The 144179-nt window shown below is 41.1% G+C and overlaps 3 protein-coding genes and 1 long non-coding RNA gene across 13 annotated transcripts; 2 read left to right on the forward strand and 2 right to left on the reverse strand.

Moving 5' to 3' along the window:
* Positions 1-4886: 4886 nt before the first annotated feature.
* Positions 4887-80000, reverse strand: PUM2 (pumilio RNA binding family member 2). 9 transcript variants are annotated; one of them, XM_085056953.1, is made up of 22 exons: positions 79868-80000; positions 73523-73659; positions 50971-51039; positions 44916-45021; positions 44432-44619; positions 43624-43796; positions 40314-40584; positions 39944-40037; positions 38060-38185; positions 36756-36895; positions 34956-35094; positions 27850-27993; positions 26535-26816; positions 21549-21785; positions 15060-15327; positions 14379-14508; positions 12788-12922; positions 12377-12514; positions 10668-10793; positions 10011-10132; positions 8522-8714; positions 4887-7823 (listed from the first exon to the last, which is right to left on the reverse strand). In XM_085056953.1, exons 3-22 carry the CDS (start codon positions 51019-51021, stop codon positions 7692-7694), a joined length of 3195 nt encoding a protein of 1064 aa, XP_084913079.1. In that variant the 5' UTR covers positions 51022-51039; positions 73523-73659; positions 79868-80000; the 3' UTR covers positions 4887-7691. The 9 variants fall into 9 exon arrangements, with proteins under 9 accessions (XP_084913079.1, XP_084913078.1, XP_084913077.1 ...); XM_085056952.1 differs by lacking the exons at positions 73523-73659; positions 79868-80000 and adding an exon at positions 73076-73273; XM_085056951.1 differs by lacking the exons at positions 73523-73659; positions 79868-80000 and adding an exon at positions 72815-72901 and having other exon boundaries at positions 38060-38167.
* Positions 80001-84444: 4444 nt separating this feature from the next.
* On the forward strand, positions 84445-97568 carry LOC146440337 (b(0,+)-type amino acid transporter 1-like). Of its 2 annotated transcripts, none has more exons than XM_085056956.1 (7): positions 84445-84539; positions 87361-88142; positions 89774-89907; positions 92740-92869; positions 95135-95259; positions 95693-95780; positions 96850-97568. In XM_085056956.1, exons 1-7 carry the CDS (start codon positions 84512-84514, stop codon positions 97081-97083), a joined length of 1521 nt encoding a protein of 506 aa, XP_084913082.1. In that variant the 5' UTR covers positions 84445-84511; the 3' UTR covers positions 97084-97568. The 2 variants fall into 2 exon arrangements, with proteins under 2 accessions (XP_084913082.1, XP_084913083.1); XM_085056957.1 differs by lacking the exon at positions 84445-84539 and adding an exon at positions 85735-85794.
* A 19031-nt stretch (positions 97569-116599) lies between these two features.
* On the reverse strand, positions 116600-121066 carry LOC146440338 (uncharacterized). Its single transcript, XR_014851120.1, has 2 exons — positions 119331-121066; positions 116600-117068 (listed from the first exon to the last, which is right to left on the reverse strand). It is a non-coding gene; the product is annotated as an uncharacterized LOC146440338 (long non-coding RNA).
* A 161-nt stretch (positions 121067-121227) lies between these two features.
* Positions 121228-123623, forward strand: RHOB (ras homolog family member B). Its single transcript, XM_085056958.1, has one exon. It carries the CDS (start codon positions 121546-121548, stop codon positions 122134-122136), a length of 591 nt encoding a protein of 196 aa, XP_084913084.1. The 5' UTR covers positions 121228-121545; the 3' UTR covers positions 122137-123623.
* Positions 123624-144179: the final 20556 nt, after the last annotated feature.

Genomic DNA, 144179 nt, shown 5'->3' on the forward strand with positions numbered 1-144179 from the left:
CACCCATCCTGTCTCATCCCTCATCCTGGCCCTTCTCATGCACTCATTAGGTATTTTAGCATTTTACCTGTGAACACAGGTATTTTAATTGCTTCATATTTTATGCTCTTTTGTTTCCTTTTTTTTAGTTTGATTTCTTTTTAGGTGACTGTGAAATTAGCTATACTTCACAAAGAGGCCTGGAATGAAGGTTTTGCTGTGCATAAAATGTCTTTTTACTGTTATTACTTCATTATGTGCTTTTGAAAGACACCATTTAGTTTTCAAGGTGCTCCTTCTTCCTTCCCCCTACCCTTCTCCCATTTGTAACCCAGAAGGGTCCTTATGGTTGTTTATTACACTGTGGTTACAGTAGCTTTATGCATGTGTGTGGATGTAGATGCTTTGTTTCTCCACCTCTCATCCCATTCCATTCTTCGATATGAAGTTGTTCTCACTCCCACCCCTAATAAACCCTTTGGGCCTAGTCCTGCCTTCTCTTCCCTCCCTTCCTTCCTTCCTTTCCTCCCCCTTTTAACCACTGATTTATAAAATATTGCTTATTGGTTTCTGGTAGGTGCTAAATGAAAAGACCCACTGTGTGTATTAAGGTGTCCAGTGCCATCTGACATATTCTGCTGGAACAGAAGGTAGAGGCTTGGCTGAGGCAAGCTCCTAGGGAATGTTTCCCCACCCTGCCTAGGTGTCTTGGATGCTCAAGGGTCCCTTCAACGGCACCAGATCCCTAAGTATGCAACAGGATCTATTCCAGGGTATGGGTCTGCACAGAAGTGTCCACACCCAAACAGAAATGCTTTTAAACTGGGATGGTGTCTCCCTCACAGCCTCGCTGACGGGCTGTAGCTGTGTGGCCCTTGTGGGGGTATCCCTTCCCCAGGTGGCCAGTGGGGGCTGTGCAGAACTTCCCAGAAATGTGGAGTGGGCCACCTCAAATACCCTGATCAGACCTCTGGAATTTTGGTTCCCTGCATGTGCAGAGGGGGACACATGAGATAGGGCTGCATGATAGACCCTTTCCCAGCAGGAAGTGAACTCGTATGACTCCCAAACTGGAATGAATAATCAAACCCTTAGTTCTCATGAGACACATGACATTTCAAGGAAACAGGAGGCATCATGTGAGTTTTGGAATACTTAAGATGGTCAGTTTTCATATAAAAAGGCTTTTTAAGAGCCAAGTGTCCCAGTTGAAAGAGGGCAGTGTATAGCTTGGATCTTTCATAGGGGTGAACTTGTTTCCATTCATCCCATCCCTCCATGCAGGGGTTTGGAATTGACTCTGTGACTTGCACTGAGTTTGCCCATCCTCAGCTCCTCAGGCCAACCTCAGCCCAGCTTCAGCCCTCTGTAATTCTTGATTATTGAGCAATTGCTTTGAATGTTGTGCCAGCCTCTGGATCCAGCTCACACACAGGGGTGGAGCAATGAACAGCATCAAGGCAGACCATCAGACCTGAGCCCAGGCAACTGGGCTGAACCCTTCTCCAAGATCCCAGGCTGTATGAACAGCCTGTCCTCCTCTCCTCCTCAGCTCTCCTCCTCAGCTGATCCTGTGGGGGGAGAAATGGAAATATTTTCTGATGCTGTATTTCAGCTCTCTTAGAGAATGGGAGAGAAGGATTATACAGGGGGAGGAAAGAAAGGTCTTCATTGCTACCAGGGAACCTCTAGTTTTTGATCTGCCTTGGATCAAAAAGGAGGATCAGGGTGCCTATATATATATGTGTGTGTGTGTGTGTGTGTGTGTGTATGGTGCCTATATTTGGGAGGAGAGATTATAGCTGTGAAATGTGCTGTCATCATCTCCCTTGCTGATCAGGCTGTCTAGTGGTTTCTGCCACCACCTGTGTGCTCCTTTGCCATAACATTTCCCTTCTTACAGTTTCCATTACCTTCAGTAAGCAGCTGTATGTCTTTGGGGATCTTTACTTTGGGACTTGACACCTGCAATACTTCTGCTTCCCCAACACTGAGGAAAGCCCTTTGACAGGAGCAGGCATTGGCCTTGCAGCCTGAGAAGGCACAGCCAACGTCACCTGTAAGGAGAGGGACCTCAGCAGGCTTGGCCACTTCCTCACCAGTCCCCACCAGTGACATTCCTCTGTGGCAGCCAGGCACCGGGGCAGCTCTGTGCTGCTGTGGGTACGATCTGCAGCCAGAACGCAGAGCGAGTGTTTGTGAAACTGAAGCGTGTGAACCTGCCCTGTGATCAGCAGACAAGCAGACTGCCTGCCCCACAGCCTCCACCACCTGAGCACTGCTTTGCTGGGGAAGGGCTGCCTCCCTCCCCGAGGCTGGGCTGGGCAAAGATCCAGCAGCCAGGCTGAGGAAGGGCTGCGGTGCTGTGCGGCTGCCAGGAAATCTGAACCCTCCAGGCAGGACTGAAGCTCAAATGAAGCTCATTAGGGCTCGGCTATGTGAGGGGTTGTTTCTCTCTGTCCGATGGTCTTGTACACCAGCTGTGTCACCTGCAATGTGCCCTTGGCTCTTGTTTGCAGATCTAAGGAGTTTAGTGTTGGGTAGGCACTGTGCAAGCAGAGGAGGAAGAGGCAGAAGGCCTCCTGTGCCCAGAGTACTGATGCTGGTGGGAGGGTGAATGTTTTATTCCAATGTTTGTTCTTGTTAATGAAAGGAAGAGGGTCTTTAGAATGGGTCTTCCTACATTTCAGCTGCTTCTTATAAAGCCTCTGGAAAGTTTCCAGTCTGGTAATGATGGGGGAATGCTGCTCCCAAGATATATTTTGCATTAAGTGAGTCTGGGAGGATCGAGGTGGAGACAAGGATCTCAGGCGCAGAACCTACTCACTCCCACCTGCGTGCTTTAGGAGTCATGCTCCATCTTGTGCTCTTTGTGATGCAATGAATGGTTCAAGCTGTGCTGAAAGCCCAGCCCAAACTCAGGAGTAGAAAGTGAACCTGCCCAGCTCCTTGTGGTTAGGAAAATGCCTGTGAAGTGAGGGAGGTGGGTTCAAAACCCTGAGGCTGGTAAAGGAAATGAATTTAAACATCTCGTTTGCTGGGCAAGTTCCCTAACCACAGAGTGAGCCTGCAAAGGGAGCAAGCTCCATCCAACAGAGGAAATGCTCCTGCACCACCTCACTGAGGAGCACCAGCAGCTCAGTTAAATCCCTAAGCTTGGTCTTCCCTACTGCTCTCTACCTCAGTGCAGGGTGGCTGCTTCCCCACCCCATAACCTCTGTGTTCTGACACCCAGTGTGATGTTGGGATCTGGTTTCTCTTGGCTAAAGCAGTTACCTCCTTCCTGCACCAGCGCGGGAAAACCCATGTCCTGTATTGGCTCAGGAGTGCTATCAACACTGGATGGACATCCTTCTAGCCTTTCTATTTTTGACTCTTTCTCTGACAACAGTGCTGGTTTCTAACCCCTTTGGATGACGGGAGTTGGGGGGGCCTGGGCTGCTCTGCTGCACAGGAGAGCCAACACCTCGGGCTCACTCTGCAGCATCTCTCACATTGTCTCTTCCTAGGTGGAGGATCTGCACTTGCCAAGTTCTCCCACACCTCCCTAGCCCAATACCAGGAACCAAGGAGAGCCTCAAGAGGGATATATCCCTTACAGGAACAAAGCTTGCTCATTGCCAAGCCAAGAGGTGCTTGAATCAGCATCCTTTGGGCACAGATAGAGCCTGTGTATCTGAAACTTTGGGCAGGGTAAAGCACTGCCTGTAACTCATCACAACCTCAGTGCTGCCCACAGACTGAGACTTCAAGTGGTACCAGCAGCTAGGTACAATGTGAACCATTGTGTTAGCAATCCAACAGCTGCTCCTGCCCTGCTGTGGGCTGTGACAGCTCAGACCAGACAGTTCATGGCTTTCCCCTTTCCTTCCTGAAGCAGCAACAGAGAACTGTGTCATCACGAGGACAGATCTGCTGCTCTCAAGACACACAATGCCCAGCCACTGCTCCACACAGAATTCTGCACGGGAGTGCTGTGGCTGCCCTGACTGCAGGGGCAAAGTGTTGCTCTGTAGTTCACCCTGGGTTTCCCCCCAACCCCCCACCAAAGTGAATGACTTACATGCAATCTGCAGTTTTAATGACCAGTCACTAGATCTTAAAATGCTTTTGCAGTCATTCTCTCAGCTTTACTTCCCCAAATGACATGGTGGGAGTTATCACCCCACTGTTAACCCATTTTCTGTGTTAGTGGAATGTTGAGCATCAAACATGCTCATGGAGCCCAACCCCACTGTTGTGCTACTATGCTGTGATGAGCCTCTCTTCAAATGCCTGTTCCTTAGAGCAGAGGGAAGAGTGACTAAATAGATATCTGAATTTGCATCAGCACTTTAAAACGTCTAGGCATCATGAGCCCAAAAGCTCCATTTTCTCCATGCTCTGATTGAAAAGTCAGGGATGGAGAGATGGACATTATGACTGTTCTGCCCACAGGGGCCCCTTAGGTGAGTTACTTCCCACCAGACTCGCTTCCTGGTGCTGTCAGACCACATCACTCCACACCTTAAACTAAGAATGGTCTTTTGAGAAATCTCTTGGGCAGTAACAGAAATGAGTGTGGCTCCAGGGATGCCACAGAGAGCTAACAATTTCTTCTCTCATTTGAAAGCTAACCCTCTCAAATGCTCCAGAACTCATTCTGGATTCAGGCATGTAAAAGAATTTGTCACCAGGCTGCAGCCTTTACTGATGTCTACTTACAACTTTTTAGAAAACAAGAAGGTTTAGCTGCTCAGAACTGCCCTCTGGAAATTTAATTATCTAATCAAGGGTTCTTCAATAATTGCCCAATTCCCATCAGATCAAGTGAGTGAGAACCTTCCCAAAGCTGAGCTCCACAGATACAGGTAAGTCACATAACTGAGAATATGGCTGGTTTCCTACAGGAAAAACGCAAGACCAGATATATTTCACACAGTGTTATTCACACATTTTCATTTTGATTTTTACAGTATATACACGTGAACATTACATTATTCAAAACGAGCCACCTGGAGTCAAACCTAATCAAACTGGTCCGTAAACAATCTATATCAAAAAGCAATACTTGAGCAAAAAGTCTAGTGGTTCTACCCAAACCCTAAAATAGTTGAAAGGAAATCCAGTGATTTTCATGTTCCTGGATAGAATTTGTGCACAAATGATCTCAGGAGAGCAAGTGGAAGATTATACTCAAGATATTGAAAGCACCAAGGATGACAGTTACAGGACTGTTTAAATTCAACCATGGCATGAGTGCTGCAGGGACAAAGTACTGGGACATTATCAGTTTCTGCCTGGACATCCCCGAAAGCCTGACATACTGTCTTACATGTTGAAGGAATGTCGGCTCTGTGGATTATAACACACAGCACAGGTACACAGGGTAAAGATAGTCACTGAGGGGAATGATGTGTCCAAGGAAGTGGCTCAGAAGTCATCCTTTGGGTGACTACAGGAAAGCTCTGGCTCCAATGACAGGGCTTGTACCTCTGGAGAGGAATTTTGTGAACTGCCATGCAAAAACTACTTGGCAATTAGAATTGTGCTTACTCAAAAATAACGAGGCCTACTACTTCACTTCATGCAGATGCTGGAAGTAGGCCAGAATAAACTTTCCCATTTGCCTATTAATGAGTTATCACTACCATTAGAAATGCAGCGCCTCAGATGTCTGCTTTAGTAACAGCTATGTAACCCTGGTATCAACAGTAACATGACAGAATTCCTCATACAAGTTTATACCACTACTGTTTTCTTTCTTATGATCACACCCTTACCAAAACAGCCTTTTATTGGTCAATGCTCAAGATGTTGTTTCCAAGCTATCATGTTGATCAAAACTTTAGGTTAAGCCATCCAAATGAACATTTTACACAAAATACTTACTTCAACAACATACAAAGCACTTTCTTTATCTTTCAGAAACTGAATATACAAAGTAAGCTTTTTCCAAAATATTTCCATAGGCAAAGGATTAAAAAGGATTTTAATTATACACATATGGTCACAATTCTGCCTTAAAAAGATCATTGGGAAATGTACATAAGGCCGCTTGTATATGTACATCATCTTTATGTTACTGTTACAATGTCATATGTCCAGAGAAAAAAATTGACAGTATCATACATATTTGCTTTACGCTGGGAGAAGGCTATTCAAAAATACAGTACTCTTCTGTACAAAAAATTCATGCCACATTTATTAAGATGGAAGAAGCATTGGTTTCTGTGATAACCAAATATTTCAGTCCACTTCTTACTATGCTTATTTATCCCGATTTAAAATTTGAACAGATTGATTTCCCGAAGTGTCCATATGAACAGAATCAACAGCTATGTTATAAACAAAACATAATGTTTCTCACAATAGATAAAAAGAAAGCCGGTTCATATTTTTGAAACCATATAAAGATAGAATTTTAAAAAAATCACTCTTGATTTGCTGAAATAAATTTACATTATACAACACTATATGCCAGGGGGAAAGAAGGGAATGGGGATATGAATATACACTAAAATGCAAATTTTTGTCCCAAAAAGGAGTAAAACAAATTACATTTACAGCATGAAGGTTTACAAATGTACATCTGTACAACCAAGGTAAGCATCACTACTAAATTAGCAAGGCTTCGTAATAAACATCGAAACGAGAGATTTGTTTTTGAACTGTAAACTTACACCTATTAACTACACGTATACAATGCATATATTTATAGGAAGCAAAAAGCTATCTGAATATTTAATCAATCATGCTTAAATGTTGAGCTATCATGTTTACTTTTCAGTGGCCCCTTCTCTTTATCATTACCTATTTTTCGCATCTACAGTGAGAAAGCAAAATAAATGCTCAACACTTTCAGATCCTTACGATTCTATATGCAAAATAAAAAAATACAAATCTCTACTCTTCCTGCGTTGTAAAACTGACTGTAAAGTTAATACAGGGTTCACTCCTTTTCCAACAGAGTACTTTACTGAATGGAAGTACCACCATCATTTTAATCCCTCTACCTTGTACAACAATTAAATATATAAGTATATACAGAACTTTATTTTTAATACATCGCTAGAGAAAACCTTAGGGCACGATTTAAAAAAACCTGTATCCACAGCAAGTGCCAAAACCTAGTCTTTTAAAGTTTCCATTGTTTTGTTATTCCCTACTTTAATTTGCTGTGCCCTGTTTGTTATTTGGATAGGATGTTGTGAACCACCAAAATACAACTTAACTTTTCAACATGTTAAATAATGTTTATGCAGCTGATCAATTTTAATCTGGTATAAAAGACTTCACACAAAAGGGAAAAATAAGATTAATTCTATATACAACTCTATAAACCTGTTGTGCTATGATGCTGGGTAGACCTACCAGATTGCAAGCCAGTGTATTAAAAGAATACTGTACTTTTTCCCTTTAAAAACTATTTCAGTGACTTTACAAGGTAAAAATTTACAAAATATGTGACAGCTATTTTGATACAATTACATCATATACAGGCATTCTGTGCTTTGCCAGCCATCCAATCTGATAGGTCTCCGGATTAGGGCTGGAGATATTTTTTCTTTTTTTTTTAACAATTCACTCCCCAAAAATATACACAAGAATAAAAATTTTACAAATGGATGAACAAAGTCAATAAATATATTTAAAAAAATCAGAACATTTAGAGTTAAGTTGTAGGTTTTGATAATTCACAATTTAATTTTTCTTCCATTTCTCTTTGTCTTTTACAGCATCCCATTTGGTGGTCCACCAATTGGCCCCAGATCAGCACTGTTCTTCAGGTAATACTTTTCCAGCTTGGCCAGAATGTGTTTGCCATAGGTGTATTTACGTAGAGTCGTGATATGGGGTCGAATCTGTAATAAGAAACATGTTTGTTTTTTTTAACATCCAGATTTTTAAGTAGAAGTGACTACACTTTAAAGCAATTATGCACAAAGATGCCAGAAGCCTGTATTTCAAGGTTTTGGAAGTTTCTGGAAAGATGTAACACTGATGATTTTGACTCACCAAACAACTGATATACCTGTTGCAGGAGAGCCCTGTTGATGACTGGGGGAAGCAGAGCTCCTGCAGGAATATTCTTGGCCCTGTGTTAAATAGCCTTGAGCCATTATGGCAACAGCACTTTTCTCCATGTCTGGATATTCTTAAGTAGAAATGTGCCTGTATGCTAGGAAGAGTGGGAATCCCTTTTGGGAGAACTGCAGAATGGATTTATACTCACAACCAGAAAATAAAAAGAGGAAGCTGTATTTATTTTGTTACATTAACAGGGATGACAGGTATTACATTTTCCTGTTAAAACTACTTTCACATAAAAGCTGGCACGAAGAGAAGATATGAAATCCAGCTTTTGAAACTTTCCTTTTCTAACTCAGTGCTCAGAGACCTGAATGTTTTCTGCTTTCTCAAGCTCCACTGAATGTCATGGTTACACATCAAGTTCTAGATTACAAAAGCAGTGAGTTTTCCATCTGCAGGCAAAGGTGCTCGAGCAGAAAAACTCGCAGAGACAGTATTTCTGAATCACTCCAAGTATGCACACACGTACCTTGTGCATTATGATCTTCCTCTGGGCAGGCTCGGCCATGTCGATCATCTTCTGCACGACGTAGTTGGCGTACTGGTCCTTCATCATGGTGTATAAGGCACTGTGAGGGCCGTCGTTCTGGCAGCACACCTCGTCGATCAGCAGCGCTCGCTCAGCACGCGACGCGTGAGTCACGCATTTTTCTACCACGTTGCTGAAAAATAAGGCAAGTGCATGATGGGAATGGAGGAGTAATATTCTTTCAGGTAACCATTTCAAATTTATCTGGAAGTTTATCAGCTCTTCAGGGTTCTTAACACCAGTAAAAAGTGTATTGCAAATGTATCAAGTCCTGATTTCCACATCTCCAGTATAATGACTGAGGAAGGTACAGGATTATATATCCCTATTATTTCACCCATGTGAAAACGTTATTTTCTAATACTTATTTATTTTGTAGGAGAGACTTTTCCACTGGATCTACATAGGTATACTGGACTTCAGGCTGTAGATGTGTTCTAGCACATCTATTTTGGTTGTGGGCCCTTTGAAGACATAATAGAGAAAGCCAGATATGAGGCTTCCTCATTTTTGAATAAATGCACTTCCCAGGAACATGCCTACATCAGAGATCCAATCAAATATTCTTTTGTAGAGCAAGTCTCTGACCTTCCAGGTTATTTCAGAAGCTGGAAAGGCCATCAAAGCTTGTAACATAGCAAAATTATCCTAGTCCTTAAATTCGTGCTTTAGAAATTAAGCAAGTTAGAGGATTATGAACAGTTCTGTTCAGGCAAAGAAAAATAAAATCCAGATAAATTAGTTTGCTAGCAATTTAAAAAAAAAGCCCCCATGATGTTACAGTGCATTTCTATTTCATTTTGCTGACAAGGTCAGTCTCACTAAACCACCTAGAATTAATTCTGAGGTGTATTTTTCCTTAGCAAAAGGCACATAATCCATATTTTAGCAAAAAGCACAAAAGGATGAGTTTTAGATTGTCATTTCAGATATTTCAGAATAGGTCAGGCCTCTTTACAGCAGTCTTTGAGACCTTGTGAGGTAGGAAATCCTTCTCACACTGAACTACCATCTTTTAAAGCTAGCCTTGTTATACTTGCAAATTGTCAGGCTGGACTGAGGGTCAGCAAGTCCCAGCTGATAGTCATCAGCACATCACCCAAATGCCAGCAGAGCTTTTCACCTTGCTCTGGGCATCCTCACATGAAAACCTGGAACCTGCTCCCTGCACTTGCACAAAGTGAACAAAAACTATCCCATAAACCCTCAGAATCTCCTTTGTTTTGCTACAGAACAGCAGTTGCCTCTTCTCTTCCCCAAACCTAGTATAAAAATACCACTACCATTTATCTCTATAAAAATATGGAATTTCAGGGGGCAAGATACACAACAGAAAAAAAATGTATCATTTTTGTAACACAAGAAATAAATCCAATACTACAACTTTACAAGGTTAATGAATCTTTAATACATGAAAGTTGTGCAATACCTGGCAAATTTGTGCTGACTCAGAGCTAGAACTTTTCCTCTAATTTCGGAAACAATTTTGCTCTTGTCTTCAGGACGACCATGCTCCAGTACATGTTGAATAACATAATTTCCATATTGATCCTGAAAATAAGATGACTTCAATTTTCTTTTGTGTTCATACCAAGTAATAAATACAGACTGTTTTTGTACATGAGCATAAAGTTTGAAATTACTATTTGCATGGATATAAGGAAAATACAATAATGTCAACATTACAGAAGCAAAGTGAGGCACGAAATACTGCATCAAGAATTACTTAATGGACCACACATTTTACATGAAAAATGCAAATAATCTATAAATCCAGTGTTTTTCTAGAATATATTTTATCCTCTTAAAGAAACAAGTCCTCAAATTTAACATCATACTTTTTTAACAGCTGTAATATTCCCCTGAACATCAAACTACAGTCAAAAGTGTAAGAAAAAGGCTTTTTTTATCTTCTTTGCCTCCCAACTTCCAAATTCATTTTCATTAAAACTATGGAAGGAAAGAAAAACAAAAAATCAATGTCTACAAAACTAAAGAGGCAAATGCATTTAAACTAGGATACAGGAGTAAGTTACGATAACAAAAAACTCTAAAGTGCATTAAAAATCAGTGTACATGCACTGACCTGCACTAGCTGTTCTGTGTGTTGATGCAGTTCTTCTAAGATTGGCAAAGTCTGCTCAGCAGTGCAGTGCTCCAGAATACGCTGAATTACTCTACATCCATATGGATGAGTTGAAAGTACAAATACCTTGAAAACAGGATTGCAAACTAAAGTTAAACCAACTGAACTTCACATCTATAGCAATATTACTGCATTGAAAATGGAACTGAACATACCAACTACTATTAAAAAAAGTTTTGCATGCCAAGACCAGAATTCCATTTCCAGCAGAAGTCAGGGAAAGATGAAAAAGCAGGTTTTTGTGTGTCAAGGACTCCAGAAACCATAAAACTAAGAACCCAAGTATTCATTATAATGTTTCTAGCCTACATAGCTGCAGATGAAAGCCTGGAAGTATGACCCTTAGTTAACAGCTGTTCAACTTTCAAGCTTTCCTTTTTACTTAAGTTTCAAATCTTAAGACTCTGACACTTATAAAAAGGAATTCAATTACGGTGGCTGATTTTCACCATTTTCATGTTCCAGCATACACAACAGGCTCCCAGTTACAGATGCAAAGTTTGTAAATAACTAATCAAAACATATAGCAAAATCTTGCTTATTCCTTCTGCTTGCTTCTCCAGAAGCTGCATTTGTGGTTTGGGAATTAATTCCAAAAACTTCAGTGTTGGTTAGGACTGACCACAGAATCTTGTATGATTAGGCATCAACCCAAATGAGGTAGGTGGGAGAAAATGATATGTATGGCTACCCAACATCACATAAGTGTGCCACTTTTCATCTGCCACTTCATATTAACTAGTATTTTCTATATATAATTATTTGGTGCTTAGGATGGATGTTCAGTAAATAAATACACTTACGCTTCAGTCAAGGGGTTCTGTTTACAGTTTAGAAAATGCATCTCATGTACCTCATGCACACTTTTTGATATAAAAAGATCCAGCCCTAGAAACCTTGGAATGCAATTTACTATGTACAACAATATTTTAGGTATTGCTGTTGTGTAAAATGAGAACGATATTGTAGATTTTATTAGGAAATACATTTGGCCATCCATTAAAGTAAAATTTAGTTATATAGCCAAGTTAGTAGGACTTTTACAATTCTTCTCAAGACTATAAAAGCACACGCTTGTCTCAGAGCATTAAAATGTTATTTAGCTGCAGCATATTCACTAGCCTGCAGCGCAGTATCAGTCTTACAGTAATAACTTTTTTTGGAAACGAAACAAAAACCCCAATCTGAAGTAAACAAATATGACCCCCCTCTTCACTCAACACTAGCCCATATGTAGGGAACAGATTAGTGTATTTCATCACTGCATTTCCTTAAGGACTGGCATTCACTGAGAAACACTGAAAGACACACATGCAACAAGACAGGAAAACACAATTTTTAAAGAAAAAATATATGCTATAGAGCACATACTTTATGTATTTACATTACATCCACTGGGGGTATTTATAATATATCCAAACAAGTCTTTCTAGAGCCTCATCTGCAATGAGTTCATCTTTTTACAGTATGTTAACTGTCTCTCCAACAGCTTTTCCATTTCATCACCCCCTTTTTTGTCCTACTTAAAACAAGCTGAGTGCAAAGTGCCAAATGCTATCCTGTAAATGAAAATAATGGACAAAGACCTACAAATCTTTTTCTGTGAAATCTAAGCAAGCTGCAAGGAGGAAATGAACTGTTGACACTACCTGTCCTTTGAATGCATCAATGATGAACTGGAGCGACTGGGGCTGAACGCACTCAATGCATTTTTGTACAACATGGTTTCCATTTTGATCTTTCACGCATTTCAGAACATGGCCATCCAGCTCTTTCACCATTTCATTCTGGAAAAACAAAGATTATCCTTGTCTTTATGAAGATATTCCCCCTGCCTCCACTTAAAAAATTCATTTCATTGGGGAAAAATTTAATTTCATCCTGACTCCAATCTTCATATTCACTGGTGTTAACTGTACCTCAGCATCTTAATTTAAATAACTATTTTAGGCCCTAGGATATTTCATGATGAAGGGAATAATCAACAATTTAATCAAGTAAAAATACGGATACAATAAAAATGAATAAATAAAATTAAAAAAAGCATTGCTCTAACTTACAATTACCTGCTGGTCAGGTGAGATTGACTCGAGTGCTTTCTGGATAACACGACAGCCATACATCTGGAGTGCCAATGGCAGAACATGACCACGGATGCGTGTTGCTAGGGCTAACTTTTGATCCAGGCTTCCGAACTAAAAGAAAATAAATATACTGTTAACAAATGAAGATATATTGCAGCATGCTGGAATTTACATATTAGAGAAGTATTTTCAAGATGTACATGACTGTAATATTTGAATAATTTTTCACTTTTTGTTTTTGGTGTGCATATTTACCAGAAGCTTTTCTTTTCTAAATGCAACATTTTGTAATATTCCACATCCAGTCACATACCTGCTATCAAATGCATGACCTTGAAAGACAACAGAAGAAATCAATATAGTTTATATTTTTCTGTCTGTAGAAATATTTAAGTGCAATAAACCACTTTTTAACATAAATTATACCAGGCAAATTGACCACAGGTCACTGTTATGTATTAATCAAATCAGATTTTCCCTGCTATCTCAAAACTTGTATAATGTCAGTGTATCTCACATCTTGTAAGAAAGGACACAGAAGTGACCACCTGGACAATCAGCCGGTGGCACGGCGATATTCCTGCAGCATTGGTGAGAATTGTCAAACTCTACACCTGTAGTCAGCTCTGAAGAAAGCTCAACCAACTTCATCTGCCTACCTAAACAGTGAACTGAGGTCCCCTACTACATGTAAGGCCATGTGCACTTCTTTCTTCAGAACTGTTCAGCATAATCAAGATGAAAACACTCAACTGACAATGATTAACTGTGTGTTCATCCAACTGAACATTATGGGAAAAACAGCAAAATATGACCCTTGAGCAAAATCAAGATCTTGCATATCAGATGTCAATGACACTTTTCAGTAGATGGTTTGATTGGTTAAAAAAACAAAACGAGCACATAGTTTCATAGACTACTCATTAAAAAAACCACATTTTTGTTCACAGTATCTTATTCTTTACTGGACATTTTTCAGCTTCACCTTCTGTCCTCCTAGATACTTTGATAAAGGACCTTGATTTAAAGTACACTCTATTAGACACCTTTCCTACATATAATTTTGCCCAGGACACGGGTATTGTATTTTCTTCTCTCTGCAAGCCAAATCTTGTAATTCTTTGATAAAGGTTTTTTTTTTTATGGGAGTTTCCTCATACACAGCACTGGATGAAGTTCACACAGCTGTTCAAGTGCAAGGGTGTTTTCCAGACCCATTCTGTACCATGATGCAGTAACCAATAAAAAGCATCTTTCAAGTATTTATGTTCCCTTTCATCTGCTCAAAGTCTTAAGTTCTGCTAAGAGGCTTGTAAAGCCTGAGTGTGCAGCCTGTGCGTTCACCAACATATGCACCACCAGATAAGGAGAAACTGTGCCCAATATGACAAAATATGACAAAAGCACTGGATACAGAACAGAAAACACATATGCAGAGTTACACACTTGGGTTCTGGGGAAGTCATGAGAAATTCTGCTATGATGTTATGAAAAAGATCAGTTAAATTTAATCAGATTTACAGCATTTCATTTGCATGTCCATCCATACACTTAGTGCTATGCTTACCTCAAAGAACTTCTGTATTACATAGTTTCCAAACACATCAGTCATCAATTGATAGGCTGCTTGCAGGATCTCATTAAATACCATCTGGCGCTCAGCTGGAGTAGCTCGCTCCAGCTTTTGCTGTATAAATCTAAGTGCAAGAAAAGGTACATTATGCTTTGCATCAACAACAGGAAAACCTCTCAAACACTGTTTCAATGAGACACCTCAAAACTCTAAAGAAAGCAGTCAATATTTATAAAATTTATTAAAATGAAAGTAGTTCCTTTGCATATAAAATGATACATTTTAGTAAAATAAGGACTTAAAAACTTTCATTTGAAAAGCATTAAAGATGAAAAGAATAATAGTAACTAAGTACCTGATGATGTACTGACAAAAAATAGTTCTGCATTCCAGATGCCACATATTTTGTTTTCTTAATCAACACCTTTTTGATACCTAAATACTAGGGTTTACAAGTCTAGTTATGAAGCTATTTCTACACTGAGAACTTCTATAGGCAGCTAAATTAATACTGCTTTTACAATGAAATTTCCTAGAGAAGGTCAGCCGAAGAGTATGCGCTCCAATTAATGACATGCTTTGAATTAAGATGACTAGCACTTCATTCAAACGTTTGATGTTAATAAAACAATATCAAAGCAGTAAAATATTATTAACTACTCTTATAATGATTACCTAGAACCATGCTGGTCTTGGGAAAATTCAACAATATGTCCAACAAGGTCCCTTAGTTGAAGATTAGGGAAACGATTGTTTCTGAAATCTTCCAGCAATCGGCTGCGTCCCGAAGGCATAATGTCAGACCTACTGTAGCGGAGGCGCGAAGGAGGGAAGAGCTGGCTGGTGGAGCTAAAGAGACTCGAGGTACTTGCTGCACTGCGATACTTGGCTTCGGCTCCGGGGGCTGCAGAAATATAGCGACCACTACCATTTGTCAGTCCTCCTACAAGGAAGCAGTTCTGTCAGTGAGAGCCGGGAGGAAACAAAACAACAGCAAAACAGCAAGTGTACTAAAACTACGGATACACCCTGGAGCCAAAGAAAACAAAAGTGTTGTCTTGTTATTTATATTTACCTCATTACGGTTGGAGGAGTTAGATAGCTTTATCTTGCAATAAATTAAACCATTCTCCTCCTCATTTTTATTTTATGTGAAGGGCACCAGGAAAACAAAATGTCATTAAAAGAATATATCAAGGCAAGTAAAGTGAGCACCCATTCAGTCTTACAGAAACTTTAGAAATGGGTGGGCCTTAAGCTTAGTGGGCAGATTTCCACTTCACACAAGTCATACTGGCTTATACCCTTGTTAGTAATCTCGAAGTTAGCCAATTGTGTAAAAATAGACCATGAAATCTGAACTACCCTTCAGTCCCTACTGAGATACATTTCCAACTTACAATGTGTTAAAGGGCATTTTTGGGGAGGCACATGTGGCGCCTCTTATCATGCTGTACCTGTCCCGCAGGTTGTTTGATGACTTCAGCATCCCAAGCTTTCAATCTGGTATCTCTTCTAAGCATTAAATATGTCAAATTTCAAACCAGCTAACCAAGAATGCTCTACTTAATTCTCAACCACAGACACATCAAACTGAAGCTCCCTTTAGAAACATGAAGTCCTTTCCTCACTGCACCAACATTCATCACTCTCACTAACACTTCATCTTTCCTTACTTTTTAAGAACTGAATTGCCTTCCTATGTCAACATCATACCCCTTTTTGCTAGTGATTCCACCTCCAGCTCTTGTCATCCCACAGTCCTGTGCATTTCTCCTCACACTCTGCTCTCTGATCAGTTTGTGTCACTCTGAACTTCTCCAGCAGGCCTCTCCCCTCCACTTTGTAATAGGCAGCAATTATAAAAAGCATGCAAAGTATCTTTCCCAACTGCAGTATGACTTTTTAGTGGGATACTCTTAACTATAATACAAGCAGAAAAATTCAAAGACAATTCTCACATAGAAACCTCAATTCTACCACTAAAACCTAACTAATCAAACAAAAACCAAATCCAAACACTCCCTAGAAGTATTGAGTATTAATTGGATATATAAAGCATTTTGTTTTCCTGTCTAGAAGGCAACATCGTAACTGAAGCCCTTTCAAAGTCAGAGTAAATATCTACATTTGAATTTAAAACAATTTGCAGTATGTGCTGTTTGAATGGTGCTCTATTACAAACTGAATTTAAAAAAAAAAAAAAAAAAAAAAAGAGCTGACTGTGCCCCAGCCAAGCCTTTTTTTGGTTCCAAGTATTTATAAGGCCAGGCAACAACTGTTACAGTGGACTGGCTTGTATTAATGGTAAAGTTATCTTTCTCAATAGGTCAAATTCCAGTACCAGAATCTGAGATGTTAGTGTTCTGCAAGACACATCAAGCATCACATTTAATGCACTGTATGGTATTTTGTCCTAAAATAGAAATAATTAGTATTTATTTTATAATTAGTTTTCAAAATTCTATTATAACCATCAATAAATACTTTATGCCCCACAATACCTTTTAAAAACCACTAGGTTTTAAATTAAAGCCTCTTAATTCTTTACAGCCAGGAAAATAAAATTTTCGTAACTATAATTTTTAGTTTCCATTGACAAACGCTGTTTCCAGAAAAGAACTGACAGCCACATGGTACTAACAACTGAAAGGAAAAAAAAAACCCCAACATTCTGCAGGTGAAGCAGTATGCAGAGTGATGTTCGACCGTAATTTCTGCACTGGGAATGGCCTTTTAAAGAATAAAAAAAAACTTATGCAGCTGAAATTATGGTATTTCTCATCAGGACTACATAAATACCTGAATGCAATCCTGGCTTATCTGCACATGCTGTGCAGTAACACTATTTAATATCACGAGAGGGCACCAGAGCCCATTTGAAAGGAAGTTATGGGTTATTTTCCTGTTGCAGCACCTCTATTGCTCCACTGATCACATGCGCAATTCTGTGCCAAAAACTAATAGGGCAGTTTAGATCATATGCTCACAGTCAACACACGCAGTCATAGAATTGCACACGTGAATCAGGAATTGTTTCAGCTTTTTTTTTAAACTAAGCCTTCCTCTCTGTAAGTTAAACGCAACAATTTATCCAGCAACTAAAATAGAAATTAAGAAACTTGGTAGCTTTTAACAAATATATTTGTGTAATATACATTTCCTGCTCAGGATTACCAAGCCTTTTTTCAGTCTAATCTGGGAACCATCAATTTTTAAGACTTGCAAGACAACTATGCTGCAACTGGGAGGCTCCTGTCTAGCCTGTGAAACTATTTCAGACATTCATGTTAAGGAGGATAGTAACACAGGATGGCTGAATGCAGAACCATTGTGCCTAGAAGAACCTGTGGTACTTAAAAGCACACAGAAAGCAGAATCTTGTGAAACACTGGACACTAATATAAAAGAGAGTAATTTAATAACTAATTAGATTCTCACATAATCTTTTATTACAGCAATGTTATGGCTCAGCAGCAACCCTGCAGACTTGAAAAACAGTAAAACTCCCAAAATAAAAGCATATTGTCTTAGGTACTAATTACATACATAGTGAGTACAATGGCCTATTTTCTTCTCCAAACTAGGAAAGTAACAGCCTAGGTCTTGTAAGTTATTTGGGGAACATACCCGACTGAATATAGCACTGAAAAATTAAAATACTTATTAGACATCAGTATAGCCACACAATTCCAAACTCTTGGGGAATGAAGTGTGCAGTTCATTATTCAGATAATCAATTAGCTATCATTTCTGATCTCATAAAACAAAGATCTCCAAACCACTGAGTAATATTAAGTTGTTTTACAGTTTAATTGAACCTAAATCCCCATGCCTAATCCACAGAGAAGAAAAGGCACAGAGATATAAAGGGGATATAGATCACCTAAAACAGAGCCTTACTAAGTTTCAAGGACACAAAGCATGTTAAATTACGGACTCCTTAACATAGGTAGCATATTTAATGTTAAGGAGAACGTGAGAAAACATTTAAAACTAGATCTAGGCACATTTATTTTGATAGCATTAGTCTGTTAGTATTTAACAAAGTACTTTTTCAATTATTTCTAATGAAGACAGAAAACATATCTACTGCACAGTCACTTATTTACATGCACCAGCAGTATTTTCTAGTAACACACATATATATGTATATAAACTCCTTAAACTTAATTTCTATAAAGTATTTGTTCACCTGTAAAAAAAGTAGCTCCATCTCATCCTCAGCTAAAAGTTTCATCTTCATATGGAAAATAGAATTACACGCATCTACGTATATTTTAGGATCCAATGCATATTGTTTATTATGCCTGGTTTACTGCAGCCCTACAGAGTAGGGACACAGGAGAGGCAATGCAAAGCTCCCCATACTGCCTTGCCAAGGGGCCTTTATCTTACCCAGAATGACCATCTCTGAAGGTAAAACATCAACCTGAACTGCTAACAAGCTTCGCTTGCAACACACAGAAAGTAATTACCTCCAAAAGCCCAGGTTTTAAAAATCCTACTCTACACTAAAACTCTGCTCTTAAAATGCTGCAATGTACCAAACAGGGTAAGGATTACCAATCTAAAAGGAATTTTATGACATCACAAAAACATTTCCTCTTGCAGTTCCTTGTACTTGGGAGTGAAAGGGTAGTTCAAATTCATGACCGTACTGCTCCAACTGATTACAGTAAAGAAGCAGTTACAGACAACTGACAAATCCCTTCAAATACAGGAAAACTTACACTAGCACAAAGTCATTAGCACATTCCTATTTTAGGATGTTGGATAAAAGTTGGTGAGAAGAGATAAAAACAGTAAAATATCACAAATTTCTTGTAAAAGGAAAATTGTTCTTTTAAGCTACAAATTGCAGCAGTGTCTGACAAAGGGGTTATAAAACCATGCACCCTTTCCCAGTGTTGTGCTCTAGATTCTGGTGGCTGAAACAGGAGCAACCGAGTTTGATGCCCATTTTAAAACAGGAGTTAAAACTTAGCTGAACCTGTTGATACAAGCAGGCAGGACAAGTTTGGAAGGTGGAGGGAGAGCTGCATTTGACAGGCATTATCAGAATATCAATGGAAACTGCATGCAGACATGAACTTACAATGTTGTTCTACTCTGAAAAGTGACCACATGATAACCATGCCCTTCTTAAATTACACTCCCTCTTGATTTTAGGTATTACTTCTCTTTTTGTGAGAAAGCTTCTATTTTTTATTTTTAATTTTTGTATGTGAGAAAATAACATGCTTCCAAGAGTGGCTGATGAACACATCAGAATAAATATAACAAGACAGACAATTAACTGCAGAAATAGTCTTAAACTCTGAGATGGTGCACTTTGAATGGAACTGTGCAAACATATGGTACAAGGCAGAAAGGCTAAAAAAAAATTACTATGTTTTTCTGCATTTTTTGTGAAAGCAAATATCTAAAAGATCTCCATTTCCAAATTTCAGGCTGATTTTGGAATGTAGCAAAAACTTTATCAGTAATCAAGTTCCACTTCACTTGGAAGATGAAGTGGACACATGAAAGCCAACAAGGTTGTGTCAATTTTCAGAGTACAACTGTATATTCTGGCTGTTACACACTGATTGAGTACATGATTTTAACAAGCTATTAGGCTTAGTTCACACTGCCAAACAGTTCAAAATGGGTCAAAATCAGTATTTAACAATTTGTGATGATAGAGGCAATCCTCTATACTGATCACAGCCTACTTTCTCAGAACTCAAAAAAAGTCTTTTAACATTTATCAAATGTGAAACAAATAAAACTTTAAATGTTTTAAATTTTAGATAATGCCTTCCAAAATTTGGTTGAAGTATAGTTTTCAGCAATATGAAAACTATGGTGAAAGTACTTTGAAAAGGAAGAAAGAAAAAGATTTCCATGATAACCCCATTGTCAGATGTTCAGAACTTTCTCAAAAGCCTCCATTTGGGCTGAAACTTTCCATGCTTGGTCTCAGCCCAAAGGTGCACTTTGCAGACCTGAAAAAGGAAAAAAGGTAAGTAAAAAAAAATAAAACGTGCTGAAACATCCCCTTGCCCAGTTTTACTTTGGGTATTCAGCACTTAACCTTGAAGGGGATACTGTACTGCAAATGTAATATATTTTAATTATTTAACCTTGTTATACAAATCACTCACACATTTCTCACTTAAGGTGTATTCTGGTAGGCATTTTTAAAATTTTTTCCTGTTTTATTTGCACTAAGAGAAGCATAGAGGATTAGGTTGCCTATTGCAAGCACGGAACTGTGCAATGAATAGTTACTGGAGCAACGGGCAACTCAATCTTGAATTATATCCAGTTTTACTGTATGTTTTTATAATCCAAATTAAATGATGGCAAGTATTTGCAGCAGAAAACAAAAAAATTATTAGGTAACCTCAGGTTAGAGGCATAATTTTCTAAATATACTGTATGATGTGGTGGGGTTTCTTTAGATTTTTTATTTATTTTTTTTAAAGAAAGGTTGAGCTCCCATGTCATCTAACTAGCCAAAAAAACATTTAAGAAATTATTATCGGCATTTCTTAAAAAAATACATCTGATAACAGAGAGCCACCACTGACAATGCCTTTGCCACTTCTTTGACAAATGCTTTTTTTTTTTTCTCTTTCCACCAGCTTGGTGATAAATTACTGTCTTCCTGGCAAAGTATCTGGACCATGAGGTTAACTGATTCAAAAATTACCTTTCAATACCTTTTACATTGAGAGCACTGCTCATTTTTCTACTTTATCATGGCAAGGGGCATTAATGAAAGTCAGTTCACTGTTAAACACATCTGTAAAATGTCCTTAAAGTGGTAACACATGGAAGGAGAAACAAAAATAATGCACCTTTGCTTGTCATACTGTGGAAACATAATAGAAAAAGGACCAATAATTCTTACTGGTCTCTCTACTGGGCTTCTGCAAGGGAAGAAAAATCAGTTGTTGGCACGATACTGCCAAAAGCTGAGTGCCCTCCACTGTCAAATCAATGAGCATCTGAATGTGCTCTTCACCCTTCAGAAATGGCCCCTCTTCATTACAAAACTGTTTAACAGCAAAGGTAATGTGACATCTCTTATGCAACACATATTTTACACATAGAAATACATACACACATACAAACAAAAAGTGTTTTTTTGTTTTTTTGTTTTTGTTTTTTTACCTAAATGCAAACTGGATGAGGATCCATGTGATGAAAGTGATGGCGGTGGCGTAAGTGAATGTCCTGGCGTTTGGCTTGGCAGAGGCATGCCTATTGGACTTGGAGAGGAGGAAAATCCCAGACTATTGTAAAATGGCTGCCCTATGGGTGCTAGGCTGCTACTAGATCTTTTGTACAAGTCAGAGCTAGTAGATAGAGAATCTCTCCTTGTGGCACTACTACTTGCAGAACTGCCAACTGAAGAAGAAATAAAAAGACCCTAATTACACAGTGTCAACTGAATAAAACCTATCCCCAACTACAGCTGGGCAACAACAGATGCGATCACAATAATTACAGCAATCGTTATGACAAAGACAATTACTGTGATAACCACACATGCTTTTAAGTAAATCTAAGTGGGTATAAACATACCACTGGCAAGTAATTTCACCAACGTCCATGTCTTTCAACATTTCACACTAGACTTCCCACAGTAATATTGCAGTACTCTGTTTTAAATGCTTGGCTTCAGGCTTTGGGACAAATATGGAATTTATAAGATCAGATTACACTGTCACTTTATAGAATAAATGATTCTAAAAATATTGCCACTACATTTGATAATTTTTTTTCCACCATAAATTATTAGTCAGACAGTGACACTCATTTCAGGAAAATTCTAGAAGTTGTTGTTTAAGGGTTCGCAAAATAATTTATATTGCAGTTCAGCTGTTTCTGAACTCCCTCATTTGCGAACCCCTCACCTGTAGGAAAAAAATGACTGCTTAAAATTCCTTATGAGAATTATGGCTCTCAAAGAAGTGTTTTGAAAAGATATTATAAACAGGGAATAGGCCAAGAAGAAGATGAGAAGCAGAGCAGAGATAGGAAAATTAGGTGAGAAATTAAAAATGTGATTTTACTGCTATCATTGTTTCTGAAATTCAAATTAGATTAGAGTCCTTGGATAACAGTGTATTAGTGAAGGACTGGTTATCCTGCACAGCATCATTCAGCAGGGCGATGAGCAGTCTAGGACAAATTAGGAGAACAATAAAAAGTTTTTAGAAATGTTAAATTCTAGTATCTGCTGCATAGTAGTGAAATATTTAACTAGAGTGCCTGTTTTAAACACTGGAACATTGTTACACTCATGAACCAAACCAAAATTACGGATATTTTAATAACAAGTATCTTTCTTAAACTGAATTTGGAAAATGGATTACTGCTATTGTCTACTTCAACTTAAAAAGAAAAGGTCCGAATTTGTACTTTCATAACCTTTATCCTTTTCAAGTACCTTCCTATTAAAGCTGGCAGCATGGACCAATATAAAGGTCGCTTGAAACTTCCCATTTTAAGACACTAATTTGTTTTCTCATAACATTAACAACTTGGCTAATATTTTTCATGGCAGAAACTTGCTTGGACAAAAATTTCTAATAGAACTTCTGTCTAAACACTGCAATTTCAGAAATACTGGCAAAGAAAGATGCTTTATCCTTACCAAAATAAACTAGCTACCTCTTTGAGAGGTTAATGCTTTAATGTACTCAGACCAAATATGCCAGCAACAGGAGACCTTCATTGTCACATGCTTAAACTGAGCTAAAAATCTTTGCAAAATCACAGTTCATCCAAGTTCAGCACAGATCTGCTACGGACTCATAGCTGAAAACTTAAACTCCTGACCCTAAACAGCATGTTGGAGATGGTTGGTTAAGGTTGTGCCTGCAACTGAACTTCAGTGTGCCATGTCAAAAACAGACTCTGAAACTGCTGTCCAAGATTCCACCTTGTGTTGGAAAGGCCCACGAAACAATGTGGAAAGGAAGTTTTCTATTTCAAGTGCAGGGGAGACAAAAGCCAAACACAAGAAGTAGACTACGGAGGAGAGAAAGAGGAAAAAAAGGAAGCCAGAAAGAGAAAGAGAGAAAGGTCAGACAAAGGAGCCAACAAAGAGACTGCAAGAAAAACTGGCAAGCACTTTCAGTGAGACTGAAGATGAGAAGAAAGCAGATCTGAAGAGAAGTTAGGCTGTAGAAGGTATATATGACTGTGGGGCAAAAGACTGGAATAGTACGCTGATGATGGGAACATCACACAGTACAAGTAGAAACAGAAACATACTTAGGAGGGGGAGGGAAGCAGGAGATAAACGTTGCCTGGAAACTGGGAAGGAAGACATACTTGAGGAGAAGCCAGAAGGAAAAGATACTGGACTAACTAGGCAAGGAGATTGAGAGTAAGAAACCAGAAGAGCAAATTAAGGCAACAGTTGAAAGAAATCTCATGCTTTGAGACCAGCTCTACAAGCTCTGGCTCAGTGAACCATATAAATGTTAATACAATGCTACACAATAGATTGTTATTTTTCCATCTTTCAGGGTTTCTTACTCAGCTAAATTACTGCAGCTTAATAAGTTACCGTGAACCAGCTGAGCTGCATGTTCACACACACAAGCAAAGCTCGCAAAACCCAGAAGATAATTTGCATTAGCTTATTCCTCTTCCCCCCTCTCTGAGCTAATGCAATTTCTTTACAGTTGTTACAAGCCAGGAGAAGGTATCTGGAAAGCTGCCATAGCTGATCTAATTCTTGGCTACCTGTTAAGCTGCAGTAACTTATCATCACGTACCTAAACCTTTAAAATGGAGTATGAATAACTTTATTATAAAAGAACAGAGACTGTAAGTACATACAGTCATTTATATGGTATGTTTGCTGCTTTCAGTTGTTACTTTGTTCAGTCTTTCAAGCTAGAACATGCTCACCTTTGCATTTTTTGCAGCTATTTTTTCCCCTGCAAAAACTGAAAACATAAGGGCAAAATGTGTTCTGCCATCTATCAGGTCTTCATGGCTATATTTTAACTGAAATTCAACCTTTTCAACACATTGTTGGGAGTTACAAAGAAGCTGAAACCTTGGCAGATGAAAAATAAAACTTGTTTTCAATCTGCCTCAATATGCATGAATACCGCTTAGTTTAAGTGCTTATCTGTGTAATTCAATTCATATATACATTCAGGTCAGAACTCTAAAAAATAAATATATAACCAGGAAGCACTTTTTAGTGGCCATTAGGGCAATTATAATTTATACTTGGCAGAAGGGCACTTTCAATATACTTTTATTCTAATAATACTACTAAAAATATTTCAGGTTTAGATAGCACCTTTCATCAGCACTTCTCAAACTGCAAAAGTGTAGGGTTCCTGCTTCCCTGTGCAAACTACCATGCTAGCTAAATCACCCTGGATACTGATGCAAGATTTCAGCATGTGCTCTCTGTGCTGAGGGCTTTGGACAAAGCTCTGGAACTGACCTTTGCTACAAGAAAAAGGCTTAATCTCCTGTGCCAGAAAAAGCTATGCTGATTTTCTTAAGTAGATAGACAACTAAAATTTGTGTTCTATGGAGATTCTTCAGATAATGCTGGATAAAACTTTCATTACTTAAATCTGTTCTATCTAGAGACCTTAAATAGGTGCACTGTATTAAACGTATAAATTTATTATCACTATCTACCACTGTAATGAAACTGTATCTAGAGTGAAACACAGCTGCTAAAGATTCACTGAAACCCTACAAGTACCTCAGGACAAGTTATATTTCATACTATACACTTGGATAGCACAATTTTGTAAATAAGATTTATTTGCTGTGGCATCATGGAAAATTAAGAAAACCTACACTACTTAATAGCCTCAATTTTTTTTTTTTTTTAATTGAACATGAGATGTTTTGAGTCTCCCCTTTAAAATCAAATATTGGATAGGATCAGTGTAAAAACCTGATTTTGGACTTCCTAGCATTAGTTTTGTTAAAGTAAATAATTTTTCCGATTATTTTATGAAAAAACAACACTGAGAAAAACTCTGTGTTGGTATGCAGTATATTTGATGTCACTAGTCACACTTACTTACCAAATAACAACTACCACGTCTTAACACTGAAGGGTTTGTTTTTCCTTCTCTTTTTTCTCCACCATACATTAAGCCATCTTGTAATAATTTTTTTTAATTACTTTCCTTAGGGCTAATTTTCCTTAATTTTGAAAAGAATACTGTTAGACTACATACAATTCCCCCAATTTCTACCCATCTGCAAGATATGTAACACTAAACATGCTCCACTGATTTCATTAAAGTATTAGTAATAAGAAGCAATTCACTGCTGTAAACTTAAGAGATTAATAGCAAAAGGAAATATTCTTTAAAAAAATATTTGTCTTGCCTTACTAAAACTGAATCTGAAATAGAAGAAAACCTACCTTGCATGTTTAAAAACTGTGTGAATACGAAATTTCTGCTTTAGAGTAGAAACATGATAGAATGATTTTATTTTTTTAAATACAGTAATTTTTTTTTTAATAAACAAAATAATATTTAGGAGCATCTGTTGAAATAATTAAAGGCCCCAAATGTGCACTGAGCTATTTAGGCTTAACTATGTATCTAGGATTAAATCTGCTAGAGTTAACAAGGACTATTCTTCAGTATGAAATATTTTTGTTTTACAAATACTTTACAAATGTTACGGAACAAAAGCACTTCAATATTAGATCAAATTTAGAAAATCATATGCTATTTAATTTGTTTGAAAAAAATAGGAATTCTTCTGATATGAAAGTTGGAAGAAAAGAATGCATATTTTCAATATCATAAATTGTTACTTTAACCACAGAATGAAGACTTCCTTGAAAACAAAAGCAGCTTACTGAAAAACAATAACAAACTTCTGGGGCAGAGTACAGTATGGAAAAGTATTTTGGAAATACCTGTGATACCTAAAGGATATTGTTAAAAAATGCATCTTGTATACAGAACCCAAGTGAATTTAGAAAACTCATTTATTCCCCTATATTTTGTTTTAAACTTGAACAACCTATTTTTGCATTCTTTTTAGAAATGTATGTGTATATATGATGCCTGATACAGACACATTTTTCTGCTTAACACAAAAATCTCACAGAATGTCCTCACTATATTAACAACCTACCTGATGAGCCAAATCCACCAAGTGCAGAGCCGATAGCTGCTCCTAAAGAGCTGCTACTTCCAAAGCCAAGAGATGTGCTTCCTGGTTGGCCAGGACCATGTGAAAAAAGAGAACTGCTCTGGGAGTTATTGGTCAAAGAGCTACTGCCATAAAATGAATTGGATTGTAGGCTACTATTTGTTTGCTGTTGCTGTTGTTGTGGCTGGGCACCAAGTGGCCGAAATAGACCGTTCGTGGCTCCCGCGAGATTGTTTGCTGTTCCTCCAGCTGAAGCAGCTGCAGCTGTAAAACACATGTTTTCAACCATAATTACTCTCTCGAACATTTCTGACTGAAAATGGACTATTCAGAACTAAATTGTATTTTCTTGAAGCCATCTTAAAACAAGCAGAAATTCACATATTAAAGGACTAGAAGAGACTTAACAGTATTACACAATCTTAATTACTCAAGGAAAAAATGTGAAGACAGCACATGTTTTAAGCTAATCAAGGCTGCAGAACTGTTAATGTAATTGAGGAAATTTTCAGTGTAAACATATAAGACATTACTGTTTACTGAACTTTTTATATCCAAAGTTGCAGTAGCAGAGTTGCAGCTAACAGTAATTCAAAGACATCTTCAGCTACTGTCAGAAGTGAGTTCTGCATTAAAAAAGAAGCTTACAGATTGACTTAAAATCTAATTTTCTGAACAGATTAAGTTAATTAATCCACGGTTAGTATTTTGGATTTTAATTTAACAAACGCAATAAATGTAAAGTAGTACTAGATCTCACAACTGGTAAAAAGAAGAAGGAAACTAGAGACTTTTGATAGAACTAATTCTCCTCTTTTGCTTTCCATTCTCTATATAACTTTTTCCTTGCCATACTTTTCAGGAGAAAATACTTTCAAGAGAAAAGCATAGCAAGGCTTCAGAGCAGTCCATCTTCTGCCAGGCCGAAGCAATGAAATGATGCTTCCTAGAGGACACCATTTAGGGGACTGATGAGAAGTGCATGTTATATGCATGGGGAGAGGAAGGAGAAAATGTTCCTATCTGACAAGTAACAACATTTGTAGAAACATGCCTGTGTATGTATGGGAAGAGGACTCTAAATTCCAATTAAAAATGGAAAACCACATCTCTGAGAAACAGCAGTCTCAGAGAACAGGAGGAGACAAAATAATAAAGTAAGCATGCACAGTATATCCCTCACAACTGGAAAACTTCACAGATGCATAGAAAACAATAATATCAAATACTAATCAACATTACTGTTAAGATTCAGCAGACAAGTGAAAGAAACCTCTGTGCAGGATCAAATATTTACCTGCTTGTGCTGCTGCAGAACTGATTAGAACAGGAGTTGAGGCCACCAATCTGACTGGTGCGCCAAGGCCAGTTCTCGCTCCAGGGCCTACTACTAAGGCACCAGTCTGATCGTAATAGGCAGTGGGAGCCAGTACTTGGTAGCCTACACAACACAGGAGACAAGGATTAGTAGTACAGATAGTCTCATACAGTCAGCATTTCTTCTCTCCTTGAAATATTCTAACCACAAACTACAGACCAGCATTTCTGCCACACTGTCTTTGAACATCAACTGGACATCAAAAGAAAAAGCAGTAAACAATGTAAAACACTGGGACAAAATCAGATTTAGAAATGCTTCAAGAAGTTTTTTACAACTAAAATAACTGCTAAAATTAGTTGTCTACAGTTGAACTTATTGCCAAGAATAAAATTTCTAACACCATAGTGAGAAGGTACAGGTACAACACAACTGACAGTACCTGGATCATCATCAAATCAATTTTTTTCAGCAGGTTAAAATACTCTCCTTTTCTTTTGTACTCCTTTGTACACGGAAAAGCTATTGAAATGTGCACAATTAAAGGGCTGTGCTAACTGCAAGTTTGGCAATTCCATACATTACTTAGCCACACTTAGAAGTCCATCTGCAAAAACACATTAGGAAAGGAATGCTGTGTGTGCACGAATACCTTGGACCAGCTTCTTTCACAGGAATAAAAGACTGTAATCCAAGAATAACACTTCATTCACTTGACAGTTAAGAATTGGAATTGATGAAGAAAAGGAGGAGGAGTTGAAAAAGGAGAAAAGCAAGCAGTAGGAAGGAATACAGGATACAATGTATGAGTGAAGAAAAGCAAAAGAGACAAAAGAAAGCCAAGCAAAAAACCTTTATTTAGAACAAGAGCAAGAGAATGAATTTGAAAGCTCTTGATCTTTTATAGTAAAGTAGATGAATTAGAATAAGAATCCCTAAAAAATGGAAGACAAGCTTCAATAATCTAAGAAAGGGTGCTGATATTTAAAATATAACAATTTCTAATTGTTAGACTGACTATTCTTATAAAGCAATAAAACAAAACCCAATGGAATTTCAGTATTCCTCCCATGTTCAAATATATACTAGCACTATTAAGAAAAAGTCAAGATTGCAAAAATCACACATCCATTTTTGCAAATGTAAGAAAGAAGATTTTGCATTCTATTTTAAGTCAGTTGTTCACATCAGTTGCCTTTATGCTCAAAACTAGGTCTAGCAGAGTTCTCTCTGAAATACATATGGACATGAACATAAAGAACTGCACTCCGATTTCAGGTAAGTACCACAATCACCAGCCTTCCAAGTCATATTTTCTCCCCGTCAATTTCTAAAACATCTCTGTAATCTCTCCTGCCTAGACACACTCCAAAAAAACAGCTGGAAACATCAACTGCCTTCTGGCCTGGTGGCTACAGTGCTCTTCAGGGAAGCTGGATACACAGGTCCAAATTCTCACACATTCAGAAAATCTGAAGATCTGAAGGAGACTCAGGTGGTACTGAACAGGAGAGGAGCAATAAAAATCCAGGTCTTTAGGTTCAATTCACAGTTCTGGAGGTGAATGCATTATACTGGTTATGAAAAATTGCCATTGCTATCAATCTAAACTTGTTTGTTCTCACTGCTCAGTACTTGTTTTGCATTCTAGGCACATCTACCTTCTCCTTCCCACCAACAACACAAGATGGTTTGTCTGAAAATTTGTCTAGTTAAAAGCAACCAACACAGGTTCTTACACTTGAATTGGTGCCATTGCCCCTTCCACCTACAAAAATATGCTCTGCTGCTCTACCCCATCATCACTAAAAGGTTGCTACATTCCCAAGGTGGGGAAAGGTGAGAAACTGCTGTCTGTTTTACGGTAGAGTTCCGTAGAGAACACAAAATATTAGATTAGTGACACAGTAGGAAAACTCTTTATAATACCATGTGTTCTGCACACATAAGCAATGTTTAATTACTAGTACCTACATAATTTCTGCTTTTATTTGTAGCAGGTTCAACTGATAATACCATGGCGGTTCTGCTGTTTGTTCCTGATGTATCATATAAAACCACTTTTTCAGAACTCAGAATTGGCTAATACTTACCAGTATTTACTTTGTCCACCTACCCTCTTCAAATGCATAAACCCATGGATAACGCTGCAACTGTGTAATTATAACTGCATAAAAACCCCACCAATTTTATGTTTACACCCTTCTGCTCACCTGAAACTAATACACAGCATTTTACCTGACTTCAGGCCCACAATGTAAACAAGCTTATTTTCCAATGCAACATACTTGGAGGGGAGCAGGGGAGATAACTTACACTTACACTTTGCATAAATTAAATTTATTGAGATTAATGCAGTTAATACATTAATATTAGATTTTCTAAAATAATTTATGTGTATGACTGCTAAATTAAAAAATTGAAGCAATTTGCCCTTGCTCTTTACATTACAAGATGCTCAAGCCCTCTTGATACTTCCCTGCCATTATCTGAACCTGTGATCCACAGACAGGACATTTAAAATAAGTAATGATAAGCTAGGTCAATAGCATCCAGATACCGTCTGTCACAGAGGTTCAAGCCATGCATGAGAACTGATGGGTTCATCTCTGTTTCCAATCTCTGAAATACATTCTGAACAAAACAGGCCTCAGCTTTCTACTTAAATCTACTGCAGCAAAGCAACATAGGACTATTTGCGAAATTGCTAAAACCTTGCTAAGTGCATCTGCAGCCCAAAAGGTATAAATTTTTTTGCTTTGATATTAAAAAAAATAAAAATTAAGAGAGACCATCTCAAATAAGATTAAATAACTGAAGAACAGCTCTCACAGCAAAACTTAAGTCTTTTCCTTTCCCTTCCTTTGCACTGTTCCACAAACTGTGCCTCATCCCAGAAAGGTGAGCACAAAGATAGAAATGTCCCCTGCCTTTTCGTTTGTCAAAGATAAGGTGGTGACTTGGCAGATCTCCCCTCTAATTCCCTCTCTTCCAGTTTCAGTTTTTATTACCTTTCATCACATCATCATCTCTCCCTGTGGCTGGGCAATTTCCCCGCCAAATCAACAATTATCAAAGCTCACTTCAGTGCCTTCAAATTCAAGTTCATTCTGGTGTTCCCATGCAGTCAGAAAACTAATACATACTGTTTCCTAATCAGTTCCTAATCATAGCTTTTATTTTAGAGTTCAACTGTTCTATCTACACTTACTGTCTCCCTAGCAGCAGGGAATATGAAAGTAAACAATCTAGTTAATCAATATGGTGTTTTGCTAAAATGATTTCTAAATGTCTCCAGAAACCACGGACTCTGAAAAACTTTCTGATTCTTATCACACAAACCTTGAATATACTTAAAGAATGAGAAGAAATCTGTTTTCTTGGCTTATTCAGCTCATCCTTAGTGTTGCACTTACCCAATCAAGTAATGCAACTTCCCTCAGTGGTGACATCCAAATGCATGTCAGTTTGTCACTTCTCTCTGCACAATTTAACAGATGTGACACTTCTAACAGCAAACTCAATTACCTGCCCCTTTTAAAAATGCCATCCTCTCCCCTCCGCAACTTTCTTTCTCCAAAACCTGAACTCCCATAATCTTTTGCTTGTTCTAACACAGACATGCACAGCCTTATCTCTGCACATCCTCTCACAAATCAAATTCAGAACTTAGTATCCAGCCAGTAAACCATTTATACTTTCTATAACCACTATAACTTTGCCTATACTGTAACTCCCTGTATACTTGCCATAATGAAATTTGACTTCTATTTCATACTACCCACTGCAATGTCACACTTCAAATTCCTCTAGGTAATAAAACCAAAACCCGCTATGCCAATAGATAGAAATTGTTAATTTTAATGCTTTAAACATGGGGTTTTTTTCCAGACTATTCACTTTACATGCCCACCTGCAAGCCAGATGCACGACAGTTTTACTGTGTGAATTACATAAAACTAAGTTGTATCTGACCTAGTCAGGGCAGTCAATGGAGCCTCTGGAGGGATCTGGCTGACCTGCTGTTATAGACATCTATTTTAGGGTAAGTTGAGCAGCTCTGCAGCCTCGGTACAGCAACTGCACAAGGGAGATCTCCACTGAGTACAATGACTCTTTAGATACCTGAGGTCACAAGTAGACTCTCGACTTTGGATGATTAAGGCAAGTCTAGATCTTGCCTGTGACAAGGACTGGTTTTATTGGTAAGAAGAATGTATACTGATCATACTATGAAATTGGGAATACCATCTGACTCTCTCTTGTACATATATTCAAGCAGAAACACTCTTTTTAAAGAATCTTTGTTACTGAATCATTTGCTCAATTAGGACAGGAAGAATTTTAAATGGAATTGTGTAATTCCAATGCAAAATGCATTTCACATTTAATGGTTTTAAAAAGAACCTGAAGCTTTACCTCATATCAGACTTCCAGTACCCAGAGGGGCCTACAGGAAGGCTGGAGACTTTTTACAAGGGCATGAAGTGATAGAACAAGGAGGAATGGCTTTCAACCGAGAGTGGAAGAGTGTAGCTTTGCGTCAGATATTAGGAACAAATTCTTTACTGTGAGGGTGGTGAGGCACTGGAACAGGTTGCCCAGAGAGGCTGCTGACACCTCACCCACCCCTGGAGGCTTTCAAGATCAGGGTGGATGGAGCTCTGAGAAACCTGGTCTAGTGGAAGGTTCCCTGTCCATGGCAACGGGTTGGAACGGCATGATCTGTAAGGTCCCTTCCAACACAAACCACTCTATCATTCTACAATTTTCTGAAAGGAAACTTAGCAGTAACATTATGTGAAAAATAACCTGGATTTCAGACACTTTCTCTCTGCATGTAGAATGAGACAGGTATCTTAAGCAATACAGGAATACACCTCCCGAAATAATTTACAAAGAAACCCTTGAAATACCAAACTTGAAAATAAAACAGTCAAATAGTTGGGATAACATGAATTCCATGAAGGCTGTGACAAGGAGAAAGCAGTTCAAATAATCTAAGGACATCAGCATGGACAAGCTGAACAATATACTCTCACTTACTAGCTCATGGTGAAGCCAAACTACAAATATTCTCTCTGTAAAGAATATTCGGAAGCTTGAAACTCAATTTGGACCTTCACCTTCTTGTAAAACATCTTAGTCCATTGAAACGAATTCCACACTTCTTAATCTTGTTTATTACATTACATGTGTTGCTCAATGTTTGCTATCTGGGATTCACTGAATCACATTTTGGCATCTAGATGTTATTTAGTAATCTTGACTTAATTTTATAGTAAGGTAACAGCAAAAGGCACCTCTGGAGAAAAACTCACTTTATGCTAAATCAGGAAACTAAAATAGAGGCAGACAAATCAAGAGGGAAAGTTCTTCCTTCTCTTTGCTTGCTATAAATGGAGCCCAAGCATCTCTCTCAAATGCAGATATCAAACCCAGCAACAAGATTCCCACATAAAAAGGCTTTCATTCATTTCCTCATCCTGCATCTTTCTCACCCTAAAAAGGGGAATCACCAGCATTCCCTATGACTCATTACAAACCCATGTGACGATGACTGAAAAAAATAAATGTCATTATATTTTGATCTCTATTCCCTGTAACAGTGTGGTTGGTAAAGCTGAAGTCAGTTTCACACAATTCCTATTATAGAATAGTATGAAATATATTCAAAAGAATAAAGTTCTTCTCTAGCCATTCAGACGTCCAGCATCAGATGGGATAATGCAGCAACCTACAATGGAAACTGAACAAAAAGGCTCCTGCCCTCACAGAAAACGTTTTGGGGCTTGTGGAAGAGGAAAAAAGTCTTGAAGTGCCTTTGTCAAAGGACAGGCTCTTGCACTACTGAGGTTTTGTATTTGACCACTCAGTATTACTTTCCATAATCCACCTGGAGTAGGGGGGCTTTTTATAGGTTTTAAGAGTATCTTAAAACAGATACTCCAAATCCAAAGAACTAATAAGTAACTATAAACAAACACACACCACACCCCCTGTAAAAAATAAAAAGTATAGCTAAGCCTTTGAGGCTTGTGCAAATATGCTTATTATATCCCTCACATGCCTCATTGTTTGCAGGCCTTATTTACTGTTTTGGTGAGGTGCAGAGGTAGCACTTGGCAGCTGATAGGACAGCACTTTGCTGATTCCTCATTATAGGAGAAAGATGATAAAAGCTGAGGATAACTACTGCATGAGAAGAAATAGAAATTGCAGTTATAAAAGAAAACAGACAAGAAAAACACAATAGCCAGTCAGTTCTGCAGCTAGAATCTAAAATGTGCTCATGGGAAGTCAAGTGCACAGTGCAGCTCCAGAGCATGCAGCAAACAACTCTGACTTCTCCAGGCTGCAGGGCATCTCACAGTGGTGCTGACCAAGGAGAGAACCTGTACAGGTCAAAGGAATGCATCAACACTGTCTAAATTATGTAAAAACCTTAGCTTTCATACTGAAGAATGGCCAAGTACACTGAAATTCCTCTTACTCAGGTAACTGTATCAAACACTTAGAAGTGAAGCTGAACTTCAAGCTAACCATTCCCCAACACATGAACCATTCCTCAGTAAGTCAGAAACCATGCACGCTAAAAGGATCTGAGGCTCCAAGCTTTGAAGTGCTTCCAAGCATTTTGTGATCCTCAGATATGATCAAGCAGTCATTTTCTTTTAAATTTGCTAATTTTGGATTCTTTATTTTAGATATTATTATGTCCCAAATAAAAGTTCTTCTAGCAAAATATTTCCTGTTGCAGAGGAACGAGGTAACACATGACTTTTTAAGACAGCATATAGTTGCTTCGTTATATATGAAATTAGCTTGCAAAAATCTATGATATTCCATGTGCATACATTTATAACAGCAAATACAGAGAAAACACTCCAAATAAATGCTAGAGGAGTTTCTTGTTCTCTAAAAATACTGTGCCTGTATTTTAAATCAACTGAACAACATAAAATGATAAAACTCAATTCTAAGCAGCTTATCATAAATGTAATAGGACTTTGTTAATCTGTTACCTAATAACACCAATAATGTTACTTTCAGTGAGTCTCTTAATCCACAGATAACATACAGACCTGGCATGCCTGTAGCAAGACCCTGACCAAAAGCCAAAGCTGGATTTGCTGCTGCAGCTGCTGCAAGTGACTCTGCCTGCTGCCCTTGCTGCCCCTGGTTGGGAGTGAGCGGGCGCTGAGTTGCTCCAGCTCGCAGGACCTGGAAAAGAGACACAACACCCCTTCCTTAAAAGGTAAGGAAATGAATCTATTATGTGCTAACAAAGGTCTAGAACAGTTGCTTTGATGCCTCTCAGCTCTGATTTTCATTCTGGGAATACTGCACCTTGTTGGTTTCAAGGACACACACATACAAGGAATAAAAGGTGTATACTATTTTGCTGACAAATGTGGCCATAAAATACCTGCTCTGCTCTGGACAGCAGGACTCAGGTATGTTCCATCAATTTTAATGAGAATAAAGGAAGGAAGAAAATCTGTAAGAGTGATACATTTTATGACCTACATTACTTATTAACTGAACACCTGACCTTCCTTGATAAACACATTTGTTTACATTACTTCCAGGCAATTGAATGATGAATATTTCAGCACTTGTAGTAACTTGTCTAAATAATTAACACTCCACTGCCAACAGTGCTGTAAATAATGCACCCACTAAGTTTTAAAAATTCACATAAGACTCCATCACCATGCAACACAGGCGTATTTTACTATGTTCTGACAGCAAATCTCCGGGAATCTGATTGAAAAGCAATCTAAATTCTTGCAACCACTCTATTTCTCTTGCCTAAAATCAACTTTTTCATGTCCAAAATAAGGGAGAAATACAATTCACAATATATTCCCACAAAGAAATGTATATGTAATTTGCATAAATTGGATATTAATTTTATAGAGAACACAAAAAGACACTGCAGAGATGATATACATTTAGTTACCAATGCAGGTCACTGATAAAAACATTCAGTAGAAAGAAATATCCACCTGAATATAAAAACAGTGAGGAAACCCCTGGAACTGCATGGTATCTCAGACTTCTTATATCACATTTCTAAGAATGGCACTGAAATCAACCATATTGCTGGTAAAAAATTTGAAATATTTACATTCTTTCAAGTGTAAAGTTATTGTAAAATTTAGGGTTTTCCTTTATCAAAATTGCCATTTATTGATACTGAAATATCATAAAACAGTTTAAAAATGCATCCAGAGTAACAATAGAAAACTAGCATTGTTTTAAAAATCCCAAAACATTCTTGTAACAATTGCTCACTCTTGCTTTACCAAGGCAAAAATAGCATATGGCACATAGTGATCCTGAATTACAATTATTATCACTGAAAAATAAGATGGGCAATCCTTCCTCCCTATGAAGCAACAAAACTACTGCTAACACCTTTATTTCCCTACTTTTTTCCTCACTTTTTGAAGAGAGTAAAGTGTGTAACATTCAATTTTCCAGCTAATTTATAAAAACAAAGATCAAATTTTCCCCCAAGCTTAAAAGAAACAATATACTCCTAAAATTACCACAATGTATCTTTTCATCCCCTCATGTCAGTTTTCTAGATTAAACTTTACAGTAATTTACTACACAGGAAGCATAACTTACACACGTAACAGCACAGCAACCTGAATGAAAGGAACAATTTCTATGCTTACTGTTTTTTAAAACGAGACTGCAAAATAACTTTAATATGGCGTAAAACAGTGAATCGGTAAGAAAATGGAGAGGTTTTAATATTAATTTATTGTATGCTAAACACATAATCTGAAGTATGTAGAATTTCCTAGCAGCTGACCCTTACACACTGAAATGTTAGGGTAAGGCACCTCTGCTTTTCATGCTGAACATACCGGCTGCTGTCCCTGCTGGGCCTGGGAAGCCGCTTGCTGATTTGCTGTGGTATTTGCTGCTGCAGCTTGCTGCTGGAATAAATTGGCTGGATACACCCCCCATGGAACACCGTAATATTGAGGCGGAACCACAGCAGGACCTAAAACCAGAAAGCATGATTATTCCATCTTGTGCAGCTGCTGAAAACACTGTTTGTAGCATCCCTCATTGATCCATCTTCTCAATGTCAGAAGAGAAATCAGTATTAAAAAGAAAGAATTCCCCTATTAGCTAAAATGACACATGAATACAAACAGGTTGATTTAAGAAATTTTCCTCTATGAAAAAATTAATACCCTTGTGAGACTCAGATGACAAAGAAAAACCTGAAAGCATTCAGAGTCTGTGTACCAAAGAACATTCAAAATCAGTTTTCATGGTTGGAAGAAAAGATCATTTCAGAACACCACAGAACGAACAAAATTTATCCTCCTGATAGTGTTGTACTGAGACTTTGATCACCTGTGATTCCTTCACTCTGTATGATGTCTTTGCTTATAAACACAACTATTGCCTTTGCCTCCCCCTGCATACTACATGATGCTCTTCAAAGTGGGCACGCTTAACTTTTCCAGTTTATCGATGAAGAACCTGTAGAAGAATAATCTCTCTGTATCATGGCATTGTGCATATAATGCATTATGTATACTTGTCTTTTAGTTTTTCCTACTGCCTTCCCTGTGAAGCCACCACGTGGAAACAAAGGTGGTTTTTTTTAAAATGCCACGCTCAAGTCTGAGCACCAGCTGGGACTTGAATACTCAATAGTCATGTTGTGGCACAGTGATATCTAATAACTTTTTAAGAGCTTTTCCTGGGCTTGGAGTTTCTCTGTTGTCTGGGACTTTTAGCATGCTGGAAACCATCTTTATTCTCATGCCTACTGGGAATGAGAAAGCCTGGAATTAGAAAATTAATGCGCCAAGTAAAAACATACAAGAAAAGGTTAGCTGTCTCATCTTTTGAAAATAACACATACTATCAATGTCAGATGCACCTTATCAAGGATAAACACTTTTAGAACAGAAAAAAAGCCCTAATTTTGTATATGAAAGCCCAGTGGCAAGAGAAGCTCGGAATCCACATATAAAAAACTGAAATCTTTTCTATTTTAGTAAAAATTTTCAAAATGTCAATATTAATTTTCCTACAAGTCTCTCCTTCCTAGAACTGCATCTGCAGAGAATAAACAGGACAGATTTCACTTTTTTCTATTTTCATTTAGGTGAATTATCAAGACAGACACTTTCTAGTGTTCAGTTACCTGCTAGGGTGGCTGCTGCAGCTAATCCAGCTGCGGTGTACGGGTCAGTCCCTGGAGGAGCAGCGCTGATAATATATGGGTTTGGCACAAAAGCAGCTGGGGCCAAGCCTGCAGAGAATACGCCTGCTGCAGTAACAAATAGAGTTTCATTACAGCCAACATTCTTAGCAAGCATCATCATATTCACACCACCCAAACCACACAGCCTATCTGTTAAAATCAGAACTGCCTGTACTTTGGAAGCTTTTGAGAGCAGGTACATAATTACAGAAATCAACACTTCTATGTCTTCTCACCAGTCCTTTCTTACTTATCCCAAGGCCTAACAGCTTTGTTTTGCTGGATCTACAGACTCCAAGGAGATTTCATCTTGTATGTGTCTATCCACCCTAATGCATAAGGGATTATTCAAAGTGGAATTTATCTGGCCCAACTTAAAACTATCCGAAAATTACGCTGGTCTCGCAATGAATTCTGTAGCAGACAAGTCATGTAGTGTCTAAAGTGAATCAGCCAGATGAAATGAACCACCTGCTAGAGACAAAATCTCTCTTCACTGACAATTAAGAAAAAAATTTAACCACATAGTTCAAGTCAGATACCTAGCTTTTAAACAGCCACTTACAAGATGCTATTCTTACTTCCAAGAATCGTAATTTGATATAGGAATTGTAATGGAAGGAGACAACTGCAGAAACTCGGGCAAACAAAGCATTGCTACCCAGTTTCCCCAGTCAGTCAGGTTCACACACTATCCAACACTGAGTCAGCAAATGCTGCAGCAAGGCACATCAAGCTATCCCTCCTTCCAAATATTTCTTGATACATTTCTATCAATATGCACATCAGAAGGGGCTGCATTTTAAAGAGGAAAAATTCAGCTGACTACTCAGTCAGCACTTCATACAAAGTAGAGGCTTCTCTGCAGTTCAGAAGTCAAAGACAGGACTTGTGGACTCACACAAACATCTCAATCTGCCATGATTCCAGCACTCAGCCTGTTTTCATCAGCTACATAACAGTAAAGAGCTGCCATCTTTCAATCCCAGCTATAGGCTGCTGATCCCTGTCTGAGCAGACCTCCCAGTCTAGCTAAACAAGCTGGTGGGAAAACTTATTTGCAGGAGAGCGTGGACACATACCACTGGAGATGCTTCCTACTTCTGCTTGCCCTTCTGATCCTGAGAACCCTTTTTTCCTCACAGAGGAAAGAGATTTGTGCACACACCTCAACAGACCAGTGAACTGGAGAGTGAAAATCTTTAAACCCCAACTATCTCCCTTCCTTAAACAAGGAATTGCTTCCATGTATGTTCCAACCTGCCTCACCCTAAACACTGACAGCTTCCCCACAGCAGAAGATAAAATTGCTGTCACTGAAATAAAGCCTCCTTGTGGAGTTGTATGCATTTAACTAACTCATTGAACCACAGGGACAGAAAAAAAAAGCCTATTAAAGAATTATCTTCATCACAAAGGTACCTGCAAGAAGAAAGAGCTATCTGTTTAAAAGATGCCATTAGAATTAGAATTGCTTATTAGTTTTTAGTAAATAAAGCTAGTGTTTCTATTACTGCTTATAGGAGTCAGTATTTTTAACTTTTACTCTCATCAAAATTCAACTACTATGCAACAGAAGCAAATATAAGTATTATTTCTTTGTATAGAACTGTTCAAAGGGGAAACTTTACAACAGAAAACTTCCTCTAAGGACAGGACAGTCCTAGGCAGTCATTCTGAGCAGTTTTCATGAGAACCACTACAACAGGAAAAGAGATCAATATCTGTTTGAATTAGAAGACTGGGGGTAAACTGAAAGGATTCTATACAAGCAACACACCCACTTTTGTCAGAGACACTTGCTGTACTGTACAGAAACCTTACCTATGTGTGGCTGCTGAGCTGCAGCCAGTGCGTATTGCTGCTGCTGGGCTGCTGTCAACTGTTGAACAGTCAGAGCATTAGTCCTCTGGAAAAGCTATTGGAAAAAAAAAAGCATTTCAGTTTTCAAAAGACAAGACTATAATATACTTGGATTTTCTTACAAAAAAAAAATTTCAAAGCAGGCTTCTGTAATAGTAAGTTACTAAACTAGAAAATTATGCACCAATATTCTTCTAGATTAATTACAGTTATTTGCCCTTGACTAAGTCACAAGCAAAATAACATTAAATGCATTGTATATTGAAATGACTGATTATCAAGAGGATAATCAACAACTTGAAGGATCCACTTGCCACAGTCCACTACTCACCTGCTGCTGAGAATTGTAGTCAAAAAGTCCTACAGTAGCTCCTGAAGAGTCCATTTGTACCTGATTGCCAGGATAGTCAAACTGTAGAGAATCAAGACCAACTTGTTCCATGGCATCTAGATTCTGATTTTCTGGATTTGAAAATTCTTCTACCAGAGGCTTGTGGGCTGTAGGATTGGGAAGTGGACCTAATCCTTCTGTGGTGCTGGGATTGGGGCCCAGGCGTTCAGCTACTTCTGTTGGGGAGGCCTGTCGACTTCCAGGGGTACGACTGTTCAGAAGAAATTTAAGATAGATTCTTCAGTCTTAAATAAAGCTGTCCATGGACTGAGTACAGTATTTCTACTTTAAAAGCAGCTCTGAACTCAACAGACTTTACAAAGGGAAGTGACGGACTCATTTTAACATTTTCAACCAGCATGCACTGATAGCTCAAGATAAAGGACACATTTAACTCTAAAGCATAATTTTATTAATTTTTTTTAAGTTTAAGACTGACTATACAGCTTTTCAAACCACTTGTGAGAAAAACAAACTAATCTGTGAGGCTGTTTTGAATCAAACTGAGTGAACTGTGGTCATCTGTAAATTTTGGGATGTCTCTTCATTGTATTTTGGGAGTGATGTGAAATGTACTAAAGAGAAATTTAAAAAAAAGAAACAGCTAAGGGCATCTCACGCCAAAGAAGAGAAAGACACAACAAAATTTCAGTTGGAAAAGACAAACATAAAATATTGTAAGTATTTCTCCACACCTGAAAAGCAAACTATATATTTTTACCTTGAGTAAAATGAACTAATAACCACTTCATTTAGCATTTGACTAAAACATTTCATTTCCTGCACAACTCATTTAATAGACTATACTACACTGATGATTGATGGGAAAAAAGTGTTCCTAATATAATCCTGAATATCATGTACAGTATCATAGATATATTATTATATATAAAAGCTGAATTGCTCTCTCATCTGACTGACTGACTACCCACTGACTACAATGTGGGAATACAATGGGGAATTTCTGTGCACCTATGAACACCTACAGGCAAACACATGAAGTGAGGTGTCAACAGAGTCACATCCTAAACAGATTCCAAACACTGTATTTGGTTAGATTTAGGTTGCTTTAATTTGGAGTGGTACCCCACCTTCTGTGGGAGGCCATATTGTTTAGACTATCGTTTTTTATTGGCAAAAGTCTAAGTTAACTACTAGGAAAGAGTTGTGTGAGAAAATCTATGATCCTTTAACATTACTGTGTTGGCAGAACTTCATGATTATGTATTGTTTCTCAGGAAATGTAAAACTTTTAGTTAAGTTTGCTTTACGTGTGAAAACTGGGCTCAAAAATCAAATGCCATCTTGCAGGAAGAACCCATGTTTATTCCAGCAGTACAGTGCCAGACCAGTTTGCCGTACTGCTAATTCTAGGACAGAGATATAGCCTCAGTACTACCTGTTCTGCTTCCTCTTCAGGGCTCCAAAGCCAAAGTATCTGTTCCTCACTGAAGCACATGACTACTGCAAAGCAATCTGCTAGTACTCATGTAATGGCTGGTAACTCTGAAGTCTGTACAGCCAGAAGTCAGCCTTCTCAGGAGTTTATTACAACACTGTATGGTTCAATACTCTGGACAAAATATTTCAAAGAAAGTAGTGTTTTTTTTACTAGAGGTTTTTTTAATGTAGCAAACAACTCATGACAATTGTCTATAACATGCTAGCTTACCATCTAAGTATCCTAGCAAGCAACCATGTCTTGCTCAAAACTTGAGTTTAAAGCCATTTAATACTTCCTATTTTTGCCAAGTGAAATACAGTATCAACAAAGTGAAGAACAAAAGGAAAAAAGGCAGTTATTTCAGTACATACTTTAGTTTAAAAATGCTACAAGTACAATAAAAATACAAGGAGGAGGACAGGATGAAGTTTCTTTGTTAATACTTATGGTTAGCTAATATAGGTTGCTCCTTATATTGGTGCTGTTCTGTTGCTATAGTTAAAGTTGTGTCAATACTTCAATTATAAACCTCTGTTTGGAGGGCTCTATACCACCACTTTATATGGCCCTTTTCAACTAGATGGCGCTTTTTTTTTTTTTTTTGAGAGAGGTTTACTGGCTTTGGATGCTTTTTTGCACTTGTGTGTTTTTTAATAACTTCTCTCTTTAAATAATACAGAAGGTACTTTACAAATACCTATTTCAAAATCGAAATAGATACTGGTAAAGAGAAGTGGGACACAAGTTATTCTGCATTTTTGACGTGTAACATTGAAGGTAACTTTGTTTATTGTGCATATTGCAGCACGCATCTGAAAGGAGCCAATGTGAGCTCTCTGGTATGCTTGGTATTAGATTATGTTATTTTCAATGATACGTCTTGAAAAGTTGACTTGAAGAATCCCTCCTTAGCCTCGGGTAAATACATTTTTTAAAGGGTAGGAAATACTTACGTATGGGATTCAAACATGCATTTTAATATACTTGTTCAGTAATGAACTAATGAAACCACAACGATTTGGTCATGTTAATCACATTAATACAAATTTATGAGAGGCGTTCTAGTTCTCTATCTTGTTAATTCTTCTGTATGACACTTACAAATGTATCACAGTCATTCAAAAAGAAAGATTAGCCCTTAAAAAATACCCAATTTAAAATGCAGTTTAGTACTAGGAGAAAAAAAAAAACCAACAGACTGGCTGTGCTGTCATGTAAGAGTTCACTGTTCAAAAGCTTGAGCTCAGTCCAATCTTTTTTTCCCTACAAACACAACCAAACCACAACACCATTCTGTAGGTGACATTTACCTATATGAATAGGAAAATACACTGTTCCACCTTAGTCAAAGATATGGTTTCTAAAAAGACTTATGGGGAAATGATTAGTTGTGTTAGGCTGTGGTATCCACTAGCAAAATCAGAAGGAAAGTTAAAATTCTGTAGGACTTACTCTACAAGAACAATCAGATGCAAAAGTTAAGATTATTAAAAAGAAGCAGAGAGAGAAAGAAATTTAGTTTGACATTAATAGTGTTAAAGTTTTCATCCCTCTTTAATTCACCACATTCAAAAGGTACCCATTTACTTTTAATAATTACTATGTTAAGATGAATTTGTCTCATGAGAAGTGACACACACATTAATGACATCCTAAGAAACATGTGGCACAGTGGGAAAGGGAGGACTTGAGGCGGGGAGAATCAGTCTGCAGCTGGGTAATGTTTAAAGCTGACACACAAACCAGAACTGTAATAATGCCCTTAAGAGACATGCTTGTCTTCTTGAGAAACAGTTAAAAGCTTACTTAAAATCTTTGCAATCGGCATCCATTCCATTTGGCAAACCTCTGCCATTTATTTTAGTAACATCCTCATCATCTCCTTGTTTAAGATCTCTGTTTTTGTCCTCCTCAAATGGAGAAGCCTTGCCTTTCTGATCTCCTTTCTCAGGTCCATCTGTTTCAGCATCTCTAGTGCCCTGAGGAAAAAGAATCTGTTTGATTCTGAATATTGAACAGAACACAATAGGAGCACCACAAGGTGACCTAATTCTACACTACAGTGCACGTAAACAATACAAACAGTTTGCTGTCAATGAAATTGCATTTGGTGGGTAACTTGGTCATCAAGTTTCAACCACATGCAATTAATAACTGCCAAAATGTGAAAAGGAATGCCAAGATTTATAATGGAAGAGCTAACTCAACCTTAACTATAGCGGTGCTGTTAAAGCAGTAACACTTTGAATTAAATAAAAGTTTATTTTATACAATTAAAACATCCAGTTACAAAACAAACCCGCATGAAAACATAGAACAGGAAGATCTAGAATAAAGCTCATCACACATTTTAAATTAAGCTATTTGCAGTCTTTTTCTACCTTTAAATAAAGTTTTTAGGAAATCACTTTAAGAAAGCTATTTAATTAAGATTCCCAAATCACTTCTCTCTTCTGCCCCCTCCAATCAAGGAAAACAGACAGATAGCAACTACACACTTCCTTCTAAAGAAGAGAGTTAAAAAAGAAAAACAGACAAAGGGAACAGAAAATATAACCATGTAACAATGATCATAGCAGGTATCTAGGCAAGCTCAACACATTGCATTACTTACAAAAGCTCCTTTCCTAAACCGGGAATCCAATTTATCAGCTGGAGAGGAACTTAACACATATTCTACCATGCTCACTCCAAGGCCACCACTTTCTGATCGTGGAGACAATACAGCATTTACTTCACTGTTTCCATGAAAACCCTGTCCAGGCTTTCTCTGTACCATAATAGGCTGGGACATAGAATGGTCTGTTAAAAACAAATAAATAAACAAAACTAATGTAATTTTTACATACAGCTTGTAATGTTTTTGCATTTCATTACAACAGCAATATTAAGACAAAAATTAAATTAAACAAAAAATTCCAAATCACAGTCTCAAGAAGTATTAATTGACACACAATCACCATGCAGCATACATTTTCACAACTAAAAGTAAAGGAAAATAAAATTTAATACACAATTATGATTTTGGTAATCATTTGCTTTGAAATAATATTCAATAATCACAACTGATTTTTAATACATATATAGCAATCACTTACGAGGAGTTCCCCATGCAGTCTCTCTCCACTCGTCACCAAGGAATATCCCTTTTTGTCCATCTTTTGCTGAATCATCAGGTTCCCAAAACTTTTTGGCAGGTAAAAGCTGTTAAAAGAGAAGACGGTTTTATTTAAATATGCTTGCAAAAGAGCAAAACCAGCAATACTACTAAGAGGATATGAAAATAATTAGTTTTACACCATGCAATCATAGAATGGTTTGGGTTTGAAGGGATCTTAAAGATCATCTAATTCCAATTCCCTGCCATGGGCAGGACTGCCACTTACTAGAGCAGGTTGCTCAGGGCCCCATCCAGCCTGGGCTTGAACACTTCCATGGATGGGGCAACCGCAGCTTCTCTGCACAACCTGTTCCAGTGCCTCACCACTCTCACAGTAAAGCATTTCTTCCTTATATTTAATCAAGAAATTGCTCCTAATTTAAAACCACTCCCCCTCATTCTACCACTATCTGCCCTTGTAAAATTTTGCTCTCCCTCTTTTTTGTAAGCCCCCTTCAAGTACTCTAAGGCTGCAATGAGGTCTCCTGGGAGCCTTCTCCTCTCCAGGCTGAACCATACCAGCTCTCTCAGCCTGTCTCCATAGCAGCAGCAGAGGTGTTTCAACTTTCTGATCTTTGTGGCCTCCTCTGGACCCACTCTAACAAGTCCACATCTTTGCTGTCCTGAGGACCAATACAAAAGTCAGCTTTCAATAAAGCAATGCACATTGCTGAGGAAATAATAACACTGGAAATCTACTTGCCACTACTGAAGCTAATGCTGTAAAAAGGAATTGCTAAAATGACCCCAACAGGATTGAGATTCTGAAGGTATGAGGAAGAAAAACAGAATGCAGAAGCAGCTGTGAAAAAAGCAAATCAAATTAATCCCTGTGTTAAATCAAGACAATCATCTGAGAAGCTTTAACTAACCATGCCTTCTTTCCAAAGACTCAAAAGCTTGGCTGTGAACTAATACTGTGATAACCAGAATGAGCAGCATGTTCTTTGCGAAGTTCTCTTCACTTGGAAATGCATAATGCTCCAAGTTTTTAAAAGTGAATAATACACATGGCAGCAAGTCAGCTGCTTCAGACCATAGGGCTGTTATAAATCTGTGACATTCATATGTGAAGTTCTACACACCAACACTGTCATTTAGATGTATGGTTTTTTTAATTCCTACTTGTAAAACAGAAAGTGTCGTGTTAGATCACTTTTTGTGCTGTCTTCAAGGACAGAAGGACTTAGTATGACATGACAGAAGCACCACACAAACAAGAATCACTCAAATATTAGCAACCTTTTCACTTTGATTTTAGTACTTTATTCCTTTACCTTCTCCCATCAGTACCATACAACTGCCAAATTTGACATTTCATATTTTCTCTATATATAATTAAAAAACCGTATTCTCAAACTATGTATTAGGTTCTTGACAAGGTCCATCAACAGAAATCAAAGTGAAAGCAACTTGCAAAAAATAATGGGAAGAAGAAAGCTGCACAATCCATCAGATTCATCTGATTCTGCATAATGTAATGCTGTATTTAGAATTTTAAATTTTGTGAAATTAGAAAAAAGCAAACATAATCTGATGAAGCTGTTTGCAATTAATGAGTACATTATGGACATCTGCTTCTCCTGTAACTTAAGTGACTAAAAAACCCTTCTGAACTTCATAGCTATTTAATATGAGTCTTGACGGAACTACTAACAGGAGTTAGTATACAGGTATTTCTCAGTGTTACAGTAACACTGAAAACGCTTGTGAGAACAGCTTCAAGGAGAGGTGGATAAGATTGCCACTTGCAAGCCCCAGTATTAACACTGCAACAGAGGTGACAAGAGCTCCTCCGGACTAACTTAAGGACTGCTATTTTTCTGTGCTGTCCAGAGCTCTTATGAGAAACAAAGGAGTTTGACTGTTTAACCTCAAATCCCTGGACTCCTTACAGAAATTAACACAGAAGGATTCAGGTTGGAGGATGATAAACAGCCAAAGCTCAACAAAACTACAGGAGAGTGTTACATTTGCAAGAGGTGCTATACTGTTGTCCTGACAGAGGTGCCCACTCTTAAATGCATTGCAGAATCACCACCAGGTGTCAACCAAACATACTTTGCAAGCAGCAGGATATTAAGGTTACCCCAGATTTAAGGGATGAAGTTAGCCATTGGAAGACAGAAAAAGATTAATGGAATCTCACAACTGCATGTCAACTAAAAGCAAAAGACTACAAAATCCAGATCCACCTATGCAATCTGCATATTGTTTTTAGCATTCTATTTTTAACAGGTTTGCAATACTACATAATTTTCATTTTGTAGGAGAGTGGTAGAACAGAAAGCAAGCATCTAATGTTATCTACGAAACTTCAGTCTTGGGAATCACATTGATTTTAAATGCAGTCTAAGCCAATTTCAAATCAGCATCCAACTAAAAGCTCAGAAACACGTAAGTGAAGGTGTCATCACCTAACCCAACCTTGTCAGAATAAAACAGATCTAGTAATATCTCTGATGCTATAACATGGGAATTACCTGAAGTATGCTTACCCTGAAATTAGTAAATTCTCCTATCAGACAGGTATGTTCAGACAACTCAAGTGTTGAGAACAATAAGCAAATTTAGATCAGAACACATTGCAATACTGGTTTTGATATCAAAACTCATTCATAGGATTTGTATCAGAAGAAAAACTATTCCCTGGTAGAAAAAAGCAATTATCCTCACGACAAAAGCATAGGTTGTTTCGGGGGGATTTTGCTGCTGCTGTTGTTGTTTGTGAGAGTTTAAGGTTTGTTTTCTTCTTTTTGAGGTTTGCCTTTTTTTAAACTACTTACTCACAAATTCCAAACAGATAAGTTCAACTGCTTTCAGTCTTCATGTACTTTGGTACACAAAGAGTATTAAGTACCTTTAAAACAAAACATAATGCATCATCCATACTGAGAGGCTAAATTTAAACTACTGAAGATTAAACAGATTTATAGAAATTATTTTCATTAAAATTTCTACACAACAAAGAGGCCCCTCAAATATTTAAATAAATGCAATCTTACAAAGTTAACAATATTGCAACTCCCTGAGATTTAGATTTATTACTTATTCACTGATTTAGATTTCTTGTTTATTTTGACAGATGAATATGACATATACTGTGCTCTATTTAAATGGATGTTTTAGCTATTGGATTGGCAAATAAGCAGCCCTAGAAGTTGTAAATTCTTTTTTAATTGTGGAATTAAAATCAAAGAAGTACTTTTCAGAAAAATTAAACAAGTGTATTCCTCTTTGACAGACAGGAAAAAAAAATGTGCTTGATTAGTTCTACTGAAAAAGACTTAATCTAGAAGTCATCACAAATGAATCCAAGTAGTTAAAAATCCCTGTGCATTACTCTTTGACAGCATGTGTTTTGGTCAACATTTTCTGCATTTAATACAATAAAACACAAACTCTACAAAGATACATCAAATTCTGAGTAAAAATAATGGAGAAGGTTGTCATATTTGTTACTAAACTCTCCCTAAAGTACACTAAATGTGTCTTTTTCAGTATCAGCACTGATCCCTGTTAGCTCTCTGCCAGATAAACAAAGCCCTTTACTACACACAAATATTCATAACCAGTTTTGCTAAAGCTGCCTCTTAACCATCTCACCAATATGAAACTGCACAGTCTCCATTACTGTCATTTGAATTAAGGATTTTAAATTATTTCTCTAAATTTATTTGTAAGATCAGAAGTTATTCCTACAAAGCCGAATGAATACCTCAGCTGAATTTCTCTGAAGTTTTGACACTACAAATTATACTTTGCTCCTAAAACAAAGTATGTGTTTCAACCCTGTAAGTTAAACCAAGAATAGACATTATCAAAAGAAGATTTTGTTTTCTGTTCTGTTTGGAAGTAAGTTTTGTGTGTGCCTGCAGTGGGTCATACTAAAGATCCTGAAGCCCACTCTGCTTGTCCTGATATAGCAAACAGGTGCCTAGAGAGAAACATCACCATGTGTTCTTATTTCTTCAGAGTACTAACATGACCTTAGAGGTCACTATAGATTTTGGGAGCTGGAGCCAGAAGCATCATCTGTATATAATCAGCCTAACATTCTAACCAAGCTAAAATTCTAAGAGACATTTAGAGAAAGATGTCTGTAACACAGACTTAACAGCCTCCTAATGCCAAGTATTGATACCCAATTGTGAAAAAAGTATCAATGAGGATTAGAATTATGAAAAAGAAATTAATTTCAGTTTAAAGAAAAATCTTGGCAGACAGAGAAAATGAGGAACACAATTTCCCAATAGCTAGAAACAGTTCACTTGACATGACTGCTCTTTCATACCTTTCAAAGCATATGGAGGATAGCATGTAAGAACCTACAACTACCAGTTCTTACCTTCCAAGGACATTTACTTTAATATTTTAGAAGGCTATAAACAAAAAAGATATTATAACAGCCATGGAATCTATTCCAGAACTACTTTATTGTTGTGCAGTGTATTAAGAAAATTACCAAGTAAGTCAATTTACCTATGTGAAGCTCTATTACCTCAAGATACCTGGAAGGAAGACACCATTGAAATGAAAGACAAAATAACCTGGTAATTGCAGGGTCACAATATAGTACTAATTTCTGATACTGCAGTACTGTATCAAAGCTCTGGCTATTTGTGTGTGTGTTTCTTAAACATCTTTACATGTTTAAAAATTCCAGGGGATGCCATAAAAACAACCCAACAGAATCCTCATTATGCAGAAATACATGCCTCCAAGATAATCTAAAATGAAGATAGGTGTGAACAGTCATATATACTGTAATTTAATTCCCAGGCATTTGTGTCATCCTTCACTTTCATTGTTTTCAATCTTTTTAGAGTACTCTGTGGGTGTCAGAAGACCAACCACCACCATTAATTTTACCCATCACTCCATCACATTGGTACTATCACAGACACTTCACTACTTTTCAAAAGGAGTTTTAAGAGCTGGGAGGGGAGCAATGTGTCTACTCTGGTTTCTAAAGAATGGGGCTTCATCTATTGCTGTTTTTTCAAATGGGAGATGGTTCAAAGTCAACCCTGGATGAAGCAAAAATTGCTGAAAAGCCAAGTGATTGCTTAAATGCTTCATTAAAATTAAAAAATCAAGTAGGAATGGCCATGTGTCAGCTCAGAAACATTCAGCAACTAGGACACAGCATTTATTTATTTTTCATCACTAAGTTATGGTTTCCATAAAGACTCCTATTATCATTTTAAGAAAGTTAGGCTGCAATACTGTCCCTGGTTCAATTATCAACTGAATTAGGAAAATATCCAGCAAGACAAAAGGATCCATATTTGAAATCTTAGTTCAACATGAATTTCTTACCATGTCCTGTCAGAGCAAATAACCCTAACACTTGTCAATTACTTTCTAAACAGTTGAAAGAACTGCTTTTGAAGGAGCCAAGTCATCCTTCATGCTCTTAAATTCCTTCCCCCAACACCAAAGTACACTGACTTAAAAAAACCCAAACACAGGCAATCAGTCAAAAGAAATAGTTGGTCTTCCCTCTAGCTAAATTACGTAACAGCACTCTTCAGCCTGGTTAAAATCCTTTAAGGAGTAATTACTAGTGAAAAAATGGTAAATTACCACACATTTCTGGTATGCCAGCTCACTTTTCCTGGAGCCAAACTTTTTTTTTTCAAATCCCAGTCTCCTTGGCTTCTCAGGAGTAGCAAGCAATTGTTCCACTACCTTAGACACAGTGAGACTGAAAACATGCCTACTTTCATTGAGCTGTACACACTCACAAAAAATTACTCTTTCACTTCCCTAAAACTATCAGTCATCTAACAAGAATGGCACAGACAGAGCAACCCAGTCAACAACCATCCCAACAACCTTTAAATGTACTTAATTTCTCTTCACCTTAGACAGAAATAATCAGCTGGTTCTTAAGAGAAGCTCTTTGCTTCATGTTATATTATTTAGACTTCTTAAACTGTATCAATATTTCCAAACCACCAACTGGATTTCTAGCCCTCAATAATTACCTCTCCCATTCCCCGAGATTCTAGGGCAAGAGCTTGAAACTCATGATTCATCTCATCCACAGATCGAACCTGCAGAGAGAAAACCAAAAGAAAAATCCATTAGTCAAACATATATTCAGAAGTAGAGTTTTCAATACTCCATATGATTTTTGAAAATTGAAAGCACACACAAAATGTGCTTCTCAACTTAGTCTGAACAGGAGTATACAGGAGTCTAGATTTCATAAACAGATATAGTTAGTGAACAACTTAATGAATGCTGCTGATTTAGTAACATGCAAGAAATTCCAAGAGACTTGAACAGCTTAATCTCCATATCCATACAGATATTTCTCACTATAGAAACGGTGGCCAACATTACATTTACAATGAATAAAAAAAAAAGTGACATTAAAGATTTGGCTATATAAAATCCTTTAGAAATGAGAGGAGCTGTTGCACACTGTGTTACTGAGTACACCTGGCAGCAAACAAAGAAAAGCTCATAAGGCAGGTCACAAAACCTAATAGCAATGTACTGCTTTTAAAATATAGTAACTGACTGCATTATCACAAGTCCTCATGCCTTCTTCCAGGAAATAACATTTTTCCTTCTGTGTGGTTGTCCTTTTTTTTTTTTTTTTTGTTTGTTGCAAACATGAAAGGTATTTCACTAAAGTAAGACTTGCTGCTGGCAAGAAACCACCTCCTTTTTCCATGGCACTGACACAATGCACTGGGTTAATTCTTTCCTGAGCAAATGGTTTCCATAAGGACATTTCAAAGCCATGATAAGCTTAGAAAAAAAAATTTAAAAAGGGAATTTAGAGTTGTGTCTTTACCTTCCATTCTCTCCCAAAAGCGACACGCAGCACATGGTTATTCAAGTTCAAAGTAAAGTTAAAGTTTCCCTCCCAACACCAGTGTCTCTTGAGGACTTACTTTCACCGGTAAATTCATCTGTTTACACAAGCCAATAAACCAAACTGAAGTTACTCCATACAGCTGATAACACATAACAAACACTTTTCAATACACACTCAAATACTAGGCAAAGAAACAATCTTGTGCTTTCAACATTCTGGTGCAAACACCTATTTCTTAGGATATGAAAAGTGGCCAATAGATGCCTTATTCTTGAAATTCTACTTCCAAACTATTGTTATTGTCTCAATCATTCTAAGCCATTAACTTCGGAGGCTGAGCGTCTCTGTGCTTTTGACAAAGAAATTTAACAACTTAAAGAAATATTCCCTCAAGAAGAACAATATTTTATTTAAGATGGAGTCTGAAATCACTTCCCAACAATTTCAGTGAGATACTGAAGAGCAAATTTAGTTTTAGACTGAATTATGGAACAGGCCCATCAGCACACTGGCCTTCTTCCAATAGTGCTGACATTTAAGTTAATTAGGTTGATTTTATTCTTTTAAAAACTGAAAGAAGATTTTCACAGATCCTTAAAAAAGGCTAAAGACACTTTTCTTCAAATTAATTAAAACATTTGCATTTTATGCAAAACTTTTATTAGCTCCAAGGGATAATCAAATATTTGTGCATGCACATAGAAAATGTAACTGTAGAAGAGCAACTACTTAAAAAGAAAAATCAGAAACAAAAACGTTGAAGACATCCAAATTTGAATATTGCAGTTTCTGAAAACATAATTTCTTCTACAGATTGCTGAGAGAGTAGACTATCTTACCTAGGCCACTGTCCATGCTGAGGTCATGCACTTTAGTTTCAATTACAAACCAATATTAATTTAGGTACTTCTCTCTCAATATGTAGTTCTGATCTAACAGTCTCTAAACAAAACTTGCAGGTAAAGCTTGCCAAACTATATTTACCATAAACACTACCCAAATCACTGTTGGATAACAAACAACCAAGCTTGAAAGATGCATAATTTTTTTTGTTGTGGTGGGTTTTGGGTGAGTTGTTTGGGGTTTGTTGTTTGTTTGTTTTGTTGGTTTTAACTTTCAGTGGTGGTGGTTTTATTTGTTCATGGTTTTTGATGTGCTGCAAGACCTAATACTAAATGCTATTTTTCACAATTCAGTAAAGTCCAAAACCATGGCCAGACACCCTTCCGTGTCTCTAAGAAAAGACAATCCAAGAATCAGGGTAAGAGCACAGCTAACTTTTTATTCTAAGCAGTTCAGAGACCGTTACAAGAAACTGAAGTATTTTCACACTGTAAATACATTTTAGCACATTGAACATTAATTTTGTTCACTGGCCCCTTTCTTAAAAGTATAAAATTTAATTTAGTGTTATCCATTGCTACCACTAGCAAGAGACAAAATACAGTCCTTTACTGTAGCAAAGAGGTTCTTTTCTGTTTCTGTTTCCATCAAAAACAACAACCCACAAGACCATGCCCCATATCATAAATTTGTGTTTCACAGATTGCTTACCAACTGGGGAAAACACAGCCAGCACCAGTATCTCCATTTCTTTCTTCAACACTAACCCAGCCCTATCATTACAACAACTGAAAGAAAACATCCAGAGTGACACCCAGCTGGATCTCCTATGCATAAAGATAGGAGATCCTTTCCTCACAAGGAGAAATTTTGGTTGGCATTATCTGTATTACCAAGGAGTTTTATTTTCTCTAATTCAGTACCAACATTACCTAATTCATAGGTTCCAGAAATAAACATTTTAATACTTTTTTTAACACAAATTCAGAACATTTAAAAAAACCTGTTTCGCTATTTTTATTCATATCCTGTCATCCAGAATAATTCATAAGTAAAAAAGAGGTCTGTGGAGCATATTGCTCAACATTTACAAGGTTTTTTCTGGTTTTGTTTGATTACATCACTGCCTCATCCCTGAAGTGCTCAAGGCCAGGCTGGATGGGGCTCTGAGCACCCCAGTCTAATGAAAGGTGTCCCCGCCCACGGCAGGGGGTTGGACAATGCCAAACTTCTCACCTCAGATCATGCCACAGGGCCTCCAAATTATGCACAAACAGATATTACACAGCAGAGCTGTCTTTAGATATAACCGTTCCTCACACACTGCTGTTAATAGATAGTCTTAAGCATATTCACAAATTTTCCCCCTTAACACACCAACAGAAAATTCCCATCTTCCTTCCCTTCCACAGACTCTACATACAACAAACCAGCATGTTTTAGTCCATTTTTCATCGCAGCATTAGGAATGACATGTTAACACAAAATTTTTCTTTAAAAACAAAATTATGTTTTAGGAGACTCTTTCTTCCTAAAGTTTACACTTCCACCAGCTCCTTGAAATTCAAAAATAATTTATTATAAATCTAGAGGCCTATGCAAAACCTTTCCTTTATTCTGTTGAGACTCTGTCGAGAACAGTCCTGCCACCCTTCCCTCAACAGCTTTTAGCACTCCCCTGGAGTGAACTTGGTAACCATCGAGGTAACAGTTTGATTCAGAAGGCTTTTTAGCTCCTTTTCCACGCATGAGAATTTCAGCAGATCACCCAGCTGAACAGGCTAAAACATCACAGGGACAGGACCACCACATTTGATGTGGGGAGAGCAACAAGGAGAACCTGGTGTGGAGCAAGGTGGGATAGGAGTATCCACTCAGCGGTGGCTACATGATAACTCAACCAGCAACATGAAACTGTGCCCTCAGTAACTCAGGACAGAATTCGGGAGGCAGACTCTTGACTGGGAGTTATCTGGCATTACCACAACACTGCTTACAGTAATATCCATTTCTGGAATCCAGGCATCCAGATCTTGGGACAACTGCTCTCTCAAATAACCCTGAAATTTCCCAGAAATAAACTTGTAACCATTTTCTTGCAAATGCAAAGAACAGCCTCTTCTTTGAAAAAAGGCCTGTCGAAAATAATAACAAAAAATACAGTACCAAAGAGAAAGATATGACTTTATTTTATACATCGAAAGTGGTTAAACCAGCTGACCAGAAAGTAGGAAAACCACTTTTTCTGCATTAAAAACTTCCAAATCCCATCCCCCGCCCCCCTCAGATAAATACCCTAATCACAGAGACCAAGAAGAGAATGACGTATTTTGCAGTTGAAGCTGTGTCCTAGACCAGAAATTCAACACAAAATACCTACTAAATACAGCACTGGGACTGGAAAGAAAGGGAAGCTGCTGTTCACAATGCAAATGCTTCTGCTTTTTTCTTAATTTTACTGAATGACTTCAATGCAAAATGCTCTTCCAGTAATTTTCTGCAGTGGTGGCTCTTCTGTAGTATTTATCTTATGAAAGACACATGATTATGGCAGCGACTTAACACCATGAGCAACTTAAACTATTTTGAAAACACAGTACATAGCAATTCTGCCAATCTTCCATTAAGTTAAGCACTGTAAAATCATGTTGGACACCTGACATTTTAAAAACTCCCCAAAATACAACCCACCAAAAACCTTTCAGAGACATGGCCAACTTGAAATTACTAAATAAAAATATATTTAACAAAAATATTCGACAAATCCAGAAGAGATTCATAACAAAGGACAAGAAAGGAAAAGCATACAACCAGCCTAAACGGCACATCTCCGAACCAGTTATGCCATACTGCAGTTACGGGCTGTATATAGAGATTTCTACTCCATAATATTTTAACTAAAATTAAATTAACAAAAACGTTTAGAGGCCAACCCACAGTGCATCAAGATAACAAAAGCTGTTGAGTAGCTAAACAGCCAACTACTAGAAGCACAACTGAACTCTTTTGTACACCAAATATCAAAAATTTTCTGCAATGTTAAAAGAAAACAAGACAGTTGTTTAATTAGAGCTGCTTTTGAGTACAGGCACCAGGGAACCACTTTTGAGTTGAAGCACCAGGGAACCCAAGGTTCACTTACTACCAGACTGGTTAATGAAAATTGCTGCTCCTAAGTAACTCCAAGTCAACAGGTGCCATGCTCTGATAAGAGACAACATTTTCTGAGGGCCACACGGAACAGTAATACAACTGAAAACTTCAGTAAATACTCCAAAATGCCCAGGCTCCTGAAGCAGTCCAAATAAAGAAAGTGTTAGGCACTTCTGACCAAACACTTAGGCAACAAATTTTAAGCTCTAATGAATACTTCTATAGTTACAATCTCAAAAGTGTAACATCTTCCTCCAGTAAGCACTCAACAATTTTAACTGCATTAAAATAGAGTGCTCTAAAACCAACTATAACTTCTGCAGGCAAGTGAATAATTCTTCAATTACAGTATTTTTGGCCTTTTAACTCATTCTCAGACTGAGCTGTACTATACTTCTGCACTCTAAGACCCTTAGTACATCCAAATACTCTAACAGACCCAAATTTCTCAATTTAGTTGGCCTGGCTCAGCAATCACTGTGGATCTTAATGTTTGTGTGTTTATTTCCTTGTGAGCTTTGTACTGTAGTTTGAGAAGCAATCCTAGCAGCAATGAGAACATTGACAATGACAGAAATGAAAAGAGCAGATTTCAAGGTGGGGGTTTCTGCAGCACATTAAAGGGGCAGGAGAATATACTCAGCAAAAGCACAGTCCAGCCTGCTGAAAAAGCCAGCTCAAAGGGGCAAGGTGATCCTAAGAGCTGACCGAATTCTTTGCTTGCTTAATTTCAATAGGTACATCAATGACTTCAAAGCATGCACAGAGGAGAAAAGAATTTACTAGGTTTTTATCAACAGCATATACAAATATACATATATATATATATATATATATACACACACACATGTATGTCAAAGTATGCTGGGTAGTATCTCACAAGCCACCATCAAGTTTGGAAAATACTGATTTACCTGCACAGACTTTTGCCAACAGATCATACAGAGCAATTACTATTACATTATCACTATCCACAAAGAACAGCAGATGAAAATTGACATCTTGCCCCCTGTTTCAGAACTACATGATAGTTCATTGGCCTAAAAAGCCAGCTATGGACTAAGAGATTGCACTTGTTCCCCCTACAAATGAGCTCTTCCATCATGCAAGAAACTTTGCCTCTTCATTGCTCAGGCTTTCATGATTCTCTTTCGCACCCAATGAGTCCGAGCTTTGCCCTAAGACTGGCAGAACTGTTTGTACAAGTTTGCCTAAACTACTGTCAAATGTCCTCAAGCTCAGGATTTTAATCTGTACAGCCAAATACTGGCAGAGCTACCGGGCTCACATAAATTAATAATGTGTCTGTACTGAAACCAGATTTCATAACTATTTATAACAGTTACACAGTTTGCTCCATTTGAAAAGCTGAAGTGATATATTCCTACATAAATAGGGCACATAATTTATACTAAATAACCTTATCAGGATTCTCAGTTTTTCAATTGTGTAAAGTTTCTAAGAAATGTACAGCACAGGAAGGAGGGTGACAAAAGCAAAATTAAAATCTAGAAACGTGATAAAGAGTATATAAAATAATTTCACAAAATGGAAGAAAAATGTCATAAAAACTTGTCTAATTAGAGCTTCTGTAAACAGGAAATTATTTTAAAAATTTAATTAGAACAATTGATTAAAACAGTACCTCCATACACTTTTTTAGCTTCTTATTTAAATGAGCTAGAAGATGTAATTCTTTAAAAAAGGGGCTGACTGTTCCTTTACTGTTCAGAAATCAAACTGAAGAACTAGTTTTCATACAAGAAAATGTACAGGTTTAATCTTCGATATGAAATAGTTTACATATAAATCCCATGTAGTCTGGTGAGACTCTTCACCTTCCTCTGCTGCACACATTATTCTGTAACTCTCACTCTAATGTTCCTTCATAAATATACCAGAAACAAAAAAGGAAGACACTAAATATATTCAAAGTTTGAAAACAAAGCTGTGAAATGAAATTTGAGTTGCAGTTCCTGTCTAAACATGCTTAATTTAATTGGTGCTGATTACTTACATGCACATGACTAAACTTTTTTTCTGAATTTTAAAAATCTACACTTCTTGTTAAGCTGGTTAGTCAGCACCACCTTTCTGGTAGCAACAGCAAGTGCTACAGGTGGTGTAACAGAAGTTTAGATGAATTTACGAGCCAAATTTTTAATCATTATTATTCCACTCTACACAGAAAGGCTCTGTCAGTGAGCAGTAACTATAGAGCTACTTCTATACAGAAGCATGACATTAATTTGATGTGCTGCAGTTTTGAGACATCAGCCTTCATTACTTCATCATTTGCTCTCATTCAAAAACTTTATTTAGTAAGTTTAAAAAAACCCTTCCAGTGTTCTCTAGGCAATATGCTATTAAAAAAAAAGGCTTAAAACTTTGCCTGTTCTGAAGATGAAAACTGTGTATAAACCCTGAAGTTATCTACACACAAGCAGGAGCTAGGGACAATTTATCTCAATGTATTTTCTAATGATTAATGAAACATAACTTTCATTCTAAGAGAGTCAACAAACTTTTCCTAAACGTGCTAACAAGAATTGGAACCCTGGAATCCACAGGCCTTGAATCAAGTAAAAATTTCCATAAATTAATTTTCTACATTGCAATCAATACTCTTTTTGTTGATGTGTTTTCTTTAGAAACCTCAACTATCTTCACTTTTCTGTTTGCTATCAAGGAATCTAAAATAGAACAACATCTCCCCTACACAAACATCTGAAAAGTAAAAAAAAACCAAAAAACCAAAAAAACCAAACGAAAACCACCAAAACCAAATTTTAAATTTCTGTTTGACAAATTATGGGGCTTTAGCACCATCTTAAAAAGAATGTGATCTTAAGGAATCCTGTGGAGTGTAACTCATTTATAAACAATATAATTTATACCGAAAAAATATTTTGTACATATGTATATACACACAGACCCCACCCTCATTAAAAGTGGGGCTGAGGAAATTCCAGAAGTCACTCTGACAGAGTTCCCAGGGAACAGTTTTATTTTGTGTTATTGTAGGGCTGATATCACAAACATTCCTCCCACCCCCAGCAACTGTTATGCAGCAATCCTCTTCTTCAGAGCATTTACTCTCATTTTGTTTATTCCTGAATATGGAAGACACATTTACCATAAAAAATATTAATTTCTCAAGGTTATAGTTTTCAATAACACTACATGGAAAAACTAAAGCTCTCCCCATAATTCTCCTGCTCAGAAGTTTATAGCATCATGAACTCTTCTCCCTCATGATCCAGTACTGTTTGAACAAGCTCTGTTGGCATTTTGGTTTCACACTTTTTTTTGCCCTCCTGAGCAGGCAAGAAGTAACTAGGTAATACCAACACAGTGATCTTCTCAAAGTGGATGCTACAACCAGATATGAAGACATAAAACTACCTAGTTCTTATGCAATGAATTGAAGAGCTGACAGTACAAAAAAAAAAAAAAACAAAAAACCATCAGAATTTTTAGACTCCTCATTTCACTACGAATAACTAGCTGTTGCAAAGAAAGGTGCTGACACAACACAGAACTTTTCTGTAGCCCCAGCATAAAGCGACAGTGAAAAAAGACAAGGTTTAAAATATACGTCAGTCTGCTTCAAAAAGGACCTTGAATTTTTTTTGAGCCTTTAAAATCTGCATAACCTCAAGGAGAGCCAGGGAATGGTCAAGCATGTTTCGTTTTGTGTATTTTTTTAGTGCCTCCCTTGCTATAGGGAAGCATATGTGTTTTCTACTTATCTGTCTATAGCAGGTGAATGGACATTCAAAGAAATTGCTGTTATCAATTATTTCAGCTGTTTTCTGAGGATGTTCTCTTTGGACAATGTGTATTTAAACTACCCATAGATTTCTACAATTGCCTAAAAGCTGAAAAAACCAGCCAACCATAAAAAAGAAAAAACAAAAAAACAAACAACTAGAGACTACTAATTCAGTAAGCCCCACTTCTAATTCACTAAGAGCTGCAGCCTAGCTTTGGGGATTATTACCTCATTAAATGCTAGCTTGCATAGTCCTTCAAAGGAAGTAAAAGACAGTCTAAAATAACACCAAAGACTTTATGCCAATTACAGTAAACAAAAATAAAAAATAAAATTAAGTAGGCTATTTAGAATTCAAACGGAAGTGACAAAAGCTTTGTAACAAAAACTAGTTCAAAAATTGGTACTGATACCTCCGTGCTTCAATGGATTAAAAGGCCAAACACTTCAACTTTTTCATTTAAGAAGCCAAGAAGTTAAGAGCAGTTATATGTAAAAGCCACTACCAGCACACAGACAGGCACAGTACGTAGGGCAGGCAAAAGCAGCAATTGCAGATAAAACCAAACCACGTTTGAATTATCATCTAACAAAATATCAGATGGTGATTTTATGAGCAAAATCTCTGGTTAGATGTCTAAACTCAAGGTTATTCATCCTCACAAAAAATAAAGTATTTCCTGAAATAATTTACCCTACTACATACTCCCCATCTGCTTCCCTTCACTATTTATCCACTTTGCTTTTCTCTTTACACTGAAGAGAAAAAAGCTTTCACATAACTCTTCAGAAAGACACACAAGGGCCTTTTTCACCCTGACTTTAACGTAATTGGTATCAAATCAAGGTAGTTCAGAAAGATACATGCAGCTCCTCTGTGCAATAGTGTCATACATTTTCAAAACCACCAATTTTAAATCACATGGAAAAAAAAGGCAAACAACATTCCAAACCCACAGGTAACTTAGATTAAGCAAAAGAACTAACACTGACCAAATTTATTTTAATTTTCTTGACACCATGAATAATGTAAGGAAGTGAATAAGAACATGTCAAGAAATTTACTGAAATGCAAAATGCCTCTATGCAGACAATTTTTAGCCAAGTTTACTGGCTCCCACCACCTGTACATCATGCAAAACTCTTAGAATGCCTAAAACAAGTTTTAATTTTAGGACAAAACTCCACAGCCACATAAAAACCATGTTTAGAACGAGGCCTCATTCACAATCTCACCCAGAACCTGGAGCACTGCAAATGAATGCAAAAAACCTTCAGCTGGCTCCATACACCACCAGCTCAGGTCTCTGCTTCCCATTCTCGTGCCCCAAGGCTGCTCCCAACCCACAGTTCCTCTGGAAGCAGCACTACTGCTCAGGTTCATGCTGCTGCCAGTAATTCCTCACAGACCTGAACTGATTTTGTGTAGAGCTGCACAAGCACACAGGATAGTTTATCTGTATGTAAATCCAAGATAATGAATGCACAGTTGACCACATCCTGTTTGCTGTAATATCAAACCAGGTTCTCCCTATGCTAATTACTGAATAAGCACTGAAGTATGAGGGACTCTGCTTCAAAGAACTCTAAGTGCAAGACACATTACAAAGGCTGATACAACAAGAAACCAAATTGATAAAGTGAGAATAACGCAGTCATTCACATGAAGAGTCAACAATGCATACCAGGTACTTGGAGACATCAAGGCAGGTGGAAATATAAAGGAGTATGTTGGAAAGCATAAGGACTCTTGTGAAGATACTTAATAAAGTCATAGCTAACACTAAGTCCACGTGTAGGAGGAGGTAGCAACTCACCACCTGACACCACATGAGACAATTCACAGTGGGTGGGAACTGGTCAAATTCCTCACCGGCCAAAACTATCACCTGCAGTTCGAAATGCTGGTTAAAAGATCAGAAACTGTGCAGATGCACGGAAACAGCAAATGTGACTGGAAGGAGTGATTAAGAAAGAGTCTCTAAAGAATAGAAGTCACACAGAACAAAGTTGTTTGCACAGTCAGGTGATTGCAATTACTCTCCTTTTCCCGCTCTGATGACAGTTCACATAAAGCTGCCTATTCCATGCACTACGTGCTGGAAAATACTAAAAATACAAACCAAGTATCTGCAAAATTCAATGCTGTAATTTTCTTCTCTCTAGCTAAGGAAGTGCTTTAAAGCATATCACAGAAAATGTCTCAGTGCTTGTCTTTCAGTTCAAACAAATGAAACCACGTTGCAATACATCACAAAATACTTTTTTTAGCTACTCGAAATCAAAGAGAGGGGAAAGACAGACATTTCCTCTTTCCAGCTATGTCTGCTATCAGAACCGAGAGTCACAAGCAGGCAAAAAGGTGATATCTCACTATGCAGTTTGCAAGACATTTAATTTTTTTTTTTAAATAGAAGGCCCAACCTTATAACTCACTCAAAAAACTTACAGTATCTGCCCCATATCATACAGCACTAGCATGACAGAAAAATCTCACCAAGAACTTATTAAACAAGGTGTTTTAACAGAGCATAGATTTTCCAAAGCAGGAATCAAATGCCCTCCCCCTCAGCTTTCCTCTAGACACAATGGAAAATCCTTCCAGTTTAAGATTTCTTTTCCTGGTTTGTGACGCTTGAAAAGTTTTACTTTTTTGCAAGTTTGAGAAACTGCTTAAATCATACATTCAACAACCATAACATGGGTTTCTAGTTTGGTGGAGATAAATGCTACTGGAACTAATTGATGACAATGGCAAACTAAAAATTAAACTAGAGCAAACCTAAACACAGAAAGATAATACTTAGAAAAAAGTTGTTACAGAACTTGTTGCTTGCAGAAACAGAAAAAAGTCATCTTCCCAACAGCTTCAGATGGATGTTAACTTTACAGGGAGAACAACCCATCAATCAGCTAAGATAAAACTTGAGTTTTTACAATGAAAAACTATCAATTTAAGTATTTGTGTTGCATTGTTGATTAACACTTGAAAAAGTCTTAAAAAATTTATTTATGAAAATTCTTTTGAAATCACTTAAAAATTGTTGTATTTCACAACTACACATTTAAACTGAAGTACAAGTTGCAAACAAAGTTACGAATTTAAAAAATGGACTGCAAGCATATTTAGACTTCTAGGGCAAGTTTTAAGTAAAAACTATAAAAGGAAGAACTAATGACTGAGGAAATGCAATTCCCACTGTGAGGTCAGGAAACAGATTATGGTGTTCTCAATTTGAATGAAGAGATTATGTTCATTGTTTCAAGAGATGGCTACATGACTGTGAGGTCTCATATGGGAAATTATTTCCCAATTTCTATTGCACAAACATATTAGTCTATCTTATTTGAACAATACAATCTTATTAAAACCAAGGCCAAATTTTTGCTAGGAATTTTCTGTTTCATCCTGTTAAGTATTTGCACATTTCATTAGTTCAATAGCATCCATACATTTTCTCATGGCTGTATTAGCTCTAACAGACCCTGACAGAAGTCATGATGGACACTTGCAAAAATTGATACATACAGCTTCAACTCCAGACCACAGAAGTGCTAAAAAGCTCTTGAACTCAGGAAGACTCTTCCCTTTGTTCTTTTCCCTTCCCCTCCAAGGAAGGATTTTTCTTTGTTACAACAGCTACTCACAAAACTTTGAGATGTTTGTCAATTGTAACACAAATGAGTTGCAGCAATTGCAGCTCAACTGAAACTTTGTGTAAAGACACAATTTTTGTTCTTCTGTTTACAGCACCACCACCCTTTGGATTTTTGGAAAAGGCTGCTACAGCCAAAGCTTTTCTCTGTCAGTCTTGCTTATCAACTCTTGCTTCTTCAATAGCAAGAAGTAAAGTCACACAGGTCATGTTAAAATTCACAAGCCAAAGTATTTAGATTAAGCTAATGAAGTGTTTAACTACCTTTGCCATGAGGGAGAAAAGTAGACTGAGCTGAACTAGGAAAAGACAGGACAAGTAGCTTGGGCAGTATCACACTGCTATAGCTCCTTGCTTCAGAGATGGGAAGAATGGGAAGAACACTTGCAAGTGGTCTGAAATCCTAGACAAAATATCCCGAGTTTACAAAAAACTTCTTTGTCTGTAACTCCAAATACTATGTACTGATTGATGATCATTAAGCCTGTGTATCCTAGACAATTCTGCATTTCTGAAATTATGACAAACAGATCACCAACCTATTGCAGCCCCATGGGGATGTGAACAAAAGGATGATGCCACAGCAGACAGTGGTCTTCCTCAGATGCTCTGCTACCAAAGAGACTGAAATGCTTTTTTAGCCTTGAGGGAAAGAAAAATTGTCAAAATCCCAAGTGAAACAGTTTTTCTACTTAGTTCATTATACTTTATAACTCTTTTCACTACTAAGTATTTTAAAGAGAGATTAATGAGACTCAGGGATGATTATCTCTAAATTAAGGAATTAATACTTAACCTCATCAGTGACTGGATGGTCATGACTGTTTTAATATGTCAGGTGACAGTGGTGGTCTCCTGACTCAAATTAACATTTCTGGCTTTGACATCTTGTACTGAGGAGTTGTGCATGCACTAGCATTCAGCTGAGTGTCCGAAGATTTTTGGCTATCACCGCTCATACAAATGTATGCTCCTCCAGCTTCTGCCCTCTCCTATGCTACCAATTATTGTGTAAAGCCTCCCGCTCTGCCTGCAAAGTAGCTCAAGTCTCTGAAGTGTTGGCCATTAGTAACTGTTGTCCACCACTTTAATTTTTGTTGCTACAGCTCAAGCAGCCATAGAAGAACATGGCAGACTGAGAATGTCAACAATATTGCATGTTTCTGTGCTTCTTATGCTGAAATGTTCTGTAAAACAAGGATGTTAGTTCTGAGCCAGTGGTTGGTTAATTTGGGCACCAATCTGTCAAATGCACACTTAGCAAAAGGAATTTTCCATTTGAACCAAGTGTTGAATCCCATGTGACTGTGGTGTGTTTGAATTTGCTGCTCTTCTCTTAAATGCATGTGCCACCTGGAGCTCTTCCATCAGTCTTGATAATTTCCAGACTAGCATACATTAGGCCTCACTACTACCATGGATCTCCAGGATACCCCAGTTGCTTTTTCCTGGTGCTATCAAAGCCCTGTAATGCTACTGTGTATTAACATATAATAGAATATTTTAGCTGGAAGGGAACTTGTAATTCAACTACTTGATCACTTCATGGCTGACCAAAAGTTAAAGCATCTTATTAATGGCATGAACTGCTTTCCAACTATTGACACTTCAGTGATAATTCCCACGGTTCATTCCTCAATAAGCCCTTATCAGGGACACTGACAAGCAATTCTTCAGTCTTTCAACCACAGTAAAAATTAAATATCCTACTAGACAAATAATGATCTTTACTAAAGACATTTTCTTGCCTTATGTTCAGTTCTTTTGAAGATATTTCAGATGACTTTCAAAAGACCAAGATAATCTTTCCCTAGTCTTCCCAGAATTTATTTCTTGCAATTAATGAAGTATATTTATCAACTTCTTATTCTCTTACTGAGCTTCTTTAGCACTTTAACTAATTTGAAGATTCTTCACAATCTATCACTGATTCCAGCCAAGCTGACCTGTCAGTCTTACTGCTCCCAACAACTCTTTCTACTCACTTCTACGTATCACGCAGAGTTAGTCAAAAAGTATCAGGTATCTTCTGGTATGAAAGTAGATACAAGTTTTTTACACACTCTGTATTTACTTGAATCCACCAGTTAAGGCCTCAGGCTCATGCTACTTACTTGACAGAAGACTATTACTGGAAGACAGGATCAGGCACAATACTCAGGAAGGAGTAGTTCGGATTTTGGTGGAGAGTTGGGGTTGTTCAGCCTGGAGAAGAGAAGGCTCCCAGGAGACCTTACTGCACCTTCTAGTACCCAGAGGGGTACAGGAGGGCTGGACCAAAGCATGAAGGGATAGGGCAAGGGTAAAACAGCTTCAAACTGACAGACAGCAGGTTTATACCAGGTGTTTGGCAGGAATTTTTTACTGTGAGGGTGATGAGGCACTGGAACAGGTTGCCCAGAGAAGCTGTGGATGCCCTTGGAAGTGTTCGAGGCCAGGCTGGATAGGGCTTTGGGCAACCTGATCTAGGGAAACATATTCCCTGTGCATGGCATGGGGGAGCTCAAACAGGATGATCTTTAAGGTTCTGTACAACCCAAACCATTCAGTGATTCTTTGGACATCTGACATTACAAGATGTTTATCTACTACAGTTGCTTCTATTAATTTTTTTCCATTTTTTCTTTCAGTGCATTAAAAAATTCTCTTTTTTAACCTACAGAGTCAGTGTAGTAGACGAAAAACAATCCCAGCTAAACTCCTTCCACTGTTTGCATAAATACAGATTTTAGAAAACCCATTTCTTTAGTACTTCTAACTCTACATTTTTCTGTTCTTAAAAAAAAAACCAACAACCCCCCATTAACTAAATCCCAAAAAACACAGGTACACAGAAGTCAAAGAACTGAAATGATGAAGTCCCCATATCTGTCCATGATTTCTGCTAGTTTATACTGCTAAGGAAGAATGAGAACAAATGAGTTAAAATATGGCACAACAGTAAGATTATGATTACATTAAGCTGGAAACTACTATTCCCACATGAATAATGGACAGCAAAGAGTAGCTTCACCTTCACTAAATCATAATGCACAGAACCACTGAAGCACTTCAAAAATTAAGAGTAGGTCTTCTGCATCCCCCATTGAAGTTAACAGAAAACACATAAGAGGTTCATGACGTTTACTTGTGGGAGGAACCCAGAAGTATTTGGATGAACCTAACTGTCCTAAACAAAGCTGCTGATAAAGGCAAGGCTCTGATCACTGAGGATGGAAAGCAGGTGGCAGAAGAGAGATGCAACTCTTATTCAGCTTTTACTTATCCATGAATAATTTTATCTACACAACATATCAGCCTTGCTTAATGCTAGTGAAAATCAGCACCATTACCTCTGCAACTTCCACTAGCAAGGAAAAATTCAACATTTTCATTCTCAGCAAGTACATCCAAATGGCCAAATACAATATTATAGAGTTTTAAATTTACAAAACTGCTTTATGGTTTCTGTACAAGTATTAATGTGATACAGCACGAAGCAGGATGTCAGGTAAAAGGTTTTTTATTTTGCTACGTAGGTCAATACTAAGAGGAAGAAAATAGTAAAAGGGTAAAGCCAGAAACAAAATGCCAAAAGAAATTAAAGAATGTGAAACAACAGGTGAAGAAAAAGATGAAGACACAACAGGCATTCCTGCTTGTAAGGTCAGCAAAATTTGTTTATTTACATTTGCTCCTATACTTACTACATTTTTTTGAGTACAATCCCTAAGCCCTTGGGCTGGGAAAGGTGCAAAAAATTCCTTGTGGACTTAAACTGTGGCACACTACAAGAATCCTGGGGGAGAAAGTAATTCCTACCTTCAAATCCAAACAAAGTTTTTAAAGGAAACTTGGGAAGCTGTATCAATCAAATATTTAAGGGCAAAAGGCTTAAGACTGGACTTTCTTTTTCTTCTTGATTTCTGTCTGCAAAAGGAAAGTTACATTTTAATCTACACTTAATTCTACTTCTATTTCACCTCAACAAAACAGTTTTATCTGTAAGTGTTACAACTAAGACTCAGCGCTAAGTGCATATTACTTCTCATAAAGCCTACCAGAAGTGAGTGCCTTTTCAAACTGAACCAATTGCTTTGCATAAATTCAAAACTAATTATTTTATCATATTCTGATAGAAAACAGGTGCTCAGAGAAATACGAAACGCTTATGCAAGTTAAACAAATGGTTCCAACTGAACATTTCAAAATGATTTTATGCAGTTTCATTTATAACTGCTTTAACAAAATTAATTGCAAGTTTTAGAGTTTGGATTATTACAGCCTTGAAAAAGCAGTTTAATTCACACATACTGTTCTTAAAGATGTGATTTTGACACAAAACACAGCAACTGCTCCAATGAAAAACAAATCAACGACCTTCTGCATGACCTGTATGAATGCCATCTCCTGTGGGCCAGCAGTGTTTGCTGGACACACAGCTGCCCTCCAGCCTGCTGCTGGAAGAAATTCCAGCTGTGGCATGGAGACTGTCCACTGAGGAGTACCTGGATACTGGAAAGACCTGACACCACAGTTACAGGGATGGTGTGAGCAGTCTTTCCACCTGAACTGGGCCCTGATGTTACTGCAGCTACTGTCCCAGCCAGGCCAACCTCTACTCCAACCCCACTGGCTTCCTGACCAATGTTCATATCCATCATTCCTCTGATCTCCTGCCAGAACACTTCATTCATGCCTAGGAAGACACCAAGGAATGCTCATTCCATACAGAAAACTAAAAAGAAAAACTCTTGATAACATAAAAGGCTTTCCCACACATCTTTAGATATGAAGCTCTTATAGTTAGGATTGGGGAAAAAAAAAAAAAAAAAAGAAGCCCAAGCAATAGAAGAACAATATTTATTGGTCAATGTTTTCTGATTTAAACCCTGAATCTTAAAAAACACTGCCAAACTAGGATGCTGAAAGAAAAATAGGACCACTGAGCTTTTTACAAAAGAATATATTAAAATCGTAGAGCTCCATACATTATAAGCGCTTGCCCACATATTTCTTTGCTAAAAAAAGTCAAAATACAGTTTTTGATCACAAAGGCAGCAGTTTCTTTTACATTATTACTCAGCATGATGTGTAAAACCACTAGTTCTGTTATACAGCTATGTCTGATTCTATAATTAGTAGACTATGCAACAAAATAGCACAGAAAACTAACTTCTCTACCCTAACTACATCTCACTCTTACACCCCAGCCTCAGTTCTTTCAAACGTGTTAAGTCACGTAACATCCTAACACAGTAATTGACATTAAATGCCTCTAACCCACACAACAGTACATTTGGGGGTCTTCACAAAATAAAGATTTCAGGCTCAGATTAAAATTAAGTTTGTCAGCTCTTTTGTGAAACATTTATGACTTGGCTTAATACAATTATAAATGACAACAATAAAACACTCTGGTATCGACAAAACCCTCTCAGGAAAAAATACCTGTCCCTGCCTGAACACCCACACCTAATGATCTCCACACATTCTTAATCTACCATAACTGATGTATTATCAACCTTTTAGTATGTGGATGGACATAAATAAAACACAAAACACTACCTACGAACCTAAAGTAAGTACTTTTGATGGAGAAAAAAAATTCAAGTCCAAGAAATGTCTTATTTTCCATGCTAAATGCAAGTGTCAAGTCCAATTAAAATCTACCATATACGGATAGATATTTAATCAGAATACAACACTTAAACAGAAACTAAACTAAAACTTAACAGAATAAAACTCGTCCTTTAATCCCTCTACAGAATTCTACCTTATTCACTGAATCTTACAGACCACCAAATGGCCCATCTTTAAGGAAATATATCATATAGAGACAATCATATGAGAGGAGTACATTTTTAATAATCTTGAACAATCTTGGTTTTGTGAGCAATGCATGATCTAAAGCTACTTTTTCTTATCAGTACTGTTACAGTAGATATTTGCTTATTGTCAACATACTCTAGTAACATCAATTCTGCAACTTCTTCAGACTATGTGATTAACTCATCATTGTATCATGTCAGGACAAAAATTTAAGCAATATATACCCTAAAGGAGACAAATAGAAGATAGTTGAAAAATTAATCAAGCCAGACAGACTCCTTATTTTTAGATCAACTACACAAAGTCATTTCCAGCAAGTTCAGCTTTGTATTTAATCAATATACACACCTGAAGAGTTACGGAACTTAATGCAGCTTTTAAAAACTCACTTCCTCTTTTAAGAGATTTATGATCTAATTCCACATGGAACTTCCTATCAGCCATGCAAAATGTATGACTAGTTCAATCCAGCACTCAAAATTCTTCCTGAAAAAAACATGGATGAAATCTAAGAGCAAAGTTATGAACATAGGTCTGACATGACTCCACTTATTTCCACTAGGATTTACATATTGAAAGCATTATATGGTAAGACAGACAACCAGACCTATTACCTGTAACTGAGACTTTTGCCAAAACCTTAATGAAGCAAGAGGCAACCTATCCTGGAGTTATATGAAAAAAAAATGAATTAAAAATAATCACAATTACAAAATATATACCAGATTACTTAGTCAAATATCCACAAATATTTGTTGCCAAAAGTAAGCCTGCTAGAAAGGGTGCAGATGTGCTATTTAGCACAGCCTGCAGAGGACAGAGGATCATATCACTAATCAAGTTTAGTGCAAATAGAGGCATACACAGAGCTGGCAAAGAAATCAAATGTGGATTATTACTGAGAGTCTTTTGCTACAGAATTTTGCATTTCCTTCTCAACTCCTAAGATGGCTGTCATAACCTCCTCAGACATATTTCTTCCCCATACCTACAACTTTTAAATAGCCATGCTTAGGAAAAAAAATCTGTTAAGCAATCATGAAATGCAATCTTTTAGAGATATGTGGTCTTTATTTGTAAGCTAAACATTTCACATATCAGCTCTTGCCTACTATTCTGAAAGCTACAGCAGGTATTCTGAGTGAGACCGAAACTGAATCTTGCTATAAAGTTTCAGCATGCAAGCCATTGCTATAAAACAAATTTTATACAACTTGTTTGAAATGACACTGAAGCAGTTAGAACTGAATCCTTTACACGTCTTTGTGTAATTTAAAACACTTTTCTACCACATGACTGTGTAGTGCCTCCAACTTCATTATTAGCAACACTAAAGAATTGGTATTAATTGTTGTAGGAGCTTTTAAATGAAAGATTTCTTGACCTGTTTCCAAGACAAAGGCCAGGACACTGACTTTGTGGCAACACTAGAATTGTTGCACTATGTGGAATAATCAAGACAACAGTTATGTTATGGGTGGGGAAATCCAAATTAAATGAGGCAAACATTTTCACCTAAATTATTTTAAGAGAAAGAAGACTGATAACTCTCCCATACACCTACACCTTTGATATACACAATGAGAAGCATCATGGTCTTCTGGTATGCTGTTTCCTTTGTAGAGTTTCTATCAAACTTTTTAAAAATAAATGTAATATATTAATGCTTGTTTTACAGGAGATTCTCAACACAGAATTTAACACTCAAGACAATTAAGTTTCTTTTTAGTGCAACACACAGTTAATTTTTATATAATTCCACATGAAAAAAAAAAAGCAGGAAGACATAAAGCAGGAATTCAAACCCTTTACTGGCTTACTTGCCTCTGTGTATAAAAACTTGCTCTAATAATTTTGGGGTTCTGGAAACCACTGTACAAAGAAAAAGATGAAATTACCAAGGAGAATGCTTCTACAGATGCTGGTTATTCAGTGCACATTCACATATCATTAAATCAAGGGGAGGAGGCAATATCTAAAAGTGAACTAGAAAGTGCTGTTTAAAAATCAGATCTACTTCACAGTATTCAGCAAGCTGATATTCTGTTAACATACTTGCCCTAAACATCTGCAACATCTGGCTCACGGAGAACATTGCAGAGAAACACCCAAGGAAAACAGCTACATAAAGCCTTCAGTGTACTCTACAATCCAATGTAAGATTTAATATATACTGTCATAACAAGAGGCATCTTCTCATAAAAAGACAGGCAAGCCCAGTTTTTTCAGCCGACTACTTGCACTATTAGCTCAATCACGATACCAGATACAATTACAATGGCCTCAGCACTGTGCCAAAATATTCAGTACTACAGAGTGATACTACAGAGAGAAAAAAAACCCAAACCTATTCTTATTAATGCAGAAAAAATACAATTCGAAGAACATGGACTTTCCTATGTGCAACATCCACATAATAAACTGCAGAATGTGCATTATCAAGCAGTTTCTCACATGCATTTGCCTACTAACCATTCTGCTGGGACAAATTCCAAATTTTCAACTCTCTGAACACTTCAGAAAACTGTCAGGTGATTTGGTGTCATTTCCACACATATAACCCGAACTACACCACCACCAAATTAGCATTTCCCTTTTTATTCGAGTTTCCTTCTCCCACTTCCCTAGCATATTTATATTCGCATTGACACAGAATTGTTGAGCACAGAAAAGTAGGCAACATTTCCCTCAGCTTCTCAACAAAACCGTAACTGTTGTTGTTAACATCTGGTTTAAAACCTAGACATGACTAAATGTAACCAAATTCTAAAATGTGACAAAATACTATGCTTTATATGTAAAAAATGTAACATGGCATAGTAATTACATTTCGAATGCATTCATATCCCACATACCTGAAGAGCTACACCATCAGCTCATTGCAACTACGAAGGCCTGATCTCTCAGTTGAGATGAAACAAAGAGAAAGTAAAATAAACCTCAAAGTATTTTTTAACATGTAACATATAAGTGACTATCAGGCCATTTATGAAGTTTTACCGAGTATCGTTTCTCATACACATCTAATTACTCAGGAAAAAGCATCCCAAAATCAGGTGATAAGGACCTCTTTATCACATCTCAAACACGCTGCACATTTTGGTATTAAGCCATCTTGCTACAAACTGTAAACCATAAGAATATAAACCGTCCCAAATATATTAATTTTCTCTCAAGGAAATAGGAGTCTGGCCTTAGGAAATACACGAAAGAAAAAATGCCAAACCAAAAAACAAAAATCTATGCTCAATAACTGCCACAGAGATTAACCCCAAACTGTTCGCTGCACGCACGATCCACTCAGGACAGGAGGCATTTTCCTCAACTTTTTTTATTGTGGTCTGCACAGGCACGTTCGAAGCAGAATCAAACCCTACCGCTTCATTGTGTGCTACCAGCTACCAAAGGCATCTGGCCTTCTCGCTGCACTCTAAGGAAGCGGTTATTATCTCTAAGAGGACTACAAAAATAACACAAGTTTTTCGTACGTTCGAACAAAGCCCGTGTGATCCCAGCCACGCAACGGCCCGTGGGGTCCGAGCGCCGCCCCCGTCTGCTCTGCCCCTGAACCGGAGCCCATTGTAGCCCCAGCGCCGCGCCGCCCCCGTCTGCCCCGGGCCCCCGGCGCTCCCCGGGCACCAGGCTGGCCCAGCACACCCCGCCGGGCCGGGGGCGGCTCCTCCCGAGCCCCTCCGAGCGCACAATGCCGCCCCTCCCTCCCCCGGCGCCGCCGCCCCTCACGGCGCTCGCTCCGTCCCCACCTCGGCGCCGCTCTCGGGCGGACACAAAGGCGGCGAGGCCGCCGCGCAGGCCCCGCGCCGCCCGGTGACCTGCCACAACATGGCCCCCTCCCTCCTCCTCCTCCTCCTCCTCCTCCTCCTCCTCCTCCTCCTCCCTCTCCCCTCCCTCGGCGCGCAGCCGAGCCCGCAGACAAAAGGGGGCTGGAGGAAGGGGGGCCCGCCCGCCCGCTCCGCCCGCCAGCGGCCTTCCCAGCGCGGCGCGGGCCCCCCGGGGGTACTCACGGGCTGGCTGGCGGCGATGGAGCCGGAGCGGCCGCTGGGACACGCCTGCCCGCCCGCCGGCCCCTTCCTCCTCCTCCTCCTGCCGCTCCCGCTGGGCGCCGCTCCTTCCTGCCTCCCCTCCCGCCCGCCCGGGGTTCACAACAACATGGCGCGGAGGGACAGGGACAGCGAGAGCGCGGCTGAACCTCCCCGGCCGCTCCCCCCGGCCGCCGCCGCCGCTCGGCCCCGCCGCCCCTGCCCGCCCCGGCCCCGCCGCGCCTGCGCGCCCCGGCCCGGCCCGCGGGGAGGCGGAGGGAGGAGGCGGCGGCCCCCGGCCCCTTCCGCCGCGCATGCGCTGCCCGCCGCCCCTCAGCGCGGACACCGCGGGAAGGGGATGTCCGCGACCCTGTCCGTGTCCTTCCCGCCACAGGACGGGGTTAGTGTTTGTGTGTCTGTGTTTGTGCTCACTCTCAGTTACTGTGTCCGGTTCTGGGCTCCTCAGTGCAAGAAAGGCAAGGAGCTATTGAAGAGGTCCAGCGAAGGCCACAAAGATGGTGATGGGTCGGGAGCATCTCCTGCATGAGAAGAGACTGCGGGAGCTGGGCCTGTTCAGTCAAGAGAAAGCACAGAGGGTATCTCATTAATGCGTATAAGTATCTCAAAGGCAGATACCAGAGGATCACAGAATCACAGACTATGCTGAGTTGCAAAGGACCCATCAGAATCATCAAGTCCAACTCCTGGCCCTGCACAGGATATCCCAAGTCACATCATGTGCCTTAAAACATTGTCTGAGCGCTTCTTGAACTTTCTCAGGCGTGGTGCTGTGACCACTGCGCTAGGGAGCGTGTTCCAGTGCTCAGCAAACCTCTGGGTGAAAAACCTTTTCCTGATATGTAACATAAACCTCCCCTGACTCAGCTTCAAGTCATTCTCTCAGGTCCTGTCACTGATCACCCAAGAGAAGAGATTAGTACTTGCCCTTCCACCTCCCCTCATGAGGATGTTGATGACTGAAATGAGGTCTCCCCTCAGTTTCCTCCTTCCTGAAGTGCCTGGCACCTGGATGGTGCCAGACTTTTGAGGCGTGCCCCGCAACAGGACAAGGAGCACTGGATATGAATTAAAACACATGAAGTTCCACTTCAACGCAAAGAAGAACTTTACATTGAGGGTGACAGAGCACTGGAAAAGGCTGCCCAAGGAGGTCATGGAATCTCCCTCTCTGGAGACTTTCAAAACTCGCCCGGACACAGTTCTGTGTAACCTGCTCTAAGAGACCCTGCCTTGGCAGTGGGCTGGACTAGATGATCTGCAGAGGTCCCTTCCAACCCTAACAATTCTGTGATTCTGTGATTTTAGGTCGTTCGGGAAGTGTGGTGGTGGGAAGTGGTGCCTACCTGAGGGCCTGGGTGGTGAGGCCCATTTGAGGGGTCCCCAGCGATCCCTGGTGGCTCCCAAGGTCCCCACACCCAGCACCACTTGTAGCAGGAGTGTTTGCATGTGTGTGTTACAACAAACAGAAATGCATCTCAGTAGTTACTAATTTATTAAATAACTGCTGTGCCTGTAGTTACTGTGTGGTGATTTGGGACAAAGAGCCAATTATTCCCTTCCCTTCAGAGAGTTAAAGATGGGATCACTGTTACAGCCAGGCGGTGCTGTTGGTAAATACAGTTCTGGTGCTGACAGACATTGCCAGTGATGGGTCTTGATAATCTCAGTCAATACAAGCATAAATTCTCCACATTCAGCAACCCCTAAAAATTAGAGGGATCTCTGCATGACAGTGACATTTCACAAGAAAATCCCCTATTTTTCCTTTTTACTGGTTCTTCAAGAGCCTGGTTAGAGAGTGCTCCATTGCAGGAAACAGTGACAGATGCCATCCACAGGTCAAAGCTTCAGACAAAAGCTGGCTCTCAGTGCTGTGGGCACTGCATGGTCACTGCTTCTGACCCCTTGTTGTGTGGCAGGGAGGAGTCAGGCCCTGCCTGTCGCAGTGGGCTGCAGGAATAGCGTCTGTACTGGTGCTACTGCTGGCGCAGCAGTTGTGTGGATGAGATGTCTGTGACTACCAACTGTGTTCTTAAAAATAGAGATGTCTCAAAGGAGAAAATCCTCACTGTTTTCAGTATTTATAGACATGGCTAAGAACATAAAAGTTCCCAGCTCCTGATAAAGATAGAAACATTTCTGCAAGAAATGAAAATGATTTCTTGAGCCTAATACTAGTCAGCTAAATACCCAGATGTCTGCAGCCTGCTGCCACTCGCATGGCTAATCTCTGTGATCCCCAGTGTCCTGTCCCATGGCCACCTGGGGCTGTCTCCAGGGAGGCTGCAGGGCTGAAAAGCCAATTCCTGTGCTTACTGAGGAGAGAAGGCCTCTAAGTCACAGCCTCCAGGCCAGCCCTTCCCTTTGTGCAGACCAGCTGGGACTGAAGGAAACCCTGTTATGCTCTTGGCATCCTGAACACTTACAGCAGCTGGTCTACATTACACCAGCTCTCCAGCTCTGAGCCTTCTGGGGACCCTGTTTGTCTTCAATAATTCTAATCAGTGTTTGTGTAAAGCATCAAGTGTTCATGAAGAGATCAACATGCATTTGATAAGGATAAGCTTGAATGATTTCCACATCAGTGTGCTTCTCAGTACTGAAAAACCCAACCTGATCATGAAACAGAAAAATGTTTAAGTGCAATCAGTTTGGGAATTGATCTGATAAATACAATTATTTGCTTATTTTCTAAAGTATTTTTCTAAAAAAAAAAAGAATAAACCAAAACAATTCCACCACCACAACTCACAGTTTAATAATGGCACTGCAGTTTTCAACTTCAGCTAAAATATTTTCAACTTTCAGCTAAAATAGTTCAAGAAATGCCTTTCTCTCTTACCTTTATTCTCAGTGGAAACTTTAAAAGTACTTAATACTTTAGGTAGTTTTACTTGGTATCCTCCATTACAAAATGCCTTTCCTAGCTATTCCTCTTTTTAAGCATGTGTTAACAGCTGACTGGGCTCTGCTTTTACTCCAGACGTTTCAGATAAACTCCTTTAACAGAGTTATGCTTTGTTTTTTTCTGTGAATTAAGTATCCTCAATGAAAAATACGAAACAAATACACAGTCTACAGTGTAAGAAAGTAGGCAAGGATACCGAAAGCCTTTGCCTCCCTCCACAGTCGGCCTCTGAGACCTTGTGTAAGGCACTTAACTGAGGAGCGCTCACAGAAACGGAGAGTTGCAGCCCTAACCACGCCCACTCAGCTAGTGCCTAATCATGAAGAAGTCTACATTTTCTAAAGCCACAAACTTCAGGACCTAAAACCCTGGACATGAACAGAATTTATCCTGCTGTACAATGACATTCATGTCCCCCAGCAGTTTTGACAGTTCTGTTAGATCTTGCAGGGTAGCAAGTAATTAACTTGTATTGGTTGAAACAAAAGTATTCCTCCATGAAAATGAAACAACTAGATGTGGTAGACACCCTCAAACCATCTCCACAAAAAATGCAGGACCCTACAAAAGCTTGCACTCTTTTAAAACGAAGCGTGTGACATCCTTCACTCCAAGGACTGGGGAACACCCAGATTTGATTTCGTTGCTCAGGCTTTACAGGCATGGCTTCCTTGGAGAGAGTCCTCAAAATCAGCAGCCTACTTTGGCTGCCCTCTGCTGCAGCTGGGCTGTTCTGCAGGGAGGAAGTCAATATCTTAATCTCAGATCTTCTGCTTAATGGCCCTGCTGGCCTTGCAGTCAGAGAAGCATAGAGTTGATTGTTTTGGAAGGGATTTAATGACCCTCTAGTCTAAACCCCAAGCCTAACTGTGCCCCGTCTAATCCCCAGTCTAGCTGCCATCCTACAGCTTAAGAGAGTCAGTCATAAATGTGTGAGCCTCTGAGTTCTCTGAAACAACAGCTACAATTAACTACCTACACCTTCACTGAGAGATAGCCCTGCAGTTCTGGGGCCGTTGGAGCTATCTGTCCATGTTCCAGAGCAGGGCCATGGAATGGTGGCTTATATCCTTAGCATGTCCCTTGTGAGCTATATCTTGGTAAAATATGCTGATCTGGATGTATGTTTTGTGCATTTGCAGTAGCAGACCCAATTCTGAATTTAATTTTCTCACATCACCACTGCATAGCAAATCTAGGCATCCACTGTATTGGGTTCTGCATTCCATTTTGTCAACAGACTTACAATTAATTAATAAAAGTCAATGAGTCTGAAATGCTACAGTTGCTAGACGTACTTCTAGATGCATTGCTATAGGAATTAATTTGTATTTCATGTTTTAGGCCAGCAGACCATAACACAGAAGAGGGTTTACTGTGATAAGAACTCTGTTCCACCGAGCCAAGCCTCCCCCTTGGTTAATCTGTTCCCAGAGCCTCAGAGAAACAGGCTCAGACTCTTTGCACAGCTGGACTTTCCCATCCATGCATCCTTTTGTCCCACCATTGCTTCACAAGCACAGCCTTTTCCTGCCACAGCCATTCATGTGCTAAGTCAGGGCTGATCTTCTGTTCTATTGCTGTTGACCATGTAACCTGTTCATTACACAGCCTCTGCTGCTTCTCCTTGTACTGATACTCGTCTGAATCCCCTCAATCTTCACAGCCTATTCCTGTCTCAACCCACTCTTCTGATATGGAAACATTTTACTCATATTATGCAACTGCATCCATTTTCCAGTTTTAAAGTTTAAAACTACACATTTTAAGTTTTTTATCCCATGTGTGGGAAGAATTTTTGAGTTAGTCATCTTTCAAATTTCCCATTTAACACAAAAACTGGTTCAAAAAGGCCTTCCCCTAGTGTTATTCCCATAAACACATTTGACAACAGCCAGCCTCTCAGTATGCTGGAAAGGCCAGTCTACTCTATTTCTCAAAACTGTGGTATTATTTCCATTTTTCCTCCTCTACCTCTATGTGCAACTGAAAGTTTCTTCAAGGAAGGCCATGTATTCTGGGTTTTTAGGAACTAGATAGCAACTGGTGTAACATACTGAACTAGTGCACATGAGAACACTTCAGTTTAGCACCAACAGAAAATTCACAGTTGTATTATAGTAAATTTTGTCACTAATCCCATTTTTTGAACGACTCATTACTTTACTACTGTTCTAAAATGCTGATTTGCCATTCAGTTACACACATGGTTGTTGCTTCTGTAGACATTATCAGCAAGATAATAATTCTGCAAGAACAAGAACAAGAGGTTTAAAGGAAATGCATGGGAGGAGGTGTCAGTGAGTGGAGTGCGCAGCCCTGCAGCACAGATCATCATGAACTTGTCCCAGGAAAGAAATGTCTCTCCTGGAAGTGCTTTGCTAATTAAGTCTATGCTATAAAGGCTGAGGAGGTGTCAGCTGAAGACTTGTTTCTCCTGCAGGACAGCTTTGGTCCCCGAGTCATTCATCCCCTCATAATTGGCTGAGGTCTAAACAAACTTCATAAACATACCTCAGAGTCACAGCCAGCAGAGACTGCCATTGTAACACAGCAAGAGTTGCTAATGGCATCGCCTCACATACATGAATGAATGTGAATAGCTGTGGAGTTGCAAAGCCAGAGATAACACCAGCTGGTTTGCATATTCATATTCATGTTCATGTTCACTTCGTTCACAAGAGTGGCATCAATGCTCATCTTAAAACAAAAGCCTGTGTGTCTCAGTTTTTCTTTCCAGTGGAGAATTAAGTTCCAGGATCTCTTTATGATAGAGGCAGGCTGTGGCTCTTAGAGCTGAAGATCATATATGTTACTCAGTAAGAAGAATGAAACCTCAGAGTTAAACACCTAATTAATTGTCACTCATTTCATATAATGACATTCTATTTTCTAAAAAGGGGAAGAAAAGTTCAAAGAAATATTCTAGGCAATGGAAGCATGCACAAGAGCTCTGAATAATAGGGAGTTTGGGGGGTTTTTTTGCACACTTAGGATGACATAATTCAGCCATATCAGAACAAGGAAGAATGGGAAGAATGCAATTTTTTTTCTCTCCTAGGGAAATACATTTTAAAAAACCCGAAGAGAAGTTTTTATTGTTTTCCATGAAATCTCACCAGCTTAACTTGCATGAACTAGAACCTCTCTGTATCTTCAAAAATGAGAAGCTGTAGTGCAAGGGATAAACTAGAAGAAAGATCTGCAACAGTACTTTGGCTTACATCATCTCATGTCTTGGGTTTATTAACATCCTTCTACCTCTTGCCGTATCAAATACTGATCCTCCCAGCTGCCAAAGGTTCTTCTGACAGGGCTCTGGGCAAGCAGCCTGACACCAAGTGGACTTTGCTTAGGGTAACATTTGGACATTTGCAGTCATCTCTGCTCTTTTGGTGTAATCACTAGGCTATAATTTTTTCTTCTGTCTTAACTGCACCTGAAGCTCCTCGGAGTTTCCTGTTATTATATAGTGTGGAGGGGTCCAACCACAAGCAACAAGATGACTGGATGCATAATTTAAGTACCAAAATGGAGCACAGCTGTATAAGCTCAGAGCTAATTCAGCCCTCTGTTCTGACTTATCATTGTAACATGAAGACATACCCACTGGCCCCCATTTCCATGCAGAGAACCCAAACCTTATTCTGTGCCAAACATACCTTCAGAGCAGCAATGCACAACACAGCAAATATAAAATGCCAGACACAGATTGAGGAAAGGAAATTCCATTTTGCTTCCTGAGCGTAAACAAAGTGGTTAAGCCCTGTAATATTGAAAAGTAGGTGCCAATATTATGCACATATTACATAAATAATAACAGTGTATTCATACCTCTGCGGGCTTACCTTTAATTATATCTGCAGGTTTTACAGACTTCTTAAGTACCTTTCTTGTTTCTGATGCATCCCTCTTCCTAAGCAGTTAGTCAAACACCAAACAAAATAAGAAATTCATTGAGCTGAAGCAATGCATTTTTAAATATAGCAAAATTCAAGGGGGTTTTGAGTCACCTCTCCCTTTCTTGCAGTAAGGACCCTTGTCTTCAGCTAATATGTTATCAGGGCCCAACAGCTGTTTGTGCATCCACACTCCCAGTGCTGGGGTGGGGACCCAAGGGTGAGCCAGCATCTGGAGCAGAAAATGGGAAAGGCAGGGTGAGAGGGAAGAGAAGCACTTTGTTTTCCTGCAGGAGCTACTGGAGGAGCAACCCACCACCCAGATAGCTATACCTTTGCTGTCTCTGTGACACTGGGAACAAAGAGTTTTGCAAATGGGAGGCACAGATTAGCTCTTCAAATGGGAATAATCAATTCCCATTTCCCTGGCACAAGAACAGTAGGCATGAGACCACACCCTGCAGCCTGTGGCTTGCTTTGCCTACTGGCTTGAGCTGGCTCCAGACGGAAATCCAGTTCGGCTGGAAAACTTATTCCCTTGTAATACATCCTGTTAGTGGATTGCAAATCAGGAAGTTTATATGTGCAAATAAGAGTGCCTTTCTACTCATTTTGGCTAAGGTCTAAAAAGACAACGTCTGTAGACACATGCAATTTTCATTCAAGAGAACAATACTGTACATCCATGTTACATCATGCTGACTGCCTCGCTGACAAGGGCAATTAGGGAGCTATGATCTCTAGACCAAAAGAGTCCTCCAAGTCTTTAAGCGTAGTTCTTTTCTTCACACAATCTCAAATGAAAATTTCCCAAATGGGGTTGAAACTTGCTCCCCATGTCCCATGCACACTTCCCCTGGAAGACCAAGAAAAGATGCTTAATCCATTTCATCCTTCTTTTTATTCATATCTATTTTTAGCTTTAACCAAAGCATACAGATGGGAGGAATTACAACTTCAACACATCACTGTCTTCCCAAGATCATTAGTTTATCTGTTGGTAAAAATGCACAAGATGAATCATTAACTGGAAAATACATGTTTATTGTAACTTCATAAAGCACCAGCCAGTGACATAAAAGAGTGTCATAACTTATGTGACTTTCCAGGCAAACATTGGTTTTTACATTATATTTGACAGAGTATAAGTGATGTTATAATTAAGCAGCATTAAAATTAACCCTTTGTCCTAGCTCTTTGAGAAGCTAGGCAGTAACTGGCATGGAGATTGGCTGAGCCCCCTTGTCCCTGGCTAAGCTTATCCCAGGAGATCAATTTCACAGAGCTGTAAGCATGGCCCATAGCCCATCATACAGCTTATAGCCACTCCGTAAATGAAATGTTTTGGGCACGTAGGGGCAAACCCTGCCCTCACGCTGGCCCTGACTGTGAGCTGAAGCACATCCCACCCCCGCGTGGGGAGAGAGCAGTGGAAGGGTGATAAGCCACCCAGCCCCACCCTGCGCTCCCCACTGTGGCCCAGGGAAAGCAAACAGGCGGAGGCAGCTCACAAAACTTTAACCAGCTGCTGCGAGCAACGTTACCCTATTTTCCTTCCTGTTGTTCTCCATGTGCTTTTTCTACTCCCCCAGTAGTAGGGTAGGTCCTCCGCTGTGCCACACTACCAGAGCTGGTGCTTCCACTACTTTGGTGATTAGGAAGAAAAGAGGCTGGTGGGCAAACAGCACTTCAGTCCTCAGGGTTATTGGGATAAAGACTTTGGGGCAGGAGTGGGGCTGGCTGGGGAAGGGAGCTGCCTTCTGTGGGCCCTAAGAGTCACTTCTGGTCCAGAGTTTCATTCAAAAATATGGATAATTTTTTGTGAAATGTTTAAGGAATTCAGTTTAGTACCTGCAGTTACTATGTCCCCTTTTCACCTACGAAAAACTGGAATTGAGTCTATGTTGTTATTATTATGCTTCTCACTGGAATTGTACAGAGCAGATCATTTTATTGTACAATGCTACCTAACAGAGTGAATTTAGATTTGCAGGTTAAGCTCTAAGTGTGTGTTGTAAAAGTTTATTTTAAAAATAATAAAACCATCTAGTGTTAGTGAAGGTATTACTGTGCATCTACTTAGAAATGTAGGAATGCATTTCAGTGATTGAATTGAATTTTGGAGCTGAAAATAGAGCCATGTTTAAATTCTATTTTTAATCTTGTTTGGTAGAAAGTTTTCATGAAAAACTTGTGTTCTGGTAATGACAGCATTCACTTCATAACAATTCTGCAAAGCAGACTTTGTAGAGGACAAGACAATCTAATCTTGAATTAAACTTAATAAATAAATGAAAACTTGATTCCAACAATTAAAAGGAGTTCTTAAGAGTACAAACAAATGCAAATAAATTTTTAAGGCTAATTTAAGGTATTGCTAGGAAAAGAAAACAGGACAGATTTTATATATATATACACACATATATATGTATACACATGTACATACACGCAATGTATACATATACAGCTATAAACCCAGGAAATACAAATGTAAAGAGGAGTGAAGGAAGAAATTTGTATAATTTCCCTCAGTGGGTGAAAGAAAAAGTAGCAATGACACTTGATAGAGTAATTTGACCTATGCAAGCAGAGGTGGGATCAGTACTTTTACAAGTAGTAATTTTTTCATCTGTGGCTCTCATTTCATCTTATTCCATCAGTATCTTTTAGAGCAGCTAGGATCATAGAATCATTAAGGTTGGACCTCCAAGGCCAACAAGTCCAACGTCTAACCAAATATTACCTTTCTCTCCGCATGACCTAATGACATCCTTATATTCTCTCTGAGTTGCCTGCTCCTTCTTCCAAAGGTCATAAACATTCTTTTTTTTTTTTTTTTTTTTTTTTCCCTGGGCTCCAGCAAAACCTCCCTATTCACTCAGGCTGGTTTTCTTTCCCATGATCCATCTTTTGGCACATAGGGACAGGCTGCTCCTAAGCCTTTGAGATTTCCTTCTTCAAGTACGTCCAGTCTACCTGGACCCCTTTGTTTTTAAGGGTGCAGTATGACACTAGCAGCTTCCTCTTGAACACAGTAAGATAACTAAACAAAATATGCAGTGTTTGACTGGGAACATGGGATACCAAGTACACTTTCATACAAATTATCTGCAAAACAAAAGCAAGTCTTTCAAAGTTTAATAGTTGCAGAACCAGAATATTCTGAGCCCTTGCTGAGCAGGAACAGGGAGGCTCAAGCTCAGCTGCAGACCCAGACAGGGAGTACTAACTCAGTTTATGGTAAATTATTGGGTGTTAGATTCACTCTTAAGCCCTGACTTCAGATCTGCTATTGTAACATGACAGGGAAAGGTAGTTACTCTAAATATAAACCAGCTCAGTTTTAGTGATGATTCTTGTGAAGCCTAAGGCTGTCCTGCATCCTCAGAAATGTAATTTCCACACTACCATCCTACTCCCAGTAGCCCAAGCTAGTTTTTTTTTGCTAGTTGCAGCTCACATTGGCATTTTAAAAATCCCAGCCAGAGCTTTGCTGCACAAGGAACCCTGCTTTTAACGCCAGGACCGCTGTTGCCTTGGGGAAAACCATGCACTGCTGGCCCCTGGGAACAACATGAAAGGAGCTGGTGGGTCCAGGCCATCTCCAGTGGGGTCAAAGCCCAAAGCTGCTCTTTTCAGTCTCAGATGTGAGAAGAGCCAGGATGCACTTTGGATGTAGAGCCTGAGAGTCCATTCCCCTGGCAGATACTTCTCAATGAGTCCTCTTTCCTTTGTTTTCACACAGGACATCTGGGGTGTGTTGTCTCTCTGCTCCAATTTTTCTTCTGGGCTCAAGATGTGTTTCAGAGCCCCACTTTCCTGGACTTTATTTCCTCTCTGTTTTCAGTCAGGCATCTCTGCTTAGATAGCAAGCACAGTCACCAAGATCTGCCTGCAACTGCAGTTCAAAACCTGCATTTTGGAGATGAGAGTACTCAACATGGGTTTGTGGGTTTCCATGTTCTTAAGCAGAGAAAGCCATCAAACCTACATCTTATGTCCTGGATGAATTCTCTAACATTTAGTACCTCTTATACAACTTGGTGTTTGTTGTTTGTTTGTTTTTTGTTTTTTTTTTTAATTTAAATGAAAAAGAAAAAAAAGAAATCTTGATCCCTGCACAATTTTATAAGTATAATATTGGTGTCTACCTCCAAAGAAAGTTATGGGCAATGGTTTTGGCCGCTCCACCCTCAGATTACAGGTTATTTTTAATCCCATCCTGAGATTTGCAACTCTTTTCTAAGCGTGGGACAGGGAAACCAAGCCCATAACTGTGTTGCAAATACCACTCCTGGGACCTAAAATTAAATATTGCAAAATATTTGCCCACATGTTTTGCCTAGTTTTGGCCACTGACATTGGCCTTTACTTTAAATTAGCTTTCTCTACTCCTTATAGTTGCTCCTGAGATAAAAATAACCATAAGGACATTATGGAGAATTTTTACTCACCACTCGAATATGGTCTATTTGTGCTACCTTAATGCTGAAGAAGAAATACTTGTGGTAGGCTTTCTTTTCAGCCAGGAAAGCAAAACGCTAAACCCAAATGCGGACTGAGCCATGTCGCATTATTGCTTGGGACCAGTAGATGGCAACCACCCATTGCTGTGTCAAAGGTAAGTGAGAGTTGTTCAGGTTGGCGATTTATTAAGTGACAATGAGCAGCAAAGCTCTGCTACTCCACACAAGGGGAAAGCAGAACTTGTATTTTTCACTCCTCCTTATCCTTCTCCCTTTTGGAAGGGAGCAGCGAGTTGCCCTTTTACATAGTCAGTTTTGACAAACTGAATTTGAGACAATCCATTTGACTAAAATATCTTATGGCTGCTCCTTACTGCCAATATCAGTCAAAAAAAGAACAAGACAATGGAAAAAAATATCCAAAGCAATCAGACTGCCTTAACTTCCACAGGAATAGCCTCAAGTTCTTATCATTATTAATTAGATTCCTTATTACTTTAGGTGGAGGCAGTTAGACCTGAGTAACAATGAATCTAGGATTGGAAATAGACTTCCCTTTAGGAATTGACTGAGGCTATTGACATACCAGTTAATTAGTTCTGGTTATATGAGTGGCCTTGCAGAATTTTTTTTTTACATGATCAAGTTTGAAGAAATTCTCAATTTTTTCCCCCTACATCTAGATTACAACTAGTAATGTACAACTACATTAGATTAAAAGTTATTGATTTCTAGGAGCAAGAACAGTAAAGGTTTGGAAAAATCCTCTCCAAGAACCTTGCATTTACCCTTCAGAAAAGAAGTTGCTTCATTAAAACAGGAGAAGAGATAGGAAAATATATCTATAACCTTACTAGAAGGATGCTTAACTACCTGTAGTCAGATTAAATTTTCCTTTAGCATTGATTTAACCATATTTTGTGCCTTTGTTTTCAATAAAGGATTGGTATACATAATACATTTATTGATGCACACAGACGTTGAGTGTCTGTAGTGCAGAGAAAACTGGACCTTTAGACCTCTGGAGGATTCCAGCATCACCTTACAGTGTCATTTGCAATTTAAAAAAGAATACACTACAAATAGCTAAACCAGACAACAAGAGCACTGTCACTTTGTAAAAGCAAACCAAAATACTCTGCATAACTGGGATGCCTCCCTCCAAGTTCTCAACCACTTTGCAAACCATTAACTTGAAATGCATTAATTTGCACCCTTGCAGTACAAGGTGTATGTTTATTCTCAGAACTCACACTTTTGCTGTGAAGGCTTAAAAAGCCGACTAGACAGATAATGTATAACCTTTGGCTCTTGTTACAGCTATCACTTGATCAGCTCTGAATTTCCAGAAGTGACTTTGAAATTAGGAGAAAATCAGCTGGCATCCATTTCCTAGTGAATACTAGTGAGGTGAGATTAGGAATAGCTTCTGAAATCCTTTACAAAACCCAGCAAACTTTTCTCATTATTTCCTTAATCTAATAATAACATGTGTACTGTACCCCCCCTACTTTTTAATGAGATTTGAGAGTTTTTTTCTTCTTTAGAGAACTTAAAGGCCTTCAATCTGATGATAAAATTTGAGCAACTTTATATGTCTTAGCATGAGAAATTATGTGACTTGTACATGTTTTTCTTGTGGACCCATGAGTTTTGTTAAGGGTCCAAGTGTTATCTTGGACTCCTCTTGCAGAGAACTGCAAAACTACTTAGATATTTGGTTGTGGGGTTTTTTTTTTTTGTTGTTGGTTTTTTTTTTTAACAAAAAGGCAAAGAAAGAAGCCTAAATGATTTAGAAGGAATTTTTAAACAAACAATAAAAATACTGCTCTGTTTATAGTCATGCTTTTTTTAGCTCAAATGTTTGAGGAGGACAGATAGTTTTAAAGGTTCAAGGTCTGTGGTTACCATGAAGGGCAGAGAAAGGTCTCACTTCTGGTACTTATCATAACAGAAGTTTGCAAGAGACCTCCAAGGACAGGAACTCTCCAGTAAAGTTTAGTTCATGTTCAAAGGAATCCATGTGGAAATTCCCTTCTGCTCAATACTTCATACATCACAGATCAGAAAATACACCCTTATGCACTGTAACAATAGTGATATTTATAGCAAAACTTGCCTCAAGGTCTGGAAATTTATGTGTTAGATATCTAACTAAGGGTCAGAGGTATCTTCAAAAGCTTGTACGGTGTTTCTCTCATGTGTGCAATGAAATATGTGTATGATGAGTTGTGATAAAGAAGATTGTGGCCTGGTAAGAGTGTGCACACCTTTTGTACAATGGTAAAAAGGCCCTTGAAAAATGTAATTGTAGCCTTTACACTTTCTCTTCCTGTGCTTTCTAAAACTGGAAAAAGACCATATTGCCCCTATATATACTATATATATATATATACTATATATATACTATATATATATATATACTATATATACTACTATGCAGAAAAAGAGTCTCTGGACTGTTTTTAGCAAAACATTTCTGTTTCTTTGATCAAGACACTGGAAATGTTCCTTGTTGAGCAAAGCCATAGCATGCTGGCCAGCAGACTTGTTTGTTTGAACATGTTACAGTGAAGATTGAAAATATGATTGAGCACTGAAGCGGGTGCTTGAACATTGACTTTTAAACAAAGAATAAAGTACAGATTTGCAAGAGGACTTTGCTTACCACATCCTTATTTCAGATGCCATTTGAAGTATAATTTAAAGGAGAGATAACCAGGATCACAGTCCAGTAACGTGCTGAATGATTCTGAGGTGGTGTTGGATGCTATCCATTACAATTGCTTGCAGTAAGATTCAGGGATAATCAAACTTGGCATAATAAATTACCGAGATAAGATGGGTAATGAAAGTATGTGAAATGCAGAAGATAAGTTTGTGTTTCTCAACAGTGTTCAGTGTGACTTTTGTAATTATTAACTAAACCTCAAAGACTGAGATAGTCCTTCTTCAAATGTCTTAATCGTTTTTCAGATTCTCTCCTTGCAACAACATCTCCTCACATTTCCACAATGAGGGAAAGGAAGACGACAGATCCAGTTCATTCGTCCACAGATCTGAGTGAGGGGAAGGAGAAGTTAAGACTGAAACAAGAGGTTGGCCTGATTAGCGGCGTGTCATTAATTGCAGGCACCATGATAGGCTCAGGGATCTTTATGTCCCCAGAGTGGGTCCTTCATCACATGGGGAACCCTGCCAGCAGCCTGCTGATCTGGGCAGCATGTGGTCTCCTGGCCATGTTTGGAGCCTTGTCATACGCTGAGCTTGGAACAATAATTAAGGAGTCTGGAGGAGAATATATTTACATTTTGAGGATTTTTGGTTCTTTTCCTGCTTTCCTTTTCGCCTACACTTCTGTCATCCTGGTGAGACCAGCTGGCTTGGCAGCTGTCTGTCTGAGCTTCGCTGAGTACGCCATTGCACCGTTCTACCCAGGTTGCTCGTCTCCGCAGGTTGCCGTCAAATGTACAGCTGCTGCCTGCATCCTGATTTTAACTATCATCAACTGTCTCAACGTGAGGCTGGCAACATCTGTTATGAACATTTTTACAGCTGCCAAACTCTTGGCTTTGTTGGTGATTGTGGTGGGTGGGATGGTGCTGCTTGCCAAGGGACAAACTCAGAGTTTCCAAAATGGTTTTCAAGGCACAACTGCAGGTATTGGGACAATTGGAGTGGCATTTTACCAGGGACTCTGGTCCTATGATGGATGGAACAACCTAAATTATGTAACTGAGGAACTGAAGAAGCCTGAGGTGAGTGAGTGAGCGAGCTGAGTTTTACTTAATCCTGCTATTAATGTGTTTTATTCTATCTGTGTTTGTGTTAAGAGTGGTAATCAAGAGATTTACAGTGAAGGTGGCGAGGCACTGACACAAGAGAAATTGTGGATGCCCCATCCCTGGAAGTGTCCAAGGCCAGCTTGTGTGGGGCTTTGAGAAACCTAGTGCAGTGGAAAGAATCCCTGCTCATGGCATGGGGGTTAGAACTAGATTATCTTTAAGGTCCCTTCCAATCCAAACCATCCTGTGATCCTATGAAAGTTCTAAAATACTCCACTGACTGGAAAAAAAAATATTAGGCAGCACTTGGATGCTTTGGGGATGAAGTTTCATCTTAGTGTTTAGAGGATCTTGCTGAAGATACCTAGATTTATTCAGAAAAGCTCTCACTATTGTAATCCATAAAGGATTCTTAACACCACATATTCCCTAAAAGCCTTGATCCATAATCTATGCATGAGAAAACCACTTTATCTCTCCCGTTGCATGGAGGGTCAACTTCAGAGCAAGCCAAGCCTCACTGGAAAGGGAATCTAACTCTCTGAATGATCCCTGTCTTTAAACATCTACATTTTAGCATTGTACAGTCCATGCTATAGGCACTGAAGTAACTCATCTGCATCTCACATCAGCCTTCTCTATGCCATATTACCTATTTTCACAGATTAAACACTGAAGCAGTGAACAACTCTTATTTTGTAAGAGTCATGTGAGTGCAGAGTGTATAGAGCGTGCTTTCTACCAGTGCAGCACCCAAGATCCTACAGATTAAATGAAAATACACAGTTAAATATTAACCTAAATGGCGGCAAAGATCTCAGGTCCGTTCTCTCCCACAGGATCATGAGCACTGATATTCAGGCCCTTCCAGAGTGGAGACAACAACAGTAGGAATTGCCATATCTTGTCTTGTGTTGAGAATGGGGAATGCAAAAATTTATATTTCAGGTTCTTAGATGCATACAGTTGCCATTTCCCAGTATTTTCAGTTGCATAAGACACTGTTGATTTTATTGAATCTTAAAATGATCCCGTGGTATTCTAAGACACAATCCTGCCACCAAGAAAAAAAGAAATATTTCTTTTCTAGAACAAATCCCCTTTGAGATTTTGAGATCAAACCCCTGCTTTGATTTAAACTGTACAAGTGTTAAATGTGATGCAACACACACTGGAAATTTGTCCGTGGCAGTGGGATGTTTATGGGAAGATGCAGCACACAAGACATAACACACTAGTAACAAATAAATCAATGTTAAAGTAATCAAGAAATATACAAAAGATGTCTTGGGCAGCTACAAAAAAAAATCTTTTAAATAAGATTTGGTGGGTTATTTTTGTTTGATTTATTTTATTTGGTTGGTTGTGGAGTTTTTTAGACTAACTTTGGAACTGTACAACCTTAGTGTTTGCCTGACCTCTTTGGGAGACTGGTGTGAAAACTGACATGTGAATCAGGATCTACGTCTTGTTATGAGGAAAAGTTTAGTGAGTGGAGGAATTTGAATGAGAGATGTGGGTGGTGGCAAAAACAAAACAAACAAAAAAAGCACAGTGCAGGAAGAAATGTGCTGCCCCTAACACTGCTGTCATCCCATTTCCAGGTGACCCTTCCCAGAGCTCTGATGATTGCCATTCCTCTGGTTACGTGCCTGTATTTGCTGGTAAATGTGAGCTACTTGGCAGCCATGACTCCCTCTGAGCTGCTGTCTTCAGGAGCTGTGGCCGTCACTTGGGGGTGAGCTCTGCGTGGGGCAGCATGGGCAATGCAGCCCCAAGAAATACTGGTTCTCTCCTGAGTTTCAGGAGATTTAAATGTTATTCCCGGAGGGAATGGCAGCACTGCCTTGGTCACGCCAAGAAGACCTGTCAGGACTTGTTACAGAGCAGAAGAGGGTGACAAAGATGCCCAGAGGGCTGAAGAACACTGCTGTCTGAGAGAGAGGGGTCTGTTCAGCCTGGCAGAGGGAAAGCTCCAGGGAGACCTTTTAGCTTGTTCCAGTGACTAAAGGGGCTACAAGAGAGCTGAAGAGAGACATTTTACAAGGGCATGTAGTGGTAGGACAAGCAGGAATGGCTTCAAATTGAAAGAGAGTAGGTTTAGATTATGCATAAGGAAGAAATTCTTTACTGTGAGGGTGGTGAGGCACTGGCACAAGTTGCCCAGAAAACCTGTTGGTGCCCCATCCCAAGAAGTGTTCAGGGTCAGGTTGGAGGGGTCTTTGAGCAACCTGGTCTAGTGGGAGGTGTTCCTGCCTATAGCAGGGGCTTGGAACAGAATGATCTTCAAGGTCCATTCCAACCCAAACTGTTCTATGATTCTATAATTCTATAATTCTATAATAATTCTATAATTCCATAATTCTATGGTTCTATGAGGCCAAGGCTGACCAGCTCCATCTGGCCATGGTCTCCAAGGTGCATGTAGGTTACCCAGATGGCACATCCCTTGCTCCCCATTCCCGTTCGTTTACACTGGGAGTTTGTAGCTCCCCCCCAACTCATGTTTTACCTCATGGAAAGTGTCCATAAAGGAGATGTGAAGGCCATGTCAGGAACATCTCCCCACAGGCACTGGGGAAATGCAGTCAGGGTAAATATCCAGACCTGGGGGGGTGAAAAATGACCCACATTTTAGATATTTCAAGGGAAATTGAGAGGGCAATGTGCTGCCCATCCATGCAGGAGCAGGGGGTTGGGAGTGAGACAGAAGCCAGCTGGGTGAATCCTGTCTACCTGGAACCTGGAAATTAGCACAGACCAGAGTCGTTTGGCTCAGTTTCTCCATCTGTAGGGAAATGGAAATGATACTGATCTCAACACGTTTGAGAGGTGTTATATACACGTTGGGTAGCCTTTGGTAACTGTAACATTAATTGGCTTGTGCTTTTCCAGAGCTACGCAGAAGCAATTTTGACCTTCCATCAACTTGAAGTGTTTGGTGACATTAAACAGTTTCTGTGCAAGACAAGTTAGGAAGAGAAGGAAGGGACCATCATGAGAGGTGTCAACACCATCAATGGTCTCCCACCAGAACATCCAGCCTTAGTCTAAATATTTCCAAAGACACAGAATCCCTGATAGCCCTAAATGAGTTGTCTGGCAGAAATGACAACATGGTGTATCCACAGATTATGTGCTGCTCATCCTCTTCCTAAAAAGTCAGCAGCAGCTTTGCTTTTGTGTGCATTTCACAAGATCTCCCATTTGAAGATCTGACTGAGCTCTTGCTGGATGTGTTCTCTAATAGCCTTTCATGTCATTATAAGTAGGAGCTTTTAAAGGTCTAGTGCTTTGTTTGAGCACGTTACAAAGCCTCACTAAGCTGCAGTGTCATGAACTTTCCCTGCACTTCCTTTCCCATAATTCCTAATTAGCAAGTTATTCGTGAGTTTCTTCCTTTGTAACACATCTCCGTTTCCTGCCTGATTAACCTTTTCACCCAAGAGTGCAATTCAGGAAGAAATATTGAACTAGTGACAGGAAAGCTGGGGACTCAAAAGCTTGGGGACAGGTGGAGGGGGTGATGGTTGTGGCTCACAAGCAAGAGATGCAGCTATTCTGGCCATTAAGAAAGAATGGGAGGAGTATAAAGAAGCCAGAGGAGGACTTGTCACATTTAAATGCATTTTTTCCCCATATAAGAGAAAAACTTTGAGAAAGAAACATTGTTCAGTGGTGAGAGGTGCAGAAGAAGCTAAGGAAACAAAAGAAGCTCAGGAAACCCTTCCCAGGGTTTCTTTGATGACAGTGATTTAATAGCAACTACAGGTTTTGGTTTGCTTATAAATAAAATGGTCTAAAAAACTTTGGAGTTTTGGATTTTTGCCATTTATATAAACAGAGTGTTTGTGTATGTGATAATTACCACAAACACCAGCATTTATTACTCAATCAATACTCCTAATGCTGCTTCATTCCAGAAGACAATCTTCACTTTTAGGTGAGAAGATTATCATTCCTTCCAAATGTTTACCCTGAACTCTGTTTGTACCTCTGCTACTTCTGTTAAGGAGAAAGCAAACCAGAAATATCTGATCATGTTGTAGAATCAAATGTCTGGAATTCAAACCACTGCTTTGTCTTAAGTGTGATTCACAGAATAACAGTAATAGGTGTATGTGGGATTAAAGGGTTAAAATTTTATGCATATCGAGGAAGAGGCTATAATGCAGAATATTTCTTCCAGTGTGATTGGAACAGTTTTTCTGTGATTTCCAAGCTAATATTATTGGTTTGACACTGGTATCTTTAGGCTTCTTGCCACAGAATCAATACATAAAATAGGTGGTTTTACCTGTTGTGGTGTCTTTGTACACCATTGCAGTGTGGATAGATGTAGATATATATATGTACACCAAGCAAGAAGAAAAGCTCTCTGACAAGGCAAACTTACTAGTCACTAAATATTATCAGAATTGCAAGAAGACTTTAAATCATTAGAAAAATTTCAGGAAAAAGTTCAGTATAATACAAGAATAATGGAGGGAAGAAACCTGTCTGGTTCTACAGTGAGTATTGAAAATATATACAAAGTGCATCTTATTCTGTGAACTCTTTTCCACCTCAGGGATAAAGTCCTAGGCAGCTGGGCATGGCTCATCTCCCTGTCAGTGGCCCTGTCTACATTTGGTTCATCGAATGGCACGTTCTTCAGCGGAGGCCGCGTGTGCTACATTGCTGCCAGGGAGGGCCATATGGTAAGCACAAAAAAAGGGGTCTGGCTTGCTTTGAGCTACTTCACCTGCTTGTGACACTAAAGCAGAGAGGAAAACACTGAGTATGTTCAACTGGCAGAGCGATAGCTCGTCAAGGGGTTTGTTCCTTGCTCAAAGACTTTAATCCCCATCTTTTTTAAATACAAGTTGTACATGTTGTCTCTGGGCTTTCTTCTTCAGTCAGATACTTTCAAAAAAGATACATATTCACATCTAGCCTGAATTTTAAGAATAGCTTTGAAATTAACCACTGAAATACTGCTGCACTGGAGCACCAGGAACAGGCTGTGGGGTGACCTAGCCAATATATCTGCCCGGAAAGGGGAATCTTGCCATGCTTGTGTACTGTAAGGCACGTTTGCTTGCACTGGGAAGCCAGCCCAGCACCAGCCAGCTGCCTTGGCACGTTATACTGATACACAGATTGGTGTCAGGGGTGTTCCAGTCTTCTCATTGGTAATCCAGCTTAGATGAACCATAAGATATCTCTGCTCTTCAAGCTTCATACCAATTACAAGGTGACACCAAGCCTTACATCTCTCCTAGCTTGTGTTTATCATTGGCTTTGTTAGGTGGGCCAAATCTGGTACCCCAGTGGAGGTCAGGCTGCTGCAGCTCCCCCCTCCCTGGTCCAACCAGTAAGTCCAGCATGTATTCTCAGTAGCCACACACAGACAAACACAGGTATGAAACCTATTTATGTACACACATACATACATACGTGTAGAGCTCTATATGTACATACACAGACGGCAGGGCACACAGAGCTGCACACAGAGACACACCTGGGGCTCACACAAACAGCACAAGCAGCACTGAGGGCCTTGGTTACCCTCTCTGGCTGATCAGGGTTCTGTTAGTGGGAAATACATATAGAAACGTATGTACACTATTTCTGTACAGTGTGGGTCCCTCCAGCAGTTGGGCTCAGACACTCAGCCCCTGGATCCCAGTCTCCCCAGTTGCTGGTACCTGGGTACACAAACCCCTGAGGTTGCTGCCCCATCCCAGCTGCTGATATAGACCCCCTGCCTCACAGGTACAGCCCTCACACACCCACAATTCTCCAAAAAGAGGATAGAAAAGGCTGAGCTGTATTTGTCCTTCTCTGTTTTGAGCAGGCCTCTTGTGTTCCTCCCAAACCTCTCTGCTTTTTTTGGTCCTTCCCACCCACAGCATCTAGCATTTCTGTTCTCAGGTGTGAAGGCACTGAAATAGGTTGCACAGAGAGGGTGTGGATGCCCTGTCCCTGGAAGTTCAAGGCTAGGCTAGATGGGGCTCTGAGCAACCTGGTCTAGTGAAAGGTGTCCCTGCCTACAGCAGGGATGTTGGAACTAGATGATATTTAAGGTCTCTTCCAACCCAAATCCCTCTATGAATCTATGATTCCACACCAGCTCTGCTCCTGGTTCACAGCAGGGAATCTTTTATATATATGAATGACCAGGTTGGTGGAGATGGCTGGACTGGTCATTAGTGGTTTTGGTGGTTCCTGGTTTCAGTGGTTCCTGGTTTCGTTGGTTACTGGTTCCTCAACTTGTCTCTCTGAGGGCAGTGTCTGCTGTATCATGTCAGGCTCTGTGCTAAGCAGTTCACAGATAGTCTGAATCTGACCATACCAAACTACAAGCTGAATGTTTATGCCATTTCTCAGACACTCATCTCTAGCAAGGATCTTTGCATGGTATTTTAGTTGGGAATTAAAAATACAATTAAATGAAAATGAAAGTAGCCTTTCTCATTAAACTTTCCCAATGAAACAAACAATAAAGAGGCTACTAATCCTCTCAGTGTTCTGAAACAAGTCCTGTTTTAATTTGTGGTTAATTACATAAATGTTTCAGGAGCAATCCTTGGCTCATTTTCCAGTCATCCCAAGCGAAGTCAAGTCCCAGAGAGATATGACGGAGGGCAGAAGAATGGGACCAAGGCAAAAGGTCCTTATGGTAGTCAGAAAAGCTCTAATTTGACTCAGCCTTTGTCTGTCACATCAGTAGTTTGAAAACCTCATCTTGCCTGCTCAAACTGAGCATATTTCATATGAAATCAGTGGGACACAATAAAAATACCTTTGAGAGAGTTTTCTGTATTTACACTCCTCAGAGCTGGTCTGGTTTTATATGATGTTTCTTTGCTGACTACTAGTGGCTCTGGCTGTGGGCAAAGCTCCCACCAGCAGCTGAGAGGGATGAATAAGGACCTCTGAGTCCATGATATGATGATACAGTGTTTTGCTTTGCTTTTCAGCCAGACATTCTGTCCATGGCTCATGTGCGATGCCTCACGCCTTCCCCTGCTCTACTGTTTACATCTGCTATGTCTTTAATAATGATAATATCAGGAAGCTTCGCCAGTATTGTGAACTTTTTCAGGTATGTGTGTGTAGGGTGTCTGTTCATATCCCCTGTGCTCCTGGGTTTTACATTGTTTATAGGTGTTTTCTTGCAATATTGTTTTGAGCCTGGGCTATTGCTTTCTAACCAATGCTGGGGAGAGGAGGAGGGAAGAAAGAAAAGAAGGAGCTTGGGAACCAGGACCTTTGCAATGCATGAATGCTCCTGTCCCAATAGACTTAACTGAATGTGATTCATCCTCATTGAAATGAATCTGTAATGTTCAGATAATTCTGAAGTTCTCCTTGTTTGTGCTAGAAAAGAAGTAAATAGAAGAACTACTAAATTTATGTCAATATTCACCTTTTTAATTGGCGATATTAACATCTGGGATCTGTAAGGCAGGCCTGACATTCCTGGATGATCTCATCCCAAGTTTAATGCTATCTATTTTTTTTTCCTTTTCTTCCAGTTTTATGGCATGGCTTTTCTATGGCATGACTATTTCTGGGCTCCTGTATTTAAAAATCAAGAAACCAGAACTGCCAAGATCTTACAAGGTAAAGTAATCACATAAAACTCTCAAATATTTTCCTATATTGTCCAAATGGCTAAGAGAACGTGAAGAGAAAAGAGTGAGCACTGGTGGCTTATAAATTTATTGTTGTTGTCCTTAGTTTTTAAATTTCAATTTTGTCTCAGCAAAGTCAACACGGGGTGATACAGGGTGAGTGTACAGGCATAAGTGAGGGTCAAATTCTCTGTCTTGATAAGCTAATAATGCCCTGCCTCCTCACTATGAAAAATATATCTACCATATCCTTTTTTTTTCCTAAAAGATGTAAGTGGTAAATGAAGGATGATTCTGATCAACATTGTAATCATCTGTTTATGCTTGCAGACCTTGGGCAAACTTCCTGGAGGGTAGCTCAGGTGTAAGAACCTTGCAGAGGAAGAAATAACATAGGCAGAATGCCCCAAATCCTTTGAGGTGACCAGGGGACAGGTTTGTTCCCCACAAAACAGCTAAAAGGAAGGAAATCAAGAGTCATGTGTCCTTCCTCTGATGCCATGAGTGAGCTAATCTGCAGTGCTTCCTCAGTGACTGAGGATTATTAGTGAATGCACAAGCCACCCTCCTTTGAGGAAGGGTGGCTTCAAACTGAAGTTTAAATGCTTTCTGACCAGGCTTACAGAAATTGCTTCTGAGATTGCCTGTCCACCTGTCTGTCAACACGTGAATAAACCTTTTTGTGCAAGGGTGCTAAGTTAATTTGTATAAAATTGCTATGTGTTTTATCTATGGCTTGGCTTTTAGATGCCAGGTAGTAAGGAGAGCAAACACAGACCTGGCACTAAACCCAGGAGTTTGCATCTTCAGGTCTAAGAGGGCAGGCAAGACCAGGGATTAAGGTGTGTTTTAGTGGTGTAGCGCTTGCAGAGATGTTCAGACTTGGAGTGGGGGTAGCCTGGGAAAGACTATGTCTGGATTACTTGATATTTCTAGGTAATACTTCAGGCTGCAGAAAGGTTTAATCTAAAAAACCTTCTGCAGAAGTTCCAGGATTGTCCAGACCCACAGTGGCACAGAATTACATGAGTTTTTATGCTGATGTTTTGCTTTCACAGGTCCCAATTATCATCCCCATAATCGTGCTGATTGCAGCTGTGTACCTGGTGTTAGCTCCCATTATTGATCAACCCCAAATAGAGATCCTCTACATCATCCTGTTCATTTTCAGTGGCATCATTTTTTATTTCCCACTGGTTCGCTTCAAGTACCACCCTCGCTTTTTACAGAGAGTCACTTTACACCTCCAGCTGTTGCTGGAAGTCGCTCCAACTACCAAGGATGTAAACTGAGATAACATCCTCCCTTCCCATGGCTGTCTGCACCTCTTGTTTTATCCCAACTCCTTGGTTTTCAAGGCTCAGAGAAGATTCTTCTGTAAAGAGGAATGAGTAGAATGAGAGTGACACTAAGTGTCCAGCTGTGATGGACTACAGTAATGACTCCTCAGGTTTTCTTAAAATTCTGGGGACATGTTTTTCTCCTTTTCAGCTCTGCCTTGGCAAATTACATACAGATTCCAAAGGAATATGTGCTTTTGTATTTTTTGTCTCAAGAAGGGCTGTTTGTCAAAATCTCAGATCTTATTTCAAGGTAAAAGGCATCAAAAGACAGGCAATGAAATATTATTCCTATAGCAGGCTGGGTCCCTAAGCCATTCCTGGAAATATCTTTAATTATTTCCACCTAGCTCTGCCCACTGTGACTGCAGAGCTTCTCAAATCAATAAAGCAAGGGCTCACCATGCCCACAAAAAATAAAACATTTTTCACTCTGGTATTCACTCTGGGAAGACCTTGCCTCTTCCAGTCCCAGGTGCACAGTCACAACAGTCCTTTCTCTGCCTCAAAAATCATCCCACATCTCCTAGAAACCTCTGACACAAGACAAGAAGTGCTTTAAAGCTCCATCAGTTTACTCAGTTAAGAACACACTTGTCATCTGGGATCCATCCATTCATGATGAGGACACAAGTAGCATCACTCAAGTACTAACATTCACCCAATATGCTTCCCATAATTCCCCTGAAGACAAATAACTTATTTTGTTACAAATTGAGAAAAAACAAAAAAAAACCCAAAACCCCAAAAAAACAACAACAACAACAAAAAAAAAAAAAAAACAAAAAAACAAACCAAAAAACAAACAAAAAAACCCAAAAAAACAAAACCAAAAACTAACCAACCAAAAGCTCTGGAGCCTATGTGCCAGCAAGACATTCTGAGTAGGAATTAAAGAAACCACATACTGCGCTACATTAGGGGAAGAGTGGCCAGCAGATCAAGGAAACACTCCCTCTTTGGACTCAAGACCTGAAATAAGGCAACCAGTGTTGGTCCTTGCTGTTCAAGATGGAGTTGTGAAGACTGCAGAGCCTTCTGTGTAATGGCAACTCATAGCAACAGCCACAAGCTGTGGCTTGAGATGTACAGGCTGGACTTAGGGAACATTTCTTCACTGTGGGGGCAGTGCGGCCTTGGAGTTGTGTGCAAGAAGGTGGTGAGATCTCAGTTCTCTTACATTTTCCACCACAGCCATTTCCACCACAGATTCTAAAGGCACAGCAAAAAAGTCATGGGCTGTGCTCTTACCCACACCTAACACGGTGAAATCACTATTGTTTCCCATTATCCTGAGGCTCAAATGTTTTCTTCCTGTTCTAGGGGAAGGAGAGGTGTTATATGCTGTTTTCTTCCAGTTTTTCTAGATTGTTCCAGGATGAGACCTGTCCTGTCATAGACTAAAAAGTCTAGGAGTTAGTCCCTAAAATGCCTTGTTAGATCTGAAAGTACTAAAAGTTATTCAGGTCAACTTTCTGTCTGCATTCTTCTACAGAACCCGCTGCAATACTGCTACCTCTTGCCTAACTGCTATGATCCCTGACCAGGGTCACTTGATCCTCCAGGTTTCTTCCAGCCCATCCCAGAGCTGTGTGTCTGATTACAATCTCATTCTGCAATGCCACCCCTTCTGTTCCTCTGAGTGGTGATACCAGCAGCTACAGAGATGCACCAACAGTCTGTTTTTCCAAGTATTAGGTATGATAATGGGATAGGCCAGTTGTCACTCATCCAAATCCTTAGCTTTAACAGTGTTTAGGAGTATTTCCTTCCGCTGGTTTTTACTGGAATTGCCAACAAAGGTCGATGGAGGAACAGTTTTCCCTCCCTCCTGAATCCCTTGACAATGTAAAATTCTTGGGATGCCTCTCTTAAAGTAGAGGATGTACTTAAAAGGACTGATGAGGTCAGGAGCTTTAGGTTACCTTCCCCCCACTGCTCCAGGCTCTTCATCTGATGTCAGGGAAACTTCTTAAAGGAGTTGCATCTCAGCTACTGACCATAAAATTAAGATAATACAATTTCTCTGATTATAATCTTTTGGAAACAAGTTCTATTTCCTACACCTATTTATGAAGCCTACCACATGGGGCTGTGCTCTAATAAAGAACACAAAAAGATTTAGCACTTTGAATAAATAGACTTGTTGTATTACTGGTTTGTTTATGGATGTACAGGAGCTGGAAAGCTGCAATTATCATACTTTGTGCCAATCTCATTTTCTGTAGATATTATTGCAACAAGATTTTTTCGATTTATGTTGCTTAGGATTTGCAGGTGTTTGTAATGCCAAAACAAGATGCTGAAATCTCACAGAATTGCAAGATAATTACAATAATATGGGCATTACAATGAAGTGAGGTAATGTGTCTGTTTCTGTTTTTCATCCAAGAAAAACAATTCCAATGAAATTTTACAGCATGATCACAAACAATCAACATTAGGCTTATCTCTCCTTGGTCAGAAGGTTTAACAACATGCGTGGGTGCTTATGTGTGCATACACTCATTTTTCAAAATGATTGCTTATCTACTCAACCCCAGCATATGTAAATTGGAATCTCTTTTTCCTTCATGAGACATTTACAATAAAAATGCCAGAAAGAGGCAGCACGTCCTTATCATTCATTCCTGCAGCACAGTGACAATGTGACAGTGGACAGAGCTCTGTAGCTGCTGCTTGTGCAGGTGTACTACAAGATCTTCTTGGTCTTGTCTGTTTCCAAAGCTCCAGATCCCTGTGACCTGTGTTTAGCTCCTTTCTTCTTGGTCTCAGTGGAAAAACGGACTATCAGCATTGAACTCAATATAATCATAAGATCTGTACTTCACCTGAAGACCCTGAATATAATTGAATCCTATCCTTCAGCTGGAAACCTGCAACAACCAGTTGGGAGTTTTACCTTGGTGCACAAAGCTGAATGTATTCTGGGCTGTTTCCTGACTTCCTTAGAAGCATCAGAGATGGGCTACACCTGGGGACAGCAAAGGACAGTCCAGAGTGTGAGAGAGAACAGAAAATCCTCCTTTGGTGATTTTCTAGTCAGACATGCTCATGTGCCCAAATTCAAGTAATTGCCATAATTTGTGGTTGAGGACAAATTTCGGCTTGGGTGGGACAGAGCAGAATTCATGATGACTTTAATTTTCCTCTGTTCAAGAAACACAGTTCACCTACTTAGATTGACTGGGTTTATCTGAACAGTGCAGAGGGTTTGGTATTTAGTCTCTCCTGCTCCTTCCTGGGACATAGGGAATAAAAAAGACCTCACTGGACCCTCTTAGCAGTGTTAACTTGCTTTCCAGGTCATCACACTGATGGGTTTGTAGACCTTCTCTTTTCAGAGATGAAATAAATACAGTCAGCTCTTGGAATCACAGACCATTCCAGTCTAGGTTGGAATGGACCTCTGGAGGTCTCTTGTTCAATTTCCTTCTTGAAGCAGGACTATTATCATGCTGAAATAGGTGCCTCTGTCTCTTCATGCTTTGGAAAACACTGAGGATGGAAAGCCCTCCATCTCTCTGCACTGCTTTCTGGATAAAGAAATTTTCCTGAAGATCAATCTATCATCTCAAGCCGCAGCTTGTGGCTGTTGCCATTCCCTGTATCATCTTCTCCTGACAAAGAGGTTGGGTCCATCCTTTTTTTAAGTTTCTTTCATGGAGCTACAGGTTGCTGTTCTGTTGCCTCTTCTTCTTTTTGCCAGATTCAACAAGTTCAACTCATCAAGCTTCTTCAGGTAGGCAAAGTGCTCTGGACCTCTGTCTTGGGAGCTCTTTGCTGAACTCTTCCCAGTTCCTCTGCTTTCCTTTTGAACTGGGAAGGGGTCAGAGAATTGAATGCAATATTCCAAATGTGCCCTCACAGGTGTCAAGTCTACAGAGTCACTGACATCCTTTGGTCTGTTTAGGTACCTTTTGTAATGCAGGCCACTATGTGTAACCCTTTTGGTCAGTCACTTCTAAGAGCTTCAGCTGACTTAGTTGAAGGCAAGGGAAAGCCCTTATTTTGTACAGTTGGTGCTCTTGTTAGAAACTTTGTCTAGGCTGTGATAAATCCAGCATTAGGATGACTCAGTCTAGCAGTGCAGGGGGATCTACATCCTGCACTTTACCATTTATTGGTTAGTTAGTTGGATACTGTCAGGGTCTTTGTGTATGTGACTCATTCCTCATGAAAGAGTGATTTTTGCTAAAAAAAGGATGGACACCCACAGTCATACAATACATGGCTGGTCTTAGGTTTGTGAACTAGCAGTGAGATTAATGGGTAGTGAAATAGCCCATTTCTTTTTAGAATCGAGCTACCATGTCATGTTTGTCCTCAGAGACAGCAAACCCTATGGCTTGAATGTCTGGCAGATAAATGATCATCTGTTCCTTCTAAAGGTTGGTCATCAGTTCTTATTATTTAATTTCATAGACCATGCCCTGGTTTCCATGCAGTGACATGAAAGGCAACAGGGGAGCAGAGAACAGGGAAAATGAGAAGTAACTTGAAAGACAATTTCTGTCCATACAAGTCTTAGCTTGTCTGTCTGAATTACCTATGCAAAATCCAGACATGGACAACACCCAAACAGCAAAGACGTGTGCCCAGAAGCTCTGAAATGACAGAATTTTTTTTTATTTTTTTTTTTTTTTTGCTAAGCAGTAATTAATTTCCTTTCTGTTTGGACCTTCTAGGCCTGTGCTTCAGTTCACAATCTATTTTTCCCACAGCATATCTGTGTCATTAACAAAGCAGAGCAACAGCTCTGTATTTTGCCTTTTTTCGTTGCTCAGACTGTGGTTGCCAAACTTCATCAACAGGTCATGATTCTTTTGAAGAGATGGCACCAGAATGCACACAGGTTTCCAGCAGAAGGTATGAGCCCTGGCTCAAGGGGCACCACCACAGCCCCACCCAGTTCCTGAATTAGGAATCCAGAGCTGCCCCCAGGATCTCTCAGAGTATTGGTCCTGCTGTCTTCCTCCCTTTGCTGTGGCCTTACCCCAGGGCTCTCAGTGCTCAGCTTTCCACTCAAATCCCACCCTGTTTTAAAGTGGGTTAATGAGACTCCAGCCTGGCTCAGCTGTTGTGAAGCTTAGTTCATTCATGTTTATAAATAAAAGTAAATAATCTCATCTCACTGAAGAGGAAGCAGGAGGATCAAATGATGCCAATAGTCTTCTTTTTCCCTAGGCCAAGCAGTCTCTCTTACCCATACTTTTACAATCTTTATTACATGTGCAGAGCCTGCAGAAAATATGGAGGGTTTCACTCTGGCTGGAGGGCCACTTTGGTAAGTTGTACCAGCTGAGCCACACTTTTGGTGTCCTGGGATGGCTCTCAGTCCACTGGGGCTATGTGGGCACTCTGCAGGCAAGAGCCATGCCCCATGCACAGCGTGAAAATGCAGAGGAGCTTGGATCTATTTGAGCTGCAAACCATCCCAAGGATCAGGAACCCTGGGATCCCCTAAATCTGCAGAGAGCTTCATCCCTTGGAGAAAGAAGAAAAGCTTGGACCAGATCCTGCTGCAGGTTCCTACCAGGATTCTCATGCACCAAGCACAAGCATGATCATGGGTAAAGAAACTGATGGTGACTTTTCATTCCCTTGGAGCCACCTGGACTCCAGGCCACTATGGAAACAGAAATTGTTCTTAAAAATCCCCTGCAGTCTTTGCCAGCTTCCCAAAGGGTACTCTCACCCCATGTCTCCATAGCACCAAGCTTTCCTACTCCTCCTGCTCTAAGGCCTGTGCTGCCAACCTGTCCAGCAAACCCCTGCCTGTTTTTCCACTCTCATTTAGTTTACTTTGTGCTGAAAGTATCATTCCTCAGATTTACAATGCAAAATACCTCTCAGACAGCACCAAACTTTACTCAGGAGTCCTGAATATGGGCAAAGGACAGGGACTGGGGGGATTTGGAATAGCCATTAGCACAGATGGGGATGATGAGGAAGGCATTGCACAGCTGTGGGCTGAAACTTCAGCTTAACCTTGGCTTCCTTAAAATCACAGAATCAACAAGTCCAACTGTTAACCCAGCATGGCCAAGCCACCACTGAACCATGTCCCTAAGCATCACATGTACACTTTTTAAAAATCCCTCCAGGGACAGTGGTTCTACCACATCCCTGGACAGCCTATTTCAATGTTTGATAACCCTTTCAGTGAAGATATATTTCCTAATATCTGATCTAAACCTTCCCTGGAGCAACTCGAGGCCATTTTGTCTTGCCCTGTTGTTTGTTACTTGGAAGAGACTCATACCTCATTACAACTCCTCTCAGGTAATTGTAGAGAGCAGTAGGATCTCCCCTAAGGTCAGACAAGTCCCCATGTCTGCTGTCCCCGAGGCAGGTGAGAGGGTGCGGGGAGCAGAGGGGCAGGGAGGTGACATCACAGCGGACAGAGGGGCTGGCAGATGGCAGTGGCAGTCAGGTGATGAAAAGCTCAGCAGCATCAGCCTCTCCCTCCCCTGCGGCTGGGCAGGACAAAGAGCTGAGACCAGCAATGGGGTCTGTCGTGCCCAGGGAGTTGTTTCACTGTGCCCCCGTGGGCACCTGCATGCAGCCCCTGCCCAGCCAGAGCTGGCTTCATCCACTGACACCGCAGAAAAGCCCTTTTTGGGGCAGGAGAGTGAGATCAAACAGCTCTGGGTGTAGTCAGACAGATGCCAGCTCTGGAGCAAGGGAGAGGGCAGTGCTGTGGCTGGAAGTGAAATGATAAAAGGGAACAAGTCCTGCCCTCTGCAGTAGTGGCCCCCTGGTCCCTGTCCCTCTGTCCCTGTGTCTGTACCGCAGGCACCCACAATCCAGCACCCACCAGAGACACTTCTCTTGGGCTGCAGCAACTGCCCTGGGCAGGGGATTCTCCCGAGGGCCATGGCTTTTTAGCTTGAAGCTGTAGTTGGTTAGAAAGGAAGGCAGCTTTCAGGCTGAAATCAGGATGAGTCCTTGTGAAGTCAGGCAAATTCATGAAAACTGAATTATTCATCTCTGTATTCAAAACATACCCACCCCCCTGCCATTTTGGAAATCCAGATGAAATGTTTTTGTGCTGGAGTTGGATGCTCCCAGGGGTACTTTTGAAGTGCATTTTAAAAACCTGGCTCTTTGTCTTGTCTTGAGATCAAAGCTGGTTGGGAAGCAGGAGCTGCCTTCCGGAGCAGGCAGGACCTTGCCCAGCTGAGCTCAGGGCTTACAGGAAACCCACAGAGAAAACTCAAGGCTCAAGTTGTGTAACTGAGCACAAAGTGAATCTGACTTTTTCATTATCCAAGGTGAGTGCCAACAGATAAACACAGGCAATAATGGTGAAGGGTTTGTTATATGTATTTTTTTTTGTAGATGGAGTTTTGGTGGAAGAAAGCTACCATTTATTTAAGATGTGTTGGTCCCTAACACAAAGAAGCTGTAGCTGTGAGTTATAGCCTGCATTTTGTCAGCTGCTGTACATTTGTAGAAGCCCCCTCAAAAATTAAACCATTTTCCAGAGACCATCTCAGCACTACTGCATCATACAATGCCTGAACTGTGCAGGAGAAACACACTTGTGTTTTCAGTGGGTGCAGTTTACACCCTGGAACCCCAATTACTATGCAGTTCAATGGGCTTTGGAAAGCATGACCCATGGAAATGCTTTGTGGGACAGTGCTCCCTCCAGGAGTGTTTTCTTAGAGGAGGTGGAATTGGCAAACAAACTCGGTTTTCCCTTTCCAGCATTCCCTCAGGTAGGACAGCAGGAGAGCACATGCCTCCTGTGGCAGAAGTAAAACAGAACTATCAGTCCACCAAGCTGGGTTTGTCCACAAGGATGTGTCTCCTTCCCCCATCCCCTGTAGGGAATACCTGGATGCATGCTCATGACATGTCAGTATCCACAGAGATGTTTCATGTGGCTTTAAGCAGAAATGGAGATATCTGATCCAAATCATAAATTTTTCAGAGCAAAGAATACATGTAAAGCACTACACCTTCTCTAGTTTGTAAAAGGGTTATAGAAAATAAAGTTCAGAAGGGCAAAAACTTTGGCTGATGGCTCTGATGTCCCAGGTAGATGTACTGAGAGTCATGAATAGCATCAGCAATAGCTGATTAATTCCTAAAAGCACTTTGAATATTAGCAGATTACTTCAACAATTGTCTCTTCGTTACTACTCCTTGGAGCAGCAAATTCTCCAGGGTTATTTTAGGTTGCCTTATCTGGCTTTTCTCAAGCCAATGTCCTCTGAGGGACCCTTGTTGGCCCTGAGATATGACTGTCCTTTCCATGGGAGGATCCACACTGTCCAGGACACTATCTTAGCATGTTGTGGGGGTGGCTGTGGCTTAGACCTGCTGGGGGATGTAAGGGAGGAACAGGCACAACCACCAGTAAAGCAAGAAACTCAAACCTGATATAAAACCTACATCATTAACCACAAAGGCTGAAAACCAGCCCCCCTCTGCTGCAGCAATGCCATAATGGGGGCAGACGTGGCCAAACTGCCCCTCACTTCCTGCTGAGGGTCTCCCATCCCAAAGCCCAGTGCAAGACACACAGGTCTCTCTGAACTTCTTCCCCCAAGTGAATTTCAGCCCCTGGTCACATCCCAGATTTTAGTCCATGAAAACACAGCCAGAGCCAGCTCCTGTTTCTTACAGTCTGGGTGGGTCACAGGGAACTTTCAGTCTGATGCATCTCCAGAGAAGATGGACAACAAATGGGATCCAGATGTGTCCTCCAGCACAAGGCTTTCCTTTTGGAAGGAATTTCCCCAGATTTTGCTGTCAGGGTTTTTCTCATACAATGTACAGCCATCTGGCTTCCCTCCAGTTCCCAGTCATCAGCACTGACTTTCCAGGAGGAGAAGGCATTGTCAAAATTTTGCCTGCTCTTTTCCATTGTCACAGTCTGCTGCCTGTCCATTCCCTCTACCCAGGGAGTGAAGCATCCTGCCATGTCCTGAACCACTTCAGAAAGCCAACCATATCCTAGGCTGCACCCAAAGCTGAGTGGCCAGCAGGCCCAGGGAGGCCAGGAAGGGGATTCTGCTGCTCTGCTCTGCTCTGCTCTGCTCTGCTGAGATCCCACCCACAGTCCTGCATCCACCTCTGAGGTCTCCAGCACAGGGAGGGCATCCACCTGTTGGACTGAGGCCAGAAGAGACCACAAAAATCATCAGAGGGCTCAAACACCTCTCCAGGCTGGGAGAGTTGGGCTTGTTCAGCCTGGAGAAGAAAATGTTCCAGGGAGACCTTATAGCAACTTCTAGTACCTAAAGGGTACTAGAAGATTATGACAGGCTTTTCAGTAGGGGTTTGTTGCAGTGGGACAAGGGGCAATGGTTTTTAACAGAAAGAGGATCAATTCAGCTATAAAGAAGAAAGTTTTTGCAACAAGGGTGTTGAGAAACACTGGCACAGGTTGCTCAAGGAGGTGGTAGACGAACCCTACCCCTGGAAACATTCAAGGTCATGTTGAGCAGCAAAAGTCACTCTGAGCAACCTGATCTAGTTGAAGGTGTCCTGCTCATGGCAGGGGGTTGGACTAGGTGGCTTTTAATGGTCCCTTTCAGCCCAAAACTTCTCTGGTTCTGATTCTTCCTTGGGAGTCCACAGCACACAGCCTGCATTTCGTGAAGAAAGCAAGGCACTGAGTCCTGCTTGTATTGACCTGAAATGAAGCTTAAAGCTCACAGAGGGCAGACAGCGGAGCCAAGAACTGAGCTTGGGCTCCTTACAGCCTCCCTGCACCAGAAATGATGATGAAACATTTATTGATTGCAATGAAGCATTGCTGCACTGAGAGAGCTAAGGCAGGAGTCCATATGGCTCAGCGTTTCAAATCCTTTGCCTCAATATTTTCCCAGCTACAAAAATGTATGTATTTTCTCTTGCAGGCAGACATTTGGCAGTAGAGTTAAGTGATCTCTAAGGGCTGTTATAACTTAGACCCATCTTTGGGAGCCCAGTGATGCATGAGAAAGAGCTCTGTCTTTACAAACTCCTAAAAGCACCTATGACTACTGCTTACTGCTTTTCCATTGAGACTTACCGACAATTTCCAACAAGATCACGGGTTAGATTGTGGGCAGCCTAACATTAGTGCTGTGTCATCTTGTCTGTTTGTTTGGTGAATTCTGATTTTCATAATTAATGCAGTAGAGAAATTCAACAGAGAATTCACTTGGGGGAAAGAAATATGTCTGGGACTCCAAGGTTGAGGAATTTAAAACAAACTCTCTTTCAATAAAAGCAACCCATTAAGAGCCTCTTGATTATCTATTTGAATATTTCAATTTAAAATTCTAGTTAAAAAAAGTAAATAAAATATGCTTCAGTTCTCCAAATTAAATTTATCTTCAGTTAAAATCCATGGAGAGATACCCCCAGGGTGAATTTTCCATAAATCTCATTTCTGCCCTGGGGTGTTTTCATAGCAGTCTGAGTCATCCAAAGCTCCCAAGCTGAATTAATTTCTGAATCTCATAGTTGATATCCCACAGACAAAGCCACGTCTGTGATTCAGACAAGCACTGATTAATACAGAGCAGGAGGAAGTTGGGCACTGCCATTTGCCCCTGGCCATTTACCCAGCCTGGCTTTCTGCAGGTCCTGCACCATGCTGGCACTGGGGAAATGCAGAGACTGCAGATGGGATGGGGAAGCCACGTGCATCGGTGTGAGGATCCTGTCCTGTCCCTTCCCCTAACCAGCAGATGGGCAGCAGCTGCACTTTGAGCGCATCTCTAGAGGCAGCAGCCAGGAGTGCTGCAACAATACCCCTGTGAGCCTGGCCAGTGCTCCTTTGCTCATTCTACAGACTGTCATCAGCTTCACGCTTTCCTGGAGTTCAGCTCCAACCTCTCCAGCCTGCCCTGGCCCTGCACAGAAGGTTTTCCCACAGCTTGTTGCTCCTGTCTGCTGGAGCAGCACTGAGCTGGGTTAGGAGGAGGAGACCCTTCCTCGCAGGGCAGGTGGGGCACTCACACCAGAGCCTCATAAGGTCACAAGCTACAGGCCATAGCCAGCAAGCTCTGCCACGGGATTTTTCCACCCTCTGCATGTTGATGAGGTGCTGAGGAGCTGCACACACCATCAGTGATGACTCAGGCATCCGGAATTTTCAGCATTTTTGACTCCTCTGTTATTTCTGTGAACATTCAGCCGGTTTTGGGCACCAGGCAGAGGCACTGCCCCCAGACATGGAACAGAAATACCGATGGAGGTATGTCACAATCCTCCATGAGCTCTGCACTCCCAGGCCCCAGATCCTCCTATACCTTCAGCTGGGCTTGTTTCAAATGCAAAAGGTGCAAACCCAGCTGTGCCAGAGCTCTGCAGCCACTGAGAGGATCCATGGCTGCGGTTTAGGTGGGGTGGCTCTCCTGCTGCAGTTTGGTAGATGGGCAGATGGTGCCATCAGGATGACTAACAGCACCAAAGCCAGTTTGCCAAGAGCCTATTGATTTTCCAGAAGGGTGACAAATCTTCTCCTTATGTACCAACATCGAGACTGAAGTAATTTGCTTACAGCAGGAAGCAAGACAGCTTTCAGCATGATTTAGGGAGGTCTGGGTTGCATCCAGACACACACCAATATGATCTTTCCTGAGTGCTTTTACACACTGCCTTAATAATTAATTAGAGCTAAATAACGTTTATGTTTAACATTAATTTGTATCTGAGATAGGGCAGCAGACTGAGTGCCAGGACCAGATCCTGCACTGGGTGGATGGCTTCCCAATGAGTCAAAGTGAGTAAGGATTGTCCCTGGGCTCTTTCTTTCCCTGGGGGTCTTGGTGGATGACCATGTAGGGAAGCCACTGTGGTGCTGGCACTGTATTAATAACTTTTCTTGACAGATTGAGAATTTGGGGAGATCTCTGGTTAACAGAGTTCATCGGACATGATGATTTGTCATGGGGCCAGACATAAGCAAGGGAAGTCATGGAACACCCAGAGCACCTCCCTCTCCTCTGGGGTGGTACAGCCCCTCATGTTTGGTACTGTAGGAACACATAACAAAACAACGGTGCTGAGTTTGCAATCTCATCTCTTGATCTGTATGGTAATCATCACAAACCTGTGTCAAAAAAGTCTGATAGATGTTACCACTAGGCTTTTCCACATCTGTATATTATATTGGGAATCCAGCTGTCTGGGTTGTAGTGGAAGAAAATACTAAGCTTGTTTTTGTGATGTTGGATCCTGTTCATTCCCAACCCCTCAGCCTTCCCTCTGTGGCCCCTGCTTGAGGCTGAAGCATCAGTTTAGTGAGTAGTGAGTGGGACCATGGTGATGCTCTGACAACCATGGCAGAATCTGACCAAGTCCCATGGGTCTTGATCTCCAGTTGTTGGGAAAGAAGCCAGTGTGCTCTTTCCATCGAGACTGGTATGAAGAGAAGAAAAAGTCTGAGCTGCCTCCCTCATATTTCCAGAGCATCATCCTCTGCTGGCAATTTACTACTGATGCAGCATGTACCAGGTTTACAGCAGGTCACTGGAAATGTACCCAGGCCCATTCATCGTTTTTAAAAGCAAAGCAATGCTTAAGTGCAACATTAATTTAAATTTACCTTCCTGCAGAAAACTAGTGGACAGGGAGCCTTCAAAAAGATGCATTTTTATTATCTCTCTCTTCTACCTTTGGCCATTGATAAATATTTATTTAGCCTTAACCTGCCAAAGGCTTTAAGCACAGCTACATTTCACTTCCCTCCAGGGGAAGTGTTGGCAGGCAGCTGTCTGTGATGAGCAGAGCCTGTGGCAGACCCAAAAGAGCCTTTCCACAGAGCCTGGCCACAGGAACATGTGGCTCAGAGGCAGTGGGGGGTGGGGAACCCCAAAACCCCCCAGGCAGGGACAAGAGGCACTGGTGGAGGCCCTCTCAGGGCTGTCCTGTGGAGCGTCAGCCCAGGGCACACCTGAGCTAAAGGGAAAGGTTCTATGGACTGAGAGGGGTAAGGGGTACAGGACAGTATGGGATGGAGAGAAGGAGCATCTTGGAATTGCACAAGACTTACTATGGGATGTCTAGAGAAGGAACAAAGCATGGGAAAAAGGAGGAATCTTGGCGATTTGAGTGGGAAAACACAGTGATAAGGCAGTAAAAGGGGCCAGTGACATGTCAAGAGTTGGCTGGTTGCTTTGTCTGTCTGGCCATGCCCTGCACCTGGTCAGAAGGGCCTGTATTCTCATTGAACCTCACTTCAGAGGCTTTCCATGGGTGAGGGATTTCTACTCTGTGTGTTGGGGGTCTGGGGGAATTACTGGTGAATATCAAGCTGGACTAAGCAGTGAGTAGCGTAAAAGATTTTAGGAGACAGGTGTCAAAGCAACCGTAATACTGGCCTGGATGCTGGGGGCACCAGAGACCTGTGCGTTGGCTACTGGAGGGACCAGGGGGTCCTGGCCAGCTACTTGGGGGTATTGTGCCACCCTGACACAGGAGGTAGCTGGAATGAAGCACATGTTGGGGAACTGAGCAGATTGAAATGTGAACACATCAACAGTACGGAGGTACTTTCAGTAATGGACAAGTCCACTAGCAGAGATGAAGCTTTCAAGGCTTTAGGGACACATATAATTTAGCTTTGACAAATAAATTGCAGTCCTTCTTCCTTTTTGTATGCTACTCTGAGTTGCTAGGAGGAATACTATGAACCAGCCCTATATTTTCAACAAAATATAATAACAAATTACAGGCTCTTACATCACTTTGACATTCTCCAAGTGATTGCAGAGGTATAAGATGATTAATTATTTAAAACAGATGCAGTACCTTTCACAAAATGAATTTGATTAAGTGGCAAGGCATTATGAAGAAAACTGAGACAAAAGCCTAAGAGAATCTATTTTCATAAAATATAACATGCTTCCTGTGTGAAGATAATTTTGAGTAAACAGATGAATTAGTAGGTAGACTGATAGATTGTCCACTTGGAAGACATATTTACATAAGAAGCTAACATAAAATGGAGAATGGTCTTGCTAAGTAAGACATATTACTCTCTTTCCACTCCATCTGTGAAACAGGCAGTGAAAAGAAAAGAACACATGGGGCTTTTTTTAGTTCCAAACAGCTCCTCCTTCCAAAGCCCTGTAGTGGGTGCTGTGCTAGGAGGTTTGTGCCAAAGCACTGCTGGTGTATCACTTTGTGGATGTCTCTGAAGCTTACAGGTTCTTCCTACATCTCTGTACAAAACACATTCTAGATTGTCATGACTTTTGTGGTTTATCATGGTCTGTAGAGCCCTATGGGGAGAGCTCAGGTCCTTTATCAAATGGGATCTGGAGGAGGTGTTTGAAGACATTAGTGTCCAGGAGCTTGTCTGTTTTTTTCCCAACAAAGTCAGCTTGTCTACAAACCTTGCCTTGATGACATTCTTAAGCATGCAGGTTACTACAACACTATTTCATGGAATGCATAAACTATCTTTGCAATGACAATGGAAAATTGCTCTTATACACTGCTTTCCTATTGCTATGTAAGGACTTTAGTTATTTATTTAGTCTTATTTCTACTGAATACCATCAATATAATTTATTTACATATTTGCTTTTCTGAAATCCTAAATTGTACTGTATATCATCATATTCACCTAATATAGTATGAATTCCCCTGCTGTTTCAATTGGATAACTGTGGTGATGGGGAGCCAATAGTGTATTTCATCTTAGAAATGGCCCTATTGAATGATAGATGAACTTCATTTAATTTCCATCTTCTGTTCCATAGTACTTCTTTCCTTTGTTTTTTATTTTCCTTAATAAATACTGATGTTTAATATTTAAAAACACAAACGTTTAAAAAAAAAGGGTAATAAAACAGCTTCCTCTCCCTCTTTCTTCTGCTTTCCCATCCAACACTGGAAGAATGACTTACATTAGAGGAGAGCACTTTGGCTCAAGCCTAGCCTGGATATTGACTGCTGGCAGTTTGCTTCTGTATGGATTCATCACTATTGATTTTTGTTCCAAGTTCAAGATAGGGGCATGTATCACTTTCCAAGTATCAATCTCCTACAGACTTTCTAGCTCCTCAATGGCTAAAGCCTGAGCTCCTCCAAGGCTAATATCTGAGCTCTTCACATGAGTGAATACAATACCCATCCCAGCAGGCCTGTGGGTAGGAGCAAAACATCACCTGGCAGGTGTACCTGCCCTGGAGGTTCCAGAGGACCCTGGAGACACATTCCTCAGTGGGAAAGGGGAACTAGCACCGCTTGAGTTCCACGCTGCTATAGGATATTGCTTCCTTCCAGCTACTTTGCAGTGCAGACATGCACAGCCTCTTCTGTACAGCCACACAGATGTAGCTTGAGGCGAAATAAACAACCCCAAATAGAGATGCCTTAGGATAGATAACACACTGACTGCTGGGATATATCCCCTTCTTTCTAGATCGCAGGACAATGCTAAAATAGAGAACAGGAAACTATCTAGTCTCTCTAGGCATTTTTCATGGGAAACATATCCTAAAATACGGACACCAGCCAAAAGGATTTCTTAGCCACATAGTAACTGGCTTTTGCAAAAGTGCTCTGGGGCAGATACAGAGGGAGAGTGTTGATCTTTTGATAGAAGTGGCAAAAAGTACATTTGTACAGGTTTAGCAAAAGATGATGAAAAACCTCCCACGAGTTTCTCTTTTCCAGTTGCAGAGGAGCATACAGTGGAAACAGATGCCAGCTTTCTATTTCCCATTAAAAAAACAACAAAAAAGTTAATGTTAAGAAACAGAAACTAAGGTGAGTGCAACAACAGTTTAATTCTGAGATATGTACAGTGAATACTGGGAGTGAAACCAGTTACCTTTATCATGAATAAAACACCCTTCTGGAGGAAAGCATTTGTTTATTTAGACTGAAAATGGACACCAGCCAATATGATGCTCAGTGTCCTACTAAGCATCAGGTAGTGTGAGCTCTGATTCACCCAACTGGTCTGAACTTTCCAAGCAAAGGGAGCAGTAAGTGCTTAGAATCTTTGCAAAGCTGCCTCTCTCCAGTTCAGTGCTCCACATCAGAGGCACCTGAGACACCTGTGTTCTTTAACTTATCTGCAGACTAATCCTTCCCACCCACACAAGCACATACAGTGTGGAAATAACAATTTAAACCTATCTACATAAATACAAGTGCTAATGTTTGAAAGGTGCTAATGATGCTACTACCTGAATCAGAAGAGCACTTATGCACAGCACGAACGCCCAAGTTGCATGGGGACAAGAGTTTTAAAGTTTGGGTACAATATCATGTTGCATCGAGGGGATTATCATAAACAAAAAGGAGAGGAAATTGAGGTTAAGAATGGCCCAGGAGACAAACGGGAAAGAGCATGGAAAACAAGAAAAAGAAAGCTCCAAGAAGTAGGTGATTCACAGTTACTTTAGGCAGTAGTTTAGGTTTCTCAGTTTGAAAATGGAAATAACACCTACTTATCACCAAGAAATGGGCTGGTAATTCATGTTGAAAGAGATTCTTGGAAGAAAAGTACTTTTGGAAATGTCATCCTTGAAGCATTTGTTGTTATGGCACAGTGTGATTGTGGATTTCACAACTGCTACCAAAAATTGATATAGAAGGAAAGCAGCAACCCATACTGAATACTTGGCCAGCCCAAATATTTCTACCCACTATATAATCAATAGACAAATACTGTTGGCAAGAGTGGGTAATAAAAAAGTCTTGAGTGTGTATTTTGCTAGGTGTCTCACATAGAAAAGCTAATTTGTAAAGTGTACAGCTCCAGGTGCATAATCAGTTTAGAAATTTGTCTTTATTCTCATTTTGTTTCCCCTGGCAAACGTTAACCAGGCTGCCAGAGTGATGACACCAGCACTGAGGAAGTCAGCAAAAGAAAGTGAGAGACTTCCATGTTCTCCTGGTTCATGACACTTACACTCAATTAGTGCTGTACCTTTACTTCAGGATCAGAAAGGATTTATCTTAAAATATTTCTCTGTCCACTTCTGTGTTACAGCATATGCCTTCAAACCCTGCAGTCACATTACTTGCCTGCTTCCAGCCTTGTGCCTTTGATCTCAATCCATAACTCAGTTCTTCGGGCTGCCAGGACTAAGTGCTTCTCAGAAAGCACTTAGGGGGGGGGAGTGGGAATTGCACCCAAAGTCTTTCATTTTGGTCCACCTCTGTGCCTCTCTGAGATGTTCTGCTTAGGTTAACAGTGTGTCTCAGTCTCTTTCCAGATTGTTAATGACTTGCAAAGTCGACAGCATTGGTTGCTGGCATTCCTTCTTGTTCATGTCTTCTGCCTGCAAGTGCTAAGAAAAGACAGAAAAATTTAACATACATTCAGATCATAAGAACAAAGAGGTGTAGAAATTGAAGTCTAGTCTTTTTCTCTACTTTTAAGGTAGGAATTCAATCAAGAACTGGACTATCCTACCCCAGATCCAGGCTGGTTTACCCCAGTTTATTCACCTGTGCCTGAAGAAGAGGTGGAGATAGTGCTGCCTCCATTGTACTCTGCTACACATTGCATTCCTGATGCATATATGGAACCAAGCCTGGGCCTCTGCAAATGAATCCTAGAGAAGGTCAGACCTGCTCTGCCAGTCAGAGACCTGCTGCTATTAGTACAGCAGACTATTGGATACTTGTGTGGTGACACCCTCCCCTAAGGACACCCTTCAAGGAAGTGTATGGAAGGGAGTGCATCCTAGGAAACTTTGTCAGCACAGCTGTTTGCCACTAAGTCTTGCTACCAAGAACCTGGGATTAGATTCACTAAAACACATGTTCTTGTGCTTGTCCCACTAGTGCTGGTTTATGTTTCCATCCTAGTCTGTGTGTAACTCCCTTGACCAAAAAACCTCCATGGAGAATGGTAGCTTGGTCATTTCCGTTTCTCAAGACTGGTACTCATCACAAACCTAGAATTTCTCAGTTCAGCCTGTAGTGGAGGTGGAGAAATAAATAAATCCAGCTTTTTAAGTGTGATGCTTTGCAGATAAGGGATATTTTCCTCCTATAACATAAGAGCAGCCTTTATAGCACAAACACAACAGCAACAAAGGTATCTCTTACCTTTCCACATGATGAAACCCAAGAACAAAATAATGTTCACTTCTCACAAAATTTGGCAGTGTCTGTAGTGTCTCTTTCTCCTCCTTTCCTCATGAAATGCACATTGGTTAATGATCTCCAGGCCTCTATCATCATCTTCTTTAGTCTGGGCAGAACAGCCCAGGTAAGCATATACTTCAATTCTGGCAGCTTAAGTTTTCCTTCTGTAGTGTTAATTGTCATTTTGCCTGGAGTAATTTCTTCTTAATACCTTAGGCCTATCTTGGCAGCCACTGGAATAATAGGCACTGTGGGGCAGAACACTTTGATTTCTGGAACCCAAAAATCAGAGATGTTTTCCTGTAAGCCAGTCCTGCCCATGAAGGAGCACACTAAAATAACATCAGTAGGTGTCTACAGCCTTGTGGAACACTGTGTGCAGATCTCAGTAATTGACTTCATTCTTCCCTGACACATCCAACAGAATGAGTTTCATCTCTTTCCCATCTACCTTTGTGTCAGTAGTGTCAGCATTGGCTCACAGGACTTGGGAAAGTGTTCATGACACAGAGCAAAGATGAAGCTTATTTTACCACAGGGGTGATCTCCAACAACTGCTAACTTTCTCGTAAAAGCAACCATTCCTGGAAAATAAAGTACAAAATTACATATTCCCAGGAGAGGATTTTTTTTTTCTTTAAGATTTTGTGAAGGGTAGAAGGAGGAGAGAAATTCCATTCGTTTGGAATTTCCCTTATCTTCTTTTTTCTCTCCATACTCCTGTCTTTCCTTTCTTCCTTATTTTTTTCCCCTTTTAATTTCTCTGGTATCAGAAGCCTCTGAAATTTTGACTACCTTGTTCTTCCCTAATATTATAAATCAAAAAATTATGGTATAAGCCAAATCCAGATGTAACCAAGACTCCTGCAGTGCCCTATATTTCTGTTCTATCATCTCAGATATTATTTATGGTCAGTGTTCAGTCCATAACCGATTAAATTTTTTAGACTGAATGACTTAATTTTGTGAGCGAGATGGAATGTAAAACATGGTAGCAAACAACTTTCCAAATGGCTTTTATTGATGTTTTACCAGCCATGATCTGTTAGTGGAATTCTACAAAGGCAATAGCTCTTCTGTGTGCATCCATGCTGCTTTTACTCATAGATCAGTTATCACATGAGAATTAGGAAAGTGTTCTCAGTCTTCATGGAGTCATGGTTAATGAAATCAAAGTTTGTTAGATTTATAGGAGAGTAATTTCCTCCACCAACCACCTTCTCTTAGATCAGTTTCTTCCAATTTTGTTTCTGCCTCAGCTTCCTCAGGTCACAGGTTCCCCTACAGAGAGAATTGACCACCACAGTTCAAAGACCATGAAGAAGACAGTAATTAAAGGAATAGGTTAATGTGTCTTAATATAGCCAACCAATCTATGTTGAAAACCATGACATCATTGTTTTTTAAAAGAATCTACTTTACTGGCAATAAAATGGAAATTACACAAATCATTAACAAATCACAACATGTTTACTGCAGAAGTTTCCTTGTTCTTATTGCGAAAGACTCATCCTGTGTGAGCACTTCAGAACTAAGTGTGCCAAACTCCTTGGAGGAACGTGGGCTTACAGTGCTGGAGTGTGAAACAGGAGTAGATATGCCAGAGAGACCCTCAAAACATCACTTTCCAGATCTGCTGAGCCATCACAAGTAAATGAATTGCAGAATCAAAGAATGGATGAGGTGAAAAGGGATTACCTACTCCACCCTGCCCTGTTCAGAGCAGGATCAACTGCAGCAGGTTGCTCAGGACTGTGTCAGTCTGAATATGCCCAAGGATGGAGACTCCACAGCCTCTGTGAGCAGCCTTTTCCAGTGCCTGAGCATCCTCAAAGTAGTGGAAGGAAGTACATCCACTGGAGAGTCTAAAGAGAAAGAACTTCCCACTGTTAAAGATATTATCTTGAACTCCAGATATAGAGGCTGAATTCCCTGCTATCTTGTTGGCATTGGACAAACAATTTTTACTCTCAGTTTTAGTCTCAGTTTTCCTGGTAGACAAAAACTGCAAGGTGTCTGCAATCTCTAAAAATTGAGAACAAAGGGAACCAGATGTGAATTAATTTGGTCTCTCTGCAGAGAACTATTTCCAAAGGCATTATCGGTCATGTAGATATGTAACATGATTAGTAACTGCAGTGGTTATGTGGTCAGCCCATTTATTTCCTACAGCTACAGAATGGCTCTTCAACTGAGATGAGGGGTTATAGGTCTAAAAATCCTAGCCTAAGGATGAGGAACTTGTTTTTATTTAATTTGAACTCATCTGGAGACAAAAGGCCACTTTAATTTACTGTAGTGGTATCATTTTACTCTGCCAGACCATATTTCCTGAGTCCTATTAAAGTACGAATTTTATAGTCTTGCTAAAAGAACTTGAAAAAATTAAAACCAACAATTTCTGAGTGACCTCTCTTATTCCCTGGAAGAGCAATGCCAGTGGATCCCATACAGCTCTTTAGACATGAAGACATTTCTTTTTTTGGGATGATGTGCTTTCATATGCACTGTACTTAGCATAAACCTCTGTTTGAAAATACACAGATCTTTTCACCTTCTCCTGCTGTGCCTTGGCATTCCAGTTTCTAGTCAGATCAGTCCAGCTTCTCTGCTGAGAGCACTGATCCCAAGGGGCTCTGGGAGTTAAACTCTGCTTTTCTCCAGGTATGCTGGAAAGCAATGGACCTGCTGTGACACACAGAAAGTGGTCTGGTTCCCAAATGTGCCAGAAACTCTTAGCAGCTTAGAGAGACAGATAGTCATCATTTCTGCCAGTCCTTCCACATCTACTTGGAGCTTTTCCACACTAGCCTGTGAACTGCTCATATTTAGCTACCCCTTGCCTTCCTCCCTTTGCTGAGGAGTTTTGCCTGCATGAGGACTGCAGAATGCCTCATGCCAGTGTTACAAGTCAGCGTGCAGGACTCAGTGTGCCACTGGAGCACACATGGCTCCCTCAGCATGCTATGCCACAGCAGGCACTGTACTTACTTGCCTACTTATTGACAAAAAGGAGAAAGATTGCCTTCCCCACTGGGCTTTCATGCTTTTGGTAGAGATTTACGCTTGAACACAAATTATCTGAGTTACAGACATGCCCTTTTAAAAAATCTGTTTAACAAGAAGAACAGGGGGGGACTATAATCTGGAAACAATCTCCAGTATTTTACAGGAATTGTCTTCTCAGCAACAAAGAAATGCCACTTGGATAAAATAAAAAAAACAAAACGCAAAAAACCCAAACAAAATCTGAGTTTTAATCTCAAAACCATCAGCACAAGCAGTGAAAGCAAACAAGTGGTGTCTTCTTTCTCCTACTTCATGCTTTCTTCATCAATCGTACAGATGTATGTGGTGCAGCAGAACTAATGCTCTGCTTAGAAAGTGCATATTTATGGATAACTAGAAGTGAAGATTCAGCTTGCTTAAAGAAATACAGGTTAGCATATCATGCAGATTCATGCAGAAAATATAAAAACTACAACAAAAAGTTCAAATTCAGCCCTGAAATATGTGAGCTGGATACCTTTGCTAAGTACAAATGTGGGATGACCACAGTGGCTTAGATGTTCCCCATAGAGGCTGTTGCTGTACTGCACCCCAAAACAGTGAAATGAGTGTCATCGCAGCCTGAGCTGGTCACAGGGCTGAGTCTCATGATACAAAGCCTCTGAAAAACAAAACTTATAAAGCATTTGAAATCCTCAGTCAAAGAATTACAAGGCCTTTGCTGAAGTCTGTCCTGCAAGGTGAGAGATGAAACATCAGGCCCTTTGCCTTCAGCGCGACTGTGTGGAAGACTAGAGATGTGAGACTTCACTAGAAAATGAGGCAGTTATGGCTCAGACCAAAACTGGGTGCTGGAGATATATGTGTGCCGCTCAGTTACAAGAAAAGTTCATGCTATGGGTTTGACTTGGGTTAGCTGGCCATTTGTGCAGTAATCCCTTGGCACAATTTGAAAGCTGGAACCAGCAGACAGTTTGGATGAGGTTGCCCTGCTTTGAAGCCTTTAAAGAATTAAGGAGTATGTATGTGGGACACTCGAGGCACACGGGTAATTGCCAGCAGCACTCTGGGCGAACAACAGAGCCGTGTGCTTTGAAATGAATAAACTGCTTGTTTACCTGCCTTCCACGGCACAGCACAGATGAGTCGGTCAATGCAATTGCTCATTCGGGTGATTTCTTTTTCCTATTTAACGAAACGTTTTGCTCCTGAAAAGAAAAAACCAAACATCCCGGCACGATTCAAAAGTCAGAAGAAGTATATTTAAGCAGCACCTCTCACGACGGATGAAGCACTGGCAGCTTCTGCTGCTGCCTCCCCAGATGTGGATTTTTCCAGCTGCGGAGTCGCAAGGCACAGGAGCAGGGATGTGCAGGGCTCAGAGCCGCCGCGAGAGGGCGCCCGGCCCCCGCCGTCAGCACAGCGCGGCTGAGGGAGCGGTGAGTTCATGGGGATTTACATTATACAGCAAAAATCTACAGCAAATTCACCCTGCCTGCCTCTCTGAATGGCCTGACGTGCTTGCGGTTGTAGGGGAAGTAGCTACAAGCTGTCCGTGCTCAATCGCTAGGAGGACATGGCAGCGTGGGGATGATTTCCACGCACTTTTGTGAAGAATTTAAGCCTGTGAGCGGGGATAACAAATTTAAAGGGACGATGCAAACCAGAAATTTGGCCCGTTCGAGGGCCACTGGTACTGACGAACACCGATGTTTGTGTCTACGTTTTATTGCTGGGCTCTTTCAAAAATCGGTTTGAATTTCTTATGTTCACTTCACATAAAATATGTTGTACAGTCCCCTGTAAGATCAAGGTACAAATCCATCCATCCATCACTGTCTGAGGACACGCTCTTTTGACAGGGAGAAATGGGTATTACAAAAGCTCACAAAAAATGAATTTTATTTCAATGTCCAGGATTAAGTGAACCTTTTGCCCTGTTGACACACACCTCTGGAACAGTCTGCTGAGAGTAACTTGTCAGTCAATTTGATGTACTCAGCGATGCATTCGCTCTCCAAGTGGGTATTTCAAAATATAATTTTTAATAACAGCCTTTTTGTACAAACTGCTCATTTTTGTTCTATTCACAAATGCCAGCGCTGGCGAGGAAAACGGGACACTTTGGATCCAACCCCGAGAGGCAGTAGCCACAGGACATCGCCTCTGTGGGAAAGCTCGCAGGGAAGAAGCTTGGGACAGCACCCGGCTGAGCAGCGATAGCAGCAACAGGGACCAGCGCGCTGCTGCCGGCGGTGTCCGTGTGACCCCAGCGCTGCCAGCCCAGCCAGCCCAGCCGGCTGCCCTCATGGAGGAACTCGCACCCTTCCCTTCCAGCAACCCCAGACCACAGCGTTTTGCGCCCCGTTATTTCCCACGTTCGTTTTTTCATTACTGTGACTTCCGATATCGCTGTAAATTGAGCCCCAAAGGCCATTTCAGTTCAAGCCTGCTGCTTCTCCCGCTTTACAATTCCTCCGCTCCCTTTTGGCCAAGAGCTGGCGAGAGTCGAACATGATGAATTTTGTCAGGAAGGGAGTTGAGCGCTTTTCCAGTAGCACCCAGCGGACGCTCCTGTTTTATTCAACCGCCTGCAATACTCTCCTCTCACTCCGCCCGAGCTGTAAAACAGCCCCTGGGACGCAGCGGCTCTCCCGCTTCTCTCGATTGCCCGCCCAGACTCTTCACACCGGCCATCCCGAGCGGCGAGACTGCGGCGGGGACCGGCCCTGCCCTGCCCTGGCGCCGAGCCGGGATCCCCCGGGGCCGGGAGGGCTCACACCGGGCACGGGGAGCTCCCCTCACCGCCCCCAGCGCCGCTCCGCCCGCCGCGACCCAGGCCCGCCGCCCTGCCCCGGCCCGGCCCGGCCGCTCCCCCGCCCTCCCCCGGCCCCGCCTCCCGCCTGCTGCCGCCGCCAATCGTAGCGCTCTCCGCCAGGGATGACCTCACTCCTTGCCTTCCCATTGGTTGGCTATATTAAGAAAGTCGCGAGCGCCTTTAAATAGCGGCGCCGGGCCGCAGCTTGCGGCAGTGGCTGCGCGGAGCGGGTCCTGTGCCGGTGGCTGCAGTGAGGGCGAGAACCGGCGGCAGCGCTTCCACTGCAGGGCTCCGGGACCGGCGGCGCTGCCCTGCGGCCGTAGCGCTCCCACGAGGCAGAGGACGGAGGCGCGGTGCCGGTGCGCGAAGAGAGGAGGGCGCGCCCGCCTGCCTGCGCGGGCCGGCTCGCCACGGTGCCCTGTGAGAAGCGAGAGGGAGCGGGAGGCGGCGGCCGCGGGGAGGAGGGCGCTGCCATCGTCCTGCTGCACGGCAAGGCCAGCTTGGCGAGCCTGGCCATGGCCGCCATCCGCAAGAAGCTGGTGGTGGTGGGAGACGGTGCCTGTGGCAAGACTTGCCTCCTCATCGTCTTCAGCAAGGACGAGTTCCCCGAGGTCTACGTGCCCACCGTCTTCGAGAACTACGTGGCGGACATCGAGGTGGACGGCAAGCAGGTGGAGCTGGCCCTGTGGGACACGGCTGGCCAGGAGGACTATGACCGCCTGCGTCCCCTTTCCTACCCGGACACCGATGTGATCCTCATGTGCTTCTCCGTGGACAGCCCGGACTCTCTGGAGAACATCCCGGAGAAGTGGGTGCCTGAAGTGAAGCACTTCTGCCCCAACGTCCCCATCATCCTGGTGGCCAACAAGAAGGACCTGCGCAACGACGAGCACGTGCGGAACGAGCTGGCCCGCATGAAGCAGGAGCCGGTGCGCACTGAGGACGGCCGGGCCATGGCCATTCGCATCCAGGCCTACGACTACCTGGAGTGCTCGGCCAAGACCAAGGAGGGTGTCCGGGAAGTCTTCGAGACGGCCACTCGGGCAGCCTTGCAGAAGCGCTACGGCACCCAGAACGGCTGCATCAACTGCTGCAAAGTCCTATAGGGCGTGTCTGGAGCGCGGCGCTGGGCACAGCGCCTGGGTCACCTGTTGGCAGGTGGAGAGGAGCTGGGTTATACACGCACAAGGCATCTGCCTGTCCCCTCCGCTGGGGGCTGGCCGTGGATGGGGTGGGGGCTAAGGGAGGGAGCATGCTCCTTGAGCCTTGGCCGAAAAGGGTTGTGCTTGCTCAGCCGTGGGGACAGAGGGAGGGGGGGATTGCATGCCCTGAGTCTTGGGAATAACGTGGGGAGAAGCCTTCTCCTACCACCGAGTTAGTCCGCGAGTTAGTCGCGGACTCAACAACAAAAAGCTGCTGAGACTGGACTGAGCAAACGTTGCACCCGGCTCTGCCCCTTTGCCAACACCTGCTGCTCCCTGCTCCCGGGCAGCCTCCTCTCTTTTGCAAGAGGAGGGCGGTGGAGCTGAGATGCTCGAAGGGACTTCTGCCTCCTGCCTGCATGTGCCTCCACCCAGACGAGCTGGGGAAAGGGGCTGCCTCTCCCAGGCTGCCTGCAGCATCCTCGCTTCTCCCTCACATGTTTCAGCCTGAGCCTGACCTGCTGTGGAAATTAGTGCCCTGAAGACCGAGACTGGGAGGGGAGGGTCATCCCAAGTGAAGCCTGTATATATCTTACCTTTTCTGTCTTGTGCAAACTGGGGTAGTGCAGGGGTGCTTATTTAAAGTGAGGTGGGGAGGGGTTGCCCAGGTGGGACTTGTGTTGTGCAAAGGAACTTGTCTTGAGTGACTGATGCCTGCTGATAACAGGAGCCTTGAACTGAATTCAGCTGCGGAAGCCACCAGGCCAGAAAGTAAAGCCGAACTGTCCTACTTGCTGGACATCCACCTCCTGACAGATGAGGCAGGATGAGCAAGGGGATGATGTTGCCATATTATGATCTTGGTGCCTGCTCCTTACTTTTAATGTTGTTTCCTGCAAGTGTGTTGATTTGGGTTTATTTAAAAGTTTATTTTCAAAAGAAGTTACTTTGCACAACTTGGTGGATTTTTTAAATTTTATTTTTAAATTAAACACTCAATGCACTCATCACCTGCATACAACACTGTAGCATTGGAAACATTCTTACTCAGTAACCTCATCTGGGTGTTGTTTAAAATTGATTTCAACGCAAGACAAAATAAAACCACTGTATATTTTTGCCTTGGAAAAAAAATGGGTGAAAGCACTGTTCCTTATGCAGTGAGTACATCAGACTTTAGTACTAAAGGGCAGTTTAAAGAGTCAAGGTTTATTTAAAACTTATTTTCACAGGGTGGCCAACCTGGGTGAAAATAATTTTGTGTTTCTCTGGTTCAGAGAACAAATGTATCCATTTATGTTTGTTTACTTTTCTCCCTCTTCCCTCAACAGTGGTACTGAGACTGTTTTTAATAAACTGACATGGCAAAAACTGAGATGTATATGATGTTTACATAAAACTATAGTGTATGCAGTTTTTTATGTAAAGTATTAAAAGATTCTATGCTGACACTTGTGAGAGCAGTGTTGTGATTCATGGAGACTGTCCTCAGGTTGCAGCAGTACATCTGAGTAGTGCTGAATGAGACCAGAGTTTGCCCCTTGCCTGCACATGCTTTTATTTGGCTTTTTTCCACTGGCTGAAATACCTGTCTGGCAGCTTTTAGAGGATGGTGGTTTTATTTCCCTTCGGGGAAGCTGCTGCCTCAGTTTTTCTGTGCATGGCAGGTAGAAGTGTACTCAAAAGTCAAAGTGGTGACTAATCCATCCTTGTTGCTGTTGAGCATGGGAAGCCTCTGTGGCTTGTGCTTGGGCTCCCAGTGAGCTGGTGTAGCAGCAAAACAGGCACAAAACAGAAAAGCAGCAGAGGTAGTAAGGCTTATTTTTCAAGAAAATGTTTAGATAAAGGCAGTTTTTATTAGTGATCTCCTCTTTCCTGGTGTGTGTAGCCCTGCTTGCTGCAGCAGAGCATGGGGGCAAATGCTGCTCTCTGGTGAGGCAGGAGCCTCCTAAGCTGCCTGGCTGGGTTTCCCAATTGCTGGCCTCATTAATTCCCATAGCAACGTAAGAAGTCTAGGTCTCTCTGTGTCAGGGATCCCCAGCAGGGCGCTGTGCCTGTCCCTTCCCTCTCTGTGCCTGGGCAGGTGCAGGAGGCCTGTGGTGCTGCCTGTGACAGTGGCTCCTGGCAGGAGAGGTGGCCTCATGCAAAATGTGGTTGTTGCTGAACAATACATCCAAAGTGCTGATGTCTTTTTTTTTTTTCTTTTTTTTTTTTTTTCCTGGGAAAACTTCCTCTGGTACCTTCAAGGGAAATCTCAGAACAGGTTTATATTTTCATAAATCCTCTCCACTCCTTTTGCAGAGATGTGAGAAGGGAGTTGAGCCTTTTCTGGTTTTGGCCTACGAATATCTGCTAGGGTAAAAATAGTTCAGAAATGTTAACAAATACCAAGGCAAGCAAAACACAGGTAGTGGCTTTTGCTCATTTGCTCACAGAGGGCTCTCCCAGCAGCTGACTGAAAGTGATGGGGCTTTTTAGACAACTGACATAAAAATACCAGGTTCCTTGTTCAACACCTGGAAAGTCAATCAGCCATAATGTGAAAATACTAGAGTACATGCTCAGTCCATGCTGTGAGTTGATCACATAATTTGCTACAATCCCTAGCAAAAGGTAGAGGCATTTTCACATAGATAATTTCACCAGGATTTCTTGAAAGGTACTTAAATCCCAGGTTTTAGGTATCCTCAATTCTGATATTCAAATTTCAGTTTCAATTCTCTGGATATTCAGTGTGTGAGTTTCTTATCTTCAGTTTGAGAACACTAAAATCAAATGTCCTTTGAAAGAGATCTCAGTTTTGGATGCATAAAGGGCCATGGCCAAAGACCTCATTCTTGCAGGGGCACTCAACCTCCCAGTTCTGTGCAGAGTAACACTCTTGCATGTGATGCCAGCCAGTGGTGTTAAAATCTGCACTGGAAACCTTGTCATTAAAATGATTGCAATGGCTGAAAAACTTATCAATTGTGTTAGACTGCAGCAGTAACTAATCTTCTCAAAAACCCCAAGGGGAAAGCATTAATATTTGTATTTTAAACACTGGGAAATGAGTTAGCATTGCATCCCTGCATAATTAACTATACCAATATTTTCCACTGAGGTGCTTACAAAGTAATTACATTCATTATTTCCAATTGGACCTTTGCCCAAGTCAGGGATACAGCCTCTGGCCCACAGGGGAAAAGCAGGAAGAAAGCACATTTTGGTTTTAGCCGAGCATGACCTTTCTCTGCTACTCGTGAAGCTGAGTAAGCCGGCAGGGTGAGATCACTGTGGGAGTCCACCCATCAGGGTCAGATGGTGGGATCAGAGCTCTAACATAACTCCTTTTACTTTGTGTCACATTGCTGGGCTTGCTTTGGTGGAGGGGGAGCATGAGGTGTGGCACATCCCACCCTTCGTGACTCAGACACCCGGACAAGGCCAGGCTGACTCCTCAGGGTGTGAGGGTGTCACACTGACCAAGTCCATCAGACACCTGGAAAGGGCCAGGCTGACGCCCCACAGTGTGAGGATGTCACACTGACCAACTCCACCCCACAGCTGCATCTGCCCAAGTGTACCCAGAGGGTCTCCACTGTCAGAGCCAGGCAAGTGCCTGTGCTTGGGGCAGGTGCCTGACAACCTACTGCCTGTATTCAGACAGAGGATTGGTTTCATCTGGACCTCCCCTTGCTGATCTTCATCTGGTCCCCTAATTCATCTTCATCTGATCCCAGTCTGTGTGCTGTAACCTTTCGGCAGGAGAAGCAGTGACACAGAGCAAGTCAGAGTGTCAAAGGAGGGTCAACCACCAGCTCATCTCACAGTCTCTGAGCATGCTGCTGTGCACACAGAGGCTTTCCCAGCTTTTTCATTCTGTTCAGGATGAGTTTAACTTCTGCTAAAGCTGTTTCTTCTGGTGGGAGCCAGACCCCTGTGATAGTGCCATCACATCTTTAACAGCAAACTCTGTAAACGAAGAAAAGCCTTGCTCAAACACCCTCTCGCTGTCTCCATCATTCTCCTTTCAAGTGAGACACTTGCACACTCCCACAAGGTTCCCAGGCTGAACCCTCTGGCAGTGTGAGGGTGTCTTGTCTGGGCAGACTGAAAATGAAGCTGCCCAGGGAAGGTCAGAGCTACCTTTTGCCCCTTTTTACCCACAGCAGCTGTAAGTAGCCCTTGCATGTTCAAATAGAGACTGTATAGAAAGCACACTCCATAGGGTGTGCCAAACACAGGATAAGTCATCTCTGATGGGAGAAAGAAATAATTAAATCTCCTTGCTACTTTTGGCAAAATGCTTGTTGAAGTACTTGTTGTGCGTTGGAATTAGGTTACTTATGCTTGATAGTTTTTTTAATCCTCGTGTAACTCCACACACTCCAGGAGGGTTGCACAAGTGCAAGTGGGTGCAGACTTTGAAACAATGTCGTCTTATGTGTCTTCATGGGTTTGCTACAATAACTTAATTTAGCTACATTTGCCTTACACTATATTGGAGAGGTTACAAGTCTTTTTTATCAACTGGATAAAGAACTGACTCAAACTCCTTGCAGTAAGAGAAACAAAACAAAAACAAACAAACAAACAAAAAAACCAGAGGGAGTCCACAAGTGTTTTACTAGAATGAGTGTCACTAACAGTAATTCACTCACAGATTTTATTCCTTGGCTGCAGAACTAGATGATGTTTAAGGTCAACTATATTTCCATGAGTCTGTGTCTTTAAGTGCTTGATTTGAGTAGCCTGATGTAATGGATGGAAATTTTCTTCAATGATACTATAGGAAAGGAATGAATTGCACTTCTCTCTTCTACCCTATTCCCTTGAATTTGTCCAATTTTTTGTTGAGAGCAGGTTTTCTTCAGGCTTGCTCCCAATGGCAGTGGTAAGCCACAGTCTGTGAAAAGTAGCAGGCAGGTAAATTCAGTTTTTTGGCCACGCACACCCTGCACAGGACAGACCTTTCTCCTGTTCTGTGACAGGGTCCATGAAGTGAGAGGCTTTGAAGTCACCTGTAAGCAGTGTATACGCCTGTGTCAGCAGTGTATTATCCATCCATCCATCCATCCATCCATCCATCCATCCATCCATCCCTCCATCTCAGAAGTTTATACCGTGTGGTGCAATAACAGCTACGGGCATATCTGCATTCCTTACGTGATTATCAAACTGGTGCTAAAAGGTGGGGATGTTAGAAGGGGGTTAAAGCAGGAGGCACTGATGTGATACCTACACTGAATTGTAAGAATATTTGACCGGTGCCTACAGCACGAGCTAACTGTGTGAGTACATTTCCCTCCTCACTTGCCAGTCTGTGTGGGTTTTGTCTGTGTTGCTCAATCTTGCTTTCCAGTAAAGGGGACCAGTGGGTGGGATTTTATGCTAAGTGCTTAGTTCCGTTGTTTTTAGGTCATTCATCCCGTTCTGCATTCAAAGCTTGCTATGGCAGGGCTGGAGATAGGAATTTGGAAACAAAGTGGGTTTCCTGGTGGGAAATCATCCTCATTTACATGCGAATGTCCCCTTCTCTCCCAGCTGTAGGGAGGGGAGGGTGGTGGCAGTGGGGAGACCCCAGGGCTTGGGGAGTTGGGAAGGGAGGCTCTGCCGGGGGGTCTGCCCTGGAAGAGCCTTTCCTCTGCTCCTAAGCTTTTTTGCAGTGGGGTTTTTATACAACTAGGTTTAACCCTCCAGCCCTTGCTCTGTGGGGCTCTTCCCTCTGAGTGCAGCAGCACAGGTCGGAACTGCAGAATCCGATCTCACTTTGTCGTTCATAACATATGTGCAAAGCTAGATGTAGTCACACTATCTGTATAAAAGTATAAAAAAGATGAAAATCCAGGCTTTTGCCCTCAAGGTTCTTATAGTAGTATTTGGGTACTTTGTATTTTTGACCTCATTAGCTTGGAAAATTTCGAGGAATGTCCCTGCCCGGTGTGCAAACGTAACTTAATATCAGTGATAGAAACACAAAGATTATCTATATCTATCTATCACTATCTATCTATCTATCTAATCTATCTTTGTTTTGGTTTTGAGCCAATCATACCCTCATGAGCATCTGAAAGAAACTCCAAATTTCTAAATACTGCTTTCTAAAAGTATTCACAATTCATTTCCATTTTCTCTGTTGCTCCCCTTGGAGGGACAGTAAAATGTTAGCCTCTAGAGGTCCGAGGAAACTGAATGTGAGAGAGCTTATGTCAAAACAGCTGAGTACCAACCCACCTTCCCACGGGGAGGCGATGGGCAGGACGATGTGTTGTTCCCATGTTTGCTTTTTATGGATGTGTTCCCAAGCAAGGCACCCTTCGGCTGGGGATGGAAACGAGCTCATTCCTTCTGGATGGTAACAGAGCACTTTGCATTGGCGGTGATTGCTGCATTTCACTCAAAACACTCCCAAGGATTAACTGGAATGAGAGGCTGGCAGAAGACACACAGACACACATATACCAGTAAAGTGGTGACAAGGAAAGCAAATTCTAGTAATTACCTTGCAGCCAGGAATTTAGCAAAGGTGTGTGTAATGCCTGAGCTCTTTGCTAACAGCCCCACACACCGGTGGCCTCTCCTCTTGGGTGGGCTCAGATTTAACACCATCGTGTGAAATTCAGAACAACTGTTCTCAGCCTATATTCAGCTGGGAAGATTTCAAACTGGAAGAGGGGCTTTGATGCCTGGGGGATTCTCTGCATTTTCCAGCAGTACCTCTGGGTTTAATAAAAAGCCATTCCTCTGCACATTTTTCATCTAAAAATGCTCTTAATTCTTTATCATTCCAGGGAAGCAGCTAAGGTTGAGAGGATATTTAACTTGCACTCTTAGACTGACACTACTGTAACAGTTGTAATATGTACTCTAAAACATTGGTTTCAGCCACTTTTTACTCCCCTTGGCCTAAGCATCCATTTGAAACCTAAACTTTTGGAATTTTACATCTCACAAGCTAGGCAAAGGAACAAGCCAGACCTATTTCTTCAATGTGATCACAAGAAAATAATTACCATAGTCACTTAAAGGAGTCTATGCTTGGCCCCTGAGCTGGGTGCAGGTACCTGGCAGGTTTAGGGACCCCATTGCTCTGCATGCCCTGCAGAAATGCCCATGGAGGGAAGGTTTCTTCCCTGGCTGACTGCTATGGACACCATGCTGAAGGCTGTGTAAAGGCGGGGGGGGGGGCCCAAGGTAGCTGTCCTTGGGCAGCTGAGGGTTGGTGCCTTTGATGCCCTTTGGTGCCTTCCTGCCCTGGGGACACACTGTCACTAAGGGATGGGGGTCTGGTGCACAGTCACCTTCAGGGAGGCAGTGTCTCTAACACCATATAGCAGACAAATTGTAAATAATGTATTGATTCACTCTGCTGGTGATGTTAATCTCCTGAACTCTTTGTTAAATCTTGGGATTATGCTGGTTTATCTCAGAAAGTCGCTTTATCAGCACAGTCATCCTATATCAGCATGATTTTTGTTGCACTGGTAAAACTGCCCATGTGATTAGGGCCGAGGTTGCTCTTTTGAAGGTTAGTCTTATCCAAATAGGACTGTCCTGTGGTAAACTGTGCCAGCTGGATGAGGACATGAGGGTGGAAACACCAGAACACTCTGCAGGCAGCAGCCGGTGGCTGGGAGTGATGATTAAACTGGAGACGCAGCTCAAGCTGCCGTGGCTGAAATTTCACTGCAAAAGTTTCTTGTTTCTCATTTTGCTCCTTTGATCCGTTGAAAGATCAGGTTTCAGAAGAAAATCAGCCAGGACAAGCCACAGAGAGCTAGAATTACAGCATGTGAAGCAGCAGGGCCAGACGAGATCGCTTTCAGGCTGCAGCTGGTCCTTACTCAACTAAAGCCAGAGCCCGGCACTGATGGAGGACCACGTCAGCTGCTCTTATTGTTATAGATACAGATGTTTAAAATTAAAATCAATTGTTTATTAGGCATTCCCAAATGACTGTTTCATAAAGCAGTCACACACCGGTCTCAGAACTTGCAGCTCTTCCACTGTCAGACCATGCTAAGTCTGTGCATGAATGGTTTTAAAAAACCCAAGAAGAATGTGTATTCTTATGTGTTAATTTTGCAAGGCAATGCAGTGGCTGTGCTTTAAAAGCTGACAAAGGAATAAAAGCAGCCCAGAAGGTACTCACATGACAAAATTTGCTGCCTTGTTGGATGAAATGAACAGGGGAGGCTGCTGGGCTCTTCCAGCCCTGTTTGGTGGGCTGGCCATTACTTTCCTCTTGGCATCACTGCTGGATGGCACTGAGTGTCACTGTGTGCTCTGTGAGTGAGCTGGGGCTGTATCCAGCCTTCAGTAACCAGCTTCCCAAACCTACTGCCATCACACTGAGGCAACTGCAAGTAAATGTGAGAAGATTGCTTCCATGTCCAAGAACATTTGTTGGACAATGTATTCCTTTGAGTCTTTCTGGGTGAGGGAATTGTTGCAGGTAGGTTATAAAGATGTCTAAGCAGCACTGTGGATAACACAGATGGGGGATATTTTTGTGGACAAAAGGTAGGTCTGCAAAACCAGATACATATAACTATTTTAATGGGATTTCATCAATAATACTGCCAGGATTTAAATTTTCCAGAATCTGTGACTTTGATAACTGTTCTGCAGAATTTCCTGATGTCTATCATAACACTCTTCAGCCTTTTTTAACAAAAGAACTCTGATTAGACAATTCCTGTTGTGCTTGAAAATAATGTTATAAAAATAACTATCAGCCCTCAAGAAAAAAAAAACAAACCAACAAAACAACCAACTGAACAAAAAAAAAGCCAAACCCAAAAAACAGGATTAGATGTTCTCTCACAGTGTGACAGGCATCATGCCAGCACTCAGTCACACTGTCTGGGCTACCATGGCACTCTGGGACCGATTCCCAGTGAGCTGAGTTGCTTGGCTAAAGGTTGTGGATCCTAGAAAGTAGCAGTCCATCTTTTTCTAACCATGCTTCATTTGCTGAGGGATCTCTTAACCCCTTCTTTGCCCTGCAAGCCAAAGCTCTTTCACCCAGAGGTGGGGCTGTGTGCAGGGGGAAAAGAGCACTGAATGGCAAAGTCCAGCCCATGGAGGGAGCCAGGATTGTTGTTTGTCTTTTTCTTTGCTGGATATGTTATTTGCCACCAAGCAGAGGTTTGATCAAACAGAAGCTGCCTATGAATTCAGAAGAAATTCATTACAGTGATTCACCTGGACTCATGTCAATGTTAGCTTGGCACTGACCAGGGGACCTCCTGATGTCCTTCCAACATAAATTACACTGGTTCTCTACATCAAAGCTTAGGTGTCACACACAGAGCTGGGAGGAGCTCAAACTCATATTTCATGTTATTTCCTGAGCAGACCTATGTTTAGAGGTTTCTCTTCTTTGAGGGACAGCTTGGATTCTCAGTGACTGTCCTGCCCACCACACTGCAGCTTATGCAAGTAGTCACCAAGCCTGCATGATCAAAATGACCTCTTTCCATCCTGCTGAACTCTGAGGGCATTATTTAAATTGAGGGACAATGAGTGAATTTCACAGGTCTTCCAAGGACTAGAGTGTCCAGTCCTCTTCCACATGGGATGAGATGAGTGACCCGAAGTGCTAGCACAGGGGAGAGGACCTTCTCCAAGCTTGCTCTATTCTCTCTCAGGGCTTTTCCTGTACCAAGGCTGTGCCCTGCAGTTGGAGAACCCTTCCTTACTGACTTTTAGGGTTTGAGACTCCATAACCTATGGTCTTGCACCTATTTCTATGCAACTTTGTGCACCTCAAAAACTGAGGTGTGCTCACAATGCTTTTGTCTCCTGGATGGCAGCCAAACACCCTGAGAAACTTCGCTTGATTGCTGCTTTGCCACATAATTCTGTTTTCCTTGTGTTTTCCCTACACAACTTGCAGTGCTGGCAGCATCCCAGTTGTCACATGTGTAAGCATAGCCCCTTTGCATGGGCATTTGCAGCTGCATTGAGAGCCCTGGTCGTTGCTGCAGATCCTGTCTGGACCCCAATAGACGTGCCTTTGTGCTCTCTCCACCTGGGGCATGCTAATTCCCTGTTATTTCCCCTTATTATCAAAATTTCTCTGAAAGTCCATCAGATTTTATTGTTTTTCCTATCCTGACCCCTACTTCTGGCATCAGAAAGCTGCTCTGAGCATAACCTCCTTGCACTTGAAATGTGATCTCCAGCCTATTTGTTGCTAATAGATGCTCATTTATTAATATGCCAAGATTAATGGACCTTTTCCCTGGTATAGGAAAACCATATTGCTCCATTACTAAATACATGTCTTTCCTGTCTGTACAAACCGTGAGGAGCTGTTGGATCAAATTAGTTACTAAATGGGAATAATTTAAGTCTCTGTCCTGAGAAGGTTGTGTTTATCACTGGTATTCACATCTTGCTTGTGCACTTCCCAGTCATTCCTGTCTGCCCATGCCTGTTGTTCCTCATTCCACTCTTCATAAACTAGTCTGACATTTTTAGAAAGAAGGTAAATGCCCTCTGTCCTGGCAAGAAGCAGAGTTTTGGTCCTTTCCTAAATATTCTTGGAAGAACTGGAGCCTGGTGAATGCTTCCACCTTTACAGATGGAAAATTTTCATCTGAACTTCTGCTATGGAGAGGTTTCAGTCCCCGTTTTTTCTCTTGAGCATTGTAAGGGGAGTTGCACAATTCCTGTGATGCAGCAGAACGTGAGCAACATTTACCACTGTAAGTGCAAGCAAGAACTATTAATTTTGAGTATTACCTCCAGCCTTTCTTTTGGCTTCACATGGAAGCCTCCTGCCTGTTCTTTACTAAGCTTTTGTCATGGGGAACAGTGCAGACACAAATATAGCACACTCCACTCCCCCACCACCTTCTGCTCAGATGTGGTTTTGGGGGATAATTGAGAGAGCTGCAGGGTGTCCCTCTTGGCATGCAGGGACACGTGCAGGGAAGGACACGGCACTGAGGAACACAACTCCAGGGCTCCTGTGAGCAGCTCTGTGTCAATCTCAGGGTGCACCCCAATCCTGAGCCCCCTTTGAATGCCTCTCGCCAGCAGCAACACCAAACCAGCAGTGGGGAAGGTGACAGGGAGCTGAGTCACTGACGATTCTCACACTTGGCCTGTTTTTGTGGCCAAAACAACTGATTTTATTTCCCTCAGCTGCCAGTCATGGAAAGCAGCTTTGTTTTTTTCTGTTTTCAGTGAAGAAGGAAAAACAGGGGTGAGACCCTCCAACTGCCTATTACTGATTAGAACTGATGGAGCTGGGCTGCTCCTGCAGAACATTTATTCCTCCTACACCCTCAGTAACTCAGCTTCATGCTTCAAGATCAACAAATTACTCCTACAAAACTGTGCTGTCAAGGCTGAGGTGTGTCCTGTCCCTGCTCAGGCTGTAGTCACTGGCCCAACAAAGGGATGCTTCCTAGGTGAGCTCATGGATTAAATCTGTGTAGAGCACCGCTTGCTTCTGAAACTTGCTCAACAGTTTAATCAGCTCTGGAGGCAGTTTGTACAAGCTTTTTTAATTTATGTTTTTAACTATATGTATTTTTTTAGCAGAGGAAAATATTCTGCCCTTCCAAAGGCATTTCTCCCAGGCTGCACAGATTATCAGCTAGAAGTGAGCAGCCAGTGTGGAGGGAATATGGGGAGTTCCCTCCTTTCATATTAAACATGTGGCACAACTGTCAAACTCCCGGACTGCTTGATAACTGGGTAAGAAATGTCACCTCTGTCTGCCTTTCTGCACAGTTCTTATCTGGCTACAGACACTCACTGCACCGTGCTTGCCCTTCACCCGTGTCATTTCTGGACAGCTGAGGAAACTCTTGGCTCTCCTTGCTTATGTTTTCACCCTTGTAGATAAGAAGTAAATGAGGCCAAGGAGGTCCCAGGGACACCTGACTCTTCTCTCTCTCCTCATGTTCCTTTTATAGCTGACTCACAAAATAATTTTTCTCCTCTCTCAGTATTTCTTCTTCTCGTTTTGAAAACTGACTGCCTGCTGTTTCCAGGGCCCAGAAAATGTAAGGCAAAGGAGGTACCACCACGTTCATCAAATGAACAGCCTGAAAGGTGTTGAACTTGTGACTGTCCATCTTATATGTATTTTTGTCCCGACTGCTTTTCTTCCTTACAGGCTCTTTAAATCCTGCCCTCAGTGTTACTTACCAGCAGAGCCACCTCTCTCCATAGTAACCCCAGCTGGCAGCTAAATATTTAACAGTCTGAGAACATCTTTTTTTAGTCACAGAGCTTGTATTTCTTGGGATTACCCAAACCTGGTGCTTCTACACAGTCCATTTAATCCAGCAGCTGACTTCAGGGGCTCTGGGGCTGTCACTGAGTCACAGGCTTTGCCACTGCAGCACATGCTGAGATGTTGGTGGGAGGGTTTGATGCTTCTGAAGGGGTTTTCTGGTGAAAGCATTTCCTCAGGAGAAATAAGTGGGGTGTGAAATACCCCCTCAATCTTCTCACATCTCAAGGATGTAGAGCTAGTATTCCTTATAAGAGTTTCTCGTTACTGGCTTGGTTGTGTCTAATAGCCTCAGCCACCCTGAACATCTGCTTTTCTCTGCATCCCTCTTGGCAGGCCTGGCTCATGGACACTTCTGGGATTAATTTCATGTGAAAACTGTTCAAAACAAGGAGGTGATTTAGAAATCCCCTGAAATAGTACTATCAGTGTGTCTCAGAGTGTGGAGGTGCCATACAGCAGTTAGCTTGTCTCCCTCCCCAGTGGGACTAGCTACAGTCACATGTATGCCTGCATCACTGCTTCTACAGCATTTATATTGCTTAATTTTTTTAATAACATCCTTTCAGGCAGGAAAAGTGTGATCTACTAGTGCATTGCTGCATAGTGTCAGGAGCCCTCTGCTGTACTCCTGGGCTTGCTGCTGCTGTCCTGGGCAAGACATTATCCCTTCAGGTCCCCTCTCCCCTTACACAATTCTTACTGTTTGCATCAGTTCAACAGGTACTTAAGAAAAATGGTGTCTTATTTTTTGAAGGGCTCAATGTAGGGCACAGTTAAAAACGCTGATCAGTCAGTGCACTTTTCACAACCAAGCCCTCCTCCTGAATGAGCTGATTTATTAAAGTTCATAGAATCATTGAGCTTGGAAAAACCCTTAAGTTATTGAGTCCAACCATTAACCTAACACTGCCAGGTACACCACTAAACCATGCCCCTAACCAGCACATCCACATATTTTTTGAACACTTCCAGGGATTGTGACTCCACCATTTTCTGGGCAGCCTGTTCCAATGTTTGACCACCTTTTCAGGGAAGAAGATTTTCCTAATGTACAAGTTAAACCTCTGAGGCATTTCCTCTTGTCCTGTGACCTGTTCCTTGGGAGAAGAAACGGAGCCCCACTTTGCTACAACTTCCTTTTAGGGAGCTGTAGAGAGTGAGAAGGTCCCTTCTGAGCCTCCTTTTGTCAAGGCTGAGCTGCTGCAGCTCCCTCATCAGACTTGTTCTCCAGACCCTTCCCCAGCTCTGTGCTCCTTCTCTGGACATGCTCCAGCCCCTCAGTGTCTTTCTTGTTGTGAGAGGCCCAGAACTGAACCCAAGACTCATGGTGCAACCTCATCAGTGCTGATTAAGTTTGAAGAGATTTTCCTAACTTTGTCTCACTGGTGTCTGGACCACCATGGCTATAATGCTCCTGCTCATGTTTCCATTCCCACTCTGCAGCCACAGCAGCACAAGGACATCAGTAAAGGCATTGCAAAAGCTAGCCAGGCTTGTCATTTCTGGACAAGGAGCTGCACCCTTCTGCAAGAAACATTAGGACTTAGAAAACTTGCATGGAGATATTTATAGCATGGCTCCTTCCTGGGATGGAGAGAAACTTATTTTTGAATACTGGAGAGCAGAAATAAGCCAACTCTGAAGGTGAAAAGGTATGAACTTCTATTTGGGGAACACTGCATGACTGGAGACGCATGAGAAGGAAACTAGCAGTAGATAGAGTCAGTGCAGATTCTTCTTCCTCAGCTTGCAGTACCTTTGAGACCCCCTGGGCCAAATTCTGCTCCTTCATTCAGGAAAACCAGACCTGGATATAAGGAAGATGGAATCTGGCCATTCATTTTGGATTTTTTCCCCATTTTTGTGCTCTTAACTAGATGTGTGCCAGGCCCCAAATGTTCCTTGGGAGGGAATCTGAGAGGTTATAGGTGCTGATGTGAAGTGACAGATCTGCAATTTGTGACCAGAATGAATATCCAAGACTGTGGTGGAGTTTTTCCTTGCATTTATGAGAGAGGATGAAATTATGGATTGAATACATACTGCCTTTTCATTAGCTATGCTATTATTGACTTGAATCAAATTAGCCCTTTAAGCATGGCCTGCTAGCCATTTTCTCAATTCTGGCTTTTAATCATCACCAGCTTGTAAATTCCTCCTTCGTATGCTAAGCCTGCTGGAAAGATTTCTATGGATCTGACAGAAGTGTTTTATAGAAATGGCCCCTCTTTTGTCCTGGGGAATTACAAACCTATAAGTCTTCATTTTACTTGACATTCCAATTTGCAGCTTGGATGCCACAAGAAATGCCTTTGGTTTTGGTTTAGTGATGAAACTTGTGATATTGCAAGTGTAACAGAAAAATGAAGATCTGTAAAGGCCCAGTTAAGCTTTCCTTTGCTTATGTACATAGCCAGCCTGACAGGAAGGAAAACCTCTCTTCAGCTGAGATATGTAGATATATATTTAATGTCAAACATGAAAGCCGTGGAAATGAGATGCTGGGTTAGATTGATCATGACTGAGATGGGCTCAGCTGGTCAGAGCATGGTGCTGGTGACACCAAGCTTGTGGGTTTGATCCCTGCATCAGCCATTCACTTCAGAGCTTCATGGTCCTTGTGGATGCCTTCCAACACACAGTATTCTACGATTCTGTGATAACAGGGGGAAAAAGAAAAGCATGGAAAGCCTTATATACCCTCAGAAGGGGTGTGCTTTGCTGCTCTGTTTTATATTCTCTGCCTATGAGTGCCAGTTTGCCAGCTGGCAGAGCTGGGGTTTGCTGGGGTGCAGCAGGAGACACCAAAACCTTACACTCACAGAATCATAGAATTATTTAGGTTGGAATTATTCAGGTTGGAAAAAGTATCTAAGGTCATTGAGTCCAACCATTAACCTAACACTGTTAAGAATGTCAGAGCACTTCTTGCTTTCTGTCTAGAAGACCTTCCTCACATCCAAGTGAGTGCCAAGAAAGTTGCTGTCACACAACCATGGTTGAAAATGAACTAATGGCTGTGTCCCTGGCCTAAGAGATTCATTCTATTTTCATCTTTCCTTCTCTTCATTCCTCTGAAACTTGTACAGGGAATGATACCTAAACTAAAAGGGAGATAATTTTAGTTGCGTAGGAAAATGAGCTCCTATAGGCAAGATTTTCCCAAGAACCAAAGGCTTGGACATCTGGAACCTTTCCTCTCCATCGCTCAGAATAAAGACGGTTTGTTGCCTTGAGTAAGAAGAGGCAGGATTGATTTGATTTGATCCCCAAACCCTCATCTCCCCTGCAACAGCCCTGGTGTGCCATAAGCCAGCTGGAAAGCAAGAACATCCTGCAGTGCCTCTGTATTATTTTCTTCTTAGCCACGGGCAAAGCAAAGCCCATGGGGATGATTTTCTAGTCAAAGAGGGGGTGCCCTGGAGTTGGTTGTGCCATTATGGAGATTTATTTATCTGTCACCTTTTGCTTATGTATCAGAGAGAGCTTGATGCTTGGAAATGTTCACTTTCCTCCATCTCCTGAATGCCTTATTTCAAACCTACAGAAGGCTTGTTGGGGATTCCCTGCTTTCAGCAGCAGGCCTTTGGGATTGTGCACAGAGAAAGAACAATTTTGTCTTGGGACTGGCTTTGCACTTTGTTTCAAGGCTGTCCCACATGGAAATAACACAGATGCAGCTGGCCCTTGTAAAATTATTCCTTTTAGCAGAGCTACTTCTCCCTGCAGGCAAATGGAGCTGTAAGTCTACACCAACTGATAAGTTCTGGATGGGATGAGGGAAAGTGTTGAAATGCTGTAGTTCCTGCTAACTCTGTCACCCCCACACAGATCTGGGACCCGTCTATCCATCTGGGACCTTCATTTCTCCAGACCATCCTTATTTTCTGCTATGCAGAAGACACAGCAGGAGTAACCTTAGCAATTAAATGCCAAATAAGCCAAGAGCAGGCTGTCATTAAGACATATGCACTGGGGATCTAGTCCTGAAGGCTCATCTTGTATTTTCCATGCTCTTTACCTTCAGTCTGCAGTCTCCCCCAAGTCTGGCTTGAAGCAATAGATCATTAAAACTGTGATAACACTTTGGTTTTCTTTTCTCCCCACTTCCACAGGCTGAAGGAGAAAGCTGTGTTGTAAGGTGGCATCCCAGGGCTGAAGCTGGTAGTCAAGAGTTAACCCTTTGCCTGTAGTAGTCATTGTGTTCTTTGCTTCTCTTGTCAAAGGCTGGTGGTGCCTTTGCTGTGCACCAAGGAGGAGGCAAGGTGCTTTTTAAATCTCCTCAGACTCTGACACAGCTGATGATTTATGTGCATGTGCTCAGGTGCAAAATGACCTTCCTGCAGCATTTGAAGTTTGGTGAATGAATAACCACCTCTCACCTGGGCAGAGCAGCAGACTGTGTGCTGTGCTGAGAGCAATGATAAAACCCAGCCAGGCTTCTCCAGCATTAGATTGACATGAGGGCTGCCTTTCCCCCTCTGACAGCAACCCTAAAACATGTCATGTCCTTCATGCCTGCTTCTGAAAAGTCACTGATATCCAGTGCTGATATCCATAGAACTTCTGAAAAGTCACTGATATCCACTGATATCCATAGAACTGGTATCCAGTGCTTTTTTTCCCTGCTGAGCTGTCAGACCCTGTGCACTTTCAGTCCTGGCATTTCCAGGTTGGAGGTGAAACCATCCAGGTCTCCCAGCTCAAACCTCTATATGCCTTCAGGGAGTACTCATTTGAGGCAGTGGGACAGAGGTGAGCCTCTTGGCACTGAAAATGAGAGAAAGGTGCCCTCTGACCAGACAGTGCTGTCAGCCATGGCAAAGCTGACATCTCCCCTGAGAAGGGGACAAATTTTGCTTCATTTTCAAGGCAATATCTAGGATTACGCATTCAGGGCTGAATCCTCATCTTTGGGTGGCCACAGAGTCACTGAGTCTGATGTTAGCTGTGTGTTCACCTGCAAGGGATGAGATTTGCTGCTGCTGTGGTGGGCCTGGCATGCAAACAGGCCTTTCTGTCCAGGGAAAGGCCGCATAGTCCCATGGTCACAGTTACATCAGATTGTCTCCATTTCTAGGTTCCCTGCAGATTCTTGTAGGAATGCTGGCTGCCCTAGCTTGCTGACCCTCCACTGTCTGGCTGAAGCAGCCTTTTCCCAGCCACAGCACTGCTCTGCTTTCATGTGCAATGTGCCATTTGAAAGGACCAGCAGCTCCTTACCCTGCCCTGGGAGCTGCTGGATTTCTGCTGCTGTTTGTGCTTGTGAACCCTGTCTGTAAGCACAGGTAACCTGTGAGGAGCCAAGAGCTTGTCCTGAGGATGGAGACTGCTTGGTGCAGCAATGAGGGAGTAACCTGCCTTCCCAAAGCAAGTTACAGCTGACTGCAGGACAACTGTACTGCCTGGTTTGGAGATCGGGGTGTTGCCACTGAATTGTGCCACCAACATCCCAGCTGAGCTCTCAGGGGCTCTTGAGTGGATGTGGCTGTGAGAGGAGCAGGTTGCCCAGAGAAGCTGTGGATATCCCATCCTTGGAACTGTTCAAGGCCAGGCTGGATGGAGCCCTGAGAAATCTGATCTACAAGAAGGTGTCCCTGCCCATGGTGGGGGGTTTGGAATGGGATGATCTTTAAGATTCTTTCCAATTCAAACCGTTCTATGATTCTGTGATTCTAAAATTCTATAATTCTATGATTCTATGATTCCATGATTCTATGATAAATAGTTGCATGTATCCTCATGCCTGAGTTCAGTTGCCTTTCACTCATCCCAGGCTCAGAAAAAACTGCACAATCTTTCTGCAAACAGAAACTGCCAATCTCAAACATTGGCAAAACACACCCCTTAGTGACTTTGCACTCATACAGAAAAGTTTGAGTTCAGACAAAATTGACTTCCCTGACTCTGTGGGTCAGATGTCTTTGTGTATATTAGATTAGTCCCCTGTTGCCATGGGAATGCTGCAAAAGAGATCTTCCCCATGGAAGATGGGAAGTATTTACTCCTGACAAGGTCAAAGCCAGTTGCTTGCCTTTAGGAGCCCAGGGTAACCTTGTACCATAGGAAAGCCTCTCAGGCAGAATTAAGGATTGCAAAATCTCTACCTGCCTTAATTACCAAGTTGCATAATGCTTCGTTGGGCAAAGAATGCCTGAATTTTGAGTTTGCGCAGAAAAAAAGCAAGTAGGTGGGTTAAAAAAAATGAAACTTCTATAATTAACTTCAATATCTACATCAGGTTATAGTTTGACATGGCAATTTGAACACATATGTTTAATTTCACTGTGCTTTTTCCTACTCAGTTGTGTAACATTAAATGCTGGGCAGGTCCACATTGCACAGGAGATGTTGTGGAAGTGCCTGTGAGCAAATGCCTGTGTGTCAGAGAGCTGTATGACAGACATCATATGTGCCATGGACTGCTTGGAGCACTTTCAGTGCCAGGCTGAGGTTGGGAAAGGAGCCCTGGAGTTCAGTCATGCCCACAACTCCTACCTAGTCAGTCCTCATCAGGGATCACCTTTGACTTTCTTCCTCCTGATCCACACAATTGTGCCTTTCTCCTCATCTGGGTGTACTTGACAGGAAATCCGGTCTGCAAAAAAACCCCAAAAAACCAAACCACAGGAAGTTTCTTTGCTCTTCCCTTCCAATTGCTGCTATTTTTTAACATATATCTAAATACCAAGATCACAGCTTGACCTTAAATGCTTTTGAAGTTTAGAAGTGGTCAGTTAACATTTGCCTTTCAGTTTTGTTTGCTTTCCTGGCTAAGACTGCACGAAGAGCTGCCCTGTTCACACAGGAGAGGTTTCACTGGTAGTGTGTCTAGCCAGGAACACACACAGCAGTGCCAGGGGACTCAACAGGAAAGCCCAGTTGTGTGGGGCTGTCAGCCTGCATTTGCAAAGAGATGGTTCAGAGGGTTCAGACAGATCTCCAGATTTCTTATGCTTTCCCAAACCACAATTCTAAATATTCTGACAATTATCCATGACTAGACAAATACTCTTGCAGGCACAGTAAGCTATTGAGGTTAGCCTTATGTTGCTGTTCTTTGAATAACCCTCAATTTCATATGTGTTTTGGACATCTAAATTCTCACCTCTCTTTGAAGCACTCTGAAACTCATACAGACCCATCAATTTCTGTGTCAGGGTTGAAAATTTGATTATTTGCCATTGAAGCTGCCCAAGTCTCCTACTTAAAACCTGAACTCTCCTTTGAATGGCAGATTACATTTAGACCTTATCAGTAACTCTTTCCAATCTTTAAAAAGTCTCTAAAAATCAACTTATTTCTGCTTGTGGAGCTATCTATCAGCTGCCAGCTCTCTGCCTCCTCTGTCCAGAGCACATTCCCAGCTGGCAGTTATCAACCAGAGACTTCCCCACTATCTTCTCGCCAGGGCTGTAAAGGTGATCAACAGCACTATTACCACCTTCCCAACTACTTTTGTCCTGGGGCTGAGATGGTGCCAGAAAAGCAAAGCAGAGGATGGCAGTGAGGAGACCTCTAGAATGGAGACAGAGGATGAAACCTGCTGAGCAAGCTCAGCTAAGGGAGAAGGAATGAGGTCTGTGGAAGGTGCAGCAGAAAGCACCAGCAGCTCCCACAGCCAGCAGTTGCTGCTTTGGCTGCCCATCCCTGCTGGCTTACGCCTCCTTGTTCACAGTCACACCTCATCTGGGAAGAGGGAATGTGAGTTGTGCTTGTGTGTGTGTGCTGGGGAAATGAGAGAAATTCTCCAGACCTTCTGTAAGACCTTTGGGACCCCCATAGAGTGACCAGGAAAGGTCTCTGTGCTGGCTGCAGTGCTCCAGGGGCTGCACCTGCACATGGCCCTGGACCCTGCAAACTGTTTTAGGAAGGGGCTGGAGCCAGAACAAGCTCCCCACTTCTGTCTTCCCAAGGCTGTGAAATGACTCACCCTCTCTGGGAGCTGTTCCTGAGGACGGGAGTGGGAGAGAGGTGTCAGAAACTGAGCGAAAACAAAAGTTAGGTTCGGCCCCAGGAAAATTTCCTGCTGCTGCTGTGGGTGGATAATGACACAGCCTCCACAGACACAAGGCAGAGCCACTCAGAACTGAGGCGGAAGGGTGAACACAGGCCAGGATTATTTAAAACTGAAAAACTGTGCTTCCGATTTTTATATGTGAAAGACCTAATTATGGGGACTTAGATCCTGTCAGAGCTGCTACTTCAGATGACTGAGTGCAGGGTTACTCACAGCATGGAGGAACATTCCCAGGTTGTTTCAGAGAAAATATCTCTGATTCTTTATCCCTTTTCACACAGCCAAACCTCTCTCATGCCAACAGCTCACGGAGATCAAATTTACTCCACCAGAAACAGCTGCTCTGCAGAAGCTTATCACTGAGTTGGTTGAAAGGTTTTGGTATGAGTCTTTTGCTGTTGCATGGGATGGGCCATGCAGGACAGACAACTCACACTCAAAGGAACAGCACGGCTGGATGCAGCTCCAGCAAGGAGATGGAAGTTATATCTGCTGCCTGTTAGGGTGGATTTGAGTCAAGCCTTTTAATTCCCTTCAGCAATAGTAGGACTGTAGTAAGCCCTTACCCTGCAGATTTCAAGCTCTTGGGGGTTATTAGGAAAGAAATTCAGTAAATACTTCTCTGTGTCATGCTTTGCCTACAACTGGACAGGAGGATACTGTTGGAAGTAGCTTTTTGCTGCAGAAAAGTACCAATGTTGCTAAGAACAGCTGTGACCTTGTTCTGAGCCTTTTCTTGCGTTACAAAACTGAGATTTGCCTACACAGTGCAGCAATCTCCTTGGTTTAAAAACCTCCCCTTTTTAAAACTTGCCTATCCCACAACAAAATGCTCTCCCTCCCCTAAAGCACAGTCAAGAAACCTTTCTGTGAGTCACCAAGTCAGCTCCCACATGGCACATGCTCCCTTTCCCCTGCTGTCAGACACAGGATTAGGTAAGGCCACACGTGAGTTTTGCTTTTAGCAGAGCAGAGGCTCACACTCACATCCAGAGCAGGTCATGGCAGTTTTTCACTCTGGGCCCCTCTTGGCTGTCCAGCACTAACTCCATCTGCTGAGGATGCTGTGCTCTGTGTGGGCTCAGATATGGATCTAGACAGGCATAGCCCCTGTAGGACAACTCCCTGGGAATGGCAATAAACATAATTAATAGTGACATGGGATTAAGCATATCTAGTCTGTCTGAAATCTCCCCTTTATGTCAAGGGGTCTTTGTCTGTACAGGTATGGAAAAACCCACACACATTTCTCTTGTTACAAAGATGATTTTATCTTTCTCCTGCTTTACTGGGCAATAGCTCAGTACTGAGCTTTTTGCACAAAGCAAAGCTGCAAGTGTTAACCCCTCAAACTTCCCCCTTATTAGAGAAAACAATCCCCTGTTCTTCAGTCTTTGCCTGTAGGTCACAGTTTTGAGTCCTTTCATCATTCTGGCTGCTGTGCTTTAATCTCCCCAGTTTGTCTCTGTTCTCTCTAATTGAGCCACAGTGGTCTAGTTGAGGATTTTCCAGAGTGGGCCACAACAGAGTAATTATCTCCTGTCTCACAGAGAGTCTCATATTGTTGGTGCATCTTTGTTTTTTGATCCATTGTAACTCCAGGCTCTTTTTTTCTGCACTGTTGCCAACCTACATGTTCCTTGTTTGTGTCTGTGCCTCTGGTTCATTCTTCTCAAGTTTAGTATTTTTCATGTGTATGTAATCAATTAAATCTTGTGGAGTTTGGTTCATTTATGATTTTCT

This window comes from Lichenostomus cassidix, chromosome 3 (genome assembly GCF_008360975.1).
Source record: "Lichenostomus cassidix isolate B80296 chromosome 3, HeHo_3.0, whole genome shotgun sequence".
Classification (NCBI taxonomy): domain Eukaryota; kingdom Metazoa; phylum Chordata; class Aves; order Passeriformes; family Meliphagidae; genus Lichenostomus; species Lichenostomus cassidix.

Bases quoted from the DNA above. Each gene is read 5' to 3' on its own strand.
- PUM2 (XM_085056947.1), bottom strand. From the start codon at position 72,895: ATGTTGTGGCAGGTCACCGGGCGGCGCGGGGCCTGCGCGGCGGCCTCG. The intron at 44,620-44,915 runs GTAAGTGATTGC...TGTTTTTAACAG, and splicing joins GACTGCATGGGGAACTCCTC to ACCATTCTATGTCCCAGCCT. The intron at 12,515-12,787 runs GTAAGTTAGAGC...TTGTTTTTCCAG, and splicing joins CACCTGACCAGCAGGTAATT to AATGAAATGGTGAAAGAGCT.
- RHOB (XM_085056958.1), top strand. From the start codon at position 121,546: ATGGCCGCCATCCGCAAGAAGCTGGTGGTGGTGGGAGACGGTGCCTGT.
- LOC146440337 (XM_085056956.1), top strand. From the start codon at position 84,512: ATGGCAACCACCCATTGCTGTGTCAAAG. The intron at 88,143-89,773 runs GTGAGTGAGTGA...TCCCATTTCCAG, and splicing joins AGGAACTGAAGAAGCCTGAG to GTGACCCTTCCCAGAGCTCT. The intron at 95,781-96,849 runs GTAAAGTAATCA...TTGCTTTCACAG, and splicing joins AACTGCCAAGATCTTACAAG to GTCCCAATTATCATCCCCAT.